The 144,179-nt window shown below is 39.8% G+C and overlaps 1 protein-coding gene across 1 annotated transcript; it reads right to left on the reverse strand.

Moving 5' to 3' along the window:
- Positions 1-10,312: 10,312 nt before the first annotated feature.
- On the reverse strand, positions 10,313-119,848 carry cacna1ib (calcium voltage-gated channel subunit alpha1 Ib). The gene is made up of 37 exons (XM_026303208.1): positions 119,667-119,848; positions 101,333-101,444; positions 97,709-97,842; positions 84,394-84,491; positions 75,472-75,631; positions 69,009-69,351; positions 68,591-68,683; positions 62,479-62,818; positions 61,996-62,387; positions 57,560-57,711; positions 56,542-56,727; positions 55,260-55,377; positions 54,981-55,136; positions 53,379-53,466; positions 51,836-52,002; positions 49,577-49,647; positions 48,212-48,710; positions 47,598-47,698; positions 45,842-45,965; positions 44,972-45,040; positions 40,003-40,181; positions 39,479-39,605; positions 38,305-38,430; positions 37,765-37,854; positions 35,566-35,758; positions 34,342-34,493; positions 32,421-32,530; positions 29,941-30,074; positions 27,869-27,939; positions 24,622-24,700; positions 23,579-23,700; positions 22,288-22,731; positions 16,362-16,502; positions 14,998-15,132; positions 13,668-13,842; positions 12,556-12,767; positions 10,313-10,960 (listed from the first exon to the last, which is right to left on the reverse strand). The coding sequence occupies exons 1-37, from the start codon at positions 119,831-119,833 to the stop codon at positions 10,313-10,315; spliced, it is 6,708 nt and encodes a 2,235-aa protein (XP_026158993.1). The 5' UTR covers positions 119,834-119,848.
- Between the last annotated feature and the right edge of the window lie 24,331 nt (positions 119,849-144,179).

Here is a 144,179-nt window from a genome sequence, read left to right on the forward strand (position 1 = left end):
GGAAATTAGCAGCTCAGCAAGATAGAATTCTATTATTTGCCCTCTCTGAATAGATGTTCCACACAATCTGCTCCAAAACAACCTGAAAGCACTTGTGCGATGAAGACGACCATGTGAAGCAAAACAAGTGCAAGGCAAACCCCTACCCTCATTTTGAAAGGCTAAAAGAAGGAAGTGTAGGTCACTGCTCTTCAGGTATCACCTCACCTTCATACTGCCCACCTCTCTCTCTTCACCCCCTGCTCACAACAGGAAACAAAAGCACCTACAAAACATGCTGTCAGTTGCTAATTAACAACTCCATCTGTTTACCTGAGCAGCTCACCGTTCCAGGTCTTCTGACCACATGACACCGAAAACATTGAAATTCACGAGGCACTGCAATGGAAAATTCAAGTAAACTGCTGTGAGAACATCATATCAAACCTGAATGAAGCACATCAAGCTCCTGGTGAAAGAAAGTGCTCATATATTCATGTAAGTCGGACAGCATTATGGACAGAAGCATGCATTGCAACTGTTTTCTCTCTTTACACGTCTCCATACAAAAGAAAACACACTGTGTCACTGCATATGTATGCTCACATTCTTGTCTCTTTTACATTAAGAATGTTTTTCTGGAGGAGTGCTACTACCAGGCTAAGAAAATGAAGAATGACAGATAAGAATGATAAGAGAGGCAGATAAAAAAGTGCAAGGGAATAAATAAAAAAAAAAAAAAAAAAAAAAAAAAATCAGAATCCATCTTTTCCTCTCCAACTAATCAGACATCAGGCTTGGAAATTAGATACAGTTAAAGGCTTTTCCCTCCTGCTGAATGGCAAAGGGCAGCTGTGAGCACTACATTTAGAGATAGCTCACGAGCTTGTAGGATGCCTAGATCTTACATCATTCTTGTTGTGCAACAGTCTAATTAGCTAGCTAACCAGGGGCAACAAAGAGGAAATATTGTGGTTGAAATCAGTTAACGTAAGTAGAAAATATAATAGTGTCCTCAAAGTGCAGTGATATTTTTCATTCACCCGCGGGTCCCAAATCGTGTCGTTTAGAGAGATGAGAGTGACTGTTATCTACACAAAGCTCTTTGTAATTAAGCAGCATCTTTCTTAGGATTTAAGGCATATAAATGAAGTCAGGACACGTAGACATGTTAATGTGTGCCATCCACATACTAGCAAGGCAGCAGCTGCACAGATGCAGGTTGAAATTTGTCTAGCAGATTTTAAATCAGCTGTACATACACTGATGGCTACAAACATGATATCGTGCAAATAAAATAAAAGTGGGTTTAAACCTACATCCTTGGCAAACACATAGACATCAAAATAAAGGCTCTGAGGATGAAGACCAAGCAATGTATCATCTACTGGTTTGACTGCTGTGTAAACCTCCCCAAATCCAACCGAGAGCAGTGCAGACAATGTTAGCCCAAACGGATATAGCAACAGTCAGGAAATGCCTTATTCTGCGCAGAAACACAAACAGATATTTGCAATTTGAAAATCACCACAGATGACAGGTTGTTATTATGCTATTCTATGGAAACCGTTATCAGTGATACAGAAGAAGGGACCAAACAAAAGACCAACCTAGTGACCCTTTTTCTCATTTAGCTCCACTGGACTCAAACCCACAGATTATTGCTTCTGTCCTTTCTGTTACAGTGCAGCTGGGGTACTGTGCCACTGACCGATGTCCTCGTCCTCTTGTTCTACTGTCAGGCAATTTAGCCTGGGAATTACAGTCTGGAATTATACATTATGTGATAGCATTTACATAGTGATGCCCTCAACTCTCAGTCACACTAATGTGCACAGACAGGCATGGACAAGCATTAACACACACACACATACCTCCAGTCATTCCACTGGAGAGACCACGCAGTCACTGCAATAACAACATCACCACTCCCACATTGTACATTTACCCTCATACTTAATACATGTTTAAAATCCACATTTGACAGCCAACATTCACACCAAATCAATTCAACACAAAGCAGTTGCTCAGTTTTAGTGACACAAGAGTCAATAAAATTTTTACACTCCTTGGACTTTCACAAATAGGATAAATATATTTAGCCCATTGACTGTTTGGCTACGTTTACCATTATTTTTATTTCTTGTTTTAAAATGGAGTGTGAACACTGTTTTAGAAAGCTGCTGAAAAGCAACACTGCAACTGATTCTTGATGTGACCTTAGACAGCTGGACACATCTGCCCACATATACAGGTGGGAGTGATGTACAGTAAATTTTGAAATGTATAATCCTTGAGAGCTCCTGAAACAGTGACAATAAAGATCCAGTCTGTTCTATGCTACATATTATTTTCATTGTTTAATTCAAAGATTTATAGTGACTTTGTCAAAGATTTGTTTTTTCATGTAATGAAACTCTCTGAAACATCCATAAACATACGTCTCTAACAAACATTCAGAGGAGCAAAGCTGTGGGTTTGTGTGACTGACTGTACACATACACTATGCCCACATGCCCATGAGTCAGTGCATCTGCCAGGAGAAATAAACAAGCGGACTTTTCCATTGTCTCTCCGTTTTCACTGGGAGAAGAAAGAACGTGATGCTGCAGATTGCACACATGCTTGGCATCCCCACACATTCTTAAGCACTGCCATTGTTTTCTTCCTGCTCTGTTCTGAATGTGGCATCAGTGTATAAGCTTTAGGTTAAGCCTGGGCTAAAGATAGGGGAGGTAGGGTTGGTAATTGCATGTCATGCTTCGCAGCCGCCTCCTTTTCCTGCCTTTGGCCTCTCACTGTGCATCACACTACAGACAGACAGAAACAGACGTAGCTGCCGGTGATTTACTGGCTATCAATGGCTCACCAGTTCACCCTCTGTAGCCTAATTACATTTTTTTAATGGGAATCTGAATTAAGTTGAGTGGGCCCTTATCTTGTTATTCCACTCTAAAGTCTACCGAGTGGTCACACACAGTTTTTCAGGGATGTGTTCCTTATTTCAGCAAGACTAAAACTAATTTGACTATTTCTCAGAAGAAACTTTTAGCAGTGACTCTTGACTTTGACACACTGATAAATGAACAGAAAAATCAGAAAATCAATTAAATTACTGATTATATTATTACTAAACCATGTGTAGGACTGACACATTCTGTTAAAAGGAGGTAATTTTGAGGTTATTATGCTCTAATCCACTGTGGGAGAAGCAACGTTACAGATGGTTGGAGCAGAGACGCTGTTGAAAATTAGTTTGTGGGTTGTTTTTTTATTTGAAATTATTCTTTAGAGGAAAATATTTTCAAGAGGCATTTGAAGCAATTAATTCTCCTCATGATGCCCGAGTCTTGTAGAAGTTAAGTTGTTTGCACATTCATGTGTGTGTGTCAGATCACTTGTTAGTGAAGCTGTGTGACATTGAACAGTGACAACTGATGGAACATCCATCCATCCATCTTCTATACCCGCTTTTTCCTGAAAGCCAGGGTCCCGGGGATCTACTGGAGCCTATCCCAGCTCTCTCTCGGGTGAAAGGCAGGGGTACACCCTGGACAGGTCACCAGTCCATCACAGGGCCACATAGAGACACACAAAGACAGACAACCTCCTGATGGAACATTTCCTTGTTAAAGTTCTCAATTAGGAGGCACTGAAGCTTGGTCTAGGTGGGCTCACCTGAAGTGGAAGGTACACAGCCATTAACATGTCAGTGCTTTTAGTGTACTCTGAAAGTCTAAAGTCCTAAAATAAACCTTTTGCACACACACATGCACACAGTGAGGTGGAAACGACGAATCTCTGCATGGCTCACAGCTGGTTGATCTCTCTGTTCGAACATTTAGAGTCAACTTTTGGACTCAACTGTGGTTGAAAGATAATATCAATGCTTTTTCAACAGGTTTAGCTTTACATAAATGTTTGCTTAGTCTGATTAAGTGGTCAATATGGAACCATATTGAACCATCACCAGTTGTCACAATACTGTGCACAATATGTTGACAATAATAATCTGCACATGGAAGGAAAAGACCCAAGTGACTGGCAGGGAGGCTGCTTGAATAACACAACAAAACAAGACTTACCTTGAGAGTAGGCACATCATGTGAGGCAGGGGGAAGCGAAGGTGAAGTCAAATGGAGGTTAAAAAAAAGTAGGAACAGCAAAAACAGCAGAGTCCATTGGGAGCAGGAAAATAAGAAATGCATAAATAAGTCAATTCCATCACAAGTAAATGAATCCATAAACAGTAGAACGGGAAGGGCCGGAACACCAAGAAATGAAAGGACAATGGTGATCTGGCAGAGAAAACAGGTGGACAGGAACATGTGCTGGGTTATGAGGAAATGAGAGGCAGGTTGTCAGGTCAGAGAGAAAGAACAGGGACATCTAGAGGCTGGAGGAGGAACAACAGCTCAAAGAAAAGTCTGGGACTAAAGCAAACCAGATTGTTCAACCATTTCCTATAATATATTGTAAGTATGACACTAGAGTCAACAAAATTATATTTCAGTCGAGAAAATTCATAGAAAAACACTTTTTCAATTGTCTGGCTGCCTCTTTTAAGAAACATGACATCAGTAAGGTGAGCATTATCATCAGATATACATATTTCACAATAATCCATTTAGACATGTATTTATCAATCAAACCACTAATTGATCTTTGCCTTCATTTAGCAACTAATTGAAAAGTCTCTTGCACCTACCTTCATCCATTAGGCATCTCTCTGTCCTTCCCTGCCAGCTTTCTTTCTACACATTCATATTCCTCTCTCAGATGCCTGATCACTCCGCCTGCTCGTCGCACTCGGATTCTTGGTCACATTCAATTGATCAGACTCACATTAGAGGCTGCTAAATTAGTTTGGACACTCTTTTATTGTGAGCCTGTTGTTTGTTCACTTGCTACCTTTGATTAGAGTGTACATGTCCCAGGAGATACCCAGGTGTGTGTGAGTCTCAGGTGTGAGGTTTGTTTTATTCTAATTCTAAGATGGACCAATTCTGACCTGAACGATGGATTGGTGCAGACTCAGGCCATCCCTAAAGTGTGTGTGTGTGTAGGTGTGTGTGTGTGTCTGCAGACGCTTGCACAACATGCATAACAAGACTGGTTTTGCCGGCAGAATTTTTTAAGTGAGTTTACTCAACCAGAACTGAGTGTATTCTTCTCGTGTGACCAGAGGAAAGTTTGGCAGTTTCACCTGTGCATGTTATATGCACCTACTGCAGGTCAGATGTAGAAGAGCTGGTTGATGCTGAACTGCCATCACCTTTTAACAATATCACCTGCTATCCGTGTCAAAAACCTCACCTGTCAGAGTATCTTTCTTGGGAATGTTATTTCAGAATATCCAAAAGAGAAGACATCATGCAGCTGGTTGGAGCAGAGCTGATATTTGTATAATTCCTCTCTCTCTGTAGAGGCAAGAATGCATGTTCTGTTTCATAATAATCTCCATACATGTTCCTTGTTGGTGCCAGATGTCTGATGGTGGAGCTATACCAGAAAACATCATTGCTTTGTTCTCTAAATACGGTTAGAATGAATTTCAATGGGGTTTATGTGACGGCCCAACTGTGTCAAATATACTGTGTTAATGACATTTCTTTCAGAGTGAAAAGCCCCAAGCCTCAGGGAGATTAGGCAAGAACATAAGCAATGAAAGAGAGGAAGTGGAATAAGAGGCACTTAACTGAGGACGAATAGGAAGTTGGGTGGAGTTAAACAGGAAAAAACTAGAACACAGTTGAAAGTAAGACAGGGAGAACAGTAAGATGATTTTTTAAATATTGTATTAAAGTGTGTGCTGTCAGTCACCTCTATAGCTGAATGGTTAATGTGCCAAACCATAAACTGTGCCAGGTCCAGCATTGGTGGTTTGAATCTGACTATTAACCCTTGTCGCAGGTCTCCCCCGTATCTGCCCCATTTCCTGTTCGCCTTTCTGTCAAATTGACCTGATAAATAAAAGCACAGAAAAAATGCACCAGTGACCCAAACAAGCTGCAGTTTTTCTTTAAATCCAGTCTGGTTTCCAAAGCAACCAGTTCTTCATGGTGGAAAAAAAAAGATTAAACATGAAGCAGTAATAGTGGGGCCTAGATCTATTGTTTACAGTGCACATATATTTGTCAAGGAGATTATTTCCCAGGATGCCCTCAGACTGAACACAGAAGAACACAAAGTGGAGACCAAAGTAGAGTGGGTGTGGACCCTGGGACAGTACCGTACCAGCTGAGAGGTCTGTTTTCTGAGCTGGAACTAAATAATACTGGTGAGAAAATAGACATTTGTTCCATTTTTTCAGGGGAAAAGAGAATGTTGTTTCAAACAAAACCTGTGTGACTAATTATAGACTCGAATTGTTCTAGATGCATAAAAAACATCAAAACCTTAAAGTCGCACTTTTACAGGGCTGTTGCCTGAACTACTGTTGTTCACAGCATCAGCCAGAGAGAGAATCAGTGAAAGGTACAACCCACTGCTGAAATGTACAGGTAAACATTTAGCTGAGAACAAAGGAGAAGAATATGGCCAAGTCCAACAAGCTGACAGTTTATGTCCGGCTAAAGGAAGGGTTTAAAAATTCAGAACAGGGCCAACACATCAGCTGACTGGGTCACACAGATATTTCATGATATATACTCCATGGGCCTCTAATAAATTTGACATGTCTTTACAATTACTGGATACAAGATGTGTGCTTTTGGAAATCAAACAGCAACTTGCCAACATCTAACATCTCTAGTTCTACTCATTATGCCATAGCATGAAAATGTCTTTCAAAATGGAAATATAATCAATTATGTTGGTTCACAAACTTCAAGTTGCCATTTTTGCTTTGCAAACTAGAATTGGTAAGTATTGTGTAGATGATGGTTCATGTTCAAGCGACAGGCTTAAATATTCCAGTCTTCACACTGAGCACCGGTAGTTCAAAAGGGTAAATTTATCACAATAAAGCAACGATTTGTTACAGTTCTGCAGCAGAAACATGAAAGACCAACATTTGCCCAGTTATTATCATTCATTTTCATTTTGAGTGTCTGATTACAATCCATAAGGTCTTTCCAGACCACATGCAGATCAGGGTCAGCTCTGCTCCAGAAGGTGATTGAAATGCGCCTGAAGCTTTTGGTAACTGTCAAAAATGCCAGAAGGTGAATAATCTGTGCAATTTAGCTGTTTAGTTCCAGTGACATGGTGAACAAGAGTTTAACCCACTGACAAGATCCATAAACACTTGAATGAATCTTTATGAACTACCAGCAAAACAAAGCTTTGATTCTCAACAGGGACTCATGCCCCCACTCTCACCAATATAGATCACTAAGTGGTTTTAAATTGATCAGGGACCACTTTAATGCCTTCTGTATGGCTGCATGCGTTGAATTTGCTGGAGCCACATTTTCCTGTCACTTTTAATAAGAGAGAGAGAGATAGTGAGAACGACTCAAGTGTAACTATAGCTGTCGTTATCACACAGGATAGTCTGCGTGACCGCTGCTGCTGCTTGGGATGAGTAACGGCTGACTGTGCGTTGGATGCATTCACACCTTGCCATCAGGCTGAATTATCCAATCAGCTTAATTTCATTTAGCAAGATGTGTTACTAGCCATTATCACTGGGGACACAGCTTGATCTAATGAAATGAACCTTTTGTACTGTACAGACACCAACACTGACACAACCCTGACAAAAAAAAAAAAAAAAAAGTGAAAACTGTAGCAAGTGTCATTTTGAAAGAACAATTTCAGACATCACAGGCAGGTGAAAATCTATTTCACTTTTATATGACTCTAGAATGACATTAAGAAAACGGGAAAGAAAAAAAAAAACCCACATGCATTTGGGAAAAACAAAATCAGGTCAGGGGACATGGAGGGAGAAAGAGAAAACACACACTCCAACACTCTGGAATACATGAACACATCATCATCCTGTAAGTAAAACTCTGACATTTTATTCTAATACATTAGTTCATAAATATAACCTCTGACCATATTGCCTATCTATACGAGTCTCATACATCTAACTGTACACGTACTGTAGCATATTGCATATCTCAAATGGGAGGATGGATAGTCAATAGTCATTTAATACTCCAGCTTCCCAGTGCAAGGGTGTTGTAATAGAATGAGACTAAGAAGGGGAATAAAGTTAAAGTCGAGACAGAGAGAAACGCTGAGGTTCCTTCTGTCTCACTGCAAACGGCAACAGAAACATCCCCCATTGTTTTGACATTGACATCTTTGTATTGTACGTGTGGCTTTTTGTGTATGTCATAGCACGTATGCATGTGCTTCAGTCGGGTTATTTATGCTGCGGTGTGTGAGTGCATATATGTCCACCTGAGGTCTACCTGCGCTAAAGGTTAAAGATTGTGAAACAAGTTTATTTTACGATGGGTTATCTTAATCGATCAGAATATCTGACATGTTGGCAACGATGAAGATTAGACTAATTTGGTCCACATTGCTTGCCATATGGTATTTTCTAATATCTTGCTACATTCAAGCAGACCTGAGCCAAATAATCATTTGGGTTTAATCCCGGTAATCTCACAGCACACTGACTCTACAAGACCCTTCCCCATGGTTTCCCACGAAGCACAAGTATGATTTAATCACATAACAACAGCAACTGCGGTTTGACGCCATCCAGTTTGTTTCAAATCCATAGAACCATCCAACAGAGCAGCACATGAATACACTCTTTTGCCACTTACCAAGATAAAATTAAAGCAGTTTAATGCAACAACCTTACAATTAATCCAACCTTTATTAAATTCATAGTGTTCAGTTTGTGTTGAAAGTGTTTCAGAGTGGGGTTGATTCAACTTCATGAACATAATTTGGATATTATGAATATTAGAAACACTTCTCAGTGTAATAACAACAACTTTGCAGCACCTACAGCCTTGAAAAACAGGACCTCTATAATGATCATTATTAACTAAACATTCGCTGTAGCAAGATGTACCAAGTGTTCTGGCGTCTTTTTATTTTCAAACTGATGGTGTCAATTGTATGCCAACCTGATCTAGTGACAGCTTGTACAAAATACAAATTTCATAATGTTATAGGTTACTGTTACTCCATCTGCTAACAGTGAAATCCTTTAGTTTAACCAGTTATCTTCTGAATTTTAAGTTTTCACTCTTTAGCATTTTGTTAAAGGCCAAGGTTTAGGCAGGTCATTAGCATTTATATTTAAATATATCAAGAGCTATATTATTTGAGCCACTTAGCACAGAAAGCTCCTTCCCAGCTAAGCTCCATATGTTTTAGTTGTATTCAACACACGTCTTATGCAGAGATGCTGTCAGTGTCGCACAGAAGGTGACACACCTGCCTTAGAAGTAAAAATAATGAGAATCCGAAAACTGTTATTGTATCTTAATCTAATGTTTTATTAGACAGCAAAGCTTATTTGCCACTAATATTTGGCCCAGGTCTGCACTCATTACATTTAGCCCTTTCATGGGTATGTAGAAAGCACAAAGGCCCAGTGCTTTCAGTAGCAACCCACATCCATTCTCAGCAGCAGCATTATTCTATGCTCAAAGACCCTCTGCCAGTTTTCAGACTAGTCAGCCTCTTTGCTTGTCTTGGGGTCCCTCTCCCTCACAATCATAAACTGATGTGTCTACAAAAAACAGAAAATAAACAGCCTTTTAATTTTCCATTACTCATCAAATCTGATAAAGAGGAATAATGGTTGGTTGATGCTACTATTTGTGATGGATAATACAAAAAAACAACTGTACAAAGTTCAGTTCTTCCTCAAAAGAAGCTTCAGAGTTTATCATCTGTCCAATGTTGACGACACTGTTTTTGCACAAAGGATGAGGGCACGATGGGTCAAGCAAGCCCTGTTCCTTAAAGAAAACTGAATTTTTCTTTAGCTCATTCACTTAAATAAGATCACCTTAATAATATTCATAAATCACTGTAATTTTCAGGCGTGTCTGTCTATTGGCTTTCCAAAAATTCAGTATTTGAGAACGGCCCAAATGTCAAGCCCAGGACTGCCTGACTGAATCCTGGTGATACCGAGCAGCTAAACCGCTTTTCTTTAAGTCCTTTCAAAAAGCAAACACTTTTGTGGAAAAGAAAGGATATCAAAACTCAGAAGCAACTGTAATCTTTTGAGAAATGAGGGGCCATATCCAAGGAGGAGAGAGAGAGAGAACAGATGAGTCAAAGACGAGAGAATTTCAGAATTGGGTTCACAGGACATGTATTAAAAGTCTCTACCTGTTTTGTTCAAGGTCAAGAAATGCAAATGGTTAAAGAGTTCCACTACGGAGAGGCAACAAGTGTTTCATCTATTTTTCCTGGAGGTTGTATCTGTGGGCCGGCTGCTGCTCTTCATGCTGAATCCCGTGTCCTCCTCCTCACCCTGTGGCCTTTCCTCCGTCCAGGGGCTGGACAAGTAACAGTGGGCATCCATGCCGTAGAAGTGGCGGCCATCTTTACTCCGTACTGATAGATTGCTTTGGTCCAGTGAGCCTGTGCTGTTACATTTCTTCACCAATGGGGTTGCCAGAGAGGTTGGCGAGAGCAGTGAAGTCAGTGAGAGGCTGTTCAGTGTTTCTGACAAATGTTCACTGTTGAAGGCTTGGCGGCAGCAATCCCCACCCATCCCTGTGCCCATGTCCTCATCTGAGGGGTCCATGGAGTCCTGCCGGGGGCAGCCAGGGCTGGTGCTGCCACCGCCGCATGTGCTCTGGCTCCTCTGGTGTCCCCTGGTAAAAGTAGTACTGCGTCTCTTTAGTAAGGGGTGGCTCTGGTCTCCTGTGGCTGGGTACTTGGGGTGCAAGTCATGGCTGGGGAGGGGGCAGAGATGGGGTATGGGGGGATCCAGAACCTGAGGTGGGGAGATACTGAAGCTGAGCCCTTCCTCTAGTGTGGTCTGCAGGCTCCCCTCTGAACTGCCTGTGGCCAGGGAGGAGTCACTGTGGGACGGGTGCTACAAACAGAAGTCAGTGGAATAAAATCAGCCGATGTAATTAGACTTCAGTAAGTAAAAGAAGATAACTCGAGGCTGCACCAACAGGGAATTTAACCTAAGATCTATGTTGTAAATTTTTAATTGAATCATTGCAAACTGTTTTGTCTATCATTTCAAACGAAAGTTAAACATTTAAACCATAAAAGAGCATTAAGAGGAAAGATTTTAACTGGTTTGCAATGACAACAGCTGAAACCGCTGCAACGGAAGCATGAGGGAGATGTTTTTGTTAAACAGAGATGAGAGTTTAAATTGGAGCTTAGGAAAGTGGAACAGCAGAGAATTATTCAGTTTTGATATAGAAGAAATATTTAAAATGTAAGATGTTCAGTTTGAACTAGTTTTCAAAGCTTTGGTGCAACATCATAGTCAGTATGAACAAGGTTTATCCTCACTGGTGCTATACACTCATTGTATAGCACCATATAGCATTTGTTTCATTCAAAATGTTAGGTGGCCAAGAGGGTGTTAGTCATTGTTTGTAATCCTGGCACAGTTACATGCCATGCTGTCTGCGTACAAGACGACAAGGGAGAGCAAGAGGATGTTAAAAAGAAAAAAAAGAAACAAACAAAACAAACAAAACAGAAATTAGGGGAGGGGGAGCTGGCAGAAAAAAAAGAGTCTAAAAACAGGGGACAGAAAGAAGAGGCATGGCGAGACAGAACACAGAAAGATATAAAGAGATTAAGGAAATACAAGAAAAGGGGCATGTGAGAATGTGAAGAACGTGAGCCAGAAACAGCAGTGTGCCCAGAGTCAGCACCAGGCTCAGGGCTGGCCAGGCTAATTAGCTGAGTGCCGCAGAGCATTACTGTAGCAGCTCAGGATCACAGAGGCACTCAGGCAAACGCTGAACAAACCAAACAGGTAGAGGAGAAAGAAAAATCTGTCTCCATGGCTACAGAGGGACTAGGACTAAAATAAGAGCCTTTTAATTCTTGTTTGTTTCATACTGGAGCCAATAGATGCAAGGATAAGACTCTAGCTTTATTATGAATAAATAATTCTCCCAGAATTTCACGCTGCAGGAGGACGTCACCGTAAGGCGGTGTCACATCCTGCACAGATTAGTTAGAATTTGCTTCCTCACTCCTCAAGCCTTTCTTAAGTCTGCAGTCTATGAATGACAGACCACCCACCCATCAAGTTACTGTTTCACATTTACTCATCACTCTGCAGTCTAATCAAAGTAAGTGCTGCCATCTTTTGCCAAAAGCACCGTGACCCTCATTAACTGTAGACAAACTGCAATAAAACACATTTAAATCAATGTTATGTGTCAGTGAGCTGTGCTTTTGTGTAACAGTATCAAGCTTTCAGATCACAAGCTCATACTTCCTCACACCGTTTGGCAAATCCCATCTGACTGCTGGATGTGCATTTCATGCATGACAACTTTGGTTCACTGACTATTCAACGGGGATTTAATATTTACACTGTTCCACTGACGTCTCTGATGTGCTGCCCTGAAATACTGATTGCACTGCTCCATCTGCCTATCCATCCAACCATCCAGACACAGATAAATCTGCTTTTTTTGTTCACAGTACCTGAGAGCTCAGGGGCCTGTTGTTGGCCCCAGGTGAGCGGAGGGAGGCCCAGGAGGCTGGGGAGGCCAACCTGGATGGCCCTCTGTCTCCTGGGCTAATACCATCCCCAGGGCTTCCTGGATGAGCTGCTGCTGGGTGGAAAAATTCTGCTGGTAGGTGGAAGACGAGCGAAGACTCTCCACCACCTCCACTGTAACTTCCTCCATCAACATCTGAAAAAAAGGTGGTAAAATTTGAAAACAGATTTTCTTTTTTTTTGTTCAGTGCATTTTGTTTCCATATTATTGTTCCATTTTTGTCAGGGTGGAAAATACTCAGTATTCCTCAGTATTTAGACAGTCCTAAGACATTGGATACTTTGATTTAAAATGGATGAGAAATATTTTTTGGAACCTCAATGCACAGTCCCTTCTGTTTAGAAAATAGTATAAATAGTAATTTATGTGGTTCCCCCAACAGTTCTGTCCTAAGGCCCATCCTTTTCTATCTATACATCCTGCCACCTTGTGTCCTTTTCTGCTATGTGGATAGTCTTCTCCTCACTCACATTAACTGTTCTGCAGTCTAGAACTGAGCTGTATAGTGGTGCTGCAGTTCTTTTGCAGTACTACCAACACACCACGCAAATAAAGCTTCCATGTCTTCACCTACGCCCTGACTACAGGGTCTGTGGTGGTTTGTTTTAGTCAACAGTTCCCATGAATTTACTTTGCCTTGTTTTGGTCTCTCTGTTCCAGTGACAATGCTCATGCTATATTTTGGTGTGGGTGTGGTGCATCAATCATTCATCAACATCTTTGCTTTGTTTTCAATGGAAGTCAATCAACATGCTCTGGTATGCCTGATTAGACTCAGTGTTTAGAAAAGGTCTCCTATTATTTTAATATTATTGTTAATATCAATTAATAAAATTGTGGTGGTTAAATACCAGGAATGGTCACAAAAACAGCCAATAAGCCAATTATTTTAAGGTTGGTGTGAAAGAGTGAATTGCTGTTGGTTGAAGAAGCAGGCTTCAATTTTGTGTTATTCAAATAATGTAATTGGGCTCTATACTGAGAAACAAAGCAGTCAGCAACAATGCTTCACTACCATTGGATGTGGTCTGGTACCTGTGAAATGTGCTGCACTTTGTTGCTCCAGTGAGGAAGAATCCATCTGGAGATGGATGCCCACCTCAAACAACTCCTGGGCCCTCTCCTCACTTCCTGAGCTGGGGGGACAAAGTCCTCTGTAGGCCCCCTGGGTGGGCAGCTCCTCTGAACTGTGGGAGTCACTGCTGCCCCTCTGAGATGTAGAAAAGAAAAATAAATGGCACAGTGAAGGTAGAGAAGTGAGTGAATGAGATGGAAATCAGAGACAAAGAGATGCAGACAGAATAAGCACAGTATCCAGGTGCACCGATGTTCACTGGTGCAAGATATCAAACTGAAGCCTTTCATTTCGTTTTGTCATTATGGAAATCTGAGTACAAATTGTCTCCAATTTCAAAAAGCTTCCTTTTCATGTCCTGTCCTTCATCCATCTATACAAGTCAGATTAAAATTGGATGTGGTAAAAAAGAAAGTAACGGCAGGCTTCAAAGCTTCAAATTGTTCGGCTGTTGTTGTTGGTTGTAAACTGGATCAAATGCACAGCCCTTCAATAACACAGTGATGAAACAGGCCAGGTGGAACCACAGTGAGCTGGGAGCAAAACGGAAAGATGGAGATATGAATGACTCACACACACACACACACACACAACACAAACAAACATGCAGACATATGCATATGCACGCATACACACACATTTGTACACCTATCTTTGTGACACCCATTGACATAATGCATTCCCTAGCCCCTTATTTAACCTTAACAATCACAAACAAAATGTCAGTAGCTCCACACGTACACACAGACACATATCCCGGATTCCTAATATCACGAGCATGGAGTGAGGCAGGAGTTTTAATCAGCCATACAGCGTGTAAACAGTAATTAATGATGATTAGCAAGATGGGGTCTGATGACATGAACTATTACTCCCCAATGCTCCAATCACACCTGGGTACCTGTGTGTGTGTGACTATTATAGCTAATTTTTATTTGCCATGATATGGTCCAATCTTAAAAATGACCTTAATTCATAACTGGATTAAATATAATATTTAATAATATAAGCAATTAAAAAAGAGATGATCCAGTTTTCATTAGATCCTGTTGGCTGGCTGAAATGGCATTTTATTCTTATGATGAGGCTTTTCAGGAGATTGTGAATCCTGGCTGCAAGGATTTATTCCCATTCACACAACAACAATCAAATCAAATCTAAGTGTTCAATTTAAAGTGTCTGTGTGTGGACGCAAACACTTTTCCTTTTGGCATGTATGTAAGACCAGTAAATGTTAAATGCCAGTGAATGTAAGTGTATGTGTGTGTTTTTCCACACATATGGAAGCACCTGGCTGTCTCTGACCAGTAGCTGGTAGCTGCTGTGTTCTTCCAGGCTGAGGTCATCGGGCAGTGCTGGAGATGAGGACTTGTCTGACAGCTGCTCTGACATCAGAGACGCCTGCTCCACCTCTGCCAATCGGATCTGTCCCGCAAATAAAGCCATCACAAATTGGTGGTCACATACGATATCTTAATGATTTAAGGGTGAGTTACCATGTGAATGACATGTCCCAGCAGAAACAGATATGGCTGGCATGGATATATTTACCAAAAATGCAAATGACGGAAAAAAGGTCACATAACTATTTATTGGAGTTGTAAGAGGATCGATGACAATAAAAGCAAAAATAAAGGAATATATAGAGAAGAAATGCCTTTGTACTACAAAATTACACGTACCAACAATACTAAAATGATTGCTTGTGGGAAAAATACGTAACATTTTGCTTAAAATATATATCAATGCATAAACATAGCAAAAAGATACCTATAGGAATACAGGAAAAATACTTGTGCTGAAGATACTTTCTAAAATTGCAAGCGAGAAAAAATAAACATGAAATACAGCGTTAATATTCAGTGGAGAGGGGAAAGAACAAAGACAGAGAGAGAAGAAAGGAAAGACGATGAGAGAAAGATAAAGAAGATGAATTTACTTTAGAGCAAATAAAAGCCAAATAACATTACAGCATAATTTCATTCTGGCCAAACTGAATTTCAATATGTTTTATTTGCACAGTGATTACAATAAATATTCCACTATAGAGGATCGGGGTGAAGCACTCAGTACATGTACACAGAGAGTAACTTAATACCAGGCACACAAAAGTAGCCCCGTCAGGTCACAGCTCCACACTTGCAGCCTAATTTTTAAAATATCACAACAGTAGGTGGCTGTGACAACCTGCAATGTGAAGGTATTTTAGGTTTGGACTTGTTGTGTGTCCTTGTCACTGTGTGTGTGTTGTATGCACAGGGATGCTAAAGCTTGGTCTAGATTAAGCTGATTTTGTTTGTGACAACTTCGTGCAGCCTCAAGATAAATCTCGCGTGATTTTATTTGACGCGAAAGGAGAGAAGAAAGTCCAGTAAAATATAAATGGAAAAGCATGACTTGGATCTGACTGCACTACAATAAACGTGCTGTTCTTGATGGAGGGATGAATAATGTTAGAGGGACAACAAAAGCTCAATGGAAAAAAACAAACAAACAAACAAAAAGATAAAAAGTCTATTATCATGGCTTCATGACTACAAAGAAGAACACGCTGTTTTGACCAAACATCAGTCATGTTCAGTATCATCACTGTGGCTAGTTATTTATAGCTTTGTAGAGTGTGAGTGTGTGTGTGTGTGTGTGTGTCCACTAACCTCTTGTGGGTGACTCTTGCAGTCCTTGCAGACAGGAGGAGAGCAGTAGTGGTGGAAAACTGAACCCGAGAGGTTGTCAATCATCTCCCCTTCCAATGAGTCTTTAATCAGCAAAGACACACTGTCCAACCACTGGCTTTCCTGCAAGACACACACACACACACACACACACACAACGTAACACCCCAGATTGACCTTTGCACTGTTTGTAATTAGTAGGAAGCACAATCGCTTTCCAGAGAACTCCAGAAAAGCCAAAGCAGTACAGTTAATTACATATTGTATACATATTGACTCTGACACATTATGGACACATTATTTAAATAAAATATCCATCTATCCATCCATCTATCTATCCACTGTATGCATTCTCCTTTACCCCACTCCTTTCACTCTCTCCATGTTAAACTTTCTTCCTTGCTTCTTTTGTACAGCGTGTAATGAACACAGTACATGCATTGTCTAATTAACCACAATCTGTTGGAACTGGTGTTATTTTCAGCCACTCTTGGCAGGTGAAGAAGAGAGAAGCCAGTGACTTTTCCCTGCTTTAAGCTGAGCCAGAGGGCAGATGAATGTCAGTGTTGTGAGATTAATTGCATGATCCCTTAAAAAAAAACAAAAAAAAAACAGGTGAGCTGTAGATGAATTAGAATTTCAACTGAGTGACAGTGAAGATCCAATAGTAAGTGTGATGGGAACAGTAATAACATGGGAACAATAATAAGATACTAGGACACAGAAGACAAAAATACAGTCATACATCATCAATGGAGGCTGACACACAAATAAAAAGTGACTGAAGTGACTGGCTGCTTTATTTTGAAGTAAAACTCTATATAAATAAACTAGTGTATTACAGTAGGCCACTGTAATACTGATGAAAACACCTTTAACTTAAACAGTAGATGTTTACACTGGGCGGTTTGACTATGTTTTACAGACTGTTGCTAGACTATTTTAGAACAGCTGAAGTTTGAAGTTTAGCTGATGAATTTAACTTTGTAGACACGGCACCACGTAAAGGTGAATGTGCACAACACAGGTAGAGGACTGCACAGCTTGCTGGGGTGAGGGTAACCATCTGACAGTATATACTGTTCTATTTACTGTGATAATTGGTAATAGGCTTATCATATGTAAATATACCTTTAAATGTGACTGCCACCTATTACTGCCTCTTTTACATACTAAGCCTCAATGTGAAATCAAATCTTCAATTTGCAGATTAGCCGCTTTTCCTCCTCGTTTGTCTCAGGCAGTTTGTTTCTCGCCCTCTAGCCATCTAGATTTTCAGCTCTCGGCTCTGTTTTTCCTGCTCCCATCTACAGTTCAAACTGATTGTTTCTTCCAGGGCCTGCACTTACCTGCCCTTTGTCTCCGTAAGAGAGTTATTGCTAAAGGGTGTGAGGTAAGTAGGGCAGTAACAGTCAATAAACAGACTTTGGCAGAACCCACTGGTGCACCATGAGCACACACATACACATTGTTCCAAGTGCTGGGAGATGCACAGTGAGAGGTGTGGAAGCTTGATTGGATGGCTAAGCTTCAGGGCCTTGGTTGTGGTAAGTGGTGCCCCTGTCCCTGATTCACTGCACTGGTTTATCCCATCCAGCAAGGCTCTCATCCACTCTGAATCCAACAGAAACTAAGTTTCTCTAACCTCTGTACACAAACCCATAGCAGCAATATGCCTGTTTATTGTCACTGTCTTATACAGGCCAACTGAATATGTTTTCGCTGTCTCTCGCATCCTGTCAAGCTAATCTCAAATGAAAATAACAAGGCAATTATTTTCCACCCTAGACAAAATCCATTTTTCTCTTATTGCCTCTAGCTTTGACTTTCTGAGGCTATGCAGAATTCATATTTAGTGCTAATTATGATCATTGTAACCACTTAATGACACTGGAGTGGCTTTTTCCATCATCTAATTTTTATTTATTTTTTTATTTTCACAAATCACTATGGTTATGCACTGTCGGAGTCATTAGCAAGTTAAGAGCATGGATCATTCAGCAGTGATCTGAATAATATTGGCCTGGCTTTGTTACATGTTGCATCGAGAGCGCACTTATTCCAGGTGTACCACTTTCTATACATTAGCCTTTTACACAATTTTCTATTTTGCAAGTGTAGAGTTAATGGGTTGGCTAGGATGTAACAACTGAGCTCTTATCTTTGTCATCAGCATAATAAAGCAGAGACGAAAGGAAAAACATTCTTATTTTGGCCCTGGTAATTTCGTTAATGGTCTTCCTAATATTAGCTATACATCCGTTTCTCCACATGCAGCCTAAATGATCTCTGAAAATCTAATGAGATGTGTGGAAAGCGAGTCTATGACCACACAGTATGTATACAGCGAAAAGACTGAGTTGTTTTAATGAGCATTGTGTTTGTCTTGGTTTGTCTGCCCCCTGCATGTGTACACTTTCTTCACTGACTTGCTGAGTATATAAGCAAATGCATCTTGGGGGGTCCATTTCTGTTGATTTGTGTATATATACTCTGTTGTACATGCTTTAAAGCTGAGACCATAAGAAAGTTAAGCTAAAACTCAACCTATCACAAAATCATCTGTGTGTTTAAATATCTTGGTACAAAGTTTACATGGCTCTAGTTTCCCTTTTCTATGCTTATTATTTTACAGCAATCCAGTCTGTTGTGATTTTAAATTTGTTCCATTCCTTTGAATACAAATACTGATGCCAAACACTGCTTATTCTAACAAAGACTTTTGCTGGCTAATCAGAGTGCAGATTTAAAATACAATGCAGATAGAGTGACACATGAAAAAAATAAAACTCCTCTTCTGGTTAAAAATATCAGCACGCTGACAGACAATGAGCTATAAGCACGATGACACTGTGGCGGAACCTGCCACCCACTCACCATCTCGTGGCCTTACCCAGCCTTTCCACAGTCGACCTCTCACTCTGTTCTCTGCCAGTTAAAGCCCTTTAATATGAACCAGCATACAAATGATTATCAAGGTTCACGCAGAGTAAAGTTTTATTGCTGAAATGGATCCTGAAAGTGATGTGTTATTGGGTTGATTACAGTTCTAATGTGGGGCTACGAATGAGCCGACAAAAGGTTATAACCCCATGAAAAACATCATCATCTGACTGCAGGTTCTTTTAACTTCAGGAAGCTTTTCAGCATCTTTCAGTTTATTGTTTATTGTAAATATCTCAAACATGCAGCTCGTTGCACAGTATAAATGTCTTGTTGCACATGGCTCAAAATCAGAATGTCATTATTTTGCATTTTTCCGCAATCTCTTTGTGGATTTTGCTCGAGCTGCAGCACAAAGTAAGAAAAACAAGCGTCTGTTCTGAGAGAACTTCAAGAATTACTCAGATTCAGCCGCCAGTTGTTTCAGGTTTTCAGTTAGTTCCACTTTGACAGCCGAGACAGAAGAGTCTTTATATGTTGTTGGTGATGTATTTTACATTTCCATCATTGACCTGGTGGATTTATCTGGTTAAATTTTAACTTGCATAGAAAAATGATAGTACAGAAGAAAATGAATGAATAATAGTCCAGGCTGCTTGTTGTTGTTGTTATGGTTTTCTGGGTTTAAAGCACAGCTGGTGCTCAGGTGTCAACATCTGTCTCCAGCTGTTGCTGTCAAGCCAGGTTTGTGTTTATGTGTCGTTTCTATGTTTATCTGGCATTGGTGTCACCCACCCAGAGGAAATAAGATTAAAAGAGTAAATATGCCACTATAGACACACGTTCCCCACAGTCATTCATTCAGTAAGTGACACAGTTAGTCACTTATTCATTCAGCTACTTAATCATTCACTTAATCACTTGCTCACTTTCTCAAACTGCCAGCGAATGTTCTCTTCCTGCTTTGTCTCCTGATTCTAACTTAATTTTCTTACATTATTTGCCCTAGTTCTTCCATCTCAATTTCCAGATTTCTGTTTTCCCCACCCTTCCTTTGTTGGTGCCTTTGTTTGTTTATTTACTAGTTTCTTTCTTTCCACCTCAGCACCCTTACTTCTAAAAATACCTGTTCTCACCTGTAGGTGCAATCATTTTATGTGAGTATAATTATAAATGTAGCTTGTAATCAGAAAGCTGAGAACGCCAGCAGCACCACTGCGTCTACGCATGTACTTCTTATGTTTTCATTTTTTACAGCATGTAATAGCTCAGTATGTGTGTCTGCGTGTGTTTTCGGCACAGGTCTGAGCATTGTCTGTGCGTTACGACGTATTTGCAGCTGTATTTCATGAATAAAAACAGCTCCAGATGCTTTACAGTCCCACAGAGTCTGGTTGGACCAACTGTTGCTGTAGATGAAGTTAATGAAGTCTTGAAATAACCAGCAGTCAATCAAGTGCTGCATAGTTTGGCTTCATAGTAGGTCCACAGGCTGTTTACACATTTATGAATGGAAATTTTTAGTTTAATGACTCTTAACTTCTGTTGATGACATTTCTTTTTCACAAGAAATTTGTAAGATTTGATTATTAGGAGATCCAACAGCAGCCTGCTGAACGACACCGAGGCAGCTGCTGATGATTTTTCTAACCACTGATCTCAATTTGCATAAATTTCACTCCGTAGTTATCCATTTTATTTTAGTTTATTTCTGCCTTTTTAAACCTAAAAGAGATCAAACGTTATAATTACTGAGTCAGCACTGACGCAGACAGACAGCCCCCCAGAAATGACCACTAATCTTATCTCATAATCATCATGGTGGCTGGGGTAGGTCAAAGAAGGAGCTGGCATGAGTGTGATGGTCAAAGTAACAATTGGGAAGTGAGGAAGTGTCAGGTAATTATGCCCCTGATGTTCACTTGAATTAATATAATTGGATGTTAGTAGCTACACATCTGTGAATAAGCCAGTTACAAGCACAACCTCAGTGCTTTTGCTTGTCCCTGTGTCTTGTGCTCAGTGCTCTGCTAGAAGTCCTGCCATTTACCTTATTGACTGATCTTGCCAATGTTTTTTGATTAATCAGTTAAATGTTTATTGTCTGTGATGCCAAACTATGCAACACATGCTGATGTTTAATGTTCTGGAAATCCAAGTTGACAACTGCAAAATGCTTGTTTTGTGTGGACAGTCCAAAAACCAGATAAAACCGCAAATCCCCACAACTGAAAAGCCAGAACCTTGGCATATTTTATTTTTCTGTTGAATCATTTTCAGTTGATCAACATACCAGTTAATCATGTAATCATTTAAACACTCAGACTGAATTTCTCCAGACTTATGGTGGACTTATAAGTTTATTTTGTTGCTGTGGATCAAACTCGGGGGACAAAACACCTCTCAGGCTATGTCTCTCTGAAGTGGTACGACACTGCAACTCATATGACGACTCAGAGCAGTCACTGATTAGACTGGCGATCTTGTAATTCTATTGTTGAGTGTGATATTCAGTGACTTGTGAGTCATCTGTTTGTTACTGCTATCTGAATTCAGTAAGGATGTAATGAAGGGAGTATGCAGACAGGAGACCACGACTTTCATCAGCTCATCTCTCAGGATCCCACACACTTTCTGCAGCTGCTGCTGAGAAGTGGCCATGATGTGGGCTGTAACCACAGCCTATGTAAGACCTTTGCTTCTCTGCTTTCCTGTTTGATCCAGGTGCTGCTTAGTCTCCCAAAGGAGACTAGCATCGTCTCACAGCCTGTACACCGATGCTTGGTAACAGATAAATATTAACTGACATTCAAATAAATGCAGGCACTTTCACTTCCACACAACATTTAGCTCAGTTTAACACAGATATCTTTAAACCTACAGATCACCCAGGCAATAACGACGAGTTATCATTTAAACTATGTTCACTACTTCATCCCCACAGGGGAATAAAATCACTAACATAAAATATTTTGTTATTCTTCTATAAGTAGGGCTGTGTTTTAAGATATGAACATCCTCTTACCTGAGCTGGAGAGTACAGCCGACATCGATGGTGTGTGTGGCCCTCATGAGCTGCTCCTCCACCATCTCGTAGCGGTGCTATCACCCCGCCACCTGGACTCCCGACCGTCCCTGCTGTAAGTGCACCGGGTGCTCCACCACCCATGCCCGTCCCACTCGCGGCTCCACCTGTGGCCCCGGCAAGAGCACCAATGCCCCCCATCATGCAGCACAGGCCTCCCTGAGCTAACTCCAGCTCAATCTCAGCATCCATCTCAGCATCCTCCTGTGCCTCCTTATTAGAATCATCCAGATGCTTCATGAGAACGGCCACAACCACATTTATCAGAACAAACTGAGCCGTGAGTACGAAGGACACGAAATACAGCGGGGAGATGAACTGCAGTCCAGCATTGCAGCTGTAGTCGCTGCCTGGATGACTTGGTGGACACTCTCTGAGGGTGTCCTGTTGGGTCATGGGATAATTGGAGAGTGTAGGTTTGAAGCAGAGAAAAACAAAAGAAGGTTTAAAACAAAATTAAGTCAATACAGACATAGAAAGAAAAAGTGGGTGAATAAAGGGAAGAACAGTGAGAATTTAGGGACAATAGGGGTCCAAACAATTCATTGGGATAATTAAGATTCATATTAAAAACATTTTGGTCACTATAATGAGAGAAAACTCAAAAAACACCCATCACTGTCATCATCTCCTAAAGTTTCAAGGTGTAGCTTGTTGAAAGCTCAGGGCATCCTTAAGTTTTCTGTCTGTCCTTATTTCTTCCACAGCAAGTCACTTGTTCTAAGAGTCTAATCATCACTGATTACCTGCCTGCCAGATATGAGATCACACTGTAAGAGCTCAGGTACTTGGGTGTGATTGAAGAAGTGACTGTGATGAGAGATGAGAGTGAAGTGGGGAATCAAATAGTCAGATTTTGTGAGAGTAAATTTGAATCTTTATTCATCCTTGAAAGGTTTTTGTTGAATGAACATGTAGGCTACTATTTCCTGTTGAAGATCACGCTCATTCCCCTAAATATCATCTGGCCCTGAGATTTGAATTGACCTTTTGAAAAGACCTTTAAATGCATTTTTGATTCTCCGCTTCTCCTCCATGTGACTGGTATAAAACAGGTTTAGGCAGCTCAAAAAAATAAAAAATAAAGTATATATTTGAATATATGTAGAAGTAGAGGACTGCTTTCTGATTAACCCCCATGTAAGACAACTGTATAGAGATGTGACGTGAAATCAGATCAGCTTATTAAACAATACATGTGATGCAAAAACAAATTATTCCAACAACTTACCTTCATGATGCCATTCCAGTTGTCACCGGTTGAAACCTGGAAGAGCGTGAGGAAAGCCATTCCAAAGTTTTCAAAGGTGGCGTGTCGGCTCATACCTTCACACGGGTAGTCGGCGTTACACACTGAGAGGTGACGTGAAGACAACAGAAAGAAATAAAACATCTTTTATTTCAAACTGAAGATTAGTAGGTTGTCTACGAGATCCCAACTGAGATTGGTTTCTTTGGTTAACACAATTTTGAAAGAACCTGCTGTGTTGCGTATTTGATCATACGGCAAAATAAAATAAATGAAGCGTATCTGACAGTCTTTTATGGTCGTCAAACAGACAAAGGATTCAACACCATTAGAGTCACAATGGACAAAGAGATAGCACAAATATGTAGAAGGTTTCCAGATGTTCATACTGTATGTGCCAAAGGTCACTTAGAATCATTGCTGTTCTGGAAACCGGCCATTCAAGACTTTAGTGCCAAAGAAGAATCAAGACAAACCCACATCAAGTGGCTGTAACTTTGACTAAGCATAATTGGCTTTGAATGATTGCACATTGTTTCTTTGGTTGATTGATTATAATTTCATATCACCTAAATTTGCCCATTCTTCATTTTCCTCTACAGCAATATAATTGGATAAAACCTTTTTTAAACCACAATTCATCTCTTTGTTTACCTGATAGTAGGTTTGGCCCAGGACACACAAAGAGATTTGTCGAAATTACTAACAATCCTGAGCGAAGGTCAGCGAGAGAGAAAGGGATAAGTGATTAACTTTCCATTCATTGGCAATGGTATTTACTTTTTACCTGAGCAGTCAAATACTGTCTGACACGTCCGGTTCAGGTTTCCAATTCAGGCACAAGTGCCAGGTGTGGCAGAAGTGCAGCACCCGTGACTATTGAACTATCACACTGTTTATGGGTAATATAGCATCGTGATAATGATAGTGCTAAAAACAAAAAAGGTAAAATAAAATAGGTGGTATCATCTTTTAGATATAGTTATTAAAATATTTAGAAACAAGCTGGTGGCAGTATGACTTACCCAGCTCTCCAAACAGCTCTACCCCCAGAGCTGCATAGATGAAGAAGAGCAACATGAAGAGAAGACCGAGGTTTCCCACCTGTCACACACAAATTCACATTACAGCATATTCACAGAGATAAGACACGTAGCTTTCCATAGAACAATCAAACGTACTTAGGTGTGATGGGTCTAAACACAATTTCTAGGCACTAGAATGTGCAGTTTCTTTTTTGTTATCATCCTTATAGATCCTGTCTATTTTATGATTTATGCATTCTTTTTGTATTTGTTAATATGCGTTTCAGCATTACCAACATTTACTAAAGATCTAATAGGCCTGGAGGCAGGTTTCATTGCAGCTGTTACAAACTACAACCAGGGAAGTTGCTAAACAATTTATGGTGTGTCCGATCTCTGACCGTGTTCCCCACCCAGCTGCATGGACACAATTCTGGGCAGAAAGCTTTAGCTTTTCATAAAATATTAAAATAGGCTTATTTTGTTATTGATGCTTATACATTTTTGAAATGGTGTCTTAGGTTTTGAATGTTAAACTTGATAGACATGTTTATCCATAACCATGCAAACGTTTCATCAGATCAGAAACAGTTGCAAACAGCAAAACCAGAGGTTACCACAGTCCAAGCAACCAAAACAAAGTCTCTCCATGCGTCAAATCAAGTATAATTACTTTATTACACGGTTTATGGAACACTTGCTGACTTCTCAGTAGGCTCGAATGCATTCATGTATAGACAGATAGTGATGCAATGCGAATGGGTAAAAGACCTCCTGGGGTAGGCAATAAGCAGAACGCCATTAGCCAAGTTACCTCACAGGTAAGGCAGCTTATGAATGTGTGACTGCAGAATTCCATTAGATAGGCAAATAAACAGAGAGAGTGGATTAGGGAGGAATAAGATGTAAAGTTTTTTATTAAAGGAGCAGGTACTAAAGGAGAAAGAAAGGAAAATAAATGAGGAAAAGAGAAATGAAAAAAAATCTTTGACAAATTTCACCCAAGGATAGCTTTCTTTCTTTCTTTCTTTCTTTCTTTCTTTCTTTCTTTCTTTCTTTCTTTCTTTCTTTCTTTCTTTCTTTCTCTCCCCAGTTGTGCATGTTAAAGCCACAACTTGCCCTGAAGCAGTTTGCACGATGTAGGTTAAGCCCAACTGATGTCTTTAGATCCTTCAAACAGAGTGAAATACACTAGAGGGATGAGGGATGTGGTGAGATAGAAAACATGGTTGGATGTGTTACATGCTATAGACGCCTTACAGCTGGCAGCCAGGCTGACTCAGCTGCACCACTGTGGAGCATGTTTTTATGTTGTGTAAGACATTTGAGTACAAAAAAAGGACAATATAACCACTGACTCATTAAAAATCATTATACCTAATCCAACCTGCAGTGAAAAGAACAGACCCTTTAGGCACGTGGGTTAAAATGTTCGTGAGATTGACATTTTTTCTCATCTATGTAGAGTAACATTACAAGGAGATAATAACCCCCTCAGAGTCAGAGCACCATGACAACAAATCTAAAATTACATTTCTATGAAAACGAAAAAGGGAAAATGTAAGACTGTTGTGCGTTGGTTCAACTGGTACGAGGATCCTCATATTTCTAAAAATCTAACCCCTTTTCAGTTTCATTAACGCATCACAGGAATAATGCAAGATTTCTTTGACCGGCACAGCTTGTAATTTACCGGCTTTGTTGGTATGACATTTATTTTATTTATTTACCCTTCAGAAAAATCAAGTCAAAAACAATAAAATTTGTCGAAAGGAGAAAAAGGACTGAAAAAAAACAACTAAAAAACAAGTTCAAGAAAAACTAGGTACAACAGAAGCAGTGGATATTTTTGTGAGTGTAATTTTGCCTCAATGTGTGAACCTGTGTTTATTTGTGTGCTTATACCTGTGTGTGTGCATGCTTTTCTACCAAACACCAGGGAGAAAAAAAATCCCAAAGGGCTCAGTCAGAGCATTGATGGAGCAGCAGAAATAAAGAAAAAGAAAATCAACTTGTGGCTGCACACAGACTCGCCCCATTACAAATGACTTTAATAAAGAGCTGTTTTCAAGCGAGCACCCAGTCCACATCCATTAGTGCATTTTTCTCTGGTTGTCTTGCATTGCAGAGAGAGAGAGAGGGAAAAAAAAAACGATTTAGAGCTTCATAATATTAGGAAAAAGCAAAGAGAGTCAGACCTTCAGTTACTTATTTTCATGTGCAGCAAAAGATATACTACTCCCCAGAGAGGATGCATAGGATGAGTAATGACATGTCATTTTATCATGGTGTTGCAAAAAAAAAATGTTGTGTTAGAACAAAAGTAGCAGATTTTTTGCACATTTTAGTCCTGTGACCTTCCAATCTCATTTTAAATGTCTCATTTTTTATTCTTTTTTCTGCACGTGTGATTTTTAAAAAATCCTCCTCCAACTGTGCTAGTTAAAAAAGTCAAGAATTAATCCTTTAAAACATTCACAGTTTTATTATCTGCTATTTGCAGCTTGACAAGGCAAAAAAAAAAAATATTATATGATTTTTTTTGTGTAGTTTTTGGAAGCTTTAAGCTGCTACTTGACAAAAATAATCACATATTTGACACATTTGTTGTTGGTGTAAACTTATGGTTAGTGTTAGTGATCTGTGTCAAACCAGTAGTGTCAAAGAGAAATCATCTGCTCTCCTCTGACAAAATCATGTCTCCTGCCAACTGGCCTGTGGCCTAATCTGTCTTAGAGGCTAAATGTTCCAGACAAGGGAAACACAGCTAATTAATAATTGAATTGATGGAGACAGACAGAATAAAGCCTACGTGTGTGTGTGTGTGTGTGTGTGAGAGGGTGTGTGTGTGCGTGTGTGTGTGTGTGTGTGTGTGTGTGTGTGTGGGTGTTGAGCAAAGGTTAAAGAACAAAGTCTTTTTAGGGACCAAGGGAACAGGTCTTGTCTCATTAATGTTAAAATCTTAAATTAATGACAAAGGTTTTTATTTTTTTCTGAATTACTGAGAGGACGAGTAGAAAATTAGCAAAGTGTTGAAACATTGGAGGCAAATATTTTGTCATAACCTCATTCACAGTGAACTTCTATAGACGCTGGTCGTTTATCATTCCTCAAATGTTAATTAACCCCTGTGGGTCCTTGTGATAAGCGCAGGGAAGGGTGTGTGTATGTATGTGTGTGTATGTGTGTATGTGTGGTGTGTGTGTGTGTGTGTGTGTGGGGGGGGGGTTGGCGTCATGAAACATACCTGAGGAAGAGCCTGGACCACTGTGTCTAGCAGAGCTCTCATCCCAGTTGCCATTTTCAACAACTTCAACACTGAAGAGAGATCACAAGGTGAGACACTGATAGTTTCCACACAAATTCTTTCTATCCAAATGCGTGTGTGTGTGTGTGTGTGTGTTTGGGTGATAACAGACAACACCTAAGGAGTGAGAGAAAGTAAAAAAAAAAAAGGACAGAAAGACAAAAGACACCAGAGAACAGAGGGGGCATGATAAAGACAGATAAGAGGTAGGCAGAGAAAGGCAGAGTGAGAGATAAACGATCGATAGCCGGAATAGGTTTCCTGACTCTCCATTAGAGACCATCCACAGCTCCCAGAGGCCCAGTTTCTTGATAAACATGGCTGGTGCTGTGGTGAGTAGCACAGGGGAAAAAAAACAACCAAGGGCCACTCAGACAACAGAGGCCCCTGGGAGATGAACATCTCTCAGGATGGTAGGTAGTGGGAGGTTGGGTACAGTAGTGGCAGTCAGTGGTTAGAGAAGTTCTTTATCACTATTCAGCCCTGTACAACTGCTGGAAACACATAGAAACAGGCAGTGGCTTTGCGGTGTATCGTGGGAAATTCATATGCTTCTGCTGCCAAACGTCATGAACTCATTATCAGCAAACTTTTCTGAAACTATTAGAGGACATCAGTCAGAACTTTGACACACAGTGGAGTCTTTACTGGTCAAACATAAGCCCCCAAAACTTATGTAACAAAGCTGCACATCATTTTCCAACTCATGTAAAAAAAAAAAAAAAAAAAAAAAAAAAGAGTTGGATGATGTTTCATCTAGTCAAACTGTAATCATCCTAAATGATCAAATCTTTTAATTACTTTACGTTGCAGTGGAAAAGTCACCTGTGCCTAGATTCAGACATTATTTGACCCTTAGGCTAAATACCAACTTATTCTACTTTTCTATGGAATAAAGCAAGTGTGCATTCACTAAGCTCCGCCCAGCATATTTATTTTATCACCCAAAAAAAACCAAAAACAGCCTTCTAATGTCTGTTAGATGAGCACGAATGTGAGAATGTCTATAAATGACCTTAAGTTACTAGTATGCACTATCTATTGTTGTTTGCAACAAATTATGAAAACGAATATTAATTAACCTGCTAATTAAAGTTAGTATTTTAAAACTATTCAACCGGTGCGCCAGAATATCTTCTCATGTTTGAAGTAGTTTCATAATTCAGCTACATGAAAGAAGTAGATGAAACATTTTAATATTCTTTCCTACAGTCGCACAACTTCGTTAACATTCACACAGAGTGCTAAAGAGGAGAGCAAAAACTAAAAGTCATCAGTAACCGTCACACTCATCCTCAAATACCCCACTTGCTTGTTAATTACCACCGGCTGCTGTTTAATTGGTGTATTACCCACGGGTCCACTCAGTGGTCTCTGGGCAGTATTATGGAAGTCAGAGGGCTATGGTACGGGGGTGTGGATTAAGTGAGATTGATGTAATTATCCTTTATCCTCCTCAGAGTGAAGTTAAGAGGAACCGGTGCAGCTCAGAGAGCCAGTCCTGAAATTTCCTCTGAATAATAAGGACACAGGTGCTGACTGAGAGTCCTATTAAAAAGGAGGAAGAATGAACGACCTTTATTAATGGAGAATTAAGATAACAATAGGACTGTAACTCACACAGACATGCTTTAGGTGTGGGATTAAGTGAATGTGAGTTAATGTGGCAAATGGGTGTTTAGAGAAATGGGTAATTGGAGTTGTATCAATATGGAGAGGGCTTGTTAAATGCTGTGGGATATGCATGGTTAAAAAATAAATAATACCACCAGCACACAAGGTAAGTATATTATAATATACATTTTCACAGCAGCAATTCTCTCATTATAACAACATTGTCACATTCAGTCTTTTACAGCAATGATGTTCTTACTAATGAATTTTAATCGCCTCTTAGTTTCCCATTTTTGCATCAGTTATCAGTTCTGGATCCATCTGCTGGAGTTAATAAAGAAAATAAACCACATGTAATCTTGGTGTGACAGCGCTTATCTCAGAAAAAATATTAGTACCTCGTGCTATTCTGAGCACTCTCATGATCCGGATGATGGTGGGGTTGATGGGAAGTGAAGCGTTGATCTCAATCTCCTCCAAGGTGATGCCCATCACTGACAGGAGCACAATGGCCAGGTCCAACTGATTCCACCTACACACACAGACGCACACAATGGGTTTTCAATCTTCTATAATCTGTAGAATGTGAGCGAAGTAAGGGCGAATGAGCGTGGATCTGAAGTCTTAGCTTGGCACGTTGCTCAGGACATCATGGCTGCACACATCAGGTTCTGTGTTATGTTAATTTTTCAATGAATATTAATGTAAACATCAACTTTATGCATAATTTGCATGATTCTCCCTCAACTGACTTGGCAGAAGAATGGGCAACAGCCCACCACTACCTGAAGGCCTGCTCCTCTCATGAATATGCATGTTAATACTAGCAGAACGCTTGACACCATTGCAAGCCTTGTAGCGTCAGAAACATTACTTCCTGTTTGTTATTTCAGGGCTGGAAAACAACCTGCATGCTTCTGAATCTGGCTGTTGATGCTAATCCTGAAAGTGGATGATGTGATCCACTGACCATCCGAGAACAGTAAATGTGATCTCTGCTCCACTAATGCTAATTAATATTCAGGTTTTTAACCAGTGCAGATGTTTAACGGTCAAGAAGCTGAATTACTAAGCCTAAGCTTCAAAATGTACAGCTCAGCAGATGTCAGTGAGCACAGCTGGAGTTAAGTCATTTTGAATGATCTAATCAGCATCATGTAGGAATATTTGTGAACACAGTGGATAATAATAATAATAGATTTATTAAGCTATATTAATTTATGGTCATTGTACAACTTTGGTGCAGCCCTCTAGATAAAAGAAATGAAGCATTCTTCATATTTTGTTTAACAGCTTTGTGTCTCATTCACCCATTAATACATACACTAGCAGTGAGCTAACATGCAAGTCACTGGACTAACCATGAAGGTTCTCTGTCTCACTAAAGGCCACTTCGACACTGGGGACAGGAGGAGGCTGGGGATCAGTGGAGATTAATGGAAAACCCATTCTATCTGCTGAGAAACAGCTGCACCACAGGGTTTATCTTTAAACTCTAAGTCGATGCAACCTTTTAGAGGAGTCTAACTCTGGTTTCAGCTGACCCCAGGGCTGCACTGTAAGAAAGTGGCCATGCAAAAAGGAGAGAGAGAAAAAACTGCATGCCTATCTCAAACCTTTGGTCCAACCCTATATCTGAGCAATGAGGGCAGGAGATCCAACCACAGTTCCTCTTCCTTAAATACGCATTCCTATTTTTTATTTTTTTTTATTTTTAACAAATTTTGCTGCAAAAACAGCTGCGGGGGGTATGTTCCTCCACATTTAATGTGTCTAGATAATATCTGAGTTCCAGAGGAGCAGAACTGGCACACATTAGATACACAGTGTGTAAACACACTCAAAATGGGGTTGGCCAATGAAGCCAGTGTTTTCCAAAAACATATAGGAGGGGGAAGGCAGAGCAATGTAAATTAAATTGAAGGACAGAAGGAACAGTACATAAGGAATAATGATGCGACTAGAAATGCTTCTGTTTACTTACAGATAAAGAAAGAATGAGGAAGAGACAGACAGAAGAGACAGAAACTGCAACACAGACAAAAAAACATTAAAATAGCAACAAAAAAAAAAAAGGAGGGGGGAGTAACAGAAATATTCAACAGCAATTTATTCCAGCACACACACACTTCTAAAATGGATCAGAAGCTGCAATAATAACATCTACATAGTAGGGCATTTCAAATTATATTCACCAACACCACCACAGCTGCTCCACAGACCTGTACACATGGCTGAGAGAGAATCCTCACTGGATTGTTAAGGTGTTGGCTGTAGATAGTGAAATATATTAAAATTCAAAAGAGTTTCCGCACCTGCAGGGCCTCAATGTGAGCCATTTATTCAGGCTAATACACGGCAAAAGCAGTGCTTTTATTTATGAGTTATTTTTACAACCAGTGGTTTAACATCTGAATCTGTCATCACTAATTTATTTAGGAATAGTAGGACACTGCATATTTGTCAAAATGTGGGGGGGGGGGTTATTTCTTTGATGAAATAAATTTATTCTATCATATGCACCAAGAATACAAACCCTAGTCGCAGACATAAAAACATGATTTCTAGGACATGAGAGTGAAGGTGCAAGTTTTGTCAGTGAGTGCTCAAACATACAGTAGGTTACAGTCACAAGACAGAAACACCCAGCTTTGCCTTCAGCATACTCATCAATACTAAAGGCTCGACACCTTTAGCATCCACCAAGAGTCAGAGGCAGCTACCGCAAGCAATTCGATCCTCATGGCAAGAAGTACACACCTTCTCTAAGATATTTAAGAAGGTGACATGTTACGTGCAGGTTCGTTGAACGTGCAGGAGTTGTCCTGCTGCAGAGGCAGTTAATGCTAATGTGTTAGCAGCTTCTGTTTTTTTGTACCTGTCCTTGAAGAAGCGTCGAAACCCAAAAGCCACCAGTTTCAGAGACGCCTCAATCACAAAGGTGGAGGTAAAGAAGTAGTTGCAGTACTTCAGTGCAGTCTCCAGAGACTGAAAGAGAAACAGAGGTTAAACACAGACAGAGGTTAGAAATAAAAAGACAGCAGAGGTAACAGATGATTACCTCTTTAAATCTGATCATAGCAGCAATATTTTCATGAAACACCCTTTGTTCTATCGAGGTTTATAGCATAGGGCCCTGCCACTAAGATACTGGAAACTGATTTATTGTTTAGTGTTTTCATGGCAACAAAATAAGGTTCGTATTAGCTGAGACAGGAAGAGAGAAATTAATATAAAAGTAAGGACGACAGATGATGCTCAGTGAATCTGTTTTGTCAGTGTGAAAAGTATCTTGCCAATGAATCTCTTTTAATAGAAAAGAGCTTAATTGAGACAACAGAATTATGTCAGACTCTAGGGAGGAACAGACAACACTAGTATTAAAGACTCAGGCAAAAAAGGACTACAGGAATTAAACGCTTGTAATATTCAATGCCCATAATTAGACCTTATTATCACAACAATTGCTGCTAAATTGAGGAAGAACAAAAATATATGCTATGTATGTTTAATGACAATAATAATAATAGCATCCATAGTAGTCACTTCAAATAATTAAGTTTAGTTATAGTAAATAAACTACAAAGTCAAACAAATCCCAAAGGAACCATAATATCATAAATCCTGCAGATTATTGGACTGGCTATGGCTAGCTGTTTCCACACTTTATGTCAGGATAAGCTATATGTAGATTTATTGTGATATGAAAGTGGCATCAATCTTTCCATCTGGTTGTCAGCAAGAAAAGTAAGAAACAGAAAATTGCCAGTTTCTTTAACTTCACCAACATTTTTACTAAGCAAAGTAAAATTCAACCGTTTTTTGAATCTTGCTCTGGGACAGATTTAAATGAAGCATGTAGAGGAAACACTTAAATCATTACATGAAGAAACATGTTTTTGATCTTTTAAAAAAAATTTAATTATTTTCTTTTTTCATTCTCAAAATCCCCATCGAGTGAAGTCAAAGTCTACAACTGGATCTTACACGTCCACTACGTTTGGTGTTTTTCTTTATTTCTTTTTCTAATTGCTTCACTCATTTTTGAATGTCTTCATCTGTACATTTTTTTTTATGATGTGACTTTGTTCTTTTATCTTTCCACATTTTCCCAAATAACAAAATACAAAGTCTACACTTTGTCAGAGCGAAGTGAAGTTCATGAGCACATATTTGCACAGCCCTGTGCTAAACTTACAATAGTGTTTTAAGGTGGTTTACATTTATATTTCTTTGCACTTATTTTTATTATTAGTACAAATTTTAAAACCCTTTAGTGATGAAGGTGGAAATGGTGGCTGTGCCCTTCTGTGCCTCTGCTGTGCGATTGTGCCGTTGTGACTTAATGTGCTGAATAATGTCATTTGTCTCCACCATGTCCAATAATATAATCAGTGCGACACACTTTGCAAATGTCGTGGGCATTGGAAATTTGACTTCAAGATATGAGAATAAATTCTTCCACCCAGCTGTTCTTAAATTTGGATGTTTGCTTTGCTATCTGGGCAGATATCAACAGCACAACTGGGTTGCAGGTTGCAGGTTGCCAGGTTGTGTGATTGCGTGAGTGGGATGCGTTTCTTACAAGATCTGGCGGCTGGACAACCTTGTAATAACATATTGATGTGGTTCTTCATATAATGAGGTTTGGCCGACAAATTACAGGAGTTTCCCAGGAGAAATAACGAAATGGGAACGGGGCAGGAGACGTGTGAAATACGGGAGACTCCTGGGAAAAACGGGAGTGCTGACAGGTATGTTGCCCACACCCCCCCATCTCCACCAAGTCATGTGGTCACCTGTGGCTGGCTGTAGTGCTCCAGAGACATTGTGATAACATTGATGCAGATGATGAAAGTGATGACTAAATCCAGGTAGTGGCTGGTGCACAGACCATGGATAGCCAGACGGGCATGACCATAGGATGCATAGTAGGGCAACTTCTGGGCCTCTGGAGAGAGAAACAAGCAAAGACAGTTAGAGAAAGAAAAAAATGAAACAAGGAGGGCAGGGAGAAGGCAATAAAAAGATTGATGAAAAGAATCAATAGATGTAAATGACATGTTGCCTGTTTAGATGTCGGGGGGAAAGGGAGCAGAAGGCAGTGAATTGGAAAATAGGAGAAAAATGAGGAGAAAAAGAGAAAAAACACAAAGAGAATGGAATAATGAGGGGAAAATAATCCAGGAGGGGGTGAAAGGAAGGACCAGAGGGAAAAGAGCAAAAGAAAAGAGAAATAAGGCCTTGAAAACAGAGAATGCGATATTTGATTTATAAAGCAAAGCAGTGTAAGATTCATTTATGCACAGGGGTTGAACAATGAGGGGTAGAGCAAATGCTGAAGAGGCAGAGGTGAAGTAAAACTGTGAGCTAAAATAAAAAGAAAGAGGTTGATAAATCTGTGAGCACGGTTAAGTAGTTTCAAATAAGTCGAAATAATGATTCATTTGCAGTAATATCATAGAGGACATGTAATATAAAATATCAAAATTGACGTCTTAAAAATATTTTATTTTGATCATAACCAAAGTTCTTATTTCCATATTAAAGATGCTGCTAAATTGTATTTTATTTTTGAAATGAATAAAAAAAATGAATACTTTAACTTTAGTAGTATTTCCTGTATACTGTATATTTCTCTTCACCTCCCTTAAGTCACTACTTTCCTCTATTTCTCCACTGAGACAATACTATTTCCCAAATCTATTATTGTCTGTTCCTTCCTCTGTGCCGGCTCTTCTCTTCACCTCTCCAGAGGTTTATGTTTCCCATCTGTCCTCTTCCTTCCCATCCCTTGACTCATTTCATCTATCATTTTCCTTCGTCGTTTTACGTTTCCATTGCTTTTTTCATTTCACCCCAATTTCTCTTCCTTATCCCTCTCTCCTCTTTATGCATCTCTCATCTCTCCTTCCTGTGCTTCAAAGCCTCTGCTCCTACCTCTGTCCCTTTTCTTTCTCATTTTCACATACAACGTTTTTGCTGCTCCTGCTCTCTTCGTTCATTTTCCCTGACTCCCTTACTTCTTCTCTTCTTTTCCATCCGGCGCTGGCGTTTCTCCTCACGACGTCTGGCCTCCTCCACCTCCTGGTGCTGTCGACACTTGTGGAAATTCTCCACCACCACACCCACGAACATGTTCAGGACGAAGAAGCTGACGATGAGGAGGAACGAGATGAAGTAGAGCAGCATCCATGGGTTGTTGTTGGTCAGTGGCTAAAGGACCGAAGAAAGACATTGGGAGGAGAAACAGAAACAGCTTGTCTGGGAAGCTGAGAAACAAGGGTGTTGAGATGGAAGGATTATCAGGTGAAAGAGATGAAAGATACACACCATAAATAAAAAAATGTACAGATGAAGACATTCAAAAATGAGTGAAGTAATTAGAAAAAGAAAAACACCAAAGAAAGTGTACGTGTAAGATCCAAATGGCAGAGTGGGCAAACAGGTTAGGAGGTAGGTGGCGGAATCTGCATCTTAATCCATGACAGTCAGTGAAAGGTATTTATAAAGTGGCATGAGTCATTTAAGTTAGATGTGTAAGTCCGATTTGTTAATTGATACCATGTGAATGTCCCAAATAAACCCATTTTATAACCTGACCCATGTGACACTGGGCTTGGATGTTGGGCTAACCAAACAAAAAATCATTTAAAATCTCAGGCTTTTCTATTAATATCCAGACCCACAGTGAAAACAAAAGCATTAGATGAAAACTGAGAATTGGACCTGAGAGGGACTGGGATATGTGCCAAGACTCTGAGTTGCCAGATCATTAATAATGCAGTTCACATAAAAAAAAAAAAAAAAAACTAAGCTAGGAATGTGGCTTTGACTGGCCAGTGAAGCACCTTGTCAGACGACAGTGCGACTCAGCATCTTGTTCAACATGAACCAGGCTCAAGGTTGCCATGACCCTGCACAGGCTAAGCAGGAATACAGTAGATGTTAATTCAATTATATGCAAACTAGAAACGTATATAAATTCATGCATATATGATCATTCATTTTGTTGAAAAATGCATATAATGCAGTATTCATCCAGAGGCCAATTTTTGAATAATTGAAAATATTAAAAATGAATTAACCAGGCTACTCTACCTGCCACCCAATCAGTCAGAATGGCTGACAGGGGCACCGAGGAAAAGGCAGGGAGGAAAGACAATGTGACAAAAAGATTGGAATGATTGGATGATGATGAAGGCGTTGGAGGGAGTCATTACAAAACAAAAATCAAGTTCAGGTGCAATAAAACTGGAGATGAGAGTCAGATTTTCAATTTGGAGGAGCAGTGAGTGCTGAAAGTAGAGGGGGGAGTGCAAATGGGATTAGTCACTCAGTGCCATGTTGGATGGCAGTGAGGTTTCTCCCTGCAGCGGGAAAACTGAATCCACCAGAATAATGCACTCTCTTTAATAGATTCTAATAGATTTTCAAATAAAACCAGCTCTAAAGAGAAGCTGCTCACTCTGCAGCCACTTCTAAAAAACTCATTTGCATTCTGTCATCAGACTTTGACATCACAAGTGTGATTGTGTGCATGATTTATGAGGTTGAAAAGATTTTTTCTGAAATTCTAAACTTCTCTGAAACAGTACATCACACATCAAGGTGCCAATATATGTATATCTATATGAAAACACTCTTAATCATGGGCAAACTTCTATTGTGCTCTGTTTTTAGTCATTTTTAGACAGCAATGGAGAGGTATGGCACAGACAAACAAGTTTAATTAGGTTCTGGATATAGAGATAATAACAGTACGATCAATTTAATGTTGGTTTGGCCTTTCACTGGAATTCTTTAAAAATCTTCTCTATCAAATTAGAAAAATCTACCAGCCGTATCCGTTAACATGAAGGTGAGGAGTGAAAAAAATCTGGGACAAGGTTGAAGTAAAAGCCAATGCTCCTTTGTTTCTATAGGTGTCAGTTGAGTTGGTTTGGTGAACTGATCAGGAAACTGCAGGATACCTCCCTGTGGAGGAGTTTTGGCCTTATCCAGCTGGGAGAGCATCATGGGCCAGACCAGAAGTAGTGATTTTATATCCCATCTGGCATCAGAATGCAAGGAAGCAGCTGGTCGATATGACTGGATAGACAGCCACAGGTATTTGGGCCACTCTGAAAAGTTTGCTGCCAATGCAGACTAGTCGGTACTTGGCAGAAATTAGAGAGATCGTAATGAAAGAGTACTTTTGATCACTCTATGGCTGCTATTACCTGTTGGTCGATCCCCACTGCATCCAATCCATGATACATGATGTTGACCCAGCCATCTTTGGAGGCCAACACAAACAGGGACATTAGAGCCTGGATTGGACACACACACACACATGAAAACAAAACACACACCAAACAAAACTTGATTTAGTTCTAAATTGATTGATGCTCCTGAGTATTATCAGAGTCAAACTGCTTATCAGTGAATCATTTTATTTTAATGCCAAAAACTACTGCAAAGTTAGTCACTGTCCTCAATCCTTTGTTTTAGGTGGTTGTTAGTTTGCTGTAGTCAGGTTTAATGAAACAACTGTTCCAGTGATAGGAAAAATACATTTTAAAGATAATAGTAATAATAGTAATAGTTTTTTTTTTTTTCTCTGGAGAAGTAAAAGAGGAATTCTGTCCTGTAATGTCCTAATTTTGTTTTTACCATTTTAATTGAAGTATTTCCGCCATTGCTTGTATATACATACAGATTTCCTAAGTTTGAAACTATTCAGACAGGATTTCATTAAAGTATTTTTCTCTCACATGTACCTGCCCAAGGTTGTCAAAGTTGTATTTGTGGTGAACCCATCGATACTTGGCAGCCAGACAGTCGGATTTGTTAGTGATGTTCTTCACATCAAAACCCACACAGTAGTAGAACTTGCCTTTGAAGAGCTTGCAGGGAGAGCACACACAAAGAGGGAAATGACACACAGACGCACACAAAGATAAATTCTGACGAGGCCAAAGCAACACTCGTGTAGCCACTTTTTTCACGCAGCTTTTGAAGTCATTTCATAATTAGCCGATCTAATGGCTGAAGCCTAACCAAAGACTCCAAAAGCACCGGATATCAAGTGTGGTTTTCCTCCTGAGAAAATATGTTTTTAATTATCAATCATATTGAACACATCAAAGGAGGGAATGAGTAAAATAATGAACAACAGCAGGGAAAGAGAATAAGATTAACAAATGATGGCAGGAAGAACGGGTGGGACTGACAGCTAGATGCAAAAGAAAATATAAAACTGCACTGAAGGAATGAAAATTCAAACCTAAGACCACTATTCATTCTCATTACTTATGAACTTGTCTTTCAACAGGATAAAACTATAAAATACTAACGATATGGCTTGTTGTGCAGATGTTTCTTTTATTGACAGGCACTTTCATTTAATGGACCATTTCTGATGACGCGGTGAAGGAGATTCATTGATGAGAGATTTAATTTGATTATTTTTGCTTTGTTTTGTGTAGAAACAATCCAATCAGATCCATAGATTGACAGTGTATATACAGTAACTTGCTGTTTATATACCCTGTCGAGTCTTTGTTGCCTATAAAGAACTGACATGGTTGTGGATAGAGAGTAAAACTTCCAAACTCAGCCTGTTCTTTGTTTTGGCATGAAAATTACCCCTCAGCTGTTTTGATTTCTGCATGCTGATGTGTTACCTTTGTACATCTTCCTGTTGGATTCTGCTCTAATTAACCTTGTGAGCCATGCTGTGAGAATGTGATTTCATTGTCTCGTCTCATGTGCTCCACTGTTGCTGTTTAATCATGTTTCATTTTCCATTTCTTGGTTTTACTGTTTGTTCTCGATAGATGAAAAGAACAACTGTGACCCAGAAACATATTTTGATCCACTTTAATTATCAGGTGTATAAAAACGTAATAGGGCCATGATCAGCATGGGGTTCACATGTTTGTTGGTGTTTACCTGAACACCAAGAATACCAAAGATGATGAAGAAGGCACAGCAGATGAGCACAATGTTGCCGATGGGTTTGAGGGAGGTGATGAGGGTCTCAACTACCAGCTTCAGCCCTGGAGCCCTGCTGATCACTCTGGAGGACAGATGAGGAGAGAGAGAGAAATGTTATAAATGGCAGTGATAATAATAAATATTTCTTCAATCTTTTACAGTTAAGCCATTGGAAAAATAACCTTTGGGTTGACAGGACTAGTCAAATGAGGAAATACTGGTCTATAAATATCAGTAAATGTTTACCTGACCACTATAAAGTTATAATCTATAAAACCGGTATTTTCTTCTTGATTAAACCTGTACAAGTCAGGCTGAAAAGTACTTATACATATACTGAACAGTATAAATAATAATAATCTGCTCCACTACAGAGTACATGATGACCCCTGCTTTCCTGCGCCTGCTGCTCTTTACGTCTGGCTGTAAGAAACAATAACCATGCAAAGACTGGAAACACGACAGTCTGGCTTCCTAACCTGAGGGGCCGTAGAGTCCGGAGCAATCTGAGAACACGGAGCACCCCCAGGATCTTTGCTCCACCCGCCATTGACACCACAATGTCAATAAGAGAGACGAAAACAAGGAAACCATCAAGAATGTTCCAGCTGCTCCTCAGATAGGCTGTTTCCCCCAAGTAGAGACCCATGGACACCACCTGGAGAGATGAAGGGAGAGACAGCCCCACACAGGTAATGCATTAGTCGCCAGATGCCCACACACTCTCTGACAGAAGTGTGAGAGGACGGGTTTTAAAAATCACAGGGATGAAAGTCCAAATAGAGAAGGAGAAGCGTTGAAATCAAATGAGATAAACTTCTAAGCTCATGAAAGGAGGACAGGGGGAGAGAAAGACGAGCAGCAGTTTCTAAATCCAAAAAATGAGCAAGAGAAGCTCATGAGAAAAAACAGACAAGGAGTAATAAAGGAAATGCAGAGAGGAGGGGGAAGGAAAAACAACTACTGTAATCCTGTCAGTGGTGGGAAATCTCCAAGGCATCAACATTTGAACCTGTTTCATTCATGATCGCTGGAGTGTTAAAGCCACAGCACAAAAACCTGTGGATTAGTTTGTGCAGTTAACCAATTTGACACTGGCACTGAGTGCTGCTGAATATACTGTACCTCAAAATGTCTGTAAAAAACATAAGAAGAATAATTTAAGGAAAGACTTCACTCAGTTTATATTTCAGTTATACACTATTTTGGCTGACATTACACTGTGCCACTTCAGCAGTCTGCCCCAAATCCTCTTAAATCAGACACTCCTCCACTCTTGACTCACAAGCTGTCCGGCCACTCGTGCCAAAATATAGATGAGGTGGGAGTTGTTGTGACTGGACCTTTTTTGGCTATGGTTTATAGTCTGTCACCTTGTAGCTACAGATGTAGGGAGGTCTCGCTCAGTACGTGAGTCCTAATGGGGACTGAACCGGCAAGGAAGGAGGGGAATCTTCTACACAGAAGAGAAGACGTGGGTGACGTGACGTGAGGGGGGAGGGTTAACAATGAGAGCGATCAGTGGGAACAATGAGAGGCAGAAGTCTGGAGGTGTAGGAGAAGGGAAGAAGAGGCTAAAAGAAAAAAAGCATGAAGTTTTGAGAAAAGTCTGCGGGGTTGGAAGTAAAGTTGCATGGCAGATGTTTGCACACATCATCACCACCATTTGACACCCGCTAGCTATTCTCAAGGCAAATACAGCTCAGTGTGGCTGTCATGTCAAAACAGGACATGCAAAACACAGCAGGCTCATCTGCCTTGTTTTACAGAAAACACCACAAGAGACAGTTCCCAGTCAGTTACTTCCAATCTGACAGAGGTTGAGAGGATCTCACAGGAAGAAGGGGATAAACTGCCCTAACCCAGGTGTACAAAGCTGGTCTGTCATCATGGATTACTGAGAGTAATCCATAATGACAGTGTGCAAAAAACTGCAATTTCATCCTTTTAAAATTAAGTCTACAATGCTACGATGCTATTATTATATTATAATTGTTGTTACGTAGTGCTTCTCTTATGCTGTGTGAAACTTTGGTCTGGAAGAGTGTGCTGGAGTGACTGAAAGAATAAACAGGTAATAAATTAAGTCCTTCAGCAGGTGACCACACTCGGTTGGTGTGATGATTCTGTATGCAAGTATCTGCCATGCAACTTTCCTCCGACCTCACCACCTCTAAAACTTCTCATGTTTCACCTAACTTTTCATTTACACCTGTTCTACCTTTGAATTAGCTGTAACCATTTAAAATGAAATCTACTACACTTCAAAGTGTGTAAAAAGTGGTGGAGTCTGAATGTTTTCTTACATTTCTGCAGTTACTGAACTGAGCAAAGTTATATATATATATATATATATATATGTCCTCATCTGAAACTGTGCCAACGCAGCACCTCTTGAGATAATAGACACCGATCAGCCATAACATTATGACCACAGATAAAGTGAATAACACTGATTATCTTGTTACTGTGGCACCTGCCAGTGTGTTGGGTATATTAAGCAGCAAGGGAACATTAAGTCCTCAAGGTTGATGTGTTGGAAGCAGGGGGCCAAAGTGTGGTGGCTACATCACTGGGTCAGAGCATATCCCAAACTACAGATCTTGTTGGGTGTTCCTGGTCTGCAGTGGTTAGTACTGACCAAAAGCTGTCGAAGGAAGGATAAACAGTGACCCTCAGTGTAGCTTTACCATGAGCCTAAAATCTAGAAATGCTTGCATAAAACTCTATGCTTTTCTGTGCTGGAAACCTCTGACAGCAGATCCCATCTTGGAACAAATACTAAGGCTGTCACCACAGAGAGTCACAGTGAGCAGTGACAGCAGATGCACGCTTGCCAGCTGTTGTCAGGAAACACTAACCCAGAACTATTGTAGGAGCTGGTTTTTCAATGTAAAGAAAGACTGAAAATAAAAAGAAATGAAGAAATACTGAACAATGTGGACGAGATAGAAATACACAGTGTATTGTGATGATGTCTTTTAAAGATGAAACAATATGGACAGAAATACATTTTTCTTATTAATGTAATGCAGGCGTTCTAACCAGCTAACATGAGCTGTGAACTTTTTTGGGAATGCTTTTTAGTAAATAGCATTCACTGTGTCTACCCTGGGAATACAGGCTGAAATCTTAACATGTACTGATAAATTTGCTCACTAATGCTACTTAGAGCTAAAAAGCAAAATCTCACACAACATTTTGAACACAGCTTCTCTTACTAAGCTCCCCCGAAAGTGGTACGAAGCAGTTTTAAAGAAAGATGCTTTGAGGGCAACACTCTAATTTCTCACTGACACAACACCACATTTTTGAGGATGTTACAGTATGTGCAAGTTCTGCTTTAGCCGCAAGCTATTGTAGATGCTATTTCATGGCAGGGGGAAGAAACGGATCACCTGACAGAGGTAAACAAAGGATTAAGTATGTCTCTATGGCAAAAAGACTGTAGCTTTAAACTGGGTCTGATGGCAGTATACGCCCAGAGAGTAGTGCAACAGAATAGCTGTTAAAATGCTTGTATGAAATTCAGTCTGTCAGGTCTGCTTAGATCTTTTAACAGTCTGATGAGTTGGCAGGCAAAAGACGCAGAGTGACAAGAGCGGATCAACTCTGAACAAGCGTATGTGTGTTAATGCGAGTGTATGGATATGTGAGAAACAGGGGCAGGGTACGTGGATAACCTACACTCCATCCCTGTTTCTAATTAGCCTGATGTTCAAGGTCAGATTCACTCTGTGCAGGTAACACTGTTTACACTGATCACCACTGCTCAAGTACTGGTCTATTTGTGTGTGAGCATCAACTGGAGATGAGAACGGACTGCCTTGGGGATGGAGTGCGTCCTGGGAAGGAAACTCTTGATTAATTATCGTGGCTGTTTAATTAGTGCTCCTTGGAGAGATCCGACTGGCCAACCGGGAACAACAGATTAGGAGTAACAAAGAATCGGAAGAGAGAGGACGGGAATGTTGATGGAATTTTGATGAGATATAGAGAAAAAAAAAAGTCTGTGTTAGTCTGAAATTAATGAAAGAAAAAACACACACACACACACACACACACACACACACACACACACATATGTATATATGGAAAGAGAGCGAGTGAGAGAGAGAGAGCACGCTAAAGCACTGCAAGTTAGTTCAAATTCCACGATAACAACACACTTTTTCAAACTTTCTTGGAATACATTCATAGTGTTGCAGCCAAGTGTTCATATGAATTTGTTTTTTTCTGCACACAGCTGTCCACTCACTACATGAAGTGAGCATGTGATTTATTATGAACACAAAGATCTCCGGTTTGAAGTTTTACCCCGTTGTATAACTTAATATGGTTCAGAAGGTAAATGTGTTTTCTTTACCTTCCAGTCCTCACACCAATTTCAGCCGATGCCACTGAGAATATTACGGCTCCACTAAATAAGGTCTTTTCAGTGATAATGTTAATATATTTGTTATAGCTTACAAAATAAATGCTGTCGAGTAATATTAAGACAAATGAGTGTGTAGGTATGTGTGTGTATGAGATGTTATGCTTTCTATAAACACAACTGGAAAAGAATTTGGAGTGCAAATCTGGAACTATTAATCCCCTGACACAATGAATACGTCATTACTGAATAATGTAACAAGCGACTTTGACTCAATGGTGAGTTAAAGCTAGAACTACCGTACGGTGACTGCTACACAGTAAATTAGCTAATAAAATGAGTTGCAGGAGAGTGCTGGGAACACTGTGTGCCAATGTAACAGTGGAAGGAGTGATAGCAACTGAGCTTCACTGATTAAAATATAAATAAAAGAACAAAATAGTAGAGAGAGTTATGAGAAACAAATACAAGACTGAAGACAGAATTACCCAGTTGAACACAAATAAGTTAAAGCAAGTGAAAATATGAGTGTTGCAATCAACAGAAGGGCTGCAGTAATGCACAATGCTCTATCTTCTTGACAACAGGTTATTGATTGGAAAAAGTAAGTGAATGTGTGTGTGTGTTTGTCTATGTATTTTTCAAAGGGAGAGTAGCTAAAGACCAGCTGAAGAGCAATAACCTTCTAATTAACTTCATTATCTAACTGCCCATCTCGAATGGGACATGTGCAACTGATTAAAGCACGAGTTGCAGAGTTGTCAAGAAAAGAAAAGGAGGATAAGGGGAGGATGGAGGAGCTGTGAGAGGAGAATAACAACTGGAGGTGAAAGCAGATGAGAGATATGGAAGAATGGAAAATAGAAGAAGTGACAGAAAGGGAGAGTGAAGAGTAGAGAAAGGACCGGAGAAAGTAAAATACATGAAGACATAAGACAAGTAGGGAGGAGGACATTTAATAAAAGAAAGCAGGCGACATAAGTGGACGAACGTAGAGGGAAAGAGGAGAGGAAGAAGATCAGATGAGACACTAGGTCAAGACAAGAGGGAGAGAAAACAGAAAGGGATTTTACCTTGACAGTCATCTCTGCAACAAAGATGGCAGTAAAGATGTAGTTCGAAATAGTGAGAAACAGTCGTTCCTGTAACAAAGGGAGAGAAGTACAATAAGCGGAATGAAAGAGTTTAAGGATAAAAGAGGAAAATGAGAATTAAAAGAAACAAAATTAAATGGCAGAAACAGAAACGCTTTTAAAGAAAGTTTAGTTTTCACCTGGTAGCTCAACACTGAATGGAAAAACCACAGTCAGAACCTTGACTTTGCTGTATGCTCAGAAAAAGTTCACAGACTTGATTTGTCAGTGTTTTCCAGTTAAATTAAAATTAGATGTTGTTGCTTTCTGAAAAGTGCCTACCATTCAATAATGGGTACACTTGAAAATGTGGTCTGATGCCAGAATCCAGAGAGAGCTGGAAGCAATGAATGCAAAGTGGGATTTTGCAGTAAATTTAAATAATTGCCTGTTTATAAATCATTTATAGTTTTTTCTTAACAACCAAAAACTTGTGTACGTTATAATAAGTATTAGTCTGAAATGGTTATACTATTAATACTGTTTCTTTCTTTTTGCCCAGTTTTCTAATGTCGGGAGGTTTACATGGCACGTACAGTTGTGTGTCATCTGCGTAGCAACAGAAGGACATGTGGTGATGGATGGTATGTCCCAAAGGTTACAGGTACAAGGTAAATAGAACAGGTCCCAGGTTTGATCATTGTCTTACTTCATGTTTAAACCCAGCAGTGTGTAAATTCATCAACATTAAAAAAAGAAATAAATAAAAATCTGCTGGACAATTAAAAGGCACCCCATCTGGAGCAGTTCCACAACACCAGCCAGTTTTTACACACAGAGACAACTTTTAAGAAGGAACATGGTTCTTACCAGGCTGCCTTGCAAAATCTTTGGTCTCTCCAGTGCCACTGTGATGCAGTTGAGAAAGATAAAGGCCAGCACCACGTAGTCGAAAAGCTTATGGGCGATAATAGACTGGCAGAGCAGTCTGAACCTAACAAGATTGAAACAGAGAAGCATAGAGGGAAAAGGGTGATAGGTTAAAGGTTAAATAGTAAGACATAAGAAAAATGTTGCTTGTGAAAAGCCTAGTTGGTCATTTTTTGATATTCCAGCCACTTAAGGCTTTTCAATCCTTTTTCAATATAATGTGGCCTTAGTTTACTGATGACATCAGTTATTCTGCAGTAATTCATTTACTGAAAGCCTCGAATGATAACATTAATCTAGAGCAAATGTGGGGAGAACACACAACTTCTTCATGCTTATGAGACTCTTCCATTCATTGTGTCTCAAGTGGCCAACAACATCTTTAACCCAACTAAAAGGGAAGCAGCAACACTGCACACTAAACAAGCATCATGGTAGCCAGTGTAGGTTCTGTTAATAAGCTGTATTTAACTTGCAGCGTTACTTTGCACCACTGGTTTACCTCACTGCCTTTGCATTTGAAAAGGATGGCACTGACCTATGAAGACACAGCATAGACTTACCAAGGACTACATGACATTTTGAACTATCAGCTTTGGATGCCAGTGCAGGCAGTAAGCAGCTCCTGTGTGAAGCAGCCATACATCTCATCTCACCAGCCAGCTAAAAAGGGAACAGAATATACCTACTGCTGCACCTGCTCTCTGGGTGAGGAAATCAATGTGCTAATCGGACTGTTCTTCCTCCAAGCCTGGCAACTCAGTCGCTTTATCTATTGATTCAAATCTGGCAACCCTGTCCCCGGATATCGATCATGACCAGCGGCTGTGCTGGCGTAGGCACATATTGCGCCTGCGACACGACTTCTGATGTTTCGCAGTTTGTTTATTTGTCTGAATTCCTCACTTTAATTCTGCTTAGGTGCACTTGTTAGAGCAAACACACACATATGCTTCCACACATATACAGATCACTGAGGCACAAACACGGCAAATACGCACATATGCTCCCACGCTCCCACAAGCACATATGCAATGTCATCCACAAACACATTCACGAACATACAATTGCAGATATGGCCTAACAGTTGTACACACGCCAACATGCACACAGCCCTTGCTTGACAGATGGCACTTGCCAGGATGCCAACACACAGCCCTAGGGCCTGGCTTTCCTTAAGTGGCTATCAGCACGCAGGGAATCGGGGGCGTGAACGAGTGGATGAGTGATTTTTTTTTTTTCATGTTGTTTTCATGGGAGTTTCTACCAGCAATGAAATGAAAGATGATGGAAAACATAACACAAACACACACAGACATAACTTGGACCCCAGAGTCAATAACAGTCTGTTTAGGAGGAAACACAGTGGCATCGTCTTAACAAGCCGTTTGTGAAACCACAAGACAGCAGGTTTCTCCATACAAACAGACAATTGGTTTCACCATGGAGCTCTGTGTTCTTGCACCATATGAGGACAGAGCTGCAACAACTATGCAACATAATTTATTCATGTATTATGGCAGAAGGTGTCAAAGGTTTTCAGTTCCTTTAAACATTTCAAGTACAGTTGTTTCCTGTATGTTGTTTTAGAAGGACTTTTAGGGGTTTAGGTCATGTTGCACCACACAAGACATGGAGGTCTGGTGGGTATATAGGACTGTTGTTTATTCAAGGGAAATGTCTAAGTTGCCCTCACTTGTTCTGAGGGGAGAACAGGTACACAGACCACTCCTCTCTGGTTTCACACCAGTCTGGCTTGTACACCTCCATCATCTTCTGGATACGGAAGCACAGGCTCTGGAGGAGAGAGGATGGAGAAGAGAAGAATGGTAGTGTGATGTTAATTTTGCTAACCTGTTAAAATAGATAACTGTATATTGCAGCAGTGTTCTGTAAACACAATGAAAGCAGTTGAACATATTCAACAGATAGCTTTAGGTGATTTCTGAAAACCCTGCAAAGTTCAAAAAGTCACAGAAAAGTTACTGCAGAGGTTAGAACACACTACTAAACCAACCCCCATAATGATTATGTTTTGTTTGAGTTTTGAGCATCACCCTGGCATTTTTTTTAGAACTAATGAATAGTTTCATATTTATCTAGTGTACGACTAGCAGTATCCCTGAGTGGAGCTGTTTGTCATAAACAACAATAGTAAAAACTGCTCTTGTAGCGTCTCTCCTAAAACCCATTGTAAGAGGTGATGGATATTTATTTCTATGTTGCTTTTATAACATTTTCTCTTTATTGAGTAAAACTGGTGAGTAAAGGAGGAACCAGTGATACTTAATGAAGATCCATGCCACTTACATAGTCCGTCTCATCATCAAGGTCTGTTCTGTCCTTGCGGGCATTGACTTGAGGAAAAACCTCAGCCATCAGTCGGGTGTGGGGACCTGGTGCCTTGCCATTACAGTCTCGGTGGTCCACTCCTAAACCACTACCAGCCCCAGACCCTCCAGTGATGGATCCCCCAGGCCCAGACCCAGTTCTTCTCGTGGGATCTGGGTGGACAGGGGGCAGGCCTGTGGCCTGTCCACATGCCCGTAGCAGCTCTGGGAGCTCCAAGGAGAGAGCCCGTCGGTCCCTCCTTCCAGCAAAGTGTCTGGAGAGAAACAGTGGGCGTGGAGGTAGATGATTAGGTGGTAGAGGATGATGAGAGTGGGATGGGTGGGAGAGAAGAGACTCCTGCTCTGCAGCATAGGTGTAGGAGTGGGGTGAGCGGCTACTGTGCACACGAAGGCTGCCTCCCACCAGAGGAGCCCCACCAAACCCATAGCTCCTCCGGCCCAGGCTGTTTGAGCTAGACCTGCAGGCACAAGAGATTAAAACTACCATTAGTTAGGCCTTTTTAAAATTCGTGGCCATTATATATAAAGGACCAATAAAGACATAATCAACATTATTCTGTGTATTAAATATTTATGATAGCACATCCACTGAAGAATCTGGATTCTGATTGGGTGAAAGGTGTGGATGCACCTGTATTAAACTTTAGATTAAGAAAGAAACTGAGCTTTAAATGTGTACAGTATGTCCATGAAACTGTAAATTTCTGTTGACATAGAGGAAACTGCACTTAAATAATAACATTAGTGGTGTGAAGCTGGTAGGGTGAGTCTGAAGGGCAACAGCGAGGAAAGAAGAGAAACTGCACAGAAAACAAAGACATTAAGTTACAGGTAAGAGTGAGGCAGTGAAAGAGAGACAGAGAGAAAATGTATCTGTGAAACAGGAGAGACAGAGAGTATGTAATATTACTTTCCACTGGACACACAGTTTTAATAATAATACTGTATGCATCACAAAATATGTCACCTTTGTTTTTAAGATCAACAGCAATAAGTGAAATTTTTCTTTTCTGGTTTAAGAACTTAAGAAGGTTTTTTTTAAAAGTCACGGCCAAGCCTTAAAAGCACTTCATATTAGTCATATTAGATTTTTATGATGATTGCAAGAGGAAAATTGTTTAATGGCGCCAGGTGGTTCTTATCCCCCATGTCAATTATGAAACCTGGAGGGTGTTGCTCATTAGGTCATTAATCTAGTCATTAAGAGCATAACACAATGGGCAGGATTTGATGTTTTCCTATAGTTTCGTAAGACTTAATCAATGTATTAAGAAATCATTAAGGCAGTCACTGACAGTGTCTGAAAATAAAACTAATTGTCTACCTGCGGCTCCATGCAGAGTGTGGATGGAAAGGGCGACCCCAGTTGTGGTAGTTGGAACTGCGACCGTGGCGCTGCAAGAGAAACAAAGCAGTTCATAGTAATTACTGGGGAACCAAAAACCCCAACCACAGCAGTGGACAGTGATCTGACAGTTATCAAAGTCTACAAAACAGATGAATATATGTCACTGTTAGAAAAGTCAATTTGCTTTAGTGTTGAACTAGTCAGTTTTTTCCACTTGATGTTAATGTGCGGAATTGGACTGTAAATGCCACTCCAGATCTTGTGTAAAGCTCACTGTATTTCAGTGTTAGAGATTACTCTATAAATTCACTCCCAGCACTACTGTGTAAGGGACCACATAAACCAGTCAAGCTCTTGAGCAAGGAACTCACTGTACAGTAACTCCCACTGCTCTCTAAGGTCAATAGGTATACAGCAGGTGCTTATGTACTGTATGAAGGTGAAGCGTCATCAGTGGAAAAAAGAGAGGCCCTATTACTGAAGGTCAATCATAGCCGAACAAATGAAATCTAAACTGGCCTTTTCAAAGTGAGATGACGGTGGTCTCAGTAGGCTGTCATCAAGTTTAATACGCAAACAACCAGGTGCCAGTTCCAGTTAGAGTAACATAACCAGTTGTGTTTGCGTCCACGTGTCAAATCCTCTCTGCATGACAGACCTAATTAGACCTAAAGTACTGGTGTTCAATGTCACCAGTCAAAGCCTGTGCCATATAACGTAAAATGCATCCATCACTGTAGAGACTGTAGTGACGAATGCTAGATGTTAAACATCACACACATTCATTGTCCATACAGGACTGCAGTGCAGATCATTCCAGAGGTACGCTTTGTTTGTTAGACACCAAATATTACTGTCAAGGCAATTTGTTCCACATTATGACGCATAAACCTCTGACAACAACTGCTACTAATGCACTGCAGAGCGTGTTCACTCCACATTATACCATATATCGCATAAGACAGTGACACAAATAAACCATCTAACATATGCAATCGATTCATAGCTCAAAATGTGCTTTCATCAAAGAGGAGGAAACAGTCACATCATCTGGTAAAACTTGCAGTTAAAACTTCAATACTTCAGTAAACAGCACAAAACTTTCCACAAACAACTGCTTATTACTTTTGATAGAGTGATGTGACTGCTACTTTCCGATATAATTAAAGTTGGCGTGCTGAGACAAGAGGAGGAGACAGCAGAGTGAAGACAATCTCCCGCAACCACAGTGTTTAATATTATTATAACCTCTGAGGTAAGTGTGTTGCTGAACTACAGCTTATCATCTCTCAGCTTTTCACTCAGTTCTATAATCCTGTCACTGCATCACCCTCCTGTCTCTCCCCACATCTCTGTTCAGTTTCCCCTCTAGATTTATCCCTGTCATTCTCTTCCTCTATACCTCTCTCCGGATCTCTGTGGATAAACACGAGACAGGAACAGTCAGTCAATAGAAGTTTCCATGGCAACTGGATGCTGAGACAAACCTTGTAGATCTGTTTTAATGTCTTTCGCCTAAGAAGCAGCGTGTGTGTGTTGTAGAATCGACAGAATATGCACATATGATCTAGTCTATATGTTTTCATGTTAAATACAGAGTGCAAAAATGATCTGATTTGAATAATGTGATATTGGATGTGGCACAAAACCTGCATTTCCTGTGCATGTTCTTCTTCTGTGTCATTATATAATATATTTACACATTTTTTTGTGTAATCAAAAGTCATTTTAATGTTTTTAATTTAGTTACATTCTAGCTGAATGCAAATCAGTAAAGATTGTTGATGAAATTCAGTTGGGAAAAGTCTGACATTCAGTCAAATCCACCACCAAACTCTGTATCTAAAAAGCCACCAATTTTATAAAATCTGTTTTTACTCTGTTTGTCGTCTGTGTTTGATTTATCTGCAAATTACTTTCTGGATCTAATGCAAATCATGTTTTCCTAATGGGTAAAATGAAACGTTTACAGTAGTGGATTCCAAATTTCTGATGCCAGAAACAGATTTAATTTTATACTGACATGAATTGAACCCAGGTCTCTCTGGTATACAGGGAGAGAAATCCATTCATCCCTCTACAAAGCTGGATATGGTTTACAGAGTTGACAAATTGTTGGAAAATAGTGAACAGTAATGCAAAGTACACATGTGATTTATTGTATAGTGCAGATTCACAATGATTAACTGATCCTTCCATGTGTGTGCATGAATATGGAAGTGTAGGGTTGAGTACCAGTGAGAGGGAGCGTCTCTCCAGGCTACTCTTGCCCAAGCTCATCACGCTGCTTTTTCTGGACTCAATGGTGAAACTTCGCCTCTCTGAAGAGTAAGATCCCCTGGGAGCTGAAGGAGCATCCAGTTCCAGATGGCCATTGGGGGTCAAGGTGCAGATCCTTGGATCTGGAGGATGTTGAAAAGAAAGAACTGAATGTCCTGTACTATCCATTTGGTCCCTATTGAGAATGAATAACGTGTCTTTCTTTTAGTTTTACGTCTTTTTTAGTTAATTCTTGCATTTTATTTTTGTTCACCCACTTCCTTTCAAGCATAACAGTCTACCTCTATTTCATGTAGTGATTTCCTACATTTTCCAGAATGACATTTGACAACCTCCTGGCAACAGGCTTCAATCACCTGTGTGCTGTAGCCACAATAACACAGTTAGACATTTTTAAACGAGAAAAGAGGAAAAATGTCAAGCTTACAGAGGCCTGGGGAAAGTCTAAATAATTTTGGAAATCGTATACTTTAGCAAAGCTTAGTGCAGCCATTCGAGTGGATTAAAAGCACTGAATTCTGGTATTTTAAAGCTTGTGCCAGTCAAAAAATGTAGATCTAGAAATCTGCTGATCCTGATAACACTAAATAATATTTCACTATGTATGGGTTAATTCCAGTTATTGTAGAAAATATTGGTATTAATGATGCCAACATATGTCATGGGTGAATGTGGGTTTGCAAAGAAAAACAGTAAATATAGCCCTTAACTCACTTCCCAGGCTTCTTAAGACAGAATAGAAACAAAAGGTAAATTATGAGAAAGGCAGAGAATAAAAAGTCTGCCCACCCACTCGACAAAAGCCACAGCCAAACAACCGTTGATGCCTCTGTAAGTGGACAGATAGCAAAACACCTTGTTGTCTTTCCATCTGTGAAGGAACAGACTGCAGACTCTTTTGCTTACACTGCATTGCAGAGATCACATCTCCTCTGCAGCAGTAGCCCACACATACTGTACAGAAGCGCTTTCCTCAGTTTCTGATCTCATGTTTAATCTTCTCTAAACCGCGTTGTTTGCTGGTCTACTGATGAAAGGCTGGAAGGGGATCATTGTGAGTTGTGAATAAAGACAGAGCTCATTCATATTTCAAGACTGTTGGCTATTCTTTGTGTTGTTTGTAAGACTTTGGCACATAGTTCTGTCTTACTTTTGGTTTTTGGGTTGTGCATATCCAGCCTTTTCTAGAATAAGCCTCACAGCAAAACAAACACAGCAGCTTGAATGTGGGACACAAGCCGATTGTCAGGAACGTTCCGTTTTGACATGGACGTGAAAATCTGCCATTTGAATTGTTGGGTTAGTGGTGAATAAAACTTAAGACACTCACAATTCACAGAATTATGCCCATTAGGAATGGGATTTAAGTCATACTTTAATAAGTTAAATCTAGCTTAATGGTTTATGGTTTAGTAAGGACATCTGAGGGGAATTTTCTGTAATTCCCAGTACTCCCAGTAGTCCCAGCAGCAGTCATAAGCCCACACTGTCAGCTCACCAGACAACTTTATGGAGTCACGTTTCTCACTCTCATCAAAGTTAGAAGAGGAATGGTCATCGTCTGAATAAGAACGATTGGCATCACCCTGGAGAGAAAGGGATAAGAAACAAAGAAGAAGAAGAAGGTAGAAAGGGGAAGGGGAAGAGGCTTTTACACAGGTCTCATAAGCAAAAAGTGCAGAATCGATTTCCCAGATTTTGTGGAATCAGGAACTTTGCTTCAACAGCAATACCAGACTCTGCTCCATCCACCAACTATTGAACATTTGATGTTACCGGGATGGCTCGGATCTGTGTTGTGCCTTTTGACTAAATCAGCAAAACCCTAAAACAATTAACACATTACACTAGTAACACCACAGGTTTGGTTAAAACCAGTGGGATTTCCCACTCAGTCTTCACAATGAAGAAAATCCTGAGGAAATTGGCTCTAGTGTGTAACAGTAGTAGACACGGTGCGAATGAGCAGAGGAAGGTGAGAGAGCACGGGAAGGACGAGAATGAAAGGCAAAGAGAGTGAAAGACTGATAGCTGTGTTAAGTTCTGGCATTTCAGAAAGATCAGTCAGAGTCTAGTGATTTGTGTCAATGTTTCCCCTCCACACGCAGCTACATGCCATGAATATAGAAATGCTTTGATCTGTGTAGGAAAACTTAACTGGGTTACTCAACCTCACTACAATTTACCAGTAATATGCCTGAGTTTGACACCTGGCGGCAGACTGACAGCATCATTTTCCATTGTATTCCACAGAGTAATGGCTTCAGAAATTACACTGTTGTGTTTTATCCATCAATATTATGTTCTGACTGCTGATGCAGCCTCTAATACATATCATGACCAGTATACAGTATATGCAGACCATTTACAGTATATGCATACAGACAACAGTCAATAGTCAATTGTATTACACTTTAATACTCAAGGATATGTCCAAATGCAGGGTCTATCTATTTTACACTGGAAAATACCCCCAACAGGACACAAGAGCCCAAGATCATTTGAGCTGGTATCTACCAAGGGTTAAATTTCTGACAGATGGATGTCAGCTGTCCATAGAAAAGGATGTCATGCAGAGTATGCAAGAATGGATGGATGGAGGGAGACAGGCTAAACAAAGAAGAGCCATCAACATTTGAACGTTTATGTAAATCAGAGGCCACAAAAAACATTTTTTGACACCATCAGTTTACAAGGTTTGATAAACAATTAAATATATTTGGGGGAAATTACTGGAAAAATGTCAGTTAAGATGGCCAATCAATTTTCAAGCCTTGGTTTAGTAAATAATGATTCATTTCATCAATATTAGACATTTTGCATTGCATTTGGACAGAATTACTAAATTATTTTGAGGTAAGTGCTTGTTGATTCACCAGAGTTTATTGATTGATGTTAAAGTGCAAAACATGTCACTGATAATTTAAAATATTTCCACCTTTCCTGATGCAGGTTGAACTAATTAATAGTTGAAAAGGATACTAATCAATAAACCCCAATCATAAATTTCTAGATTAAACTGCAGACATACATTTATTATGAAAAGTAATTGACATAATACAGTTTAAAGGCACGTGTACTTGGCCACGAGCTCCTTTACCTCTGCCTGAAAGCCTTCGACCAAGATGGCCACAAGGAGGTTGAAGAGGACATAGTTTCCAAAGGTCATGAGGGCCACAAAGTAAAGAGCAGCAAGTGGTGAGGTGGCTGCCATACCATTGTACAAAACTACGTTCCAGTCCTCCTGGGTCAGAATCTGAGAGAAATACATAGAAAGATACACACATACAGGAGGTTAATCATCTGCATATATAGACATGCAGAGTCGTACGTTAGTGTGTTTGGGTACATGCCATCCAAAGTGTGGTATGTCGATTACCTGGAAAACAGTCACGATGGCCCAGAGCAGGGAGTCAAAGTTCTTCCTGTCTGGTACTGTGTCACCAGTTTCTGTCTTGAGACTGAACTTGCACCCAAAGATGTGCATCCCCAGGATACTGCAACACAACAGCAGAGGCTCTGATGATGATAACAATAATGTAAACACTGACAATTTAGTTTTTACAGTTTTGCATGAAGAGGCTTTGGGTAATTAAGGATTGTCCTTGTCTCAATGCTTCAGATTTGAAATGCTACCTTTTAGATGCATCTTGATTTCCTATTAGTTGTTATGGAACATCGCTATTAAACCAATAAAGGACTCTGCCTGCCTGTCGGTCTCTGTCACTCTGTCCCTCTCTCTGTCTGCTTTCTTGGTTGGGATAATTTAGATAAATGAACCCAAAAATCTGGTTACGTTGGATGTCATTAGCTTAGCCTTGTTCTCGTTATGAAGTACCACTCTAAACAATTATACTTTATAAAAATATAATATAATTATACATGAGAACATATATATATAGTATCAAATTGTGAATACTTTTATTAGCAGTGATTATGAAAGAGTACGACTAGTAACGCTGTAACCAGAACCTGAGTTATAGCAATGTGACAGCTAAATCGCAAACATAACATGAGCAATGGATGGTGTTATGGAGCCAAGACACAGACTACATCATCACAGCTTCTTGGTATACAATAAAAATGACAATGCTAATGGATGTATGTGTCACACACACACACACACAAAGAAAAATACTGTTTTTGACTGTATACTGGGATTAACTCAGGGTGATTGTTTTTGCATCTCCTTATAAACAAAATTCCAGGAAAGCTGAAAGTGAGGGAAGCGAAGACCCACAGCCACTGATTGTTCACTGAAAGATTGTTTTAGGACTTCGAAGTGCTGGTGTGTTAATACTTTCAATATACAGTATGTCTGCTTGTTATGTTGCTCAAGTGTCCACCTGAATGAATCTAACCACTTCTTCAACTGTCTGCTTGTTATTTTGTACCAGGGTTAATAGCTACTGTGGAAGGCTGAGACCTTCTGTGCTTTAATGGCAGCTGTTAAGCTGAGGCCCAGGACTTAAAAAAGACAGAAGCCATCACATACAAACAAACAGTGGGCGAAACAATGATCTCTTTCATTGTAAAAAAAGACTCTACATCTTCCAGGTGATGAAGTATAGACAGGTTGACTGGTCATCAGTCAGCTGCTTCAGAACAAGATACTGATGGACACAGATATGAATGTACAACATCTATATGTTTCACCTCACCTGAAGATGAAGATGAAAAGCATGAGTAGCATGCAGAAGGTGGCCACATTGTCCATAGTCTTCATGAGAACCACGAGCTGCCTCCTCAGAGCTGGCATGAACCTTACCAACTTCAGCACCCTCAGCAGCCGGAAGGTCCTCAGTACAGACAAACCACCGTCGGACTGACCGACAATCTCACATACACTGAGAAGATAAACACAGACCACTAAACGTAGGTAAAGGTTTGGCAAATTAAAATGTTCATCCACAGCATTAAAGCAATGTTTGATTCATCTTATCTCACAGTAATTAGTATGTCACCTAAGAGGGTGATTATATTTTGTAGATTAAACTTAAATTTAATGGTTTTCTTAAATGCAGTTTGCTACTTGAGTAACAGCCTCAGAGAAGTTCAGGTTGTGGTGGGCAGTTGTCGTGAATATATACCAGTAACAATCTCCCTGTGGAAAATCTGGCTTTAAATAAATTAGTCTTCTACTGACGGTGCCTATCAAAGGCTGCGGTTAGCACATCAAAATAGCATCGGCTCTGCAGTGGGAAATAGTGAATAAGGTACTTTTACAGTGTAGCTTTGTATGAATAGCTGAGCACATTCAGACGGATGAAGAGAGGGAAATTGGAAGTAGAGCGAGAGATAAGAAGACAGATGTAGATATGTTCAATCAACACATATCTTCTCTGACAGGCCGCACATTTGATCTTGTTCAGTTTCAGCCGCTTTGATGTGTATTTGATCTCAGGGTTATAATGGGGATCACAGACAAAGGTGCGCAGCCAGATGAACTGAAAAAACGGCAGCAGATCAAAGCCATATCCACTCACCTGAAGCTCTACGAACACACAACAGAGACTAAATCTGTTTGCTGCTGCCTGACGCTCTGGCATCCACATGCATACAGGCTATACATTAACCAGGTAAAATGTAGATGACATGAACAATTTAAGCGTTAACATGCAGAATACTTTTAACTATACAACACCAATTACCGTACTGATTACACCATTTGATTTGTACCTTATGATGACGATGACTCCATCAAAAACATTGTAAGGGTTCCTCAGGTAGTTGAAAGAACCAAACGCAGTGAGTTTGAGGATCATCTCCAATGAGAACATGCTGGTGAAAACAATGTTGCAGATCTCCAGGACATTGGTTAGCTCCTCTGGCTAGAGACAAACAAAAAGAGAAGAAAGAAAAAAAAAACATTGGAGGACTTAAGAAAGAAATGCATGAAAACAGAGAAAGTTAAAGCCAAAAAAAAAAAAAAAACACAAAAGGGCGATACCATCAAACACAAGACAAACCTATCAAACTGTTGGTTGCTTTGCAATCCTACAGCCACACGTTAGGTAACTTAGTGGGTGATAATTAGGAATTAGAAACATTTAAGGTGCAAAATTGGCCAAAGAACCAGAACTGAAAGGAAATAAGAGAAAGAGAAATGAGTAGGCACAGCACAATAGTGGAGGAAATAAGATGTGAGTGTGCACATTATCGACAGGAACATCGTGGTCATTTTGGTGATACCTCCACAAATTACAAGCAGTCCTAGTCAATCAGCACTTGGAGGAAATAAGAATATCCCCTGCTGTTACTTACAACCTCACTTAAAGTATAGAAGAAATGATGAGAAAGCTAAAAAGGATTCTACACATAACAAAATTCTTCCTTTCCCTCTATCTATGCATTGGTCTGTTCTTTCTTTTACTTGCTCATTGCTTTGTCTGGTTTTCGGCTCTTTTACTCACCATGGATCGAATGCTCCAAATTGATTGGTGGAAAGGGCAAGGAGGAGGACAAAAGCTTTTGCAAACATCTACACACACTAACACACACGTCTTGGCACCAGTAAAGGGTACTACTAGAAAACTAATGGTTAGTTGCAGGTTTTGAGTATTACTGACAAATTCTGCATAGTAAATTAGCAAAGAAGCTGTTCAGATATTGTCTGCTGTGCTTGACCACATCCCTACTGTCCACACCTTCCCAACACACAACCAGCTAACAGGCAAAACAATAACATAAGATGTTTTTCATCAATTATGGATGTTGGAGATGCTGTGATTCTAACAAACTGGAAGGTGAGCTATGATATAATATATCAATTCATATCCTTGAAGTTACATCAGCAAAACAATTGTTAACTGCTGTGACTGATAAAATTAGCCCTTGAACATGCTGCCAGTCCTTCAGCCTTGTTGAACAGCTCGAACGTATTTTTTTCTCTCAGACATATATTTAATTTTCTTCTGCTATCACTTACATTATTAATGTGAATAAGTGTCTGTGGGTTTAAGCTGTCATTAACGTGATTTGAATTCCTCTCTCTCTCTGTGTCATGTTGTTAGCTTCCGTCTAGGTTTGCTCAGCATAAGGAAACACACACAGATGCACAAAGGGCTAAATTTGGCACAATCGTGATTTCCAGCGCATTTCCACAGTGAGCTTTTGTAACTTCAGCAGTGACGCTTCTGACATTTCACCACTCAGGAATCAATAAGCAATGTGTGTTTTGCATTTAAATATCTGACTGTGTGCATAAGTACTGCTGCACTATGCCGATATATGTGTGTGTCAGTACTAATGACAGTTTAACAGTGAGAAAACATGGGCGAATGACAATACTAGTGTCACAGTGTGACAACAGATCACCAGACGAACAGCACTGGCGGCCCCTAGAGATCCATTACTGCAGACCTGGGAATAGATCTAAAAACAGATCGCCCAATGTATGAAATAAGATAAGACTGGGGATTTGCTGTCACACTGAGGACTCACAATTGATTTTCAGTAGGAACATTAAGCACTTGAAAATTAAAAAAAATAAATAAAAGTTTGCACAACTTCAGCAATCTGATGTAAACGATGAGAAATAAAGCTAATTCTTAAGATGTGCGTATTTTTGCAGGAGCAGGACACAATATTAACACTATAATAAACCTTATAAAGTGGCCCTATAACACAGGGGCTTGTTATCTTATCTTTCACATTGATCCACTGATAAGCCTTTATTGTCTGTCTGCACTACAACACAGCTGCTGTGCATTCAGAAATGGAGGTGGATGTTTTAATACACACATTTGAAATTTGCATCCTGCTTATTCAAACCTGAAACTCGGGAGGTGAGAGATCAGAAAATACAAACAATTTTTGTAATGGTTGTATCTGATATTTGGTAATGACACCTATTTTGTTGTTTAGTAATAGAAGGTCCCTGTGGTGACTCTATTGTGACTAATTTTATAACTTTTTTTGCAACAAGCTCAGTCATTTTAGTATTTTCAGTGCTTTAATGATTTTAGCGTCTGATGCACAGTGAGTCTGACCCCTGCTAATGCAATACCTTTTCATCTGTCTCATTTCTGTCATAGTAAATAAATCAGATCCACTGACATGGTATTATGAATACATTTAACTAAGTAATGTGATAATGGCAATTATAACAATCTCTAATGTTTCCTATTTCTATAAAAAAAAAAGATGCATTTATTTGATACATGTACTGAGTGAAATCATTTTTCTAATAAAAGCCTTTTATTTGTGTTTTAACCGTAACTTTGGTTAATGCCCATAACCATCTTATTAAGTCTTGTCACCACAGTGATTGATTTTTCAAATACTTACGTGCTACTCTTATGTTTTATTCTAAGACAGCCAAATGTTTACTGTGGTATGATTTATTGTCCTCTAAAATCCAATTATGGCTTTATTTTTCAATTCTCTCACCGACATTTGCTTGATTATCTAATATGGCTGGCTCCTGCTCTTAGGTCATTTCAATTAGCATGTGACACCCATCCCCAAGAAACTGTGATCATGACTGTTCCCACTACATTAATCATCATCAGTCATTTCATTTGGCTTTAATCTTGACATTGTGACAGAGGCAGACAACCATTTAGCAGTGCTGTTTGATCTCAATCCATCCCTGACAAATCTCCGAAGTGCCCCTTCACGCAGCTGCATTATGAAATCCCCAACAGATGTTAAATTCTCTGAAGTGGCTTCTCACTCGGGCAGTTGAAGACTTGAATTAGGTTTTAGTTGGTCTCAGCTGGAAACGATCTGTAATGATGGACTGACAACCTGCTTGAAAGTGTATGACTTAAAAAACTTAACAGAATCTGCCATGACAGCTAATGTAAACTAACTATAGCTACTTTACCCTATCTGTGACATGAAAGAATACCTCATTATGTATAGTAGTTTTATTAGTACAAAAGTACAATGTGTCCCTGCACTTGCAAATAAGTGTAGGGGTCCTCTCAGAAAACTCTTTTAGAAACAATCTTGTTTGTCATGGATGCTGGAAACCATGAAATTTACAAAAGCATTAACAATAGCTGGGTATCTGTTGTTCTCAAACAGAGATGGAGACCGCAGGTGTAGTAGTACAGGTGGAAGACATCTCTGCAGGATGAGGATCAGAGCAACGAGACAGATTAAGCCTCTGATACCACTGTTCAAACAGAAGATGGCACGACTCCAGTTTACTAAACAGGCAGCAGAACCACAGACATTCCAGCTCGCTATTTCCTCCCTATTAAAGGAGCAAAGTCTCTCTGTGCCTCTCTTGATCCGTCTGTCTCTATTTTTAGCTGCCGCTGCGATGAGAGACGACCCACCACTGCGGCGGTGGCAGGAGTGAGTGGGTGGTGGTATAGCGAGAGTGAGAAATATTGATAGAAAGACAAAGAGTGCACAAAGCCCATGAACAGAAAGAGACAGGAAACACATGTAAAAGTTAAAAGAAAACACAGAGCATCTTTTTTTATTGCTTGGAGAGCTCGGTGAGTGTGATCTGAACCAAAGGTGTGATAATGTTCGGGTGGACCCGCCTACATCCTGCTGCCTAACCTGAGTACAGACATGTCTGTTGTGTTGGCTGATTATAAAGGCATTATATAAAAGTAGAATTAGGAAAAAGCACGTAAGAAAGAAAGATGGCTATGCTGAAGAAAGATTAAATATGTTTGGTGTGGAAATGTGTGAACATAGAATCACAGGGAGAGAAACTATGAAACTATGGGTTCAACACGTGGTTATCAGTTAACAGAGAGAGAAGTTGGGACTGATGCACTAAACAGGCAAATCCTTGAATTTTCAATGCTATGGATTCCCCATTCATATGCCTACGTCGGTAACTTGCTACTGTGAGCTAATCGCGTAGCAATAACTGCAGATAAATACAAGTTTCCTTGTTCATCACACGATGTAACCCCACAGAAACATAAAATTTTTATTTTAGATCAGGAACCAAAACTAGTAGTTGATTTTTGTGTAAATTTGTGTAAATGGGTGGTATTATAATCTGGAAAAGGGAATTGCGCTTCAAGAAACGTACACGTTTGCACAAAATGGATATAAAACTTTTAATTTATTAATTTAATCTATTTATTATTTTTGAAACAGAATCATTTGAAACACAAGTAAACACATGCTGTCCGTACCTGCTCGTGGTGCTCAATGCCCATGCTGATGGTGTTGATCAGGATGGCTATCATAATGCCTCGGTTGAAGTACTTGCTCTCTACGATGCCCCACAGCTTCATCCTCATCTCGTGCCACAGCTTCTTGCATTGCTTCTTAGGACTACAGCCCAGACTGGTACCTGCACCATCCTGGCCTTTTGTGCCCTGTTCCTTGACACCAGATTGTACGCCCTCTCTGTCCGTTTCCTCCACAGCCCCCTCCTCTGCTTCCTCGCTGGCTGCACTGTGAACAGGGCCAGCACCGTCAGCGAGTGACAGGGTTGTGGCACACTGAGGGCAGCTGCTGGTGGCAGAGGTGGTGGTGAGAGCCATGGGTTCAGCAGGTTTATTATGGTGGGAAGAGGGTGGACCTAAATTTGTGTAAATGGATGGTATTATAAGATCAGTTCAAAATCTGTGAATCTATATTCTACGGTCTGTCAATGTCTTACTGTTACATACCATGCCTCAAAACTGCTCTCCTCTCACGTCCTCCCTGTCCATTGGCCTTTCTCTCCCTCTCCTCTCCACCCACTCTCCCTCTTCCAACACCCCGAAAGCCACGAGGTTTCCCCCGCAGAGTGTTGAACAGGGCGACGGTTTGTCTTCTGGCCTTGCGGATAACATGGCAGACCAGCTGGAAGAGCTCCTCGTAACAGTCCCCGGGTTCACTGGCAAGGGTGGAGGATGACGAGCACTGCGCTCGTTGCTCTTGCATCAGTTGGTGCTCCCTCTGCTTGGTCTCTGAGAACTGGGTGGCGATGACCACGAGGCACAGATTGATCATAAAGAAGGAACCAACCTGGGAGGATGAGGCATACACAGGAACAGGTTTACATGTGAATGCTGCTTGACTGCTAAATGCTGTTTCATGTGCTGACCAGTGAGTTTTTGAATGTTTTCAGACGTCACTAAATTGATTAAGCTGCCTCTAAACTTCATGGGTGTTCAGTCATATTTGTTCTTAGCCATCTACACCTCTCACTAAACAGCTACGCCCTGCTGTGATAAAACATATTATTTTCACAATACTCTCAGTGAGATGTGAATTCTCCTTCATTAAAACAAAATCTGTTCCAAAGGCATATTTGTGATTCTAACATCAGGACAGCCATACATATTCATTTCTAAATATAATCTTCTGAAACACTTTGAGAAACTGGCATGAAACTGTCCTGGATCCATCATCTGATTTGTTAGTGATCAGTGTCTACTCAGCTAACCACACTGAGCAAAGACCTCACAGCAACATGGCTTGAGGCCAATGTAGTTTAACAGATGCTAGCATGGCCTGTTAGCTGAACAAGTCCAAACTTAATGCACTATACAATATGGTCGCAAACAAAGCTGCTGCGCTTCCTGTAAACTGACTCTTGAAGTAGGAGAGGGGAACACCTTTACACCTTTTTTGCCCTTGGAATCTGATTACTTGACACTTTGTCTTTGGGCATGAGAAGGAAATTGCAGAATAACATATTAAATATTACCTGAGAAATTAATTTCCATTTTTTACTCAGATCTAGTAAGCTACATTTCACTAATTGTCTCTTTTATCTGTAAAACATACTGTGACCTTGGGCATAACCTTCACCATAGGCACCTTAGATTCTAAGCTAAAAGTCCCATCCATGTTCTCCATAGACAGCTGGATAAACATGAAACTTTCCTGGTTGAATCATCAGTACAAATTTGGCTTGTTTGATAAAATAGTTGACAATATAGTTTTAAGTTAGCTCTGACAGCCAAGGTGCGAAGAAGAAGTTTCTGTTCAGTCTGCCACTAACAGTGGGTGGAAGCTGAAGATTAACCTGTTGACAAAACTGATAACACAGTCTGCAGCTGACATCAGTTTATATCCTTGTGAATGTGTGATATTGCAACAGCTTGGCAATTCAAATGCAAATTGTTTGGATGGGTGGACGGATTTTAGTTGAAAAACATTCTAGTGAGAACATAAGTCAGTATTCATAGGTTCAAAGTCGGTGCTAGGTAATGCATTCTCTCTTACAATGTGTGTGTGTGTGTGTGTGTGTGTGTGTGTGTGTGTGTGTGTGAGGGTGTGTGTGTGTGTGTGTGCATAATCGTGCCTTGAGATCAATAGAGCGCAAATTTTTTTTTAACAGGGTTCAGCTGGTGAATATATACATATAATTAGAAACTTAGATGAGTTTATTAGTCAGACCTTGTTGCTACTGTGACAGTACTGTGTTGCCTTTTTCTCACGAAATTCTTTAATGAGATTTGAATCTCTGCAGGTGTTTTTCTGTTGCAGGTCATCTATCCACTTTGTTTTTTTTTTTTTTACTTAATCTTTCAATGACTAGCTTTGGCGTTCCTTGGCAGAACACAAAGAACAGATCCTGAAGTGCAACAATATCTATCTGTCTGTGCCAAACTTGAGCATCATGCAGCAGCTACTCAACATTATCTAAAATGTTTGTAGAAAAGACTGACAGATGGCTACACGAGCAGCTGAAACACAGTCTAGTTGTTTGTCATTAATAATGAAATCATTGTTAGCAAAGGAAAACCTTGGAGAGACTGAAAAAACTTTACCTTTAATTCCTAACTATTGTTTAAAAGTGTGTTAAGGTATCTGAAAGGCGGACTGTGTTGTGGTACTGCATGCTGGATGATTTGGCTCACTTGCTTCATGAAAGACAACAGCTGAAATGAATAAGGACAGAAAGAGAAAAAGAGAAGAAAAAGGGTGAGGTCACCCAGAGGAGCAGAGCTGATGTGGAAAAAGAGATGGAGAGGGAAAGTGAGAAGGCAGCACGGGGGGGTGAAGCCTGCTGCTCTCTAGCCTGTGATCAATAGCGATTGTGAAGTCTGATAACCACCTTCTGCTCTCCGTCTGAACCCCAATGACAGAGACTATAGAAGAACAGTATAAAATGTGTGTGTAAGTGTAAAGTGTGTGTGCTGCTGTACATCAGCGTGTCTATTGTTTGCTTGTCATTGATCCAAAGTGGAGATTTGTGGTCAGACTGGCTGGTTTTCCTGCCAGGTCTCTGGACTCGTGGAATGAAAGGACGGCTGTGGATCCCAGCAGCCATTCAGCACCCGCGCTGATCCCATCAAATATTTACACTCACACTCTGCTGGAGCTGCTGAAATACAATTAGATGACTGTGTGTGTGTGTGTGTGTGTGTGTGTGTGTGTGTGTGTAGTTTTAGAGTTTTCAGCAGAGTGACAACATGTGAGAGGCAATGAGTGTGTGTGAATGACACTGAATGGATGCACTGTGTACGAGCTTGAAGCCCTTACTCACGTTGAATACAGTGGCAAACCAAGAGAGCTATGACAACCTCAGCAGCTCTACAGAACTTTTAAACTTGAAACCTCTTTTAACTCATTGTTTTTTTGTTTTCTTCATATTTGCTATTGGTTTTGACGTTCCCATCACACAGCATGCTGTTAGTGCACTTCCACCAAGAGAACTGAAGTACAACTACCAATTTTGCACAAAACCTACGATATGCACAAACCTCAACATTTTAACCCTAGTCTGATGTTGAATGATCTTCTGCAACCTCTTGAAGAGGATAAGAGGATATCTTATTATGAAAAGGAGTCACAACATTCAGTGGCCTTTATCTGTTGTTCCTGGGACCATACTGTTACATACTGTATTGTATTGGTTTGGGATGATAATAATAGATATTTAATTAGGCGATAACATTTGATTTGGTTGCTTAATACCAACCATAAGCCAGGACAAAGACGAGTCTAAGTAGTGTCAAAACATGTAGCTTACCACAACCACAAAGCAGGTTAGAGTACGTCTGGATGTTAAAGTTTAATTCCACAAGGCTGAAATATTTTGCATGCAAAGCTGTTAATTCCACTGGGTCCTCTTGTCTAAACTGCTCTACATGATTGTAATCAGTATACAGAATCTCTCTAACTCTCTCCACATTTATCTCCCCTTTTTTCATCTGTCGCTCCATCTGTCGCTCTCCTTCTCCATCTTTCGCTCATCAATTTTCATCAAGTTTCCTGTGTCCTCTTCTTTCTCTGTCTCAATCCAATTCAGTACAGTCCATCTGTGTGAATGTTACATTTGTGAAATTGTCAGAGCATCTAAAAACAACCTGAACCTCATCTGTCTTCCCTTTCTTTCTGTCTAAGTAGCTCACTCTCTCCCATCTCCCTGCTCAGCATTCAAGGAAAGATAATTAAAATGCTCATCTATCTGCCAGTGAGATGGGGACAAGCAGGGATATGAATAGAATAACACTTAAATCACTTTTCCCCACTAGATCTGTTTGCTAGACAAGCCTGGGAACATATAAGTCGACAAGAACCCAAATCTTGTCTCTAAAAACAGATAATCAACAACTTTAAGGAGCAAAATCTGTCTCTAACACAGTGAATTATAGCTTATTCATCTTGAAATATTTGCTTCCTTGTTTAAATAATGTTCCTGCTGTTTCCTACTCAGGGGAAAGACAAGGGAACACTTATGTTCAGATTCTAGCAATTTAGATGATTCTTTAATCCAGATTCTGGATATTTCAAGTTCAATGTTTAATTGGAATAATTATAATTAAAAATTAAAAAAGTTTGAATTAGCAGTGCTATGAACCGACTGGTTGATGGCACTACAGTAAATTATTGACAAGATTTTACAGTCAATGCCCAGACTTTTCTTTAAACACCAGGCTTTCTTCTTTTTATTAAAATTTCTTTCTGATTAATACAAACATAGCATGCTAAGCATTTAGCATATTTTGATGTTACCAAGCTAACATCAGCAATTAGGCTGATCAAACGTTTACAGTGATGAAAGCCATGTCAGCCATGCCATAGCCCATTTCCACCATTATTTCATAGGCGTTTCCTGTTTAATGTCTTAATATAGGCTCTATGCTGTACTGGCATATTGTATGACCTACCTATTAAATCGGATGCTGTGATCAGTAGCCTGTGTCTGCTTCAAACATGTACACCCAGAGGACACGCTGAGGGATTCACTCTAATTAATAACATTTCATTTAAGATCAAAGACGCCAGCATGTGGTCGCCTCGTCTCTCCCATCATCCAGTCCTCTCTGTGATTTCATGCCGACCCTCGCCATCATCACCACCACCTCCTGGTTTCTTCCCTCCATCCAGCCTCTTTTTTTAATCCCTCTCCCCATCATTTTCCTCACTTTACAGCCCCCCTTCCCTCTATGTTCTCTCCCATTGCATCATCTTTCCTTCCTTTCCTCCTCCGTCCATTCCTCCTCAATGTTTTTGCATCAAAGGCATCTATTACATTACAAATCATCTGTAGTGAGGAAATTTTATGGGCCTGATGTAGAAGATAATGGCGCATGGCAAATCTGGGAAAGAGCGTGGGAATGTGTTATTTTCTGTCTGTGAGTGTATAAATAAATATGATGTGTATCTATGTGTGTTTCTACATAATTGAAAATAATATGAATAATGAACGGAGTAACAGAAACATGAATGATGTTTAATATACAGCTCAGTGAGAAAAAGCAGGAGGAGGTGGATAAGAAGGTGGCACAGATGAAAGAGGGGAAGAAAAGAGGTTAAGGAAGAGAGTGAGACGGGGTATGAGAGAGGCAGAGAGGGATGAGGGAAAGGGATGGAAAAGTGTTAGCAGACTCAAGATTTGACAGATGGCAGGAATAGAGTCTAAGAAAGTTACGGTGGCAAGGGAGCACAAACTGACATATTTAAGGAGACAGACAGATGTTGGGAGAATAAGAGAAATAGTGAAGGAGTGAAGATGAAGAAGAAGAAATGAATTAAAAGGCTAAAGAAGCAAAGGATTGGTGGTGAGACAAGAAGAGAGGTGAAGGAAAGCTGAGGAAGGCTTAGCTTGTGTCTGAATTTGAAGGCAGGCAATTAAAAGTGCAATAAAAAGACGAGACAGCCCCTGGGTTAGGGAAGTAACCGGGACTGGCAGTCACACTGCATTATGATAACACTTAGACACACACACACACACACACACACACACACACACACACACACACACACACACACACACAGAGTCTCTGACAGGCTAAAAAAGAAATGTACTGAAGGGAACACGCATCAATGCTCACACACAAAACCATACAGCTAGTGCAGAATATATACACACACACACACAGCGAAGAATTAAAAATGTTTTATCAGAACAAAAGGGGGATTCTTCAGGGATTTCAGCTCAGTTTTCATTATGACACTCTGCTGTATAGATGTGTGTATGTGTGTGAGCGGGAGAGACAGTGAGACGAGTGACAGTGATTCATTTCTCTTATCTACTGTATAGCTTGGCAACAACACAACAGGAAATGTACAAATATGTAAGATGGCGGACTCCAAAAACTACAACTTGCCTGCATGCACATGTGTATTAGTGAGTGTGTATTATCTAACTATGTTGATCTGAAACAATTTACTGAAATTCTGTTTTATTGTATATGAAAACTTGGACTAAACATTATTTATTTTTGTAAATTTCAGTTTGCTTACTTTTACCATATCCTGATAAAAACATCTATCTGAAAACGTGTGTGTGTGTGTGTGTCTGTCTGTGTGCCAGGAGTGTGTCCATGTGTGACTTACAATAATCAGGAGAATGAAGTAGATGAAGTTGTAGAAGGAATGGGCATCCATCACATAGTACATGATTTCCACCCAGCCCTCCAGAGTTATCACCTACAGTCCAGAAAACAGATGACAGTAAATAAACAAAAATATTATATATAATAAGCATTATATTATATTATATTATATATGAATGTTTGCAGGCAGAATATCATACCAACATTGTTACCTACTTATTTCAATTGCTGATGGCTACAAAAAGCTAAATACACAAAGTTTCTTTTTCATTGAGGATATCTGGAAGACTTCATCTAGCTCCCTCAATCTACTCAGAACATGAACACCTCATTTGTTTTGGAAAATCTGCAGAGTAAAATCATCAAGTAGTTGAATCGGGGATTTGGACCAAAAAACCAAAATTGACTAAAATACCCACCTGGAATATGACAATCCAGGCATAAGCGATGTTGTCAAAGTTGATGGCTCCTTTGTGGGGGTTGCTGTGCCCAGTATGACACCTGGTGTAGTACTTGTTCCAGTTGACACAAAGCCCTGCAACACTGACGCTCCCATTGGTCAGAGGCTCGGGACTCAGGCCCAGCGACTGGCGGTAGAGGGCGTCATCTTTGTCCAGGCAGCACTGCCTGCCTCCCTCGCGGCGGGCTGGGACATCAGTGCAGGACATGATGCCATTGTCTACTGGCAGAGAGCAGATGAAGGGCCGCTCATCGTCCTCATCAGGCATGTAGTAGGGCCGGGGTAGACTGATGCCTGTAGTGCTGGAGGTGTCAAGGGAGAATATCACAGTATAAAATAAAGATTAAATTCCAGCGCTTTAAAAACACATGCACTGTAAAAACAGTGTACTCAAATAAAAGAGTAAACAATAAAAGAAAATAAAAGAGGTAAAACTACTATAAGAAACCTCCCATTAAAAAACACTGCATTAAAACAGTGTTATACTTTTATTGTGATGACTCAATATGCCGCTAAATGGGCCAAACCATTTTGTGATTCTAAAAAATATCAGATTTGGCAGCAATTAAAGCCTGTAAATATCAATGAAGCCAATATTTTCCTGTTTGAAGTTGAAAATATAGTAACACTAGTAGAACCGAATGTATACTTGGAAAGCTATAATATTTTAAAGGTCTTGTAAATGGTCTGTTAGGTACTGAACAATGTGGGCATAAGGTACGATTGTGCTTGATGAGTAATCTGAAAAAAAAAAAGTGAAAATCAATTCTGAACTTGGCTGGTGCACAGAAGTATTATTCATTTGTTCTGTTCACTAGAAGAACCTCGCTGACACATTTACTGAAATCCTGAAACATTCAAGTAATGCCAGAATAAGCAGAACAGAAACAGATTTCCTCGCCAGTCTTCACAGTGTCACCCTCTTGCTTCCATAAAAATATACAGATATAAAGAGAAAGCCATGCCAACGCAGAAGCATTTCAGTTTGTTTGGGAGCAAAACCACTCATTCATGTGCATGACCACGGCTAGTCCTGACATTTGTGCGGTGAGAGAGGGAGCCAAACCATAATGATCACAAACAAATGAGAGGATGAAAGGATAGTGAGACAAAGAGAGCAGTTATTATACTTGTTATGGTAACACTAAGGAAGAAAGTAGTAACTGTTTATATTTGTTTACTTATTCAACATTAATATCTGTGTTCTGGACATATGTGAGTCCTTGGGAAGAAGCAGCATGAAAATTGTGGTGTTTTAGTTTTGTTTGCGTTTTCTGTAATTTAATTTGGACACCTGTGTTCAAAGTGCTGAAAAGTTTGCTTCACGAAGATCAGCGGTCAGGAGCCTTTTAAACCGTGCCAGTGCAACTGGGGAGTGAAAGATAACGAGCAGATAGCAACACTACAGGAAAAACATCCAAACCAGTAATAGGAAAATCAAATGGAATGATAAAAATGACAACATAAGAAAGAATGACACAAGAAGGAAGAGTGAACGCTGAAAGGGGGAGAGAGGAACAAAGTAAAATGTCAAAAGAGAAAGAAAAAAGTCATTGAATAAGCAACGAGTGAAGAAGTAGAGGAAGGTAGTTTAGACAAGTGTCAGGAATTAAGCAGGACAAGAAACATAAAACAAGAAGGATAAGAAGAGAAAATTGATAGAAGGGTGAAGTCAAGAGAAACAGGGAGGGAGAAAAACAAAGAACTGTGTATATAAAGCTAGAACAGGGAGCATAAATGTGTTTGTCTTGCCATTGCAACATGAGCACAGTGGAGGCTAAAGACAAGGAGCAGCAAAGCAATGTGATCTCACTTTAATCTGAGAGTGGGTTGCTATTTAAAGGGCAGACCAGAGAAAGAGATACAGATGAATGCAGACTGTGGTTAGCAATTACCTCTGACCTGGTATTTGAGAAAGCTTGATAGAAGCAGCATTGTGAGTGCTGCTCTCGTCTTTTGGACACTGTCTTCATTGACCCCGTCTCTGTACTGTCATCAAGTTCACTGACCTGGTGAGATCTGCAGCCTTTTTATGTCAGATAAGTTTACACTGAAGCTCTGGATACTTCTGACTTGGTTTCTATTTCATCATCCTTCCTCAGTCATATCAATCAATATCTCCTCAGTTACATCAGGCCAGAACACAGGGCCAATGAAATCTCAACAGGAAATGTTTCACACACATACTAATGAAATGTAATAGTTCAAACTTCACAAATCGATGTTTCTATGTAGGAAATAGTTCTGGAAAGAATGTTTTTTTGCAGTCTTAGATATTTACGCCACTTTCACCTGTAAATACGACACTATAACCAACATATGGTTAGCTTAGCTTGGCATTAAAACTAGAAGCAGGTAGCCAGGCTCTGTGGAACACAGAACCACCAACCAGCTGGTCTAAAGCTGAGATAAAATACTGCATGTATTGTGGAATGAGTTGCTTCTAATTACAAACCCACAGAGATCGCTGAGCTAATTTAGTCTCTGTTAGCTCAGTGGGTTCATTTTAGTAACACAGTTTCTGTCCTGTTCGCACCAGCTGTTTTCACTAAGAAACAAAAAGTGTACTGCTACATCAAACATCAAACCTAATAAGTAGCTCGTGAAGGAGGTGGAAGATCCATCAACTGAAGAACTTAAATTTTTTTTTTTTTCAGGATTCGAAGACCAAACCAGAACTAATTATTGGATTTATTTGGTAGGTGGCCATAAACATTACTCAGAATGAAAGTCAATGTAACTCGACATAGCTAAGACCTTAGCCGTGACACTTTAGAACAATTTTAGAGCAGGATCTCGACCTGGAAACTACGCACAACCTTCACCAGTCACACCACTACTTTCTTCTTCTCTTGTTCTATGTGCTGAAGTCTGAATTCAGTGCACACTGTCAAACAATGAAGTTACCTGTATTAAAGATCAGGCCAAAGACAAACCAGTGATTCACCACTAGACAGCGTCAGACAGACAGTAGTCATTACACATACGAGAAGATGCTGGACTCCTGACAGGAAAGGCTTCAGCCTGAGCTGCGTGTTTTATATTTCCTACACTTGTTCCTGGAAACACTTTGCAGTCTGATTTACAAGTGTGACACCTGGTTTGCATCAGCGGCAAACAAACAAAAAACAATCTGCTTGTGTGCATGTTTCACCAACATTGGTGGGTCAGGACACCCAATGATTATATCCCATCTCATCTGTGAATTCGTTACCACGGCGATGGCCTACCCCAAAGCCTCTCATCACATCGTTATTTTCTATGTGGGCTCAGCAGTGTGAACCGCCATCCAGCCTACTCCTTCACGCAGCCAAACCAGCGTAATCAAACGCTTGGCTGAGGATTTGGTCTCCCTGGGCTGTGGCTCACCACAGACAGAATCCCAGTTATTGTCTGGGCTCTGTGTTTTCACACTGGTATTAGCTGTACTCTTAATCATAGAGATATTTGGGAACAAACAACACCTGTTAAGCTTCCAGCAACTAATTCTTACTTGGGAATGTCTTTTTCTGGTTCCAAGGGACATGAAGATAATTATCACGGTTCATGACTAGACTGTTGATGAGTAGTGATCAAAAGTTATCTCCCATTTTTTTCCAAATCATAAATGAATTCACAGAAATCACTTGAATGCCCCTTAATTTAGCTGAACAAGGTTTTGTGCAAGAAATACGTTTCTGGATACTCAGGTAAAACACTCAACCGACACAGCAAAGTAGCAATTTACAATCATCATCACTTTTAACTTATTTTATCTTGTCTAATCTAATCTCATCATTTATCTGCATTCATCAGCTGTGGACGCTAACTGGAGTGTGATGAACCAACTGAACAAAACAACCCAGATAAGACACTAGTTTGGTAGAAAATAATCAACATGTAATTGGCAATTTAGAGGCATCTTCCTGGGGAGTACTAGTAATAGGAAAAATGGAAACTGCAAAAAACTGCACTTTGAAATAATTAATTTCAGTGAAGTTCTGCTGTATCATACTGGATTTAATCAGTGCAAAGCAGGTTAGCTAAACATGCAACATTGTAAAAAAGTATCAATAATAAAATTATGGTTCATCATTTTTAGAGAACACATCATCAATTCAACTTCAACACAACAAAGTAGATTCAAATAGTAATTTAGTAAGTAGTAATTTGTACCAAGTTTCAAACTACTAATGTTATTTCCAAAAAAAAAAAGTTGTATACACCAAAAACAGTCCTACATGAAAGAAACAATAAAATAATAAGATGTTTTGTTGTTGAGTTCTGCCCTTCTTATGACATCGATGATAAATTGTTTATATGGACAAAGACTCACACTCTGGTCGTCTTTTTGGACGACATGAAGACAGTGTCATATATTAGTGTTTAAAGACATGAAAATTAGTGGAGTGGTGCATCTTCAAAAAATAAATTTTTTTTTTCCAGCAGTATAGACACAGGCATGCAGAACAGAGCCAAGGTGGTGATATTGTGGTTTGTCAAACTATTACAAGAATCAATTTTAATGCAAATTAAAATAAGGTCTAGTTTTGCAATTGGAACACTGGATCCTTGTAAATTGTGATTTTACCATAGAAATGACAAACCATTCACACAGAAACACGCATACAAGCATCATCCCTGTGCTTCTGAAGAACACAACTGCAGACTGAGGTGGTAGTCAGCCTGAAGAAACGACATTTGCACTCTTGATTTTGAAACAACATGACAGAAGAGTAATTGAATTTCTGACACTTTCATGAAAAATAAACATCCCACAGCCACTGAGACACAGAACATCCATCCATCCATTAGTTATACTCCCTTATCACTGATGGCTGTGTGGGGAGGCCGGTGCCTATCCCAGCTGACATTTGGTGAGAGGGTGATTTCCACCCTGGACAGGTCGCCAGTCTGTCACAGTGCTGGATACAGAACATTAGTCCTGGAAATACCACGCAACAATCACACTCTCACACATGCACCACAATAAGATTTTTGCCCAAACAAAGGCACAGAGGACTAGTGAAAAGGTGAAAACACATAGAGAAAAAGTAAAGTTGTCAAACTGTAAAGGTTAGAGGAAGCCAGGAAATAAATGTACAGTAGACCTGGTTCACATTATTAGCATCCCGAAGCTAAGACCTTTTCCAAAGCCCCAGATACCCTGCTGAGGGCACTCAATAGCTTGTGCATAGGGGAGATGCGTAGGGGAGATCTGTGAGTGTGTCTGTGTGTATGCATAAATGTGCATCCTTGCAAGCATTTGTGAGCACCTTAAGCAAGGTCATGCACATAATTATTTAATTTATTATTTATTTAATGAATCACTTCTGTAATGTTAAACCATACTGTAATATGTAAATATTATAATACTACAAACCTTACTGAAAACACTGTAGCCTGTTTAGGTTGGTCAGTCGCATTGCATAAGCACGTTAAGATACTTTATAACTGCTGTGCAATACACTTGCTCCAAGATTTGTTTGGAAGACATACATAAAAAATGTCCTAATTTTTCATAGTCATAAGAAATAGTAAGAAAAAGACATTAGATAAAAAGACAAAAGATATTTCCATTCTCTGTGGCCATGATATGAAGAATTCCACTGTTATAATGGTTCACCCTACTGCACATTTCAGTGTTAAAGCACCCTCAGACATCACTCACAGGTCCTGTGCTCTGGTTTCTTTTGAAAAAAGAGTTCCCTGCATATTGTTTTCTCTTTGGTCTCTGCTTTATATTTTATTTTGCTACACTATTTTACTCAGAAATACTCAATTATCCAGAAGTTCTTTTGAAGTCCCTGTAGCTTATGGCATCTATGTTAGTGAACTGGAAGAGTGCATCAGAGGGTGTGTGTGTGTGGGTGGAAAAGTTTGACGGGGTTGTGGGGTGAAAAGAAAAAGAGTGTCGGTTTTTAATTATGTGGCAGAATTAACTGCGAGATAATGGCATTTGCTTTGTGCAAAATTTTGTTTGCAATCAGCCTCATTATATTAGCACTTGAGAGACAGAGGGGGAGAGAACCTTCATCTCACTATGGTAATATCAGTGAATTGATAAGATGATGTAATTAATCTTCTGGAGTCACACTGAATGAGGGCAGGTAATGAAAGGAGAGGTGACACAGCCACATATACACTCATACACTTGCACATTATGGCCATAGCGTATCTTAATAATTATGTGATTACTTTTTCATCAGCTATAATTCACATTATGAAAACACATGTTGGATAGACAGACTCAGAGAACAAGACATCAAATACATGTAAGGGATGTAGATAAACATGAGACAAACTAAGATGACATAAATGCTCAAACGTCATATTAGAGCCTTTGCTTTCACACACACACACACACACACACACACACACACACACACACACACCCTCACACACACACACACACACACACACACAATGGGTTGTTGCCTCACAGTGTGAAGTTCTCCTCCGGGTAGCAGCGGTTCCTCAGCAGGCCCGCCCACAGCTGCACCCCAATAATGCCAAAGATGAAGAAGACGAAGAAGCAGAGGAGGAGGACGTTACCCAGCATGGGCAGAGTGTCCAGTAGCAAGTTCACCAGAATACGCATGCCTGAAAAGACACACACACACACACACACACACACACACACATTCATATTGTAACACAAATCATTAACCATTAGTGTGACATATTTAACATCAGTTCTTATCCTGAACTAAATATGTCAAGTCTCAGCATTAAACTGGGAGGTGGACTGATCATCTGAAGGTGTGACGGTTCTCGTGCTGGGTCAGAGGTGAGTAGGCAGCACTTTTCCTTCACTTTCAAAATGACACACTGACTGTTGAGTGTCAACAAATTTATATTTTGGTGCTTTGAGGTATCATTCAAGTATCAAACCGAGTTTAGAAGTGAAATATGTGTCTTTCTATTATTAATCAACCACATTGACAACCACAGCGATGCATCAGTACAATGTGCACAGACACTGATCAACACATTCTTACTACATCACTCTCTTGTGCATTCAGAATTTTAACACATTGTCATTTCTATATAATTAGCATATCACTCCCTAATCTCCACATTAATTATGATCCATTAATCTGGGTTGATCTCACTAAAAGAAGCTAAACCAAGGGTTAAATTCTATCTGTAATACAGATGGGGACTAATATAGCATTTAGCTGACTAATCAGGGGTAAGTGCACAGGGGCTCTGCCAAATGACGCAATGATTTGAAATGATTCAGATGACAAGCCAGCTACAGCACCTTAAAGAGTCTTTAAGGACCTTTCCATAAAACAGTACTGCTGTATGTTACTGTATGTATTCTGTCTGCATAACCCGCAGTATCCATCTCTTAATAAATTTATTTTGGGTTTTTACCACCACAGGTGGTGGCCAACTTATGATCACATTGCTCATGAGAATCAACCCTCCCCTGTGTTTTATATTGACTGTGATTAAGGGGCTTTAACTGCATAGAAAAAAATGATTCAAATCAAGCGAGTTGATTTGAATCAAGCTAAATTACACTGAGTTGAAGTGACGTGGAGATGAAGTCTAACCTGGCAGCACAGACACACCACAGAGCCTTTCCTTCATCAAAGTTTCTTTTGATGAAGCTGAAACAGACGATTTATTTCTCCACAATGATTAAATCTCTTTGAACTCAGGAAGCAGCTTAGACTGAAGCAATAAAACTATACATACTATAATAAGAAATTAACAATGAACAATTAAATCAACACAAATATACTGCAATAGTAAACGTATATGTTTCTGAATGCAGACACAAAATTATCCACAAAAGAAACACTTAATGTAATGTGTTTAAAATGTAAAATGAGAAATGTAAAAATAAAACAGGGATGATAAGATGAAAAATTGCTCTCTCCAGGAAGTGAAATCAAATTCTCTGTATTGAATAATAGTATTGATCTGGCGATTTTATCATAGAGTATCACCAAATGTTGACAACAAATGTTTATTTTATATAAAAGCCAACTTTAATCATTTTAATCAGACTGGAAGCAGCTAGAGAAGGAATGAAGGGGGGGAAAAAAGAGGAGATGAGCAAATCACAAAGTGAACTAAACTAAAGTAGAAGTATAAAGAAGAAGAATAAACACAATATAAATGAAAAGAGAAAACAGGTAGCAGGGAGAAAGTTTGCAGATCAATGTTACCTTGGCTGCTAATACAACTGTCTCTAGAGGGGGGATTGTGGGTAATGTAGTAAACAGACTGGGCTTTAAGCTTTGACCAGTGGGAATCAGGCCTGGATCATTTCAATTAGTGTCTCACTAACTGACTCTCCTACTTACTTCACACACCCTCCAGTGTGCACATTGAGTCAGAACGTGCCTACATGTGTGCCTGTGGCTTTACGTCGGTTGTGTCCCTGCCTACACTACCGGTGTGGTTGTGTGTGTCTGCATGAGTCTGTAGCAGTCTGTATTTGTGTTTCTCTTGCAGCATGGTGATTGAATTACCCCTGAGATGAGCTCTGTGTTAAATTGTCTTTAATAAAAGAGGGAATTGCATCTTTATTCATCCAAGAAATAAAGACGAGTGAACTGAGTTGCAGCAGCTGATGCTGGCACAAAGAAGAGCTGTGTTTGTTATGAACCAATCTTTTGATCCTGTGGCCCCATTGGACGCTTCTTTACAAAGAAATGACATGTTCACATAACAATGTTGGTAAATGCCTTGTCAGTTCTTGATGTAGCATAAAGGAGCCATTTAGCACTGGTTCAAGAAAACATTCTTTGGAAATTTATTTCAACAATATCTGTACACTGCAGACTATAGCATGGTTAAGTATTACTGAAGCAAAGAAGGTGGCAAATGTGTGGTTTCCATGTCTCCATCATTCCCCAATACAGGGAATTCTTGCGCTTCCATTTCCAGGGGACCAGTTACTAGTACAACCGTCTGCCGTTCAGGTACTCGCTGGCTCCCCGCATTTTCTCGAAGTGCATCTGTGCAACTGCGGAGACAGGGAATGAGAAACAGTTCTACCTCGACGACCTGCTTCTGCTGGCCCACTCCCCAGAGGAGTCATGGCAGCAGACAGCAGAACTCCTTTGAGGAGAATCAAGCTAAATTACACTGAGGATCCCTGGATCCTTTGAGCGCGCCCCAGCCCACTCAGTCCATAGTGTATCTGGGGGTGGAACTGAACTCATTACTAATGAGGGCCCGACTCTCAGAGGAGAGGTCGGCGACCCTCTCCTCCCTACTGCGTCACTTCGCTCCACGCAGACGCGTCTGGGCTCGATCGGTGACGCACCTTCTAGAGATGATGGCAGCGGCTCATCCGGTGGTGCCACTCGGCCTATTGCATACGAGGCTGTTTCAGCGCTGGTTTATCCGACTGAGGCTGGACCCAGCATGTCACCAGTGGGGCATACTATCCCTCCCCCAGTCAATGGGCCCAGATCTGCTTTACTGGAAAAACCCCCGCTCCCTGACGCAAGGGGTTCCCCTGGGTATTCCATCAAATCACGTGTCAGTGTTCACGGATGCTTCTCCCGGACAGTAAAGGGGGAGTGGACGATCAGGGAGGCTGCGCATATAAACGAACTAGAGCTGCTGACAGTGTTGAAAGTTCAACGGCACTTTTCTCCACTGCTGAGGGGTCGCCACGTTCTGGTCTGAATGGACAACACGACAGCTGCGGCGTATATCAACCGGCAAGGGAGGATACGCTCGGCGCCTGTTGCTGTGGATTCACATGCGGGACAGGCATCCATCTGTTTTCAGCTTGAAACCAGTGCTTACACATCCCACCTGGTGCTTGCTTTGCTTTGGGTCAGGCATTTCTTTGGTTTTCGGACTCTTCTCCTGGGTGGCTGGGCCCAGTGAGGCGTAACCAACACACCGGACAAATTAACCTGCTTGTGGGCAACATGGTGACGTGATGTCAGTCCATCTAATAGTTGGTAGTTGATTTGTCTATATTAGTATTTGGTACATTGGCAGTACCAGTGTCTTGTTTGCTTTAACTTGTGTGTGTGTTCGTGTGAAGTTCTGAAGGTAATTGCATTAGAATTTATGCCTCAGCCAGCAGCAGTTCATTTTAGCTGAATAAAATTTCTTACAACAGTGACAGCACTGCTTGTTATTGTATCTGCATATTATCAAAGCCCCTGGAGGCAAATTTGTGATTTGAGCTATACAAATAAAAAAAATGATTTGACTTGACTATCGAGAAATTTAAAAAAAAATGAGTGGAATGGCTGTATTGCCTCTTCTCTAATCACCACCTTGGTCATTTTATCTCTATTCATTCAGCGATTCCCTCCATCCCTCGTCTCCTGAGCTCTATCTATCATCGTAATGGCCTGCTCATCTGAGTCCCTCTGCATCCCCTCTCTTATCATCCCTCTCTTCCTCTCGTCCATCTTTGCCTGTCCTTCATGAAGCTGGATAATCCCCTCTTCCCCACCTCATTTGTCTCTCTTTGTCTCTTTTTTCCCCCTTCTCACCTCCTTCTTTCCCCATTTTCTTTAACCTAAATGTTGTGTCTTTATTGAAACGTTACTGGATAAACCACAAAGAAATCAATTGAATGTGAACAGATCTATTTTATCTTTTATCCCCTGGATAATATAAGGTATTTGGTGATTTGCATATAGAGCCAGGAAACTAATACAACACAACTGCCTTTTTAATGTCAGAAAGGACAGGAACAGAAAAGTGACCTACGCTTATTGAAATGCCAGATTATAGCTGCAAACATGGTTTAGACTTAAATGACTCATTGTTTGTATTTCCTCCCATCAGAGAGCTGCACACAACAACCCATCTATTGGCAAATTAAGTCCATCCTGCGCAAAAGCATTGCTAGCCATTAGGCATGCAATGAATGTAATGGGACCTTTGTGATGCAAAATGCAGAATTTATTTGTGTAATGTTGGCTATTGTATTCTTATTGTAACATTTGCTTTGTTACACCAACCAGGCAGATGTCAAGACATCTGGTAAGCGCAACTTAACTAATCTCACAAAATTTAGTATAAATGTAATGGACTGTGCAAAAGTTTTAGACACTAGGTAGGTGCCATGAATGAAATATTACTACTAATATTAATGCTAATAATAATAATAATAATAATAATAATAATAATAATAATAATAATATTAATAAAAATAGTAACAATGCTATTTCTCATCTGTACACTTGCATAGTTTTTCAAGGCACTTAGCAGGTAGATTGTTCCAAGCATCCACAGTTCTTTTGTGGATTTAAACTCTCAGTGTCTTCTGTCTATGCATGTGATCATGATGGTATTGAGATCAGGGCTCTGCAGGGACCACACCATCTGTTGCACGATTCCTCTTTTCTTTTTGTTGTTCTTAATCACTCTGGCTGTATGATTTGGATTGTTGTCATGCTGCAGAATGAATTCGGGACCGATCAAATGCCTAATTATCTAAAGTTCTAAAACAATTGCATGTCACAATGTAAAACAATAAAATTTACATGTAAACAAACAAACAAACAAACACAAAATAGGTTGTTTGCCAATGTCAGTGAATCATATGTCTGTGACAGAAACGACCAAAGCAGGGAAGGTTTTTCTCTTCTTCTACCCATATAAAATATTTTATGACAGCGTGATGGTTACGATTTTCATAGGTTAGGCACAAAAACAACTTAATTGCAGTTTGGGAACCATTACGGTTTAGGTTAAAATTAAAATTGTATTAAGTGGTTGTCAAAATATTGCTGATCCTTTTCAGTGTGTAGTATAAAAGTCATGTCATTATCACTGGTCTGATAATGAGAACTAGAAACAGAAAATGAGAACTCAGAGCTGATCAGCTGGAACTGTGCATCTATGTATGTATCTCCCTCACTATTCATGCAGAATTCACCACAGAATATAAATGTTGACTTCTCCTTGTGGAAAAACAGACTCTTTAGAGACATGGAAGCACTGATAGATAAAGGTGTAAATGAGGTGAAGGATCCTGGGTTCGCAACCCGGCCTTTCTGTGTGGAGTCTGCATGTTCTCCCTGTGCTTGTGTGGGTTTTCTCCAGGTACTCTGGTTTCCTCCCACAGTCCAAAAACATGTATGTCAGGTTGATTGGTGACTCTAAATTGCCCATAGGAGTGAGTGTGAGTGTGTGAGGTTGTTTGTCTCTATGTGGCCCTGTGATGGACTGGGGACCTGTCCAGGGTGGACCCCTGCCTTTCACCCAGAGAGAGCTGGGATAGGCTCCAGCTGATCCCCGTGATATAAGTGTGTATAAGTGGGTATAGAAAATGGATGTATGGATGAAGTGACAGAATGCAGAGCACAGGAGGTGAAGAAAGCAGGGAAAGAGTAGGTGGAAGGACTTGACCTGACTGAATGATCCAAAGCAGAAAACTGTTAAAAAACAGAGGGATCACAGTGATGAAGAAATGATGAGGAGAGAGGAATGAATTTGACACTACAGAGAAAAATATAATAAAAATGGATGGAGACATTTTAAAATATTTTTCTCTCTATTTTCAGCTCCCAAACAGGGAGATATAAATGAGAAGTAAACACAGCGATAGAATAAAAAATCCTTACAGAACACATAAAGAAAACAAGTAGAGCTGGTATAGACCTGCCTATGATCGGAACAAAAATAAACGCACTTGACTCTGAATACTTTAATGGTCAACCTGTGGAAACACATTCAAGTTCAGTCCACGTGTGCATCTTTACGTATATTGTGTTAAATATAGATATTAACCAACCTTAACTGGCTGCACCTGCTTTCACATGAGAAAAAAATAATTGCTCAGACAGTTTATAATGCAGATTTATGAGCAGTGGGAGGTTTAGCAATTATCCTTATAAAGAAAGCAAAACAACATTATCTTTGAGGACCAACATATCCCACTTGGAGAGCACTCGTAGCTTCTTAAAATGATTGCCTGCTAGATGCAATTTAGACACACAAAGCACAAAAGCAACAAGCAGCAAGCTCTGAAGATTCTCATCATAAAGGAGGGTGACTAGGGCAGCAAAGCCAAAGTGGCGGTTTGGGTCGCTCCAAACACTTTCAGCAACGCCCGATCATCACTTTAGTGATGGGTTTTGGATGCTGAGGAGATTTTGTTGGGATTAGAACGGCTTCACTGTGGATGGCATTACGTTCAGGAATTTAAATAGCCCTGTGTAAGTGGTATACTCTGGAATTTGTTTCCTCATACAGGATGGAACTACTTGTATCTGGATATTATACCAGGATCTGATACACTGATTGAACACCGATGAAGTATGATTTCATTTTAAGTCAATACTTTTGAGCTTTATTTTTGTGTACTTGTCAATCTTTGTTTGAATTGCATACAGCAAATTCCATTTGCTCACCAGCGCACTAATAAACCACCAGAGCAGCTCATAAAAACAACAGGTACACAGTCAAAATGACATAATTACAGCCAAGACAACGAGTCATTTGGGCTGCATTTGGTAATCGGGTGTTGCATGTTTGGTGCTGCCATTACAATGGTGCTGGTTTCACATGGCCCATTTGCTTCAGAATGAATAATAGCACAATATCAGCACTGCTGCATTTGTTGTGTGCGCCAACAATACCAGCAGGCATCTGTAAGTTACAAAAACACAATACCACAGCTGCTGTTCGGACACATTCAATGTGGACTTTAAACTGAAAATACATAGTGAATAATGAAAACAGGTTTTACACTCGAACAATTACAGAAATGAATGGTAAAACTACAAAACACTAAATCTAATTTTGATTTTAAGTACAGTTTAGTTAACACTGAACTATAATGTAAAATGCCATGAAAATTGTATTCTCAGCTACTCTTGTGAAATAAAATGCCCTCACAGGGGTAAGTGTGACAACTAGAAACCTATTCTTGTGAAGTAAACTTGATAACAGTGACAAAGTGACTCACAGTTTCAGTTCTAAGACACTTAAAAATATTTGTGTTTTGTGGGATTATTGATAATAAGTGGATGAATTTTGTAACTACTGAATTTTACATTACAATTCATATTTTTAGCAGATGTTGCTTAAATCTATATTTTAAACAATATAATATTCACAGCAGTGAACACAAATGTTTACAGTTTGTTGTATCACACTATTCATACATTTCTTTCATTTACTCCTACAATATCTTCAGCTATCAAAACATGGCTACAGCATGTCTGCAACACCTTAGTTTAAAATAAAAGCTCTGTTATTTTTGTCTTCTTTACTTATAACTCTGGCAATTCTGACTATGAGTGATAGCATGATATATCTTGAATTGAATATTTCACTGAAAATGAAGACGAAAGTAAACAAAAGTAAAGCATTCCCTCGATCAGCTACACCTGCACAATCTACTTCTAGGGCAACTTGCCAGCTGAGACAACTAGCTGCCGTTTCAGGTGCAGTGGGTCCTGGGAGACTTAGGAAAAATTAGGTTAGGGGAAGGTTGTAATGACAGTTGGATACTGACACTATACACTGAAATACTGACTTCCCATATAAGATAATACATGAACCCAAGCATCTACACTACACTCATTCACATTCTTATTTAATGACATTATGCATTTTCACAAATTCTGCTGCAAAACACAACTTTGTGACAAAACAAACCAGTAACCACTATAAGTAGACATACTTTAATATCTGGCTGACTAGTTCTGCCGCTAAACCTTTGACACCCCTCAGGTCATCGGGGACAGGTTTGTTGACTGTTTCCAGAAGGAAAACCTAATACTTTTCTTTTTGCCACAGCCATTCATTAAATTTAATTTGGGACCATTTATTCATATTTGACACTGATCTATAACTGCACATTCCTGTTTAATCTGTGTTATTCTAATTCTTACATTTCCTTTATAACTTGTCTTGATGCCTCTAATTTATTATGTTCAGTGGCTCTTTCTGATTCATTTCAATGGGGAAGTGCATTCACGCGTATACGTTCTTATATGTGTAAGGCACTGTATGTTTTTTTTTTTAAATAAATGGAGATTGTATAATAAATTAACTTTGATAAGTTTTAATAATCATCATAGCCAAACCCCACTCTTTCCAGCAGGCAATAAGTATCTAATCTGAATGTGTTCATGGTCGAGGTATTTCTGGCTCAGCTCAGACTTTTCAGCACCGAGGACAGCGACCAAGTGCCTGGGCTGGCTCCTCAGGCAGGCAGCTGTCCATGGTGCTGTATGAAACCTACAAATGGCATGTCCACCTCTAAGTTTTAAGATACAGTATATATGCTTTTCAGTATGATTTGAATGGTTCTTTCATAAACAGCGGGACAAGCATGTGCAGATGGACAAAGTTCACTCTTGTTTACCTGTTTGTTTACCTTTTGAATAATATCTGAAGTGACTTACTTGGCACCCTGTTGATCGCTTTAAGAGGCCGAAGTACTCTCACTGTCCTAATAGCTGTGAAGTTGACGTTCTGCAGGTCCAGCGAGTATTCAACCATCCTGGAAAATACACAAAGTATGAAAAAAAAACTTGTTAACAACACAAATACTTCCTCATCACTTCACCCTATAAAGGGTAGTTAGAGAAATGCAAAACAAAGAAACAAAACCAGCAATAAGCCGTGTGATCATCACAGAGGAGGATTAATTCACGGTGAACTTTGAGGTTGTGATATTTTAATGTACTCCTCCCTCCATGCTCGTCCTTATTTAAAACAAAAGCACACACCCATGGACAGTTGGTTGCCTGCTGTGCTAAGCTTAATATGAATTAATGAGCTGGAACTTGTGTAGCTAATAAGATAAGATATTCAATAAAACGGAGGTCTGTGGAAGACTCTTTTCTTAACCGTGTTTGCAAACAAAATGTTTCCCTCAGTGTCTGTAAACACACAATACAAACATCAATTAGTTTGCAGCTCAACATGAATATTAATGCGTGGAGGTGTACAGTATCACTTTGCATGGCAAAGATATCACATTATAAAACAGGTGTTTCATCATTTTACAGAGAGGAAGATGAATATGTAAAAGCAGGAGAGAATAAGTAGATGTCCCGCATCGCCGAATGCTGGATATTCGAGTACATGAAGAAGAGCATCTGAATGTATGCTGGGTGAGGTGTGACCGCAATCATCTGATATGAACGCAAAGTCTTGTGAGGTGGAGGTGGTAAACAAACTTAAAGGAAAACTAGGTGCTGAATAAAAGTGAGGTATTTCTGAAAAAAAAGTATTGAAAGGAAAACATAACAGTACTATGCCTGAAAATTGGCAAAAAGAGGCTAAAAGTTCAGATAGAGAGAGAGAGAGAGGGGGAGGACAGTGAGAAAGAGAGACGACAGAGGGATGACAAAAAAGCATGAGATGAGGAAGGACAGATAAGAAACCAATGAGAGTAAAGCACCAAGGGATGATTAAGTGCGATATAATGATGGCAATAAAGGGAGATTGAGAGAGAGAGAGCGAAAGCGCCTGAGGGTTTTATCAAGTGCTGGAGATAATTACAATGTTAGGAACAGAAAGACAGACAGGGGGAGAGCAATATGCATATACCTGGCTGAAGAGAAGAAAGCTGCTCTCAGGTTGGAGGGAAGGGGGGGTGGGGTAGATAGTTGTCAAGACGTGGGAAAGAAAAGTACAAGAAACTGAGGAAAGCTTCATGTATTTCACACAAAAATATTCTACTCTCAGACTTTCCAGTACTCCATAATAACAAGCTCATTTCAGCAAGAGGTGGGAGAGCCCACCAGGTGATTTTTTTTCAAATGTTTAAAAAAAAACCTCAGCCAATAATTTGCTCATAACCTTTTGACCTGACCTACACTTGAAGACGAGTCTTTATAAATTTCTGAGAGCAAAATAAGAGTGAAGTAGGCAGAAACAGAAATCACCCAATTCCCTAGTGTTAAGGAGGTAGTTTTACAGTTTGAAATCGAATCCTGAAAGGTTTCAAAGTTGGAATATATGAGATAGTTACATAAGGGTATAACTCAGGAGGCTGGGAGGAAAAAAAAAAAATACAACCATGCCAATAGGCTGCCAGGATCCACGAAAATACAGGCACTGCCAACTCCAATTAGATGTCAAGTTGGAAAAGCAAAAGTGTTTCTAGAGGTGTGTCTAATTCTGAAGCTGACCACGTGGAAGTTGCAAAGCTGGAAACTGCACTGTGCTTCCACATGAGGTCAAAGGTGAAACCCCTGAACACCACAGCTATTTTTTGTCCTTGCAGTCTGGCAATCAAACCTCAGTCCAGTGAGCAACACTCCTCACATTCTCGGAAACATCCGCACGGTGCGGATCGAACTCAGCGAGCCGTGAACGAAGAATCTCTCCTGTTGTCGGTGTGTTACTTTAACCCTGGAAGTGACGATAACTGACAGAGTCCAGATTCTGCTTCATCTCCCCCACAAATCAAACAAAACAGTGCTAGTAAAACACACCAACCATGAAAACTGAGGTTGGAGTTTGCAGCGTATCTGAATGCGGCAAAATCTGTGGTGACCAGAGGGTCTGGTTCCTCAGGGTTTGCCCTTGATCTAATTTGACAGGTGGGTTTCTATGGAAGGAGACTTATCTGGCACTTCCACAAGAACACAAGAAGAGAAAAGTACCTTGCACTTAGAAGTTTATAACCAGATCAAAAGGTAAAAAATGAAAACTATATAACATAAATAAATAAGATTATGCTAAACATACAGAATATATATATTTTTGTATTCATGTTATAAAAATATAGACCTTTGTTTCTTAAAAAAAAAAAAGAAAAGCAGCAGTACAATGACAATTCACTGTCCACTGCTCTTTTAATCACTGTGTTACAGTGCACAGACTGGACAGATGTCTCTGTGTGTTCGTCTGTGTGTGTGTGTGTGTGTGTGTGTGTGTGTGTGCGTGTGTGTGTGTGTGTGTGTGTGTAATGGGGCTTTGTCATTTTGAGCAATTTTTTCCAGCAATTTTAGATAACAGCTCATTTTGGCCAGTCAAACACACAACTACACATTCACAACACATACACATAAGCAGACAATTATATTTTTGCACACAAAGATATACACACACACACACAATAATACACATAATAAACATTATCCCTGACACACTTTACTTTTGCACACACTGGGCAGACAACCTCCCTTTCACACCCAACTACGATCCCACAAACACACACTAAGCAGACAAACCAGAGGTCACACCAGACACATGCACAAAAGCAAAAATACTCAACTTTTCGTAACAAAACACACATGTCTAGTGACATAAGCCATGAACACGCACGCACGCCTCCTTCTGGAGGCATCAGACTGGAAGAGTCCGGAAGCTTTTCTCCAGGGATGTCCGGCACATTGAAGGAAGGCTTTGATTTTTTTTTAATGTTTAAATGGCCCAAAGTGACATGTAAATCAAATGATAACAGATTCAGCATTTTAATTAAGGCCAAATACATTACATTTAGATCCTGATTTTTTTAAACTCAAACCATAAAGTCTGATGTATACATTATGAATTAAATAGTGATTTCTATTCAGTGTGGTGACTATAATCAGTAGTCTAATTGATGAGGCTGTTGATTCGTTCAAATACTCTGCTCATTAGTTTTGGTGATTGCAAAGCTCATGTTCAGGATGCATTAAACGTCTTTAACCTCTCTGTGACGGTACACCAGGAACCCTGGAGGACACTCTAGAGTTTTACATTAAAGACTAAACACTGGTTGAAGGCTGTGTGGCCACTTCACAGTCTTCACAGCATGGTCATGTTTTTTTTTTTTTTTTTTGCTTAATATGAATCAAATAAACTCAGTGTTCCCAACACTGTTAATTATTTTGCCATGGCACAGTGAATTTCAAAAACTGTGTCAAGCACCGTATCAGTATCAGACCAATAATGGCCGTTCTCTAATAAGCCGAGTTGTACGAGTTCTAACAGAAACCATCTGTATGTAAAGAATAAAAAAACCTTCTCATTTTTATATTTTATCATGTACCTCTTCAATGAGCCATGTGCAAAATATTTAATAGTCATTTTAAACCTGATTATGAACGCATCATGGTTACCATGGCGGCAGCCTGAAATCACCACCTGCAGAGCTAGAAATTACGCTAATACACGGCAGAGCAGCTTCTAATCATTTAAGTTTATATTGTTGCTGTTGATGATGATTATTCTTATATAGGCCTACACTAGTTTTATCTAATAAAAGAAGGAAACAAACATCTTCACACAGGCAGAAGTGACTAGTGTAGCCTGAAGTCTGAAATAATGAAGTTAAACATATATTTTACCTTTAGGTTTTTCCACTGGCCTAATAGGTGAGAACTTAAAATGACTATTAGTGGACAGCACAAAATGTCTCATGACAACAATCCAGGAAAAAAATCCCTCTGGAGAAGGAGGCATCAATTATTAAAATGAGATTAATAAATGCAGTAGATATTCTGTCCCAGAAGTAGTTTGCAAGTCAGAGAAAATAGAGGAGCACACACACACACACACACACACACACACACACTCATGGATGTGAAAACAAAACACACTCAAACATTTATCACAGCCTAGATTCACTGTATTTACCTTTTATGCGTCTCATTTTTACCCTTTCTACCAATGTTTCCACCATCACAAAATCCCTTCGACTTTTTTCTTCAGCATCACACAAATTCTACCACTCAACTTCCTCCTTTTACATCGTCAGCCTTTGTTTTCTAACTATGTCTTTGTTGTGGCCTCTGTGTGTGTGTTTTCTCAGTGTATATTAATTTCCATTCTTACAATCCTACAGTGTGTGATGTGGGGTGATAGCTGTTAGCTGTTACACTTCCAGCTGGGTACAGATGCTCACATCCATGTCTTAGTGTGTGTGTGTGTGTGTGTGTATGTGTCCATACCATGTTTTTGCTACACTGTGGGGACTGAAACCTGTTTACACACTCACACTTGGGGACAAGAGATCACTTGGTTTAAAACTAGGGTGACGTTAGGTTTAGGTTACGTTATGGTAAGGGTTAGAGTTATGCAGGTAGTGCTTATGGTTAAGGTTAGGGCAAGTCTCCAGGTAATGAATGTAATGTCCCCATGGGAAATGGAAACAAGTGAGTGTGTGTGTAAGTGTGTGTGATGCACATTTGCACATTTCTCCTCTCGCTCTACCCATCTCTTCCTGTTACACTCTGCACCTATGACTGTATAACATCCATCGTTTATCCTTCGAGGGTTGGTGGAGGAGGAATATTGGCTGGAGGAGGTGTACACCCTAGATAGATCGCCAGAATCAACACAGAGAAACAGACAACCTCACAGTTACACCTACAGGCAATTTAGAGTCATTTTATAACAAGCCACTGTTAATTAAAATATACAGCGGGAGAGTAAATATTGTAGTTGAGGAGGAAACTATATCACTGTCAATACTGAACCAGGTAAATATAAAAATAGGTGATGGCATGGAAATTCAGCACTGCAGCACCACATGGCTGAACTGAGTTTAAAGGAATCTTCTGTTTTAGGAAATGCATTTGTTTTTCTTCTTCCTGACAGTTAAGTTAAATGAAGTGATCAGCATCACTTTCAGCAGCAGCATGTAGCACAAACACTAGCAGCAAAAGGGCAAACCAAGCTCGTTTTAAGGTGCCCTGTGCTGCCAATCACTTTCAGCCTGCTACGAGACACACGATGTTTAATTTGCACAGGGACAATGATTTCCATTTTCATAAAAGATCTTAAAAAACACTGGTCTCTCTAATCAGATAGGCTTCTTTACAGTGGCTTCATGTTTGTGAAGTAACTGTTAGGATTGGCAGCTGTGTGTGTCCATGTGTGTGTGTTCTCTCTCTCACTTGCAGCGAGCTGAGGAGAGAGGTGTGGTCCAGCGGCTGATGAGACGCAGCTGTTTCGATGTTTCCTACTTAAGCCCTGCTCTGATGACCCCGAGTGTTGGTAGAGCCACTGGCTTCCTCGTGCATGTGCCACGTCTCTAGTTTAATGCCTTTTATATATTTTCCTCAGTTACTCAACTATTGTAAATAAATGGTTGTTCTTATCAAGTCGTCACTGTCTCTGCATTTGGGTCCACAACGTCAAGAATCTTTAAGGACAAGAACTTTGGACAAACATTCATGAAAGGCAGATAGAAAACTCTCCCAAAATATTAGCTGCATGATCAGAGAGAAAAAAAAAATCATAGGAATTATGTCATTAACTTTTCTGTTTTGGTAGTTTATTTTATTAGAAGTATTTTAAGCGTTTGTGGTCTAAAATCTTAAGTAAAGCCCTGAGCTGGTCTGTGTGCACGACCAGTTACAGTACTCAAAGTGCATCTATCATCAAAGTGAATGTGTGACATCCAGGAGGCATTTTAATAGATGTAAGTGAAATATTCAGGACTCAGGGGGACCTGTAAAAAGTAATGCTCATCATTTTCATAGAAAAGTTTAAGTACGGACCGAACTGCCTGACTGATAAGGAAAAAATAACCTGACAAAACAGTAACAGAATGTATGTTGATTGTGTACTAGTACTAGTTGTGTATAAATCAACCATGAACAGAGCAATACTCTATGTTCTCTATGAGACCACTCTGATTTCCAGGGTTCATGTGCTACATCCTTAGACTTAGGGTCATTCAATCATCATGTACTGTATCATCTGCCAATTGGAGCATGTTCATGTTCACTAACATGCACAATACACACAAAAATGCATGAGAAGACTTGAGTAAATGAAACACTTTCTATAGCCTGCTTCAAGTCAATTGTTTCCCATCACATTGCTGTGATTGTAGTCTTCTGTCAGACCACAAGTCTTGTCTGCAGTGCAATCTAAACAAATACCAGATAAAAATACTGACTCCATCCAGTATTTCAGAAAACTACAAGAGTGGACAGCACTTGCTTCTGTCAAAAGGAAAGGAGAATATTTGATTTATGTATAAATATAGTTCTGCCAAAGCAGCCTGGGATCAATTATGGTTTCCCATCTGGTCTCCTCAAAAAAAAAAAAAATCCAATACAGACACAGACACCACAGATACACACTCAAACACACACACACTTATTCAGAGAAGTACAATCACACCACCATGACATGACTCATGACTGTCTCAAAGCTGAGGCCAACCCTTTTAAATCTCTTATTATTATTATTAGTTTAAATCATATAATACGATTGGATGTGGTCTATAAAAGCTGCTGGCTGTCTCCAGCCAAAGTTTTGCAAAATTTAGCTTAATGGTCCCAAATGCTTTTCAAAAAAATAATTTGTGGAACTCTGACACAACATGTTTAGACCAATAGTCAAGTGAGCAACAGCTTGGCAATGGATGACAGCCCTGGCTGTCACTCTTACAATAGGTTTGATAAGAATGCATTTAGAGCATAAAATGTGTAAATTTATGAGCCCTGACATTTCTCCACTAATACACCTCCCTGCCTTTCCTGTGCTTCATTGCTCATATTTTTCCATTCATGCTCTCTCAACACATCAGTGTGTCTTTACCTCCTCTCCTGCTCCCTCTGCTGAGTGTTGGAGACAGATAGAAGGTGCAAAGGGAGACAGGAGGACTGAGAGAATAGATGGATCTTGAGAGAGGCGGTGTAAAGCTGGGCCTGTGCTCATAGATAGCCTCTCAAAAACTACCCCAGATGACACATGCTTACACATGCTTACACAAGGTTACACACAGACACACACACGTTTAAATGCGCATTATGCACAAACATAAACACATGCACATGCATACAGAACATGAGGATAGTGAGGGGTCAGATTCCAGTTTTAATTTCATGTGGGGGTGAGTGGCTGAAACTGAAACTTGTAGCTGCTGTTTCTACATGTGTACATGTTTTCTAGCCCTCTAGCCCTCAAAACCTGTATTAAATGATTTCATTTAGATTTTGTATCATTATTGTATCATTTCACCTAAATCTGTCCTAAAATAAAAGCTCCCATCACGTCATGTCCTCCCTGTCCACTGAGCTGCAGGTGAATACACTGGCACAGTGCTCCAACAAATTATGTCACTCAGTGGCAGCGATGTCATTACTGCTACCAAGAGCCAGGAGCAGCTGCATGTACACACAGTATACAACAACGCTGAGGTGTAGGCTATTTTATCTTGTGTAATTAAAAACAAACAGATGAAACAGACTCCACTGAAAATAGATTGCAGCTCAGGTGCAACCACAATACAATAAAAGTGAGAACACCTGTTATCAGTGCAATCAGTCAATCACAACAACAAGTGATGCATGTACTATTTCCAGTTCAAATTAAGTCTATAAACGGCCTTTTAAAAGAACCGGGGAACATGGCAGGTTTCTCAGTTTTGCCCTGGATTGTGTCTAATGCAACATGGCTCCACATGGCGAGGAAACTGAACTGTGAATGTGAGAGATGGTCCAGCATCAGTAAGCTTATGAACACAAGCTGAAACACAGCTGCTGAAGAGACAACCAGAAGGCACAGTGGCCAACTATCCATCCTCAAAAAAATGATGACAGATGCACTTCACTATTAACACAAAACACACAGTTACATGCTTCTGACTTAGCACAAAAAATACATATCTAGAAATTAGTGTTTCACTGACTGCTCAGCCAGTTTAAAGGTCATTTAACCTCTACAAACAGCATCCAAGAAGAAAACTCACAGCACGTTCTTTGGTCAGATGAAACCAGTACACTTCTTTGGATCAGATTCAGCCCAGCATGCTGAATCATGTTTGGCAGGACTACAACTGACTTCACAGCGTTAGCTGGAAAATACTAAGATGAGGGTGTGTGGATTTGTTGTTGAATGAGTTTAAAATGTGCAGGTGCAATATAAATGCAAGTTTGGATGCCTATATACAAAATAAAAAAATGACTCCCAGCCTCAAGAAGCTGTTCATGGGAGTAAATGTCTAACATAAAAAGAATTATCCCAAATATACTACACAAATCACACAAGAGTCCTTCATGAAACGAAAAGTGAAAACTATGGCCTGGTCAAGTATGGTCCTTGAGAGGAATCCAACAGAACACGTATGGAGTATGTTAAAGGTAGAGCAACAAAATTCCTCCGACAAAGGGTAATTGTGAAGAATGGCAGAACACCTCTCCAGAGGTTTGTGCAAGACTGGAATCATCCGCGCTCAGGAAGCCAGAATCTGCTATAAAAACAAAGGCCAACATAAGAATTAGATTAGATTAGATGAGCCAAGAAGAGATGTACTCAGTTTTCCTGCATACTGTATAATCACACTATGGCTATGGAGAGACAGATAACGCTCGCTGCTGGTTTTGCCATGCAGAGCTGGCATCAGTACCTCAGACCTCAGAGGAAACACTGAGGAAGAATATGGAAATATATTCTCTGTGGTTGGTTTTTAACACTGGTTTCACACAATGTTTGCATAATGAGATATATGTGCTAAACGCCTGTGAAGGGAACTCTTCATGCATGTGCACATCCAAAATCATTTTAGCTTGTCCTTCAGGGATTTGAGGATGGTAGTGGATATGTTGTCCTTTTCACTGTTAATTCCAGGCTTACAAGAACTTAATGTTGCACAACATCCTGGACTGGACCCAGACCACCAGTGTGAACCCACAAGGCAAGAAGTGGGGGATAAGACACAGGAAAAAGTAAGAGTGTAGTATACTACAATAACTGCAAGAACTGCAGTTTAAGGTTGATGGCATGATTAATATCAGCAGACCAACAAATCTAATAAAATAGTCAACCCAGACACAAAATATATGTTTACTTACAATCATAATGATACCGTTCAGATTTTCTTTTTGTTTTTTCCGTTTTTTAACATTACATTACATTGGATCTATATGCTGAAGGCCCACACTGGGTGCTGCCCATGCATGAAGCTCACAGGAGAGATGCTGCATTGCAGAAAACCTGATGAGACAGTGTTGCTGCATATAAAACCAGTTAGGCAGTTTACCAAGAGACACTTGGTTAATGCTTCACTTCAGAATCTAGTGGCACTGTTGAACTGATTTGAATTCAATTTAACTGAACTGTTTCTAAATGGGTTTTACACTATGTATTGGTGCAGGAGTGCAGACGTGGATAGCAGGTACTATAACACTGGCTGACAGCTTGAAAGTTCACAGATCTCTACAATCTATTCCTGTACAAACCAAAGAAATAAAAAATTAGCTCAATTTTAAATTCTAAAACGACAAAATATAATTTCACATATGTAGTTAATTTAACACCTAATCACAGAATGTCAAATGTTGACATGTCATAATGCACAAGAGCAAAAAATATAGAGGCTTTCAGTTGCAGGTTTGTTTGTCATAATTAAACATGACAGGAAAACAGGCATTCAGCGGGGGACCGGGTCAGAGAGAGAGAATGTGGTTTCAAACATTTAGTTTCCATTTTTGGACACCTGCCTGGTGCACACCAGTCCACACACACATGGCTCGGTGCAACTGTGTGCAAGTGTATGGTTCAGCTGTACAGACAAGCTAGGCAGAGCCTGGTGTGGAGCTCATGCTGTTTTTAATCCCTTTCCTGCAGCTCGCCTACTGTTTCTGTTTAGTGCGGAATAGTTCCCAGGAGTGCAACGCTTTATCACGCCCCCCTCATCTCGGCTACACAAGCTGCATGTGTTGGATTGAAGACTGGTGTGTAATTGGTGGTGGTGGCGGCATCTCTCTGCAATGCATGTGCAGAGACAAGGCAACAGATCTCTCAGGCCTATTGCTTAGTAAGCCTGAAGGAAAAATGAGGACAGCAAGGTGACAAAAATCATGACAAGCTGAAATTGGGGGATCAGAGTGAAAGAAACTGATGAGATGAAACATTACGAGAACACAGGACGGTGGCAGTGGTATCTTCTCTAGCCCAGGGACTAGAAGAGTGTGCTGGTGACTGCAGACATTTATGAAAATTGTAGAGAAACCAGGCTAGTAAAAGTGAATGAAAAATGTTCAACTTCAGGGAAAAGTAATAAGAGGAAGATGAAAAGAGTGGAAATAAAAAAGCTGAAGAAGGGAACAGATGCAAGATAAAATTGCAACTTAAATATGTTCAAAAAACAACAAAGGGGCAATAAAAAGGAAGCACTTAATTATTATTCAAAGACAGAAGAAATACATCCGGTGTTAAATACAAACATTTATTTTTAAAGCACATTTAAAACAATTATTTGACTCCTAATTAAAATTTAAGCCACTTCTTTCATGTTCTCATCAGGAGTTGAAATGTTTGCAGAGGACATTATGAGGAGAGAAAATCAGAAGACAAAGCCAGCTGGACTTAAATCATGTACAGTGGTCGTTAGCGTGGTTTGCTGTGCGGACTGCAGATCCATTTTAGCAACCAGCTTATAGAAGAAATAGAAAGTATTCGGAATGAGAGGAAATATTTCATTTTTATGTTTTTAGCTGGCCATCAACTTCTTGTTAGCATTTTGAGAAACTTGCCACAGCCACTCAGACTGCAGCTAGACTACAAATGAATGAAACCAGTTGCTACAAGATGACTCAAAGAAACTGTATGCAAACACTTTATCATGTTGTTTATGACTGTGTACACTGTGTCGGAGTCAGTTATGATGTTTGTAAAGAGAATGAGGACGTCGTCAGCCAACAGAAACCACAGATGTGAGATGTTTACAGAGCAGCCCCAGACACCCCGCTGGTGTCATTTGCTTTAAGAGGGGGCTACTACCCTGCATGCTAATGATCTCTTTAAAAAAACAAAAACAAAAACAAACAAACCAACTACTACTATTATTAGTAGTAGTATTTTATAAAGAGCCAAAATAATCTCAAGGAACTTTACTTAGAAAGGTCAAGACCTCACAGTACTATAAGGGAAAACACAACAAATCCCAAAATTCAACACTTGACAGCGACGGGAGGGGAGGAAAACATCCATTTAACAGATTAAACCTCTGACAGAACCAGGCTCAGGTTGGGCAGCCTCAAGCAGTCGGGGTGACAGAGAGGAAAGAGCAGCAATAAGAAACAACAGACAAACACTATGCAGGTTGTTGGGGCCACTAGCTGTGCATCATAAATATGCAGTGCCAGTCACAGTGATGCATACATAAAAGAATGTAAGGTTAATCATGCATCACGTTGGGCTGCATTGAAAATGAGTATCTAGTTCAGTTCAGTTGCTATAGTTCAAATAAACCCTGTTGCCAGTCGAGTGTGAACGATCAGTCAGCCTCTAACAGCCTGAACCACTGAGGCTCACTGAGACACTGGGTCTCGTGTTATTTACCTCTGGTGTGACAAGGAGCTAACCCAGTCACTGGATGTTGTGATAGCAAACTGTATGAGCTACATATAGTCAAGATCTTTTGAAAGCTATGATAGTGCAGATATACATCAGCATGTGCATGCAGAGATTTTCCCTGTTCAGTCAGAGCATGAAAAGAAGCTAAAACTGCAGATTGCTTGTGTCTTACAGCAGCTTCTCACTGAAGCTGTGATCGCACAGTTTAAAATTATATAATGACAGAAATCAACTCATTCATCTGTTTTCCTCTTCTGTCGTGATGAATGATGCTCTTCCAGCAAAGACAAGGATATGATGGCCCTCTGCAGTCTGAAGTAATAATGCTTATTATCAGTCATTTCTTTGTGACAGCAGAAGAAATGATGACTGATGATGTGGTCTGACTGCACTTTGATCCAAACCAAATTATCTACATGTACAAAAATGAAGTTAATGTGTTTTGATGATAATACTACAATCTCAGACTGTAACTAACAGACACAGGTTTGCACATTTCCAGCCCCAGTCCTGCTCAACAGTCAGTTTACATTATCTTAAAGACGACCCAAAAATACGTGCCCGAAGAGCATCCGTCAGTGAATGAAAGATCTTCAAATCAACCTGAAAGCAGTAAGTGCAATGCGCTGCCATAAACAGTCTGCAACAGGTGGCCTTAACATGTGCTCTGACCAGGTTTAGGGCTATATTCTCTTAATGGACAACGGTTTTACTGTAACTGTCATTTGTTTCAGGATAGTGTCGGGCTCAGTAGGAAAGTTAATCCATTTTCAGGGAATAAAATCACTTTAAGCAATTTTATTTAACCAGCCGAAGGTTTTGTGTCATCTTCATTAAGTCAGAGGAACCAGTATAACCCTGTACAAAATTTATGGCAGAGTAATTTCAACTGATACATTAAATTATTGCAGCGATTAGCTCCTCTGAATTATATTATTGTCTTCTTGTGTGTCGAGTCCCAGGTGAAAGTCAGTGACGATCAACATGTTAATATTTAATGTCATATTACATATTTAACAGCAACGTGATTGGCCATGCATGGAAGCGCACCAGATCATGGACTGTCAGCAAGACAAATACGATGAGCTGAAAAGGGGGATTGGAGCCTTTAAATAGGCCAATGATAAATCATAATTAAACATTTGAAGTTTTAAGTAATTCAGATGTGCTGGAAGCTGCAGCTTCAACGTGCAGAATTAAACACCAGTAATATCCAGAAACACACATTTGTGGGAATCAATCAGCTTCTCTCCCCATTTAATCCATATATATATATATATATATATATATTGTAAACACTGTTTATCCTTTATGCTTTTACTTTTCCGACAAACTGCTGTGTTTCATGAATCACTAAGTTAAGCAAGAAGTTTGTTTAGAACAAAACCTCTCACTGTTGAGACTCATGTGACTCCCCTGACATCCAAAAAAAAAGACAAATAAAGGAACAATGGTCCTCACCCTGCCATGACGATAAAGAAATCCAGTCGGTTCCACGTGTCCCCAAGGTAACAGCGACGACCAAAAATTCCCAGGGCAACCATCTTAATAACCATCTCCAGAGCGAAGAAGATGTAGATGAACGCGTCGAAGGCCTGACAGAGACATAAGGAGAGAACGAGATAAATGACACTAATCAAATGGCATTTCTTCATCATCACAAATCAATATCTGTTCATCTCTATTGGACATGGAGGCAGACTTCATAAGGCGGCTATCTGTAAACAGTAAGAAGTAAGTTGTTTACAACTTTCTGTTGTTTCTGTTGTAAACAAACACTTTAAACAAAAAAAGTGTTACACATGATGAAGATTAGATTTCTGACATGGTCCAGACTGTAAATGGCTTGGTGCATTTTGATGGCGTTCCTGTCTGTCCGACAGCAAGAGCAGAAAACAGAGGCGTGAGAGGAAGAGGATTTAAGTGTAAGCACAGGAAATTTGTTTAAGCAGATCACACTTACAGTTTTAAACATGAGCAGAGCAAATCTGAGTTCAAATGGGGGATAGTTGAGTGGGAGGACGGGGTTTTGAGAGAGCATTGTGAAATTTAAAGAGTAATCAAATTACTCTCTCAGACCGAAAGACGGTACTCTTGAATAAAGACAAAAATAAGTCCCCGTTAGTCACCTCTGCCCCAGTTGAGCAGTTTGCTGTAAATGGTGGGGTAATGAAGAACATTTCTTTGAGCAGTAATCAGCAATAAGCCCCATATCGGTATTCCCCCACCCCTGTCCCAGCTTTAATCAAGCGTCTAATTAAAACAAGAGAGAATAAAATGTAAATAAATCAAAGCTCTCAGCTGGCTAATGTTGCTGTTGTGAGCAAAATGATTGGGTGATGTTCTTTTCTGTGTATACAGGAGGATTAGACATGAACTGACACTCTAATTTGATTTTGAGAGAGAAGCACTGCAGGCAACATGATCTGAATCTGAGCTACGAGTGTGGATCTTCATAGCAACCTCCAACAAAGAAGACCTGGGTGGAGGTGCCAGACTGAGCTGTTAATGTGGAGGAATGGTCAAAGTTTGCAACCTTGACCTTTGTCCAACTGAAAAGATGGTCGAGGTGCTACCTTTTGTAAAGTTCGCTGACCCAAGGGAGATAAAAACTCCACCAAAGGTTAAAGAAACCAGAGCTCTTACTCTCAGCCTTCTATTTTGCTTTTTCTGCCAGTCTGCTTGTCTCTTTTTTCTCTAACACCTCATGTCACGATGCATCTTTGTGGAATTTCTCCTTACTTATCTGCAGACATACAATGTCTCAGCCATAGTGATATCCTGTCTCATCCCCACTTCTTTGTTACAACAAGAGGAACATGATATTTGAGGTCGACATGTTGGCCTGTCCATGTGAAGCAAGGAAAGAACAGTAAATTATCATTCATTTGGACTGTGGATTTTTCTTGCAGCATCACCAGCAGTTCCAAGTTGCACGGACTAGTTGATGGACTGACATCAAATTTTGCCCAGAGCTGGCTCCTAGAAAAAAGGCCCTAATGACTTTTCATTAAGCGCCACAAATAATTAATTTTTTTCTATAGATTAGCTTATGGCCACAGTCGATACCTCAAATTCCCATCAGCCTCAGCTTTATTTTTTTTATTTAATGATAAATAAAAATCATCCCTGCTAAACATCAGTATATTAGGTGGTAGCATCTTTAGTGTTTGTGTAACAATGAATACCAGGCTTCTTTTCAAGTATCAGTACTGCCTTTATATTGTACATTACTACTCATGTTATAAATCTATCTAAACAACTAGCAAATCATCATCACGTAATTAAAAACTACTTAAGTTTCAATGGTGAAAATAATTTAGCTTTGAAAGTTTCAAACCTTTCACATCGTCTAAAGTGTTTTGTCAGTCCAACTCAGTGAGTGATCAGATCAAAGAAAGCTGTAATTAAATAGATCCACTTGGTGTACTTGTGTCCATGCTCCAGCATTTATGTTTACTTGCAATTTGGGATCAAGGACTGATGAGGGCCTGTTTTTGATGCTCTTACGTTTCCTATTTAGTGAGATGAACACACTGCAGTCTTTACACAACAACTTGTGATGTCTATGAAGATTCGCACCCATTCATGTTATTAGACAGCCAGAAGGCAGGCGTATGCAAATTTAAATTCCTATTTCAGCTTGAAGATGTTTCAATGAGCATCCAAGAGGTGTTAGAACAGGAAAAAGCCTCCAGGATGAGTTACCAAATGTCTTCAAGAGCAAACTACAATTTTCGTTGTCACTGACTGTAGCAGAACAAACTAAAACGCATTAGTCACCATGCAGACTCTCTCTCCTGATTTTAACCAGGTCATCTAACCATCCAGCAACCTAACTCAACAAGTCACCAAGCTCCCAGAAGCATTTAAGTGCACATTTGTTAGTGTACAGACTGTGCTGGTGAGGCACTATTAAAATTATGGTATCGAACCCCTGATTTCCTGAAAAATCCGTATCGACTGTGCCACTGTAGCCCACTAAAACCATGCTGATACTTAAAGGAGAAATTCTATTAGGTCCAACTCAGCAGCCATGTCCCCCAGGAAGTCAAATCGATCTACTGTGTTGACTGTTATGTGATGAGTGTGTTGCCTTGTGTGTGTTCATGTGAGAATGTGAAAAACAGGGGTGATTCAACAAGTGCTGCACACCAACAGACTGAAGACATACGCGTGCACGCTCTCTCACACAGATGTTACACCCACTCAGGCCACCTTTAATACAAGTGAGAAAGGATTCGGTGTCGTGCCAGATGACGAGGAAATCTGTCGAGGTGCCGTACGTGAGAAAGTCATGCTTGCTGCATAACAACCACATGCTAGTAGTGAGTCACCGCGAGGAGTTACAGACTCCCTACATGAGAGGGGGAGGGCGAAGGGGGAGCAAGATGAGGAAATATGGAGAGGATGAACTAGAGGAAGGAATCAAGGAAGAGCAAGAGGGTGTTGTGTGTGCACGTGAATTAGTGTGTTCTTTATGTTTCAGCACAAGTATGTATGAGGAACAAATGGCTGGATGTGCACACTTCCTACAAACATGCATCCCTCTCTGCCCCCGAGAACATTTTTTGTGCAGATCTGTCTTTGCATGTTTATGTGAGTTTTGTATGTTGGCTTTTTGTCGGGCTGATTTGTAAAACTTGTATGGTTGAGTTTTGGTGTGAATGTACGCAAATTTCCTGTACGTTTACACCTCAACAGTATGAACATATAACGTACAGTAGGTCCAGAGTTTGTTATTGATCTGTAACAGTGAACTATAAAACAACAACAGCATTAGTGGTAATAATAAGCCTGATCTGTTTAAATACGAACCTTCTGACAACAGTTCAACAACAGAAAAAAATGTGCAGCTTAAACCTTGTTGGTGCTAGAGGAAACACTGCAGACCATGAATTAATCAAAAGATCAACAGATGATGAAATCATCAAACTCAGATTTCCCATTAGTGTGACTAAAAACATCAATACTAAACCTTACAAGCAACAAAACCAAAATTACCCCCTCAAGAAAAGTTAAAACAAATTGGTTTGACTGTGTAAAAGTGGGTTTTTGTTGTTTTGTGTGTGTGTGGTGATGTACCTGTAATATTTGGCATCTGTCTGAGGAGCAGTCGATATTCTCACAGGGCTGGTACATTCCCAGGGTCACACAGTTCAACAGGATCACCATCATACTGACACGTTCAAACCACGTGGAGACAGAAGGTTAAAGAGAACAGCTCATATATTGATATGGTACCATTAAAAAAAAAAAGTCAATTTTCAAGTTAAAGTTAATTTTTTAGCAATAAATATTAACAACCACGTGTCCAGTTTTCAGTGCAATGTTATGCTCACGTGCCTAAATCCAACAAAAACAATCTCATTCAAAAACATAATGCTGCAAAGAGTCAAGTCAAGTAGCATTTAAGGATGGATAACATGATCTGGTATGATTTCCATTAATAGACCATCAATGCCCTAAATGTTATTGTTAAAGTGCAGACCTTAAGAATGATTAGAGGATGTAGGATGTTTGCAGGAGCAATGAAAAATGTCTGATGTTTATGAAATGAAGCCATTTCCATTTCTTTACATGCAGACGAGTGCCCCAAAGAAATCCAAATGATAAAGCTAATCAAGCTCTTATAGATGCTAAGTACAATTAGTGGAATTCTATTATTCCACCATCTACTCTGATTTGCCCTTGATCAAGCCACTGAAGCCCTACTGATTCAGCAGTTTCTATGAGGAAGATCCGATTCTATTTGACTGCTGACAAATGCTACGGGACAAATACCTGTGGTGATGCCAAATGTGCTGAGAGTATCATGGGAAGACGCACACTTGGTTTGAGGAAAGGTTAATGAAGTGAGCAAAACAGGCTAAACCAAGATGTGTGCCAGAGAAAAATGATAGAAACAAAGCAGCAGAGTGTGACAGAGTGATACACAATGCATTTTCTGTGTTGAGGAAGAGTGCACTGCTTGGTTAACAAGCATGTGAAGCAGGATACGCTGTAATAGCCCAGGAGGTCCAATCTCTCCCCGAGGCTAAACAGCGCAGGGTGCTGAAATGCTCCCCAGCAGCCAACAACACATAGTCTGCATGATGGGAGCAGCTTCAGCGAGGAAGAAAAGATGGAGAGGCAAATGGAGAGGCTGTTCTTCTTTGAGCGTACTACACTGCAGGTTTCAACAAACAGAATTCCCAGAAAAGACTCAATTCTCAACATGTTTCTGGCCCTGCCTGAACCTTCCCACAAAGACATGGACGACTGTAACTTGGATAAAGATAGGCTGCGAGTGGGCAAAACACATGGATACACATAAAAACACATCGTCACACACATACACCTACTCGTCAAAACACATATGAGCAGAAAAATATACATACACAATTATGCATGTGCTACCAACTCACTCACCCACCCACACGTGACACTTTCACATGCTCACACAAACCCTCATCTTGTACATTAAGTCTCACATTAAATCAAACATCAAACCAATGCGTGTCAGCTGATGGGGATAATTTAAAGAGAAATACACACCGCTGCAGGGAGGGATGTTTAATATTGATCTCACAGTAACAGCTGTAAACCAGACATGCAAGACAAGGTGGTGAGGAGCCAAGACCAAGAGCCAAATCATAGAAATACAGAAATACCACAAGCAATGTGTACAAAACATCTCAGACTTTGTTCATTTGAATTGTATAATCAATAAAGCTCAGATGTTTCAAATTAAAAGTCTACCAGAAACCACAGATGGGTACAATATACAGTACACTCTAGGCCATCATACACATATTCCCTTTATCACTTGCTGTTTTCTATGTTGAGCCCTTCCTAATGAGGACGGAGACGTCACCTGCAGGTGTCACTGAGCTTGTGGTGAGACCCTTCAGGCAGTGCCTGTGAACACACCACCTAAAAAGCACCGACTTTCCAGGCAGAGACACACTTTAATAGAGGATGCATGGCTGGTTAAAGCTCCAGGTCAGCACTTTCATATTTTCCCCAGTCTAAATAATGATGACAACCTTTGGTCTAATGCTATAAGGATTATCTTTGGATTATTTCCACTGCCAAATACATTCTTTAAAAACAGCCTCTATGTGCCCAGATTTCCAGTTTAGCTTCTCACGGTTGCTGTCTGCACATGAGCAGCCTTTAACAATGTGCAAGTGTCATTCTGTCTGTGTCTCACCACTTCCAAAAAATGAGTCAATTAGTGTTGGTACATTGGAAGAGAGCGTATTTTTTCCTCTCTCACTGACAGAAACATACACATATATTACACATCAGGACTGTCACTGGAAGGAAAACATGGTGGACCTGAAAGAATAAAGGTTCCTTACAGACAGAGCGTTCAGAGAAGATTAACTCAGAAACTGTTTCTAAAGCTGCGTCGGCTTTGGAATTTTATAACCTTCATTTATTGCCAGAGAGTGATTGCAAAGACGAATGCTGTTTTTCAGCATGCTCCGCTTCACGTTCATCCAGGGGCTGTCACACACTACAGGAAGACTTACAGTATTGCTGTGTGGGTCAGTCAACAGCTTCAGTAAGTAAATAATAGCTTCACCTACAGTTTGACTGAGCTTTTTCATACCTTTCTGAAACTTTTGAGCATTTCTGTGTCAAAAACTACAACAATTAGAGCTTTTCTATTTTAGTTTTTGGCCTCTAAAGGTAAGGCAGGTTTTACTGTACATAACCAAACTATGACACTGTATATCATCAGAAAAATACCAGTCCTTGCCATCAAGCTTTACTTCAGTAGTGCAGTAAGGATCTAACTTTGTTGTTGATGCATGTATAAATGGTTTTTGACTAATCAAATCTATAAAATAGATGTGAAAAGTGACCATTGCATCTGAGAACCCAACTGTTTTATTAAATCGTGCTTACACAACTGTCCAAAAACCTTCTGATGGTTAAACTACTTCAGCCCTATTACACTCATTTTAGACATACCACAATTTTCCTGGCAACTCAATGTCAGTTTGGTCCAAAACTCAAGGAAGAATCTCAGTTATATGATAGAGCGGCGAGGAAACACATCCAAGAGTTTAAAAGGCAAGAATAAAATTCAGTGGCACTGGAGACCATTACCGAAAAGATTTGATGTGCCAAAAGCATCAGCGTGACAGAGCTGAAAAGAGCTGGGAGGCTGAAAGTGTGAGGCAGCGGGGGCTAAATGAATTCTTAATACCTCACTGCGTGGCGTCACTCTTTCTAACCTATTCTCGATGTCACTCTGCCGTTTCTCTCCCTCGCCTTCCCTCTCTTGCTTTTATTGTTTCCAAAGAGACATGCGGGAGGCAAACGACCTCATGGTTTCCAAGGCAACGAATCGACTCTCAAATGAAGTAAATAGTCACAAAGGAGGGAAGAGAGGGAAGGATAGGGGAAGTTATTTTGGTTTGCGGCTTTGGTGTCCTTAAGTGAGACTGCATCATGTCTTGAGGGAGCACTGCATGAAATTCTCTTCCACAGCTAATGAAGCTACGATGCTTCACTTGTGACTTAAGACAGAGGCAGTAAATTCAGAAGACATGTTAAATAGTCATGGAAGAACAAATAAAACTTCGAACAGGCCCCTCAGGTGCATAAATAATATAATTAAAGCACATAGATGCACATATACGTTTGATGAATGACAGTCAAGAGCAATGGGAGCAGCTTACCAGTGTGCTGTTTTCACAGTGATGGGTCCATGTTCGGTCCATCAGACCTGTACTGCACTGATTTAGCCACAAGAAGCCTCATACAGCTTTATTCCCCACACATGCTCTGTGCTTCTAAAGGTCTGTTCACCTTTAAGAGACCAAACCAAACCTGTGCTCAGCACAGTAGGGCCAACACGTAACTCCCGCTGGTTAAATGTGCAGGTTTAACAATATGACAGAGCTGGGCATGCTGTCTGCCCCATCTCTAACCTTAGGCTGTAGCTATAGATCGTTTCATCTCATTAACGAGAAAGTGAACAGTACTTCTAACTTTTCCTAAATTAATGATAAACTGTTTAAAACATGTCTAAATGAGCTTGATATGGTATAAACCACAAATTTATGCAAAACACGGCATGTTCCCCAAACATTGATTCACCAAATTGCTTTCTGAATAAACTTTGACTAAAAACTAGTTTATTTTGTTTCAAAGGCAAAATTTTGTTTCCTGTGATATCATTTGCTGCGCTGACATTCAGCATAAGCATTTATTTTAACATTTACTGCTTTAGACTTCTGTTTTTGTTTGTTCACACATTCATATGACCCTAAATTCTTCTCACATTGATATCTATCCTTTAAGTACTCCCTCTGTCCATCCCACACACTCTAACGCTCCTCGTCAGTGTATAATGTTGGCTGACAGGCCTTTTTCTTTCCCGGTATTTTCCATCAGGGGCTCTTCGATCCAGTACAGCTGACTGGATAAAGGGAGGATGGACTGTGTGTGTGTGTGTGTGTGTGTGTGTGTGTGTGTGTGTGTGTGTGTGTGTTGGACAGCAGTAAATGTCATGGGATATCACACGGTAATGCTTCACATCTCATGTCAACTCCTCTTTTTCCCAGCCTGTCAGGTCAGTGGACTGCTCACAGACACGTGCCCACACACAGTGAGAAACACTCAGACACACGAACAATAAAGATTATGTGAATAATCGTCAGAATGATGGTAACTCATTCTCTCGCTTCTCCTCACGCTCACACGTCTCAGGCTTTCAGCTATTTCTGCCTTTTGTCTTCACTCTAAATGAAATGCATATTATGTCCTGCCATATTTAGGCAAATGCATCATGTTTCATAGATCATGTTTCTTTATGGTAAATACTAGGAGCATTATTATTATTATAATCAGAAGTTAATAAAACCTTCTAGGGCCACTTTGTTTAGTGCTTTTAAAGATCTGATTATACTACACTGATGTCAGCTTTTGCTGTTTTTGAGGATGTAGCTAGATTGTTTGCACCCTAAGAGGATGACTGCCTTCTTTGTCATGTCACTTACTAAACACTGATTAGTCAAGCAGTGGAAACAGCTGTCGGTGGGCACAGCAGCAGTCCGATTGATGCTCTGAACAAATCAGAGAGGAGTGATTCAAAGGTCTGAATCCAGTCAGACTGAATGCTGAGGACAACAACTGAATGCAAAGCAATTTTATATGCAGGATTTCATTTTATAGATGTGTAGACATAAAAAGGAATAGCCTACATGAATGCAAACAGATCTGGGCTCTTCTGGGTATAATTAATTGTGGACCAGGGGCAGCCAACTCTAGTTCTCAAGTGTTTCAGTCATCTTCCTGTATAACAAGCATAACATTGCCCACTTTTTAAGGTCTGAGGTCAGGGATCAGCTGCAGGCCAGCAGGTGCTGAGGTGGTTTGAGATTCCTGAAACCAGATGTCTGAGTTAAGGTCAACTCAAACTATTCTTATAGCTCCTCAAAAATGCTGGTTGTTTAAATACATGATAAAGTTTTCATCACTTTAGTTAGTTATGTCAACTCAAATCTTGGACTACTGTTTCTGTCTGCGTCTCCCACTAGCTTTCTCTGTCCGATGGTCAGGGCACAGCTGCCACAGGATTCCTCAAGACAAGCTCTCCCCTGTTGCTGTAGCAACCAGCGCTTACAAAAATATCAGGAAGCCTCTGCTGTGTGTGCATACATGCAAGTTCAGTTAAGGCTCGTATGTGTGCATTTTGATCTGTTAATTCTCTAGTTTGTCATGCACAATCTTGAGCAAGGATCTATTCTGTAAAAATGTTAACTGATAAAAGTTTTGCCACCCCTCCAACAAGACTTCAGTTCAGTATAAAAGTGTGTTTTTCATCCTTTTGTATAATTAGATGCCATTTGAGATCAAACCTATGTGATGCCAAGCCCAAAAACTACCTGTGTACACGTGCTCGCAAACTCACAAAAGGCAAATCTATGTTTTTTTGTGAGACTCGCTGCATTAAGAGGTAATTTGGCAGATCATTTATAAATTTAAGATAAATTGCAGCAACAGAGAGGACTGAGGGTATGGAACAGCACAGATAAACTTCTACTGTTTATATGCTGCCAACTGTGACAGCTTTAAGCAGTGATGGAGAGATGCAGCAGGAGGAGGCAGCAGGAAAATACTCTCTATGCAATTACAGATGGAAACCTGCTTATAAGACAGGAAAAGACACGAAACATGCGAGTCTTCCTTTAGACCATCTGGTGGGATTTTCTGTGCTTTCCATCTTGCCTTCTTTTTTTGCTCCCTCCTGTCTCTCTCTCTCTCTCTCTCTCTCTCTCTGTGATGTAGTTTGGAGGTAATATGATGCCGATGTTAAGTGTGTAGGTTTCCTCTCTTGCCCACGATCACTGTTACATGCTATTTTCATCCTCCAGAGTTGCCAGGATTGTGTAACAGAGCAAAAACCAGAGGAACAGACTGACCAGCAATAATACAATACAATTACTGACATAAGCAAACAGGAGACATCATGAAATATGGCTCAAGACAATTCAGATTATTGCATATTGCAGCACCTGCTATAGCACCTTTCTATACATTAATACTGGTATACGTTATAACTCTTTGCATTTATGTGCAAGATAAATCTAATTTGCTCACGCAGAAACATAGAAGTACCAGCGATCATCAAGTGCATTTCATTTCTTGTATCTACTTAGAAGACATAATGGCCTTTTAAAGAGAGAAAGATGTGAAGATCACATGATGGAGATTTAGCCAGATTGAAATTAAGCTGAAGAAAGTAGAAGGAACGAATAAAAAGAGGTTGGAAGACAAAAGGGACCATAAGGGACAAAGTCAGAAAATACAAAATGCATTCATGAGAACAAAAACAAAACTAGTGTGTGCACTGACCTCAAACCTGTTGAACACCTGCCTTTTTTCACCGTTTCCCTGATCCTGCTTCTTAACACTGTTTTCTAAGCACTGCAGCAGCTAAAGAGGATTATTAGCATGGCCTGCTCTCATTAAAATAAAACTATATAAATATAAAAATTGACTGGTCTTTTTTTACTTTAATGATTAATACTGCACATTAACGATACATGCCGAATTAATCTGCATCCTGCCCGTATGGTAAGAGAACATTTGGTCTATTTAAAATGTACTTTTTTAAACGGTGTCTAAACCCTCAAAGGTTGATGTGCCCTTTTCTTATTGGCTATGTCATCATGTCCCAAGACCTTAGCTAGTGGTTTTCTCACATCCAACAGAACTGAACATCAAACCCACAAAAAGCAGATCCAAGTTAAGTTTGACTTCATTCCAAGTCTCCAGTCTTCCTCTCACTACTCTCTTGCCCTTACTCATCTCCTTCTCACACCGCCTACACCTTAAATCCACTCCTTTTGTTGCTCAAAATCTCAGCCTTATCTTTTTCATTCTTTTATACCTTTATTCCACAGCGATGTCATCCTGAGCCCTTGGGATTATATTTTTGTTTTTATCAAAGTCTCTCCCAGTAACATCTTCTCTCTACAGGTAAAAAAATATTAAATATTATTAAATATTGGTGTTTGAGAGTGTTCTGTCCTCTGCATTTTGTATTGATTGGTATCATTATAGTTTCACTGAGACATAACAAAGTGACATGTTAATATTCATCATCTTAACAAGAGGAACACACTGTGGTATCTGCAGGGACAAGTATCACTCTCAGCAGGAATGACAGGCTCCCTAAATTGAGACACTAATTTTGGTTCACAAAACAAAGGTATACAAACATGCACTTGAACACACACAACACATTAACACATGCCAGTCAACAGTTCCCAGGATAGCACCATGCAGATAGCAATCATTGGAGGCGAGTGTTAATGACAGACTAATGACTGTCATTTACCAAACTTGGGCGAATGGCTTCATTTGAGTCTCTCTCAGTTTCTCACGCTTTGTTTATTTGGAAGTTTATTACCAAGCTCCTGTCTAAAAATATCTTTTTTTCATAAAATTAACATGGTTCCTAAAAATTGTCTTTGTTTTTTGAAAATTATTATTTAATCAATCATTTTTTTTTAACTCTGAGCTTTCTGAAGTGTCTCTCACCTTCATCAACAGAGGACGTTTAAACATTAATCAAATCAGTGAAAGGTAAACACTCGTGTTGGTGATCAGTTGTAAATATCAGGCTAGTTCAGTTAGATTTAAAAATAAAAAAGTAATTTTACACTTTTTTCTATATAAAGATATAACTACAACCACCGGAGTCTGTTGAAAGTGTTTCTGGTCTTACATTGTCAAAGCACAGCTGGGTCAGGTTTTGGTTCTCTGAGGATAACCAGGCAGGATGTTATAAATAACACACACACACACACACACACACACTTTCTCTCTCTCTCTAAAACACATACACACACAGAAATCACACCCACTATGGGGTCAGATCACCTGACTTCTATACATCACCATGGTGACACTGACAGCTGTGAGGTGCTGGAAAGCAAAAGCAAGGGATGAAAGGACTGAAAAGAAAGAGGGGGAAGGATACAGGAGAGGAAAACAACAGAGGTGATGCTAGTGATACTGATGCATGCACACACACACACACACGCACACACACACACACACACACAACACCATGTACAAAAACCACTGTGCTAATTACTGTGTCTGTGATTGTTTGAAGGCTGCAGACCCTGGATGACCCTTTGCCTATTCACACACACACACACACACACACACACACGCACACGCACACACACACACACACAGACACAGACACACACTGTACACCCTCTCACTCTCTCTCTCTACAGGAGCAAGTATGTTATTTCAGCACCTGGAGGCTCAGTGGGCAATAGCAAGCTGACAATAATATATTTTGGCAGCAACCAGCATGAAGACAGAGCAACAATACATGACCGCAGCATGGGGCTGTCTGAAGTTGCAAAGAGGACATGACACACAGTAAGAGTTATAAATTAAATCTGTGGAATCAGCATCTCTGTTACTGTAATTTTCATTTAAAAGACTGTTCTTAAGATGTAAAGTCTTTAATGGCTTCCAAACTACCATTTGTTATACGGTTGCTGAGACAATGCTCGCTGTGATGAAATGCAAGAAATCTAAATGAAAAAGTGAGCAAATGCTTCTTAATTAAAGCAGCAGCATCAAAAGATGTGTGGATGTACTGTACGGATTTTACATAACCAATAATATCTACAGCAGTTACTACTCTTCTACTATGGCCTTTACCCCCCACATATCAAAATATGATCCATCACAGCAGGAAACGTTCAATTCAAGAACTACTAAAGTAGTGTGTTATAACACAAAGCTCAATGAGCTGCTTACAAAATCCCAAAGGAGCACACAAAAACAGCCCAACCACATCTATCCATTATAATCAATACCATCCACCTGATGGCATAGAGAACTACTGATGCCACTTTTGAATTATTGAGCGCATCCTCTAAACAAATAGCCTAAACTATATAGATGGCATTCAGCACAATAGGGCTGTGCATGCTGCAGAGGACTGCATTGCTGTGAGAGCCCAGACTAGAATAGGGAAAAATTGATCCGTGAAATTGTAATGAGGTGGGGGGAGCTTTAAGAAACAAAACAGGCTGGATAAGAAGGGAAACAGCTGTTTTATATCTGTCCTGGAGGAAAACAGGGGTCATGAGTGACAGGGGGCCATCACATTTCACAACAAACCAACCTAATAACATATACTGTAAATGCAATGTAGAGAACTTGCAGGCAGCCATCAAAATTAAAGTAGTAACTGAAAGTTTACAAGAGCACCATTATTTTTAGATTGGAGAGAGAATAAGATACTTCGCCTGGTTGATAATTTCAAATTCATTTTATATCTCTACTCCTCTCTGTAGCCCACTCCTGCAGCCTTTACCCTCCACTCACACAGAGACTCAGCGAATTAAACTAAAAAGCTCTGTTCTGTGGCCCTCAGACGTTTTATTAAGCTACCTCATTTGTCCATGTCGTCACTAATGCTGGATCTAACTGCTGCAAGAAGTGAAACTTATGGATGAAGCAGAACGGTTAACTGGCGAAAGGTTGACCGTTAAAATGGATTGCAGCTCCTGCCATGGAACAAATTGTCTTTTCAGTTTAAAAAAAAAAAAAAAAATTGTCAATACCGTGACAAAAGATGGTGTAGAACGCCTGCAGAATATCCTGTATAAAGCTCCATAACAACTTATCTTCTTTACAGAAAGATTTTACTGCATGCAACTGAGCCAGTTTTATGTCAAAACTTTAATATTATGCCCACAACCGCATTGTTCTGCTCATATTCTATGATGAAACATTATTTTGACCAGAGCAAAAGAAATACATATGTGAAGGTGGTCATTTTCTGACATCAAACTCAATACAGTATCACTGGAATTGTCAGCATCTGTGGTCATTTTTGGGACTTACTGATATGTCCATAATTAAAAGTTTGTGGCTCTGTGTTGGTAGTTAATTATAAGCTGCACAAGGTAAAGGTCAAGTAGAGGTAGCAGTGAAGGTTAATGTTTCACAAGTTAAGATCAATACAGTAATAAATCAGGTGATGTAAGAGGCCATGTGCATGCACTTCCTGCAGAATTAAAGTAATATTATATACATGGCTACTACATGTAGCTCGGTCAAATAAAAAACAACTTTCATTTGTTATATCCTATAATTTGTTAGTGAATTTATAACAGTCCAATGGAGAATTTATAAGACTATAATTCTAATGTATTATGGCAGATTAATTGTAAGGGAATGATTACAACCAAACAAAGACTGTTGACACTTGTAGACCCAAACATAACAGCAAGTGGGAGAGAGATAAAGAGGACAGGGGTGTTTTCAGGAAAGGGGTGTTTCAGAGAAAGACTGACCAACATACAAATTCAATGCTAGACTGTCAATTTTGTTTTCTCTGCTGCCAACAAATACAACACAGTAGGGTGCAAATGGAATAAATTGATATAATTGTATATTTGTGCAAGAATCAGGAGCCAGAAACTTAACGTCCATCAAGAGAATCTTCATGGTCCAAAATGATGCTGCAGTAGTGACCAAACTGGTCAAACCAAACAGTCTGTGGAAATCGCACAATGCCAATAAGATGCATGTAAAATATAGAAGCAAATAAGAGATGATTATGAATAATATAATAGTTATGTGGCATAAAAGGAAACCATGGAGATTACCAGGCTATGTTTTATGAGTACATAGAATTTCTGAAATCTTTCAACACTGAATGAAAATCTGTTTTTAAAAATCCCATATGCAGCACTTTATAAAGTTATTCCAATTACTCAGGCACATAATGAGCTTTACATTTGCATTTTTTTTTTATCCCGGTCTCCCCCTTGTGCTTTCTACTATCTTTAACATTTGCTGTGCTTTGTTCTCCACAATAGGACCTTGTTTACTGTTGTGGACATTGTCTTCCTGCACTAAAGAAAGTTTAGATAAATAGAGACGTAACAACCCGGAGACGAAACAACCAACCCAGTAATAAAGAAAATATGTTTAGCTTAATGCATTTCACATATAGATTACAGAAAAGCATGTTGTGAGTGTGCACTGTATATGTAAACGGACGATGATGAGGGGGTGGGGAGATAGGAAGGTTCCTTATATGCAGCCCTTCCACCAGTTTGACAGGTAGGTACAGTGACATTAGCATAGTGATTAACACTCACATTAGCATAATGATTAATACTGGCATTAGCATAAGTACTGTGGCTGGGAGAGCATGGGAGAGAGCCAAAGAGATGCACAACCCAGAAAGAGGGTGTATAATAAGAAATGATGAAGAGCGGCAGAGAAAACTGGTGAGGAAAGAAACAGTAATTATGTAGAGGAAACAAAAGGGATGAGGACAGAAGATGTCTTTTCTTCACACTCATAACTGCTGACAGCTTCAGCACTGTCCAGGACTCTCCTGTCTTCATTAATAAGTTTAATCTTCATTCATGCTGCACATCCAGTTATGAGACAGGAGGGTCCTACCGAGGGAAACTAGCTGTCAGTTTAACATTCCCCATGGAGACACAGCCACAACGCATATGCATTTCTGTAGAAACACTGACCACAGCATAAAAACACACAAATGCTAACATCTATTAAAAGAAAGACTAATGCCCATGGCTAAAGATTGTCCAGTACTGCCAGTAAAACACTGTTGAGCATCAGAATGTGAAGCCTGTTTCTGAATAGAAATTGTTTCTACACTACAATAGGGTTGTCAAAATAAGATAAATAACCTGCCTTATATCTCAATCAGATCTGATCTCTGCTTTTTTTTTTTTAAATGAGTAGGAGCTCAGCAAGAAATCTGGTTTGCTCCAGCCACAGTGAGACTTCAGACAACAGTGAGCATGTCATCCTGTCTGACTGATGGAGTCTTCTTCTTCTTTTAGGTCGGTCAATAACAAAAAATCTATTTAGGTTTGGGCAACAATTGTTGTTCCCCCTTAAGAATCCAAAGAGTCACTTCAGTGGCTGGAACGCTCCAGTGAGATGCACCATTCCTCAAAGTTTCAGGAAAAAGGAAGTAATAATGTTGCACCATCTCCCTTATTGCAACCAATAAGTGGGACTGGCTGGAGGTCAGGTCTAATTGAAAAAGCCAGAAGTGATCAATACACAACATTCACTCAATATGATCAATGACGATCTTATGGAAAACAACAGCTTATAGAGGCAACCAGTGGACATGCAGGCTATACCTTCCACATCTGATCTACATATACAACATGTACAACAAGCAGGGGGTGAATGACAAACCCAATTCAGGTGCTTTTGAAATAGTAAAGACAAAAACATGTCAGTGTTCTATTTAAGAAAAAACAAATATGTCAACATAACCAACAAACACCAGGCAAAATTGTTTCTGGGGCATTATCCATCCTCAACATCCCAATATGAATAAAACATTAAAACACTCCAGGACTTAACTAAAAACCTGTTGTGCCCTGCCATAACTAGTTGATCTTGGCAAGTCAGGTCTGTTTGTATAGACAGTAATTACAGCCTCACAGGCCTTCACAGCTCTACACAAATTAAGAAAGCAAAATAACAGCTCTTCAAAAAGAAGATGGAGGAAACCATTCATTTTTAATTTCCCTGGAAAAAAACAGACACCAATTAGGTAATTTACCAAACACCAGTTTTGCCAGTCAGGCTGCTGCTCTTATATAGTATGTTGCGTACAAATGCTGACAGATTCACAAAGTGTGTTAACTATTATTCCAACCATGGATTTACTGCTGCTCTTACACATGTATTACCAAAACATGTGATTGATGGTGATTAGTGGGGGTGTGAACAACCTGGCAGTACTTCCAGACATAATTAAAGACATCCCCTCCAGCTACTGACAGGACATTGATTTTGTTGAGCAGACATACAGTATAAGATAGTATAGTTTATCTGCATGATCTGTCCAATAATCATCCATCCACATCGCCCAAAGGATATTTCACATCCATCCTCTTGTGATTATTGCAGAACTCTCATTTGCAATATTAACACACAAAGCACAAACCCCTCACACAGACTCCAACAACATGACTTTGTGTGAGTGTCTGTAAATATCTGTGAATGTGAGAGTTTCTGAGAAATAGTGTGTGCATGCACAACATTGCCAGTGGCACAGAGGGCCACATCTGTTGGTCTAGAGTAGACTGATAGTGAATTGGAAGCTATTAATCTGACCTTCCTTTGCTATCAGATTTGGTTTGGAGCAGTATATATATATATATATTCACTCCACCTGCTTAGAGCACTCCAGGTTTAGATGTGGAGGGCAGCATTTTACATCTGAGCCTTTGAAATGATCTCTATTATTCCCTTCCTTCTGATTATTGCTTCTCTGTGTGAATGAACTTGGCTGCGTCTCTGCCTGAGAGATGGTTAACAAGATATTCATAGCTCCGTATTCAGCCCTATCCTCACTTTCAGCCCAGTATCAGTGGCATCATGCAGATGTGGACACAATGACAGTACTCCCTGTTGGAAACAGCTTTGTTATACAAAATGGGGAGAATAAAGCAGACATTTCATTTGTTACTATGCAGTTGATTCAGCAGAGAAAATGTGCAATTAACCAAAAACAGATTTCAGTAATGTCACAGAGATGGCAGGACTGCTGGCAGCACCTCAGTTTGAATAAGTTAAACTTTGTGAAACCTGAAAAATCAGCTCAAACTAAAGTGCTTCTCTTTTATCTTGATTCATCTATTCACCGAACCGAGTGTACTGTTTACAAGCACTTCCCAACCACCACTTGCAACATTATATTACATGGACGAAGGGCTGAAGTTTCCATAAGATAAAGTTTTTGTTATAGCGACGTAAAATAAAACTGCTGTAAATTGTGGCTAGAGGAAACAATTTAAGCCTTCTCCCTCTGAACACAGTGTCCTTAATGCAGCTTTTCTTCTCATGCAGAGAACAGGTTTTTAAAAGACTCTTAAAGCTCCACTACACACAACTTTACATGAACACGGAATTAAAATGGCTTACTGTGATGTGAGAGGGGTGGTAGTACTGCATATCACGCTAAGAATAAATATCCAAATCAGCAACTCTGTATTGCTTTTAGCTGCTGTCACTGGTTTCCACATAAAACCATTTCCAGTCACTGTTGCAGCGCATGAGTTTAGAAAATCTACAGGTGCTTCACCTACCCAGCACTGACTGGCAAAGAAACTGGTGAAGAAAGTTAAATATCAAGTCTTCTCATTTCACTAAACCAGGTCTTAAAGCTAAACACAAAGCTTTTAACTGGAGGCTGGAAAATATGACTAAAATATGACCTACTGTACTGTTTATACTGAACTTTGAAGGGTTCACAAAAGCTAATAAAACATTTTTTATTAGTTAATATCCATGAAAGACAGAAAAACATAAAAAGCTATCTAACTTAATTTTTAAGTGCAGGTTCAGGTTTAAAGTCACATCTATCAATAAGTATTAAACACAACAGTTCACATCAGTTTCTGTTGAATCTATTCCAGAGATATTTATTCATATTTACATTTCAAGGCTGACGTACTGCAATTTAATCTACCCTCATTGACATAAATGGTCCTTCAATACATGATATCTAACCTGAGTACAGGTGCTCTGCTGTGTCTGAAAAAATTAAAAGTTTTTGCTTTCTTTTCTCACATCAGAATCAAACCACTGAAATGGACAATTTGTGCGTTCGTGTGTGTGTGTAAGTGTGGATGACAGGCAGAGAAGTGGATCCCATCATTCATACTGAAATGAGCAGATGAGTAACACACACCTACCAGCCAAAGTAAGGAATAAAAAAAAATGATGTGCAAATGAAAAACAAGAGGTAAATGGAAAAATTATGTCCAACAGCTATTTGGAATAAGTGCAGAGTGCAAAAGTTTGATCTGTCTATTACTGTGGATTGCCACAGGCATTTTTTTTTTTAATGCTGACTGCCAAATATACCACTCTGCCTCACCGAAGGCCTCTCTCTGCCTCGGCAAAACAATTTAACACAATAAGAACTACAAATGATTTACTGTCTAAAAGGGACAGGGTGAAGAAGAATGATAGAGAGAGAAAGCACAGGAAGGGGAGGGAGAAGCTGAGCCAGCAGCTGAAGTCGTACTTTCTTGAAGCTCTGAGCCTACTTCTCTCATTTTTTAAGCCACACTTTTCATTCCCTTTTTCGTAGCTTTCTTATGATAAAAAAACTCTCAAATTGCATGCCTTGAAATTTTTTATAATAATCATATATAATTTTATATAATTATATATAACTTAAATGAATAAATAAATAAAACATTCACGACCAACAGCAATAACAGAATTAAGAATTTACACTACTATGAGAAAGTACACCTATTTAAAACTTTGACATAATTCTTAATAAAGTGTACGTAAACATGCAAAGAGTATTTTACTTGAGAATCAATCTGTGCTTTGCTGTGCTGCTCAATCTGAACACACAATGTGAGAACCTGGATCTGGACCTGGACCCATAAAAACACGTACACACACGTCTACAGACACACACTGTCGTTTTCAGTCAGATTTCCTCTCCTTTAATTACTGCGCTCAGAGATGGTGAAGTGTAAGCCAGAAGATGTGACTTACCAAGTCTAAAAACACACGGAGTGATTTGTAAGACTTTTAAGATTTCAACTTTAAGTAACAACTAAACAATTTGTCTGAAACCACCAGCTCAAGCTGGTACCTCAAAAGACAGGACAGTTAAACGGAGAATGGGGGTACAGTCTTTGGGAATGAACCGCTAACTAGCAGGCTACAGTAACACAGCTATAATCTTTTCATTTCAGCGGCAGGGCATTCAACAACCTAGACTGTTGTGTTTTTGTTTGTTTGGTCAAATATTCAGGGAATTTCTTTTCATGCTGACTTGCATAACATGACACAGAGAGTTTGGCAGTTGTTATTGCCAACTGCAGGCAGCTTAGAATAAGATATAACCCAAAGAGAATTCTCATGCTAGTATGGCTCCTGGGCTTTCTGCTTAGCATGCAGGGCTCCAGTGCAGACCTGCATGTCATTAAACAAGAGTTGCCTTTATGAGTTTGTCCTTATGTTCATGAGACTAATCCAGACACTCAGGTATAGAGATCCCATTTGAAGCTCTCTGACTTTTATACACCATAACTGCAGGACTGTAACAGAACCTGCGTTTGTCAGTCCATGCACGACATAAGCTCTTAGTGTAGTGCAGAAAATTAACCTTGATTCACTTAGGAGCTTTTCAAGGTAAAATGGGAGACACAACTGGAATACTGGTAAGACAGACAGGAATAGATAGCAGAAGAGAAAATGAGACTGAAAGAGACTTAAAGACAGAGGATCAAAACACAGACAAAGCCAATTTTTTTTTCTTGTCTGAGTTAAGAGATTTTCTTTAAAAAGACCATTTATTTAGATCTGAAAGGATGGCTGGCCTGCTAAGCAACTGCCCAGCTGTTTTTCCCTCTCTCTCAATTTTTTCTGCCTCTTTCTCTCCACTTGGTTATAAATTCATGTCAGGCCCAGCCAGAGGTGGGTGTGGCCCCTGGTTAATGGAAAGGTAAGAAGGCACAATGTCTACAAACAGAAAATTTCTTTCAAACTCATTTTTCTTCTTGTCACTTGCGTCAGCTTGTTTCTTCTCTCTCTTATGTAGAGAAACACATTCTACATACTGAAGTAATCGGTTGCTGTTACACATGCACTCGCATTCATGCAAACTGACAAAAACGCAGCTGCAAATACAGACACACATCCATACTATAGTTCCTGTATTCCTTCTTCAAATTTTATGTCTTTCTGAGACACTTTCTATTGATGGTTTCACTTTTTGTCTCTCCCCTCAGTCCACCTTAATATCTTTCCATCAGTACAACCTTGCTTCCTCTTCACTGTTTCTTTGACTTTCCCTTTATTTGTCCATCTCTGCCCTGTTTCCCTAATCCATTTTTCTCCTTTCCGTCACGCTCCGCTGAATTTCAGTTAGTTATTCATATCTGCATTTTGACACACGTTCTCGCTCTTTCCCCTCAGCTGTTTTACCGCTATAGAGAGTTTGGTTACTTTGGTGTGAGTCACACATTACCTCCCTTAAAGAAGCTTGACAAGCAGTGTCTGCTGCTAACACAGTGTGTGTACTGAGGCATGAGTGTTATTTGCATGAGTTTATGTGTAATAGAGCACTCGCACTACACAAAATATAAGAATCACTGAAGATAATGAGGTATTTCTTATTTATAGAGTAGAGAAAACATCTTTAACAGTAGCTGGAACCTCTAAAACAAACACCTACAACATATTTAGATCCAGAGTTTTACCAACATCTCACTAAACCTTTCTACATAAATGCATCAGCTCTTGTTGCAAATAAAGGCCTCAAGTCTTTCACTGTAAAGTACACTAAAGTAAAGGTTCAAGGTAATCGAGGAAAGGTATTTATACCTATTTGAAGTCATACTCTTTAGATTATATCCAGATATTATGGACATAATGTGGATGAGTGTGTCAGATCTGCTGTAGAAAACAGGTGCAGAAGCTTCAGTAAATCTGACCCCTGGTGTTATTACTTATAAATAACTGGACTTGGCTCCAGCCTCCAGTGCACTACACACGTATATTAATTAACCAAAGAGGAGAGTGTTGCTTCACTGAGCTCCTTTCTTACAACCACTGAAATGTACTTTTGAAAAGAATGAATTAGAAAGTCAGCTTAAAACTGCAGCAGTGAAAATGTCTGTGGAGGTGAAACAGCTGTGAGAAAGGGTTTATGTTGATTCACAGCTGAATCTGTCACCTTTTAATGGAAAATGTCAAACTTCTGACTGAAATATTAAAAGCTTTCTTAACCTTTTTTTACAGTTTAGGAAATAGATTCAATGATAATGGATTCAGATGTTAAAACTCAAGCACTTTCAGAGATAATGCACACATATTAAAAGGATATGGGCTGGAGACCATACGAATGCACCAGCTGCGAGGGAAGGTTGTCTGCTTGAGGCAGAAGAAGACCACAGGTACCAGTTCAGGGTAGGGTACCACTAACACACTGGTATCACTGCTGCCATCGTCATCATCATCATCATCATCATCATCATCACCCTCACACTCCATCACATCATCCTCCCCTGTTTCAATCTTCTCTCCCTGAATAATCCCTCCCTCGTCTATTTCGTCATTTTCCCGGGGACACGGGAGGTGGCACGGGGAGCGCCTGCGAGGGGAGGAAGAAGTGATGACGTCATCACCGTTGCTCCTGGCTATGGCTGTTGTTGCCCTGGAGACTGCTGCCGCTGCTGTTGATGTTGCAACGCCGGGGCCCTCCTCCTCCTCGCTCGTCATGGCAACCCAACGGTCTGGGATGACAGAAAGAAAGAAGACAGAGAGGAATTTAAAATAAGCAAAAATTTTACTAGGATGCAATACTGAGCGCCCATCAATCCATCAATCCATTAACTATAGATGCTTATACTTTACAGTGTCGTGGGGCAGCTGTAGCCTGTGTCAGCTCACACTGGGCTCCTCCAAGACAGACTTTCAGACACTTTTTACTACAATTCAACAACATTTCAATTCTCCCACTTATCAACTGCAGTTTCAAACTGGTCCACAAGGCCAGTGATGATGTTGGGCAGGACCTGGACTCAGCATGTATCAGCATGATGCTGTCCAAAGTACATTCAATCATGGACAACTCCTCCCTCACTCCAGGACATGGTGGTCAGTCTAAGTACCCACTGTGGACCACAGAAGATCATGTATACCTGTGGCTTTAAACTATATAACTCAAAAAATAAATATAGAACTTTTCAGTGCAACAATTTGTCACATGTGCAATAACTTGTATCACTTGTTTTACAGCTGCTACCTACGTTGAACAATGAACTTAGATTAAAGAAATGCAACTAAATTTCCCTCAAGGAATAATTATTCTGATATAAAATGGACAGCTCATCAGTTCACCCAACTCACTGGGGGTAGAGTGTCTCCCAAAATGACCAAGCATCCCTTTAAAACCTGATCCGGCAAAAAGAGGAGACAGGTAGAGGAGGAGCACAAATGAGTTGTGAGGTGGGCAAGAGGAATGGGAGTAGGGAGTAGGGAATGAGTGTGTAACAAAACAGAGTTCAGTTCAGTTGACAGGCTTAATGCTGAGAGGCATCAATACCATGTAGCTTATATGTGATGCCCACACGACTGAGTAGCTTTTGCCCATGGACTTCCAATAAGTGAGCTGAGAATTCACAATCAAATCTACTGAAAGCTGAAGTTCACTGCAGTCATAACCGAGAGCTCCCAGAGGTCCTTAAAGTAGACGCTGTTCATTTGAGTTATAAGATAGTTTTCAGGTTATTTTTATTACTGTAACAAGAGAAAGGAGACTTGTACAAAAGACTCTTCATTTGTGTTTCCTCATTACAGGAGCAACACAGAATCAATTTGTCAGTGGCTAGGGAAATGAAGTGTTAACTCTGGAAAAGCTTCAAGTTACATCCTCACCACAGAGAGAGGAAAGCCAGGTAATTAGGGTACAGCTACAAGGGAAATATTGTGTGAAGGTAAACGCCACATTCTCATAATGAGAATGAGCACTGAGTTGCTGTTGGTAACTTAGAGCAGTGACAAAGTAATTGTGGGACCTCATGCCTGGAAATGCTATGGATTTCCTACTCACTTTGCTGATCTAGGAGTCCCACTAGCAACATCTGCATTTGTACCACTGCAAAATCATGCATTGCATTTTTTTTCTGTTCTTATTTCTATTAGATTGAATTTTAATGTTTTTATGTTTGCATGCTTTCATTTACATTTGTGAAGCCAGTTTTGTCTGTTTTAAGTGGTATATGCAGTAGATAACGAGGGATCACTTTCACTAGAGAAGCCATTTAACATGATGCTGCTTAGTGTGACAGTCCCATTTCAAAACAAAGAACACAAGGTATTATATTCATAAACGTCTGTTAATGCTGGGTCATGCACAACATCACACCTGGACGTCATTCCTGTTCACATTTTGTGTTTGTCTTGATGGTGTCTCAGACATGCTGTTTATTATTTTTCGCTGCTGGAAATGTGAAGAAGTCCGTCAGAAACACATTTTCTTAAAAAATGAACAGCCACAGTGGTGCAATATGTTACAAAAGTGTGGATGACTGACTGAAGGGTGCTTTGTTATCCTTCCAAGCCACTGGACTGCATCATAACTCCCAAACACAGTTGCTGAACTTAAGTGAAACCAGGACCTGGACAAAACGTCTCTAATTAGAAGTCCCATTCCCATTAAAATGCGAAGTGCTGGAGTCGTGGCACATTACTGCTCATTAGGGCTACCCGGACAGGCTAGCTGCTGTTTATTGTCTGCAGCAACATACAACTTTGGCTTCACTGCTGTGTTTGCAGCTATTGTGAATTGTCCTTTATAGTGAAAGCCAGTAAAAGACTTTATATTGTGAATGTGTCGAGAGGTTTTAAACTTCTGTGCCCGTGATGAGGAGATATTTACAGCGCTTTTTAGAGACACAGCGACTTTAACAATATAAACCAGATTGCTCTGAATTCTAGTCCCCTGGACAACACACTGCATAATGTGACTACTTGCAGGCTTGTTTTACTTTTTACCACCTATTTTCTGCCCACTGGCTGGTGCATATAATGACTTCCCTGTGTGTGAAAGTGACAGTATGCTCTTGCATATTTCTAGTTTTTATTTCCTTTGATAGATCACAGACCACCAACAGCTAAAGAGATACAATCAGGAGAAGCAGAGTGAGGTAATTGTGGCTGTCCACCCTTACTGTTGTTCTGAATGGAATCATGATGGAAATTACAGGTTGTGATTCTACTGTGATCCGTCAGGCTCCAGTTAGATAACTGGTCGTATCTAACGAGACACTATTAAAGTGAAACTTGCAGATCATTCAAAGCATCTCCATTCTAGTCACGATTCAGACGAAATCACTCACTATGAAGATAAACAGAAAGAGAAAAAGAGAAGATTAAGTGGATGCTCCATCCAGGTGATAATCTAGGATTAAAGAGTAGGTGAGAACACAAAGTTCAAGTGGGATTCAATCTTCATTCAGTGGTGTCACATATCTGTGTAAGACAGTGGGAGAAGTGCTGGAGGTGACGAAAACCACAGCTCAAGAAACTTAATAATGAGTCAAAATGTTAATGATCGAATTCTATGATCATTAACCTCGAGGTAAAGTTCACAGAAGATGTATGATGGGGAAAGGCTCCCAGTTAATCTGCCAGAAATATGAACACAGACTCTGATATAATGGCACATATTTCAGGCTTGGTAACAGTACAAACAAAGTCTAACAAAGTATAAGCACAGCTACATGTTACCTTGGTACAAAAAAAAAAAAAAAAAGGTTTATGGATGGTGGAACAGGAGGAATAATGTCCATTTGAAGATCACAGCGTAATCCCATCTCCTTGGTGTACTACTGGTTTATTCAAACAAATGCCAAATGATTCCACAGAGTCAAAGTCAAGTTTCATTATTAATTTACACAGAGAGTAGGAACAGCAACATACTGTACCAAACACTACTGCCAGTGCCAGTGATAGTAATAACTCATTCTGAAAAACACGCACAATTGCCACCTTGAACAATCTGAAATACTGACTCATGTTACTGACTCATGCTGGTAAATAATAGTCCTAATTTCACTGAGCCAACAGAAAGTGGCTGTTAAACAATGTGAATTATTCTTTTCCCCCCACGAGCAGCTGGGAGAATTTCACAATATTGCCAAGACAAACTAATTCAAGTCATCAGTAAGTTTTGGACTAAACAAGTAACTCTGCACTAATAAATAAGTGAAAACTAATTAGCAAAAATTATTTCCCCTTTATTAAATTTGGGAGCATTTTAGTAACAACAAGCATTTAAAGGAAACAACGTTTTTGTTTCATGATGCTCATGTATGAGCACACTTAAGTTTTATTAGTAAATCTGTGATTAACTTGAAACTATCCTCCGTTTCTCCCTTAGATCTGTTGGTTTGTTTTCATCTGAAGCACAACATCATCACAGTCATCTCCTGGGCGGTGTTAACTCTGAGTAGCGTAATACTGTATGTGATTAATGACACGTCGGGCTGGGACTGACCCGACTGTGTGTGGGGAGCCGACTTATATACAACAGACTTGTCCAAAGACATTTATACAATTAACCATTAACACCACAACTCATAACCTGCCACGACAGAGTGACATGGGAGGACTATTTGAAATGTACTCACCAGAATGAATAGTCGTACAAGTACACAGAAACACACACACACACACACACACATCCAGCTTACTGGCAATGCTCATAGGGATTCAGTTAATTTGCTTAGTGTATTTATATTTCAAAGCCATATTCAATATTCTACAATCAAATAAAGTATTTGGATATTTATACTGTAAATCAAGTCTAAAGTAGAGCTGGTGTGTACAAGTGTGTGTGTGTGTGTGTGTGTGTGTGTGTGTAATGGTACAGGTGTGTTTGGGTTTGAGATTGCTATTTGAATTTCTTATTCCCATGCTACCTAACTAGGCCTGGTGACAAAGAAAAGAAAAAGCAAAAATGAATGGCTTTCATGTTTTAAACTCAAGGTTACAGTTATGGAAGCAAACAACCAACTAACTAGATCTGGTGTCGATGTGACCCAGATCCTCATTACCAAGCTACAGACCAGACTCAAGGCTTAATGACCCACTTTACACCCACATACACACTACGAACCTATCAAGACCAAACTCACTGAAGCTGTAATATCTATAGTACCAGTTAAAAGCCTGGACACACCTTCCCACTGAATGATAAAGTGTGTCCAGGTGTTTGACTGATACTGACATACCAGGTCCATACACACTCATTAAGAATTTACTTCATACTCACACAGCCCTAGACAACCATGTAAATTCCACTGCTGAGCCCAAAAACAAACATGGAAGACTCTTAATGTTGGCTGACTGAGATGAAAGACCAGCGAGCCCAGTAGAGCCTGTTTCTGCCCCCATGACCCCCACTGACCCTTCCTTCAGCTAACAACACAAACCATCTGCTCATTGACTTTCTTATAAAGATACAAACACAGACACGCCAGCTCTTACGCTGATTCACACTTGCTCAGTTCAGCCATTGATTTTTAAACCACTGAAGCAAGGGAGGAGAACTGACATGGGTTTAAAATCCTACAGGTGGAGCAAAGCACTAAAATAGGATAAAATTTACCGGTGTTTCACATTTTCATCTCCTTGGTATTTCAACAGTAATCAGAAGCTGTTAGAGAGCCTTACAAAAGCCACATGAGTGTCTTTGAACTTGATTTGTCTTGGTCTAACATGATTTGCTCTCCTTACGTGTGACTGTGCAATTCCCTATGTTCCCGACAGTTGCTTTATCACTCTTGTGGAGGCTTGCATGTGAAACCATTAATTAAACAAACCACATGAAGGTTGCAGTACAAATAGCGTTGCTGGTGTAGTCAAACACTCATCGTGCCCTAAGGAAATCGTTGCTCGTTTATAAAATGCACTATTTAAAATCTAAAAAGCTGAGTGCCAGTGTGCATAAATACACACTGTTTCAGGCAATTTCCAACATAATTAGAGTACACTGATGAATGAGAGCTAATACGACTGATTGCTGGAAATTGCTAGTTAAGGGGCCATGTGAATGCACGGCTCATACACTGTATTTGGCAGATTTGACTTTCAATCTTAGAAAACAGAGGATCAAGTTTCTCCTGTCTTTCGATTTGCTTAAATCCAAGGTTTCAATCATGCTGCAAGCAGGACTGATATTAAGTTGAAGCTGCAAGAGCAAAATAATGGAAGAGGGAACGATGCTTGAGAAACAGAGTATGGTTAGTGTATCTTTGCTTCTACTTTTGGGCTGCAGTGTCCTCCATTTGTGTGTGCACTGGGTACCTTCCCCTAGCTGACATCTTTGCAATGTTTTTTATGGCCAGACCAGTCAAGACTGTGGTAGTAGCTATTGCTCAACCCGGTGTGCCCCATGTATCAGTTCAGCAGCTCATCATTAACGAAGGGTTGGCTTCAGAGGAGTGAATGATGAACACATACATCAAATAAGACATGAGGACTCACCACATTGTCATTATTACCACTAGAACACAACTTTATTCCAGAGGAAGGATAAGAGGCTTTTGTGGTTTTAACAGGGAAATACAGCAGCTCACTTTAAAGCTTTTTTGCTTGTACTGCCAACAAAAGAATCGTGTATTCACTTTGAAATACATATTCTATATTATTAAACCAACCTCATTTAGAATATTTTCAAAACAATATCCGGCTTACTTGCATCATTTGTGGCAGAATTAGTGACTATCGGTCATATCTCCTGCATATATACTGCTGTACAATATGTCTGTTCAAAATGTCACATGATCCAGCCAACTTCTTCAGCAATCAGCTCATCTCTCCGTCATTGCCACAGATTCAAACAGCAGAGATGCTGCTGAGCACTAAGTTCTTGTTTGTCTGCAGCAGCTGTGCAGAGAACAAAACATTTGCACATAAACTCCGCTCTTCTGTCTCCACCTCGGCAACATTTCCTACTCAGATGAGAAGTACGTGACGGCCTCTGGGCTTGTGCTATTCAGGGAGTCAGTACTACAAGTTGGGGCTTCAGTGGTTTGTTCAAAGCATTTTGACTGTTTTGCTGAGAACGGGGGTGCTTAACACTTTGCACACACAATAATATTTGTATGTGCATGTGTGTGCAGGTATGCCACTGCTCCAGGTGTTCAGAAGTCGGCACTTAGCAGAACTGTGTGAGTAAAACTTTATGTGTTGTGATGAGAGTATCACTCTGTCCTCAGTTAACGAGAATCGCTGCATTAAGCAACTGACCAGGGGTAAAGAGTCCAGGCATGAGTGTAGGAACAAAACACTTAGCAGGAAACAGGTAAGGGAGAGAAGTTAATAAATCAGAGCAGGCCATTCTTCAGAAGAGCAACAAGGGCAACACCAGCAGACACATGGGACCAGGGAGCAAGCATGCAGGTCTGAGAAGCAGGTGAGTTATACTGGTGAAGGTGAGTGGGTGAGTGGGTGACCTATATACTCAGTCCCTTTGGACACTAGTGGAAACCAGGTGAAAGTAATCAGGACAGAAAACACACAAGGGGTGAAGGTGGAAACAGGGATCGATCAGGGAAGGGACCTGACCCAAAATAAAGGTCTAAAACAGGAAATGGATCATGACAGCCTTCAATATCTGTTTGCACATTTGTTTTTTACACATCTATACTTCTAACCCTAACAAACCCTCCAACCTAAACAACAATAAATGCCATGTATCCCTACTTCTTAAACACACAGTTACAACTGTTGAACCTTTAAATGTGCAAATATAAAGGAGAAAAAAAAAACATAATGAACGTTAACAGTCGTAGGGTAGGAGCCATAACTCCCAGGGACAGAAACTGCTGTTAGACCACAACTATGTTTCCACAGGGCGTCACCAGTCTTTATACTGCCTGCCTTCTGTTAATCAATTAAAACCACTGCTTTTTGTTGAAGTGTGCTTCCATTTTAAGTGACAAGATTAAGCCCATTTGACTTGGGTTGGCCTTCAGGTTCTGAGCTGCTTTACAAAACTAAAGTTTTAATTGAGCTTGACCCTGCAATAGTAGCCTCCTAATCTCTACAGTCACCACTGCTGTGTTCCCCAGAGTGCTCATGCATCCTTTATCGCCACACTCACCGAATTATAACACGCTACTGCTGGTTATAATAACCTGCTGGCACAAACAGCATACAGACTTTTTGCAGAACGACAGGCGCGCTAATTCACCTCCAAAACACTCAAGTGCAGGCGACGCATGGCAGCTACATTAAAGAGCAGCGTAGCCCCGAGAGCCAAAAACCAATCAGTAATCCTATGGTGATAAAACATATCCTGGCCCTTAGCTTCTGCAAATTAGTCTATGGTGCCTCTAAAACACAACTTTATTTAAGAATATGCAAGTATATTACCAGCCCTAAAACTAGACTGTGATACAGGGCCCTGCAACAAGACAATACACAACATTATGTATGACCTGCAAGGACGGATGTTGGTGCAGGTGTTAAAAAGTACATTACAATTAAAATGTGCTCATTGATGAATTAACCATGACCACTGTCACGAGTTGCCCATTTTGCCTGTAGTGGATTTTGAGGGAACTGTAGTTTATTTTCTCCTCTCTAAACAGTATATTCACCCGTCCTGTCACAGTGTGTTCGGAGGAAATTACAATAAGCCTCTTCAGGTTTTCTTTACAGCACTTTTCCCTTTCCAGAAAATACTGAAAATATGAAAATCACACCAATAAACAAGACAATAAACATTTATGTGAACATCAATCAGATCTGCTGTAACAGAAGGGGGACATGAAACACAATGAATCACTTTCTGTTTCACCTCCACATTAAACCAGGCAGTTTAAATGCAGGCAGCATTTCACAGTGGCATATTAGCACAGACATGCAGTGGAGGTATAGTAGTTAGATTTATTTGGCTTTTATTGTTTCAAACCGCTTAATCATTTTAATATTTGCTAATTTTAACACTCTTTCTCTGTAGCATTAGAGATGACACTTCCCAAAGGGAGATGGCATTTCCATAAGCTGGGAAAATACCCTGGTGCTCCACACATGACAGCTAACAGAATTAGTCTCTAATTGATAGGAGCTATCCCATAACCCTGGTGGAGACAACGAGGAAGGCCAGTGAGGGTTGAAGGGGAATTAATTTGTGAAGCTGATTTTATTTACTGACAATCTACCAAGAAGAAGAAGCAGCAGATGTGAGCGAGACAGAAAGAAAATGAGAGGTAAAGAGAGAAAGTGTGAGAGAGTCATCTTAAATATTGACTTCTCTGAAGAGCTGCTCAGGAAACAAAGTCTCTGCAGGTGAGACTGAACACTGGGAAACAATTCTGAAGAAACAATTTATTTTACTGTTATGTGACATTAAACTGAAGCTCACTAGAAAAGCTACATATTTTGAAAATTGAAAATGACTTTATAGAGCATATGGTTCTTGCTACGACGCATAATATGCAGGAAACGCTGCATCTGTGCGTTTTAGTGCAGTTATCTTAGAGCCCTCTTTGTGTTTATGTTAAAGACATTAAGGGAAAAAATGCATTTTGAACTGTATTAACAGAAACTACACTACGGTTATTTCATGAGTCGTTTTCTTTTTACGCACGGCTAGACAGACACGTACCTTTGCAAACTGTGGCACACTTAATGCTCTCACATTAGAACGTTAACATTTACTCTGACAATGCTGCTCTTGTGCTGTACTTGACATTCTTACACCTGCTGTGCAGTTGATGTGAAATGGTTAGGTCAGGTTTCTTTTTTTAAAAGCAGACGGCAGCAAGAGCAGAAAACAGTCATTAGTCTTTCCAAGCCGTTTTACTCCTCTACGGTTTATGCACCAAGACAAAAAGTCTTTGTGCTTCATGCTGTCTCCTTTTCACATTCAACCTCTGCTCATTCACAGGCTTCATGTTTTATTGTCTCTCACTCACACATATAATCTGTTGAGTAGATATGTGTATGCCTTCACACCAGCGTGACAGTAGACTTGTGGACAATACGCAGAGAAGTACACACAGACACAGGAATCCAATTTGCCATGGCACAGTGCACACAAATCACATGACCTTATCGGCCTTTACTCGCTGCCTCATAGATATATAGTTGAAAAAGCAGTGCACACACACTTTCCTACATAACCTCAATTATATCTGGGCAAAGAAACATTCACACATAAAAGGTCTATCTCATACTGGAAGGAAAATTGTCTTAACCTGGTTAGGACTGTTTATACACACACACACACACACACACAAGCACCTTCTGTCATCAGTAGCATGGATTTTTTAATATTTATAAATCCAGCAGACCAATCCACATCATTTCGTTAATGTTACTGTAAAATTCTACATTTCTTCCATTAGTTACTGTTTATTTGCTCAGTCAAGAAATGCTGCTGATGAAGTTTCAATTGGTAAATATGTAAAAATGATTCCAGTGACTGTAGGTATTGGTAGATGCCCTGTGAACTCAGGTATTTGAATGTATGTACAGTATCTAGATGAATGTAATTGTTTTGAAACAAGTTTTAACTTGTTTTTTTTTTTAAATAAAATTTTCAACTTCTGTGCTGTGCTGTAAAGGTTCAGCACAAACAATGAGACCATTGTGCTTTAAAAGTCCAACTGACAAAATCCATTACTGACCGCTGCAGGCATGTTGTATTATTTTCTACAATAAATTTACTTTGAAAAACAAACAAAAGGAAGTTATTGATGAAGCAAAACCTCAGTTCCTCCTGCCATCTAAAAAAAGAGAATGGGCATTCTGGTTAATTACATGGACAGAGAGATTTTATAGTGCTGGTATTATATGGTTTTGCTTCATTTAATTTACATGATATACTGCATTCTCCTGTCTACAAATCAGCAGTCCCTCCCCATCCACTATCTAATAATCTCCACAGTTGTCACCACCCACCTTTTCTCTGTAATTAACCTCCTCTGCTTTCCGTGTGCGCCCTAACCTTTAGCAACGTGAGTCTGACCCGGCTGAGTGCATCTGTGTGGCACTGAGCCTCTATAAATCTGATAGTCAACACTGTGCGGCATGTAATTGGATCTCGCACAGACACGTCTACAAATCCCAACCCCATGTTACAACTCAGATCACCAAGCTATCATTAGCCTGTACTGTCAAGCAACATAAATAAATACCTAAATAAAAATGCCTAATGCAACACGTCGGCATTGAACTATTTCATTCAATTGACTGATGTCGCTGTTAAATTGCTTTGCACTCTAAGAAAAACTCAAGTTTGTAAAACATAAAAGTTTAAGTTTTTTTTTTTTTTACAGATCGTTTGTTTTGCAATTCACTCGTCAGTCAGTTAGTTTGGTCATAAAAGTGATGTTTCAGGCTACACGCCAAGTCGGTTTTCTTTTATGTAGTGCCATGCTGTCACTGCTTACATTAACTACACGGTGCCTCTTCTAACAAATTGCTGTTGCTGCTGCTGGGGGCATGAAGCACGTCCTCTATATGTGTTCCACATACACTATCAAACACACTCTGGATGTTTGCTCCAGCAGGTAAGAGGAATTCACAGCAAGACATTTTTAACCAAGGGCGAGAAATGGACATTTATGTATAAATTTCCATATTATTGCTTCAAATTAATTCTCACATTGGCCTCATCACACTGTTTTTTTTTTTTTTTTTAACATTTACGGCTTCTATAATTAACAGACTCTTTCAGCTACTGCAGGTATCTGTTAGTAAGAGATTATATAATAGAGGGTGTACTCTGACTGCCCTGCAGAGAGGAAGCCAGGCCGCTGAAGCCATCAAGAGCAAGAGTGAGGGAGAAGGAAGGAGTGAGATGAATAAAGAAAAAGGTATAAAGATAAAGAAACAAGAACAGAAACAGAAAGCCAGGGGAGGATGAAACAGACCAATGGAGAGAAAAAGATGTCTTGTCAAATAGGGGTGTGTTGACATGGTAGTAAACACGACAGGATGCTGACAAAACCCCCAGCATGCCTAGAGTCTAGCAGGGGGCAAACGGTGGGACTTTCACAATAACAGAAAACTGAGATGAAGAAGGCGACTGGTTCAGAACCTGTTGAATTATTCAGCTCCTTGTTTCAGCTGCACTGTTTTAGCCTGTCTGTGTCCTCCTTTGGCTGGGACAGGTACCTAGATGTGTGCGTAGGTGGGATGTATTTGTGCACTTTGATTTGTTGAGGAAAGGTCATCTCGGCACACACTTTTTAAGAAATATGCCGGTGAACATTTCCAGTACGGCCACAGTCTATCTGTACTTTAAGCAGAGTAGTCTCACTGATTCTGAACTTACAGGTCAAACCGTTGCCCATCTGGATGTGCCCATTAAAAACAGAGGGAGAAAGAAAAGAGGAATTAAAATAGAACAAAGTAACTGAATGTGTTAGTGAGAGACTGAACTCATTAAAAATGTCAAAACAAAGAGAGAAAGAACTGCAGCTGCAGTCAGAGATCTTGGTTGATAAATGTTTTATTATTAAAAATACATTTGGCCTAATGGATGATCAGTAAGAGAAATTTATTGGCAGAATTTCATTCTAGTAGTTGTTTCACTAAAAAACAAAACAAAAAAAAAATGTCAGCCTCATGGTGGCAAGAGATCATCATACGCCATTAGGAAACATCAGCTGGAAACCATGAATATGTGTAAAAAAAATTTAGTCCATTATTAAAAAGTCTGACCTGGTCACGGTTCTAGATAAAAAGGGAAAACGCAATCTGAGGATATTTTGGTTATAAAGAAGACAGGAACAGAAGACTCTGTCCTGTGTGAAAAAGAATTTTATTTAGGTTTGACAGAGAGCAGCACTTTCAAAAAAAAGGTCTATTAAGCAGAAGTATTTCTTGGACACTTTGGAGTTCAGTGGGTGTATGTGATAGTTAAGGTATAAATAGGTTTATAGATCTTTATTGCAGTGAACTAAATAGCTACATTAGTCCAAAATAAATGACATTTAAAAGCAGCTTAAATTAATTAGAAAACCGATGTCTCTTTCTCTCCCGATACTCACTTCAGTAACTAAACTCTCAACACAAAGAACCAGTCTGACACCAAATTTACTACCCACATACTGTATCTCACTGCAATTGCACTGATTATGTGAGGTAACATGAGGCCAGGGTTTACTGTGGCCTTAAAATGGTGTCTGCTCCCCCGAATGAATGAATGTACTTTAGCTGATAGCAGAAAGTAACAACCAGCTATAATATTGGTCCCATCATAACCGCTTTGTGGATCTGCTTGATAAGGTTAGGATCAGCACCAATACCAGTCATTCATATCAGATCAGTTCGTCCATGAAGAAAATGATCAAAGGCATACCAGTAGTTTTCATTAATGATACAGCACAGAATACTAGACATTTCCAATATATAGTAGATAATACTAGATTTTCAATATAGACATTTATTTCAGAGAGAATATTCTGCTGCATGGGGTGGGGCAAAGTCAGGCTTGGTGATGGCTCACGGGAGCAGTTGACTAGGGTCATCAAAAATCAATAGGTTTGATCCTGTTGGGAGTGTGATGGGTGAAACAAATGGTCTGAGTTCACAACTCAAAGCTCCTATTTAGAAAACACATATGGCTTGAGGACAGTGCCAGAGTCACTATCACAAATGACATGTCAAATTATACATGAACAAACCACCCAGTGTGAGACATGTTGGACACGGACAAAGAACCACAAACAAATGAGTGAAAGTGAAGGGAAAAGCTAATAATAACAGATTTAATTCACACCTAAGCTGTTTTGTTGAGGTTTAAATTTTTTTTTTCTCTCACAATCTATGGGGTTGAAATAAGTTTGATGCCAGCTCCCCAAAAATTTAAGGTAAGTAAGCATGAATTTAAAACATGCTAGAATAAAAATAATAATATATAACGTCACATTAATCACTGTTTTTATTCCATAGTGTAGTTTACAATGTTAACTGCTTTGTTTGAATTTGTCTAGAAAATAGGAAATATTTGAATAATGTGCCCCCGTAACAATGAATGTGAATAAAATTCAATTTTTGGTACTTACAGCACTGAAGAATTAACATTTCACCAGAAACACCATTTTCCAAAAAGTAATGTCTCCATTACTCTCAAAAGTTTTCTTAGTGGGTATTTTTGGGGGGAGCGAGTAGTTCCAGTGAAAACAGTGAGGTCAGTAGACTTTCCAGAGAAACTGGGACCATGGCTGCCAGAAATACACATTGCTATTGATCTAATTTTGATCTTAAATATTTCATAAAGATAGAAATCTCTGATGGTTATCTCAGCACTAGACAAACTAAAACCAACTGCATGGTGAGATAGCACAAGAGGTAAGTGAGGAAATATGTTTTTCCACATTTGTGATTCGGTTGGACTGATCCGTTGAATGATCGCCCATTCCCTGTGAAGTTGCATCAGTGTGAAAATATTGTCCCTGGCAATGTGCAGCACTACATTAAATCTCATTGTAATAATGTTTTCTAATGCTTCTGACACAAGCGTGAAAATCATGCAGGACCATCCAGCACTAAATGTGGCACAGCGTGCTACAATTTGGGATAGTGGATAGTGATTCAGACCCATTGTTTTCACACCTTTATTGAGAAAAGGCTAATGACACGCTGAATATAATTAGCTGAAATGATGATCATCCTACTTTGTATCTATGTGTCAGCATGTAAACCCAGTCGCTTGAAGTATTTGTGAAAATTATGTGCAAATTCAGAGGAGCATCAGGTGTTATATTTGTGTTTATCCGTATAAGCATTTATGTTTGTGTTTTGTGTGTAATTAGTGATTCTTAGTGTGTGTGAAGTATTACCAGTGTGGTTCTCAGTGCTTGCTCTATTAGTCTGGATGTGAGGGTGTGACAGTACCAGACCGCTAAGATCTATGGCTGGTAAAAATAGACAGCGAAGCAGCTGTAGAACTCTGTAGGCTGGAAGTAGCACACTCTGTCTGTAGTCACACTGTCTGGAGCGCTGAGAGACAAAGGAAGCCCTGTCCACAAATCACCCTTTCACTTCCTGTGTGAAAGGATCCTCAGATATTGAGAAAGACGTTAGGTGCCGTCTAAATACACTCAACCTGCTTGTTGTGAGCAATATGCTACTGTCACAGCTTGAGAAAGCTGAGACGGGACCAGTTTGTTACTGTAGGGCTCCAATTTACAGAGGTCATTTTAATTCAAGCCACTGTCCCTGCTTTCTAATAATGATATGTTTAAAAATATATATCCACAGGCATTTAGAAAAATAAATCCAACTACAATATTTGTAGTACACTAAGTGCATAAAAATAAGATACATAACCTCAGCTTGTGATTTAGGAGAGGACAAGCAAAATGATCAATGAAGTAATACAACATGTTAACTGATATTGAACCTGCCTCGTTTCAGAAGAGGGAAAATAAATAAATGATTTATTCTGTTGAATGAATAATCAGTTCAATCACTTAATGTAATGGCTCTAACTACAAAAGTGTGCCCTGACATTACTCACCCCATTCTCTAAAATTAATATCAAGTTATTAAAGAAGTTGGACCTTAAATTAAAGTTGCGGCAGCTGGTCTGGTCAGTCAGGGAGGAACAGCCGGTGTCAGAAACAGGCCAGCAGCTGTGTTTTAGAGTTACAGTGCACACAATTGGTTATGGTTTCAGCTCTCAGTGTTTCCACTGTGCTCATATGATTTCTGCTGTTAACCGCAAGCATGAACAACAATTAGATGACATGAGGCGTCTACATTACATGACATTCTTTATTTTCATCATCATAGATTCAATTGCCTTTTGCCAATTGCCAAAATAATTGGTAATGTACCTGCATTTTTCTGTTTATGAGCTGCCATTAATACTTCCTTCCAAGGAATACTTGCTTCCTGTTATACTACACAACTGTGAAGGGTAGAGTCCATACTCACTGTGGGCGAACAGGCAATAAAAGCTTAAGAAAATAGTAGGATTCATTAAATGTATTTACACTGCACCTAACATCTTAACATCTGAGGATCTTTTCACACAGGAAATAAAAGGGATGATTTATGGACACGGCTTCCTTTGTCTCTCGTTCTGATGTTTGCTCAATTGCTGCACAATAAAAGTTAATTACTATTTTAGCATTTGACGCTGTGCAAATGGAGGGAATATTTTCTAATATCTTGCTTTAGTTGCAACTATAATAAGTCATAATAAATACATGAGGGATTCAGGTGCCAACTGCAAAGTTTTTTGAATTCTTCAATAAAAAAATTAAAAAAAATTGTTAAAAGAAATGAAATTAAAAAAAAAAAAAAACACTACATCAAAGAAGCTGTAAAAGTTACAGGCTTGGCAGAAGCTGAGAAACATGTTCAGACACATGTGGTTGCTGAAGGTTTTATGCTACGAGAAGTAGCTGTGAAAATGCAGAATTTCTCAAAGGTTTTCATGTCAAAATAGCTCATTTATTGTTAAATACTGTAGGTGACTGTGGCGGTGCAGTCTGCCCGTGAACTTGATTGGGGCAGCTGAGTCTGATTTCCCCATAGTGGCCTGCCTAGTTAAGGAGAACTGGCAGCCAGGGATCATAATGAGAAACAAACTGAGCTGTCACAGAGTGAACGTTGAGGGAGAAAGCAAGACGGTGAATTGGTGACGGCAAGAGCGCGAGCCCACGCGGCGACCGGGGACAGCAGACACTGGAGGCTGGAAAGTGTCAGAAGGGACGAAGCAGGTGGTGGCGGAAACAACCTGGGTGAGTCTGGCCTGTCATCCATGTGGGCAGAGGAGAGGCACCACCTGTGGATACTGCTCTCACCGAGCCAGAGGAACAGAACCAGGGAGCACGGGCAGAGGGTGACGACTGCCAGCCAGGCAATGACAGGAGGAAGAGATGCAGTGACTTGGAGAGAGAGTAAAAAAAAATGCAAACCCTTAATAAAGCCATCTGAACTGTTGCTGTGTCTCTATGTCTGTGTGTTGGCAGGGCTGGAGGTCCCATGGTGCCAGGAAATACAACACCTTGATGGTGCTAGATAAAAGTCATGGGAGCCCCAAAGTTATTACAATTGTGTGGAGGATGTGAATGTCTGTTCCAAATTTTATAGCGATCCATCCATTTCACTCAAACCTACAACTGTCAACATGATGGCACTAAATGAAAAGTCTTAGGATTCGTCCTTTGGGCACAGTGAGAATCTCAGCACTGATAGAAATGTAAGCAATGATTTCTTCTTCTTCTGCATTTTAAAATATCAGCCTTTCAACATGTGAACTCACCAAGCAGGTCATGCTCTGCTGCAACAAACAAAAATACTCATTACATGTGTGAGTCACCATCTCAGTCACTGCTCCTAATGGCTTGGATTCAGACCCTAATCCACACAACAGGGACATTAACATCTTTTGATTTCTATCATTCACTGGGAACTAAATGTAGATGTTGCTCACAGGTTTGAAACCAATGACTCACATGCAGCTTGAATATTGTCAAAACATAAAAACACAGTGGAAGGAAAAGCAGGTGTAAGAATGTCAGAGACTGGGGGAATCACAAGAGATGATGGTGGTGGTGAAATAAGAGACTCAGAGCAAGAGAAGCTGTAGAGAAAGGTGAAAGGATGAGACGTGGATATGAGATTTGTGTGCATGAGAGAAAAAGTGAGAGAAAGAGTGAAGAAAGAAAGCAGCGAGGGTGTTAGATGATGGATGGGAAGAGAGGCAAGGGTGCTCGGTGGTGATGTGACAGATACCTCATGAGTAACGGCAGGCCTGAGGCAAAATAACTTATCACTAGAATTACATACGCAGGGGGCCGTGACTGCGTGTGAGGATCAGCACTAGGATATACTGCATACTGTATATGTGTACTGTATATATAGTCTCGTATGCACTGTATGTGTGGGGTTCTGTTGGCAGCAACACGACAGAGACAAACTAGTAAGAGAGAGAACAGAGAGGTGGGCTGAGAAAAACAAGGGAGGAAAAAATGAATGAAGAGGAGTTAAGGAAGAAGTTAAGGGTTAAAGAAATAAAGAGGGATCCCAAAAATCAAAGATTAGAGGGGGGAACCAACAAGACCACACACACACACACACACACACACACTCAGACACACACACACACAAAAGCCCATGCTGAGACAGATGAAGCACAGTATTGATTCTAATGGTATGGAGATGACATTCTCTGCTACATCAAATAAGCTTTGAACATACTGAGACAGTCTCATCATACTACATCACTTGACTAAAAGGGAAGAGGGAATAGAGCGAAGAGGAAGATGGGAATTTAGATACAGTGTGCAGAAAGAGGAAAGGAGGTCAGGGTGTCATGGCCGCAGTTATACTAGACTGAACGAAGGAAGGAGCTGTAAACAACACAGGCCATTTATAGCGTAAGATGTACATATGGACTACAGAAAAAACTACTTTGCCACATTTCAATACATCCCTCCCCAAGCAACCTAACAGCCATTCACACTCTGTGACCCTAGCAACCCATGTTACAGTCCACATATGACACTAATGACTCCACTGGGACCCTCCACCCCACCAGTTGCTTACAACTGAAGGTACCTTTTGGATGAGAGGCGAAACCTTAAGAACCTCAAGCAGGACACATAATCTCCTGACATAGAAACAGCCACCTGTTTACTGCATTCACACCTCATACAAAACATCTTACCCAAAAACAAAAATAATCACTTTGTCAGTAAATCACTACAGAGATTCCTGTGTTAAACATTTTTTTAGTGGCTGGTGAATAGTGCACCACTTACTGCATTCACACAATGTCTGCCTTTACATTGTTTATTATCAGTTTCTATTTTAGTGACAAACTACTACAAAATGATCAGAAAACAGGATACGCTGTCGACACACCACAGTATCCCGATTTCTAACAGGGTAGGGTTTTTCAACAATGGGTTAAATAGAAACAGGAAGCCAGGACATGATGTTTATATGTAAAAACAAATGGCAGCAACCTACTGAAAACTGTGTATCTCAATGAACACACTCCCAAAGAATAAGGCAAACATGACAACATCAGCAAGAAATGAGAGGAAGAAAAAAGAAAAATGGAAATGAAAGGAAGAGGCAGACAAGTATGGAGAGGATGGGGGTGCTTATACACAGGGGAAAAAAGGAAAAGAAAAAGCAAGGAAGGCAAGACAGAAGAATTAAGACAGGGAGGACAGTTGGTAGTAATAAAAAAGTCAGCTAGTTGTTAGTAAGTAACAAACTAGTAAGGAAGAGAAAAAGGAGGCCAGGAAGCCAGACAGAAGGCAGACAGGTGAGGTGAAAAGAATGTGGCAAGAACCAGCAAGCAGCATGGAAGGAAGTCAGGTGACTAGGAGATCGGCTGGTAAGGAAGACGCCAGCCTGACGGGAAGCTACAGCATAATTACTGAAGAAAAGCTGGCCGACTGAACGACCATCACATTCCTGTTGCTTTCTCCATCAACACACTGGGGGAGTGATATGTGAGCAGCTGTCACTCACTCATGCAGTCCAGTTTAGTGTATTTGTCAGCTGAGAGGGAATCTGAATCGACCGTGTAAAAAGCTCTATCTAAGCGATATAAGGATTAAGATTCACGTTCTGTACAGAGCTAGAGAGGCCACCCAGCGCTCTGACAGTGTGATAAACAAGCTGCAGACATACGCTGGACTGACCGTGAATACAAGCCCACACCCTCATATTGCAGCGGCATAACCAGCTGCATCCTTTTACTGTATATGAGGCTCTGTGAAGAGTCTCAACCCCGCAGCCCACATGTAGGCAACATGCATGAACACATACACAGACAGACGGAGAATCCAGATTGTGTAACACGCTGTCACACACCCTCTTCCTGGGAAATGACAGATTGCAGAGCACTAAGGTAGAGAGAAAGGAGACAGGCAGACAGCACACACATCCATCAAGACTGTTCCACCTGTTTCAAACTGCATATACACCTATACAGGTCTGAAACTTAAACAACATTCATAAGTGTTCTTCTTAGTCTGTTGTCATGTAATAATGTCAAACATCTGCATGTTATAATGCTAATATAAGTGTTAATATTAGCTTCATTTGTTTATTGCTTGACATGAATAACTTTTTAAGTAGTTCAGAGCATAATAAACATCCCAGTAAACACCAGCTTCTGTAGTGTAGATTCATTCAGATAGACATTGAATATGAAGGCATGAAACAAGATGTAGTTCTCCCAATCACCCACAAAGATCCATGAGTTATGTGAGAATGCGATTCTTGTTATGTGATTCTGAAGCAAGAGTAGAAGAAGGTAATTTAGGAACACAGTCCACTCCAGCCCAATATAACAAAGGAAACACACTTTACTGCTAGTTCAGGTAAGACCTTGCTGCTAGTAAGTGCTGATTTTTCTCATCTGTATCCCAGCATGCAGGGCTCACTGGCTACAGTACACTCAAATTTGCTGACAATAGATTGTAATTGGAAAAAACAGAGGTTGGATCACGTTCCAATAACAAATTTATGGGCCTGGAATTTGCTTCTGAATAGACCAAGACCATTTCCTCTAAAAGGTCTCAGCATGTTTGTGTCAAATATTCTAACACTCAATCTGCAGTAGACTAAAAATACTCAGTCACAGCCCTAAATGAACATACTAATGTAATTACTGTGCAAATGAGCCTCTGTTCAGCAGGATTGTGTTTATCTGTGTACATGTTAGCCCCGTTAAAAGCCCTTACCTGTCATCTGTCGCAACAAAAGAAACCTAAAAAATGAAATGTATTAAACTCTGAGTGATCCGTCTAACACCAACAGGCATCTTCAGATGCTCTCCTTCAGTTTGATGGAGCAGAAAATGTGAGGCTATTGCATCATCCATTTGCCACCAAGCAGGATGCTGCGTTTCCTTCCATCTGCTCTCAGGGAAAAATGTGATGTTTCACAGATTCTCATTTAGTTGGGATGCTTCTGCTCAAGCTGTGCGACAGTGTGCCCGGAAAAGACGTCTAAAGTAACACAACATGTGTAAACAAATACAAGTCATGCTCAGTGTCTCTCTGCCTTAGTGGGAATACAGAGGGGGATCTTCACACACCAAGTAACTAACTAGAACTAACAGTGTCTCAGCACTTTACATTTCACGAAGTAAGTGAAAGATCAGAAACACTGAGGTGGTAGCAACCAGTGAAGGATATAAAGATTCCCATTAATGCTTTTCCAGAGCGATAAAAGCTTCAGCTGTGATTTATAGAACTGAAAGTCAGTGTTGTGGCGTGCCACAGAGCTAATCCAAAGTCTGTTCCATAACTGCATGGAATAATTTTACTGCCAGTGTCTGACTGCAAGTATGGAAACATGCTTGGGTTTTGGGGAATTGCACCTCTGATCATCCAATTGGAAAACAATTTTCTATAACTTGCAAAACTATTTACCATAAAAGCTTCAGTGCAGTTGCTTTCAGTGACCTTCTGAATGCTGCCTGAGGAAATACTGCAATTCACCATGGTTTGTGTAAATGTCTCATTTAATCAGAGACTTTCTACCTATAGGTTTTTATGTTTTATCTGGCATGTGACAGAGAGAAGCTGCGAGATACCAGCAGATGTTTTAGAATAGGAATTACTTTTCCAAAGCTGGATGACAGACAGTAGCATTATGACATGCAGTTATGGTGAGCTCATTATAGTCGCTGGAGCTAAAGCAAACCATTCATCTACCAAACTATTAACTGGCAACAGCTGAGGCATTTGTGTCACTGAAAAAGCATCTAAGAGAATTTTAAAAAAGCATTAAAATCAGAAAGAATAATCAAAAAAAAAAACAGATACCTAGAGATGGCTTTTCACCTTTTAAGATAAATTTGTAAAACAATCATCAAGAGTAAACACAGGAAGAGTTAGAAACCACTCCATGTTTCTACATACTAATAAAGACACACTCATGGTGTTTAATATCTACCGTAATTCATTCAAGAAGAAAAAGAACTGTTTAAAAAAATGCTTTCGTGTTTGTTTGTGTTTCCGGTTGAATTAAAATGCTGCACTGTCATTAAAGAGTGTGACATGTTCACCTGCTCTCTTTCAAAGCCTTCCTTTCTTCTCATCACCTCCCCTTATTCCTGCATTTCCCTATTTCTGTGAATGCTTTCTATTTTCTTTGTTCCTGCTTACCTTTATTGCTCTGTGAAGCTGCAGCACAAGAGCTTTTCAATTTGCTTTTAATTTTGTTCTCCTTCCTTTCATTCCACTTACTGTCTATCCTATTTTTTTTTTAATTTCGGTGCATTTATCCTCTATTAGTTTTTGTCTCTCTTGTTTTGCTTTCAATTTGCAGCCTCTCTGTGATCGTCACATTACCACTAGTCTCTTTTTCTCTCTGTTGAAGACCACCCATTTTTTAGTGCACCACAGCACATTCAACACTGTGTTGAGAGTTTTTTGTTTTTCTCTAATAGTGATTCAAAACATAGGTTTGTGACCCCCACAAGGACTTGCTTAACAAATCTGAAGGATAACAATAAATATACATATTTATGACTGGTGACCTGTCCAGGGTGGACCCCTGCCTTTCACCCAGAGAGAGCTGGGATAGGCTCCAGTAGATCCCTGGGACCCTGGTTAGGAATAAGCGAGTATAGATAATGGATGGATGGATGGATGGATGGATACATATTTATGCTCATTAAAATGTTTTGAATCCTCCTTCAACCTAAGAGCATTATATCCTGTGCTATAACACCAATCTTGCAGGTAAATTGCATTTTATGAGTGTGCTTACATGGTTTTAACAAAATGTCTGGTGATCATATTGGTTGCAAACTTCAGCCTAAGCACTAGAACTGCATAAAAGGCACTTACACTATACTTTGCATTAAATCATGCTATGTTCTGATCAATACTATTGCCAAACAAGAGCACGCATGTTGGAAGATTCTGCAAAAATCTCAGCCAATTACAGCCAAGGTGATCTATCTCTTTTAGCCAAGGTGATCTATCTCTTTTAATATGAAACGAATTCACCACAATAAGGCAGAGTGGCAAAAAAATGAAAGGGGATCTGTTTCTGGTCTCTGAGGGACTCTTAAAGGATATTTAGCTGCTATCTGGCTGCTAAATGCCCTACTATGTTTATGGCCAGTCATTCCTCAGTGCAGAGCAGGTAGTGTACATTGGGGGGTTTTACAGCCATTTTGCTGAAAATAACTGCAATCACAAACAATGCTGGAGCAATAAAATTGACCAGTGAAGTTGCCTGTTTGACAGCTAAACACTGAGCCGAAACTCACCAACCATCTCTGATACTTGCCACATTTTTCATATTGCCATTTAATGCGTTGCTATTATAAGAATATCAAATACAGCCACTTTAAATGTTGTTTTCAAGTGAGAATAGCGAGTCATTACAGTCATTTTCATTCAGTCTTTCAGCAGCTGGGACACACATGTGCCCACCCTCACTATGCACATCTGTCTGCTGTGTCATTCTGCTTTGACTCAAGGGGAATTTGATGGAAACTTGATTTTTTTCTTGCACTTTCGAGGCCCTTATTCCTTAACAGCCATCCACTTAAAGAGTAATAGCTCCAATATCGCCTGCTCGTTCCCTGGCTGTAGTAGCATATTCCAGTCTCCTTAAGTATGCTTCTCTTTCTCTCTCCTCACTTTAGTGAAAACAGAACAGATTTTAAACTTTTACCCAAACAAAGGAAAGAAAACAAGAAAAAAAAAAAAAAAAAAAAACTGTGCATTGCTGAGAGGGCTTTTTGTAAGTGACAGGAGACAACCTGCAGCGCTGATGTAAAGAAATTACCATAGACAGACTTATACAAATGTGCTGTAGTCAAATGTCTGCAGTTGTATATTCTTGTTAGCTTCGTAATATTTTTAAAAAAATATTAGATTTTAATATTAGATTTTAAAAAAGCAAAGCAATGTTTAGTTAGTCATTGAAGATTGTGCTGCTAGTGAAATATTGCTGAATTTGCCAATGACAGGTAATAAGGAAGGAGCTATATGTGAAGGGAACAGATGGAGATTACACAGACAAGAAAAAGAAACACCTGATACAACTGATTACATGACACACTCTGCTCAAATCATTTGCATAAGCCTCAATCCTCTTTTTGTTGTGAAACACCAATCACTTCTCATTGACTGCAATGAGGTTTATTTGCTGTTTTGTCTAGTGAGTTTGAGTGATCACAGCAGGTCAATCACCTGACAACTGTAATGAGCTGAAGGACTTTGCAGAAAAATACTAATTATATTGATTTTCTAGAGATGCTAGAGACAGAGCCATTTACCGTATGTGTACTTGTTAAGCATGAGCAATCATTTGGCTACGAGTAGGAATATCTCAAACCCCTACGAAAGATCTGTATTTGCACAAATAACATTTATATGGTCTGTATCAATCAGTCTGACAATTCTGATCCTTTATTTTTTGCTTTACAACTGTTTTGCTCCTTTCACACTGATTCACACTTTTATAATGTCATTTTACAATATTTCTGCCTTTGATTGAAAACTGTATACAATAATATTTTATTGTATAACAGACACCGAACATATTGTTGTATGACAACTCTAGAAAATATCCAAGAATATTCCATCACAAGCTTAGCTTAGTTTGGGATGAAACATCCAAATCTGTTGTTATAACATTAATTCACAACCACAGATCTGAAACCAATTCTGTGTTTGCATTATTTTAGTTGAAGGATCATTAACCGCATCCAATGCTGCTCAATTACAGAAAGTTGTCACTACTTCTGAAAATGTGTGCATCTCCAAATACTTCCAATTTCTCTTCACTTCATTAGACAGTTTGTATAATTATTTTGTCTGTGGAAATTATAATATTCTATCTATTCTCTTTATTGTCGCAA

This window comes from Mastacembelus armatus, chromosome 1, assembly GCF_900324485.2.
Source record: "Mastacembelus armatus chromosome 1, fMasArm1.2, whole genome shotgun sequence".
Classification (NCBI taxonomy): Eukaryota; Metazoa; Chordata; class Actinopteri; order Synbranchiformes; family Mastacembelidae; genus Mastacembelus; species Mastacembelus armatus.

Coding starts and splice junctions, on each gene's coding strand:
- cacna1ib (XM_026303208.1), bottom strand. CDS start 119,833: ATGGAGTGTGAGGGTGATGATGATGATGATGATGATGATGATGACGAT. Junction 47,699..48,211: donor TTGATGATGAGACGGACTAT/GTAAGTGGCATG, acceptor TCTCTCCTCCAG/AGCCTGTGCTTCCGTATCCA. Junction 27,940..29,940: donor AGTGCTCAGAATAGCACGAG/GTACTAATATTT, acceptor ATCTCTCTTCAG/TGTTGAAGTTGTTGAAAATG.